The sequence below is a fragment of the Dermacentor andersoni genome, chromosome 5, assembly GCF_023375885.2.
Source record: "Dermacentor andersoni chromosome 5, qqDerAnde1_hic_scaffold, whole genome shotgun sequence".
In the NCBI taxonomy this organism is placed as follows: Eukaryota; Metazoa; Arthropoda; class Arachnida; order Ixodida; family Ixodidae; genus Dermacentor; species Dermacentor andersoni.
In genome coordinates this window covers 93,999,776-94,127,073 of record NC_092818.1, presented here as the reverse complement: position 1 = coordinate 94,127,073, position 127,298 = coordinate 93,999,776, and the positions used below count along the sequence as shown (strand labels likewise).

The 127,298-nt window shown below is 47.1% G+C and overlaps 4 protein-coding genes, 1 non-coding gene and 1 pseudogene across 5 annotated transcripts; 5 read left to right on the top strand and 1 right to left on the bottom strand.

Annotated features, from left to right (window-relative positions):
* Positions 1–27,739: 27,739 nt before the first annotated feature.
* LOC126530891 (bifunctional purine biosynthesis protein ATIC) lies at positions 27,740–59,555 on the bottom strand. Its single transcript, XM_050178213.3, has 19 exons — positions 59,384–59,555; positions 53,770–53,896; positions 53,033–53,109; positions 52,656–52,722; positions 51,613–51,701; positions 49,137–49,215; positions 47,744–47,816; positions 46,621–46,777; positions 44,524–44,649; positions 42,477–42,584; positions 41,382–41,467; positions 40,743–40,832; positions 39,912–40,040; positions 38,853–38,945; positions 37,766–37,839; positions 35,198–35,306; positions 35,031–35,090; positions 32,742–32,837; positions 27,740–28,077 (listed from the first exon to the last, which is right to left on the bottom strand). The coding sequence occupies exons 1-19, from the start codon at positions 59,403–59,405 to the stop codon at positions 27,958–27,960; spliced, it is 1,782 nt and encodes a 593-aa protein (XP_050034170.2). The 5' UTR covers positions 59,406–59,555; the 3' UTR covers positions 27,740–27,957.
* A 228-nt stretch (positions 59,556–59,783) lies between these two features.
* TRNAT-AGU (transfer RNA threonine (anticodon AGU)) lies at positions 59,784–59,857 on the top strand. Its single transcript has one exon. It is a non-coding gene; the product is annotated as a tRNA-Thr (tRNA).
* A 4,630-nt stretch (positions 59,858–64,487) lies between these two features.
* On the top strand, positions 64,488–89,799 carry LOC140218559 (uncharacterized). Its single transcript, XM_072288341.1, has 4 exons — positions 64,488–65,532; positions 86,900–87,033; positions 88,274–88,522; positions 89,792–89,799. The coding sequence occupies exons 1-4, from the start codon at positions 64,646–64,648 to the stop codon at positions 89,797–89,799; spliced, it is 1,278 nt and encodes a 425-aa protein (XP_072144442.1). The 5' UTR covers positions 64,488–64,645.
* Positions 89,800–91,268: 1,469 nt separating this feature from the next.
* Positions 91,269–94,970, top strand: LOC140218558 (sperm-specific sodium:proton exchanger-like). Its single transcript, XM_072288340.1, has 3 exons — positions 91,269–91,899; positions 93,805–93,948; positions 94,793–94,970. Exons 1-3 carry the CDS (start codon positions 91,643–91,645, stop codon positions 94,968–94,970), a joined length of 579 nt encoding a protein of 192 aa, XP_072144441.1. The 5' UTR covers positions 91,269–91,642.
* Positions 94,971–95,134: 164 nt separating this feature from the next.
* On the top strand, positions 95,135–120,429 carry LOC126530890 (sperm-specific sodium:proton exchanger-like). Its single transcript, XM_050178212.3, has 16 exons — positions 95,135–95,212; positions 96,224–96,417; positions 97,575–97,658; positions 98,839–98,933; positions 100,680–100,740; positions 103,554–103,829; positions 107,648–107,851; positions 108,303–108,515; positions 112,576–112,713; positions 113,130–113,255; positions 114,151–114,246; positions 114,861–115,040; positions 116,887–117,024; positions 117,760–117,957; positions 119,879–120,028; positions 120,127–120,429. The coding sequence occupies exons 1-16, from the start codon at positions 95,155–95,157 to the stop codon at positions 120,187–120,189; spliced, it is 2,274 nt and encodes a 757-aa protein (XP_050034169.3). The 5' UTR covers positions 95,135–95,154; the 3' UTR covers positions 120,190–120,429.
* Positions 109,861–109,993, top strand: LOC126532535 (U2 spliceosomal RNA; annotated as a pseudogene).
* Positions 120,430–127,298: the final 6,869 nt, after the last annotated feature.

Sequence of the window (127,298 nt, the reverse complement as noted above, 5' to 3'; positions counted from 1 at the left end):
CGGAATTTAGCTGTAGCCCAAATGATGGCGAGGCATTCCTTTTCAGTCGTAGAATAGTTGCTTTCCGCTTTTGACAGCGACCGGCTAGCATACGATATCACCCTTTCAAGTCCTTCTTTCCTCTGGACTAGGACGGCACCGAGGCCTAGGCTACTGGCGTCAGTGTGGATTTCGGTATCGGCGTCCTCGTCGAAGTGTGCAAGTACCGGCGGCGACTGCATGCGTCGTTTGAGTTCTTCAAATGCCTTGGCCTGCGGCGTTTCCCACTTGAACGCGACATCACATTTGGTTAGATGTGTTAGCGGCTCCGCGATGCGTGAAAAGTCCTTGACAAAGCGCCTATAGTAGGCACACATGCCAAGGAATCTGCGCACTGCCTTCTTGTCGGTTGGCTGCGGGAACTTTGCGATGGCAGCTGTCTTCTGTGGGTCGGGGCGTACTCCTGATTTGCTGATCACGTGGCCTAGGAACAAAAGCTCATCGTAAGCGAAACGGCACTTTTCCGGCTTCAGAGTGAGCCCTGATGACTTGATGGCTTCTAACACTGTCGCAAGCCGCCTAAGGTGATCGTCGAAATTTCCGGCGAAGACAACGACGTCATCCAGGTAAACAAGGCACGTCTGCCACTTCAGTCCGGCTAACACCGTGTCCATGACGCGCTGAAACGTTGCAGGCGCCGAGCACAGTCCGAATGGCATGACCTTGAACTCGTAGAGGCCGTCTGGCGTGATGAAGGCAGTCTTTTCGCGATCTCTCTCGTCGACTTCTATTTGCCAGTAGCCAGACTTGAGGTCCATCGACGAGAATTATTTAGCGTTGCAGAGCCGATCCAATGCGTCGTCTATCCGTGGAAGGGGGTACACATCCTTCTTCGTGATCTTGTTCAGTCAACGATAATCGACGCAGAAGCGTAGGGTTCCGTCCTTTTTCTTTACCAGGACTACAGGAGAGGCCCACGGGCTTTTCGACGGCTGGATGATGTCGTCGCGCAGCATTTCGTCGACTTGTTGCCTAATAGCTTCACGTTCTCGCGTCGAAACTCGGTAAGGGCTCTGGCGGAGTGGTCGAGCGCTCTCTTCGGTTATTATGCGATGCTTTGCAACTGGTGTTTGTCGAATCCTCGATGACGTCGAAAAGCAGTCTTTGTATCGTCGGAGAAGACTTCTGATCTGTTGCTGCTTACTCATAGGAAGACTCGGATTCACGTCGAAGTCTGGTTCAGGGACAATGCTCATCGGGGTAGATGCGGCTGAATGCGAGAGGGCAAAGGCATTGCTGGTTTCCACAATTTCCTCGATGTATGCGATTGTCGTGCCCTTGTTGATGTGCTTGAACTCTTGGCTGAAGTTGGTTAGCATAACTTCCACTTGCCCTCCGTGGAGTCGAGCGATCCCTCTTGCGACGCAAATTTCACGGTCAAGCAGTAGATGTTGGTCGCCCTCGATGACGCCTTCTACGTCAGCGGGTGTTCCAGTGCCGACGGAAATAATAATGCTGGAGCGCGGCGGGATGCTCACTTGATCTTCGAGCACACTCAAGGCGTGGTGACTACGACAGCTCTCCGGTGGTATCGCTTGATCTTGTGACAGCGTTATCGATTTCGACTTCAGGTCGATGACTGCGCCATGTTGATTCAGGAAGTCCATGCCGAGAATGACGTCTCGTGAACACTGTTGGAGGACAACGAAGGTGGCAGGGTAAGTCCGGTCATGAACGGTAATTCTTGCCGTGCAGATACCAGTCGGCGTAATCAGGTGTCCTCCAGCGGTCCGAATTTGAGGGCCTTCCCATGCAGTCTTAACTTTCCTCAACTGGGCGGCGATGGGTCCACTCATTACGGAGTAATCGGCTCCTGTGTCTACTAAGGCGGTGACTGCGTGGCCGTCGAGAAGCACGTCGAGGTCGGTGGTTCTCTGTCTTGCGTTACAGTTAGGTCTTGGCGTCGGATCACGGCTGCGTCGTGTTGAACTGAAGTTGGAACATCGCGTCGTCAAGTCGTCTTTCGTTGGTGTAGTCTTGGCTTCCTGACTTCGTCGGGACGGTGGCGTGTCGTCATTAGGTCGTCGAGATGGTTTCTTTGTCGTCTTCGTCGGCGGCGGAGGATCTTCGTCAGGTCGACGAACAGCAACCGCACCTCCATCGGTTGCTGCTTTTAGTTTTCCGGATATGGGCTCGCTGACCGGCCGCGGGCTGGGCCAGTGTATGGTCGGCGCTGCGGCGACAGGTAGCGGCCTGGTGATGGCGAACGCGACGGTCGTCGAGAGCTCCACTGAGTAGCGGCGAGGTAGTCGGCGATATCGCGAGGTCTTTCGCCAATCTGTGGTCGCGGCGCGTTAACGGCGAACCCTCGGAGTCCCATCTCCCGGTATGGGCATCGGCGGTAGATGTGCCCCGCTTCTCCGCAGTGGTAGCAGAGCGGGCGGTGGTCAGGAGCGCGCCAAATGTCCGTCTTCCTCGCGTAGGTGCGCTGGGCGACGGGTGGTCGTGCTGGCGCTGGCGGCGGCGGACGACGGAACTGCGGCGTGACAGGGCCCTGGCGCGGTCGCGGAGGGGGACCTTGACGGCGTGCGACGGCCGCGTAGGTCATCGCTTGCGGCTCAGGCTGGGGCGATACAGGGACTACTCCAAGTTGTTGTTGGAGCTCCTCACGCACGGCGTCGGCAATCGAAGCCACTCGAGGCTGTGATGGTGGGAACAGCTTTTGTAGCTCCTCCCGCACGACCGCTCGGATAGCCTCGCGCAGGTCGTCGGTGGCCAGTGATTGAACTCCGGCGTAGTTCGTCGAGTTTGTGCGGCGGTCGAATTGCCGGTTTCGGATCTCGAGTGTCTTCTCGATGCTGGTGGCCTCGCGAAGAAACTCGTCGACGGTCTTCGGTGGGCTTCGTACCATTCCGGCAAAAAGTTCCTCCTTCACACCACGCATCAGCAGGCGGACTTTCTTCTCCTCGGGCATTTCAGGGTCGGCGTGGCGGAAGAGACGGCTCATTTCTTCCGTGTAGATCGCGGTCGTCTCATTAGGTAGCTGCACCCGGGTTTCTAATAGCGCTTGGGCTCGTTCTCGGCGTACGACGCTTGCGAACGTCTGCAGGAAGCCGCTTCGGAAAAGTTCCCAGGTCGTTAAGGTGGCTTCTCGGTTCTCGAACCACGTCCTGGCCGCGTCTTCCAAAGCGAAGAAGACATATCGCAGTTTGTCGTCGCTGTTCCAGTTGTTAAAGGTAGCGACTCTCTCGTACGTCTCGAGCCAGCTTTCCGGGTCCTCGAAAGTTGAACCGCGGAACGTCGGAGGCTCCCTGGGCTGCTGCAGCACGACGGGTGACGCTGGGGCTGCCATTGGGGTGGACGTGGTGGCCATCTTCCTAGTCGTCTCAGGCAAAAGTCCGTGCTCCGGGGGCAGTCCTTGCAGCCTGCGGCTACCTCGCTGGTTCTTGGCGACGTTGGTGTCTTCCGAGTGAGGGCTTGGGTCACGGCTTTGTGGGGGCGTCCGGTACATGAACGCAAAGCACCTCCACCAGATGTCACGTGGTCGTGACGTCAAAGAACACAGTAGCAAAACTGTGAAAGGCAAAAACTAGCTTTTATTGGGCGAACCTGTGCCCACAAAACAGGCTACACTTAAAGCACAACGATAGCGGCGAACACGCTCGGCGATCGTCGAAAATCTGCTCAGCGGGTCAAGTGCGTCGGTTTTTATACAGCAGCCATCGAATGTTCCAGACTAATCGCTGGGACCCGCATGCCTTCCACAAAGTTCTACAACATTCGAGTCACGCGATGAAATCAGATAACACAAGGTTCGGCGACAACAAACAGCGGATAGAAGCATCGATAACTTTCCAGAGACTTCGGATACATACAGACGCGTCCAGCGCTGTGCGATAACATTTGTTAGCCGGCGAATGTGGTCGCCCGTTAAATATAAGTACACGTGTCAATATATGGCCGCTTACAATGGGCATTTCCACGAAGCGTCGTCTAGCACTGTAGACTCACTGCTTCGTATATATATAGCGACTTGCGGCAGGCAGTCACTAGCGCTGTAAAATATTATAGCGTCGGTTTCCTCTCGTTCTACCCCTGTGCAATGTTTCCACCTATACGCTGCGACAGGAAACAACGGTGAAGGGGACGGAGTTTTTTGCATGCGTCTAAATACTCGCCAGATAGCGCCACTCCCGTTTTTCTTTTCTTTAGGTATGATAAATGCTTGGCGGCAAGCAAAAGAACAAAAAGAAAATTCAGGCATTTCAGCCAACATGAGCGATAATGAGCCGACGCAACAGTGTGCATGCGAGCGCTGCCCGAATGCCGTTCCGCACCATCCGTGCGCGGTATAAAGCTCATGACGACACACCGGCGCAAGGTGGACGCCAACTCTGAAGGATATACTGGCGGCCAAGTACACGCTTCCGACATGAAACGATGCCCAAGCACGTCGCAGCTGTGCAGTGCGCCGCCCTGGATATAACGACAGGTTGGCGTTGCGTGCGCGTTCACGCGCTTCTCTGGACGTCACTCCCAGCCGCAGAGTGTTGAGAAAACGCGCATGTCATCGGAAGGCAGCGTATGGAACGCCGCATTATACGCTGCACGATGTTCTGGACGGTTGTGCAGAAGGCACAACAACAAGATTGAAACACTGCTGCCAAAAGAAAGAAAGAAAAAAATGTATTCGGGCACTTTACGTGCCAAAACCGCGATCTCCGGCCGACTCCGGATTAAGTTTGGCCACCTGGGTTTTTTTTCTTTCTTTTTTTTAAGAGCGCACCCTCTGCACGGTATGCACGAGCGTTTCTGCACTCCGCTCCGATCGGAATGCGGCCGCTTCGCGGTGGGGATCGAACCCGCGACCTCGAGATTGGCAGCGCAACGCCATAGCCACTGGGCTACCGCAACGGGTAAGCGCCGCTGTCAGACAAAAACACAAGAAGGGAGAAAAATTAACTCTGATATCAAACTAGAATTTGCTAGAGGGTATAGCTCTTGTACGCAGAAAGATTCCGTTCCCAATTAAGTAACATCCCATCAGCCGATTTAACAGTGCGGAAAAAAAAATGTGTTCTCGGTTTCCGAATGTTCCCTCGCGCGTGTGCGATTATCTGTATCAACGCACCTATAAACGTTGATTGGTATTGCTAAAAGCCGCGCTTTCAGTATATAGTTCGGTTGTACAGTTTTCACTGACCACTGCGTCCCGCTCCGTCCGTTCGTTCGTTAGCGCTGTGTGTCAACGAGACAACCAATCGGCTTTCTCATCTCTCGAAGGCGGACACGAGCGTGAAGCTAACGCAGCCTTGTCGATCGCTCGAACCGTATAGCTTGTTCAAGCAAGGCTGTCTCGGAATGTATGCTAAGGACCTCCCAGATAACAGATAACTTCGTTATACGCGTACCCTGCTTCGAGTTTTTAAAAAAATTCAGGACCCATTCCACCCTGTGAAGGTGGTAGAACAGCGAGGCCATGGTGAGACCGCCACCTACGATATGGCGACGAGACAAACGGTAAACATCGGCAAAACATTTTATTTTGTAACAATCGTCACCGCTGCATCGTGGCCACTATGATACACCGCTAAATTTTCAGTTTTAATCACAGAAACCTTCTTTGCCAATGTAAGATCAACACACATTCCATGTGTGGTTGTTGGCCGAGTGGCAACGGTGAAGCACATCAAGGCAAACTCGTCGACGACGAAATGGACAAACCACCTGTTTCGTGGCTTGGCCGACGGCGCGACGAGTAAAACACGTCGAAAAATCTATGGGCACTTTGCTGAGCTAAACTGCGACAGGCGAACGCCTACCCATAACTGCCTTTGTTGCTGTTGTCTGAACTGTTCTGCGAACGGACGCCGCCGTGGCCACGAGCATGGGATGCAATCACAGCCATATGGCTGCAAGGTTTGCCGCCGATGTGCGCGCTTTCCCACGCGCCCACTCGCACAGCGCCACTGGCATGGCGCCTCCTCTCGTTGCTCCGCTCGCCGGTGGCGGCTCCTCTCCTTGCCCTCCTCGCCGGTGATCACCGCTTTCCTGCGTCCACCACGGACTGCGCCCGCGCACTCATGAGCCACTAAAGGCTTACGCCTTAAAATGCTCGGATTGACGTCAAATTTGTTAGGCAGGTTTATGTAAACAAAGTCAACTAATGGAACTGAAAGGGAAATTTGGTACATTTAGGTCTGGGTGGGAATCGAACCCGGGCCTCTGGTATGCGAGGCGAGCACGCTTCCCCGACGCCATGGTGGCTCCACGGTTTTTGCTTGCTTAGGGGGGGGGGGGGGGGGGGGGGTATGAGACATTGCTGGTGATGATTTTTGCCCGCACTTTTTTGCTCCGCCGACACCAATGTGCCGTTGCAGCGGTTAAGCGCTTCGCTGTAAAACTCTGGGCGAGCCCGAAACGGGGTCACAGTGGTGCAGAACTACGACGTCATATTTGGCCGAAGTTAGTAAATGCCTTCACGCCACGCCAAGAGGTGTCGATTCACGATATTCTGCTATCAGTAAAATATGCGCGTACGCACAAGCGACGCTAGCTGAAAATATTTTGCTACGCACCTATGCGTGGTTATGCAGGCCGTACGAGAAAGTGCGTTAATGAAGAAGAAAAAAAAAAAGAAAGATACATGTGGGGCCAAAGTACACGTACACGCGTCTCGGCGCGCGAGAGCTCGCGCCCACGCTCCTCACGCATGCCGAGATGGCGCAGCACGGATCGCACGCGTCCTAGCACGGCGCGAGCACAGATATTTTCTCCAGAGAAATATCGGTACTCTGGCTGCCTCACAACAATACGAAACGATGTCTACCAAGAGGAAAACAGTGAGCCACTTGACTTGCAGGTCCAAACGGCGTCTTGTGGGTTCAAACCACCATTACTCGCGAGGCGCGGCAAACGGAATGCGCGCAGGCGAGAGCTTTCGCGTGCCGCAAGCGTGTACGTGTAGTTTGGCCTTAACGCATTACACGTGAGACCAGCTCAATACGTTACACAATTTTGGCACGAGCTTCGGTTTCAGCGTGGTTCCCAGGCACCACGGGAAAAAGAAAATACGTGTATTACGAGATAGTGTAAGAGCATATCAGTTCGTGGGGCAAATTTTGCGAAGATTGCGAAGAGTCACTTTGACTCAGTACACCGGATGCAGAGTGCAACTAAGTAAGGACCGAGTCTGCGTTGTCTGTGCGAGCTGCAAAGGTACCATGCATACGTCACGGCCCTCTGGGCTCCGTAAGTATAGGAGACGCGTATTCGCAGGAGACCTACCCTGAAGATCGACGCTTCGCCACGGGCAGTCATCCTATAGCGTGATACAGACAATTCATTTCATACAATACTACAGACAATAACCGACTGCATGGTGCACTATGGTTTACGCTACTTACGACTGCATACAGCGCTTACTGACTCGCCAAAAAATTCCACGCTCGTGGGGCTTTTAGCGCAATACATGGTGCTTCTGGATAATCGTCCTCCGGTTAGACCCCTACATTCGCCTGTCCCGCCTGTATACTTCCGTCATAAAACATAGGAAGGACAGAATGGGAGTGAGGAGGGGGCAGAGGAATCGTGCGTCGACGTCGTTCGACCACCGCACCACACCCCTTTTCAACGGCGGCCGTCACTTTGACAGCCTGCGCAGAACGAGGCGCGCGCGAGCGGCGTATCCGCTGGCGCGCACGTCTATACCGTGACAAGGCCAGGGATGAGCGACGTGCTCGGAACAAAGGCTGTAGTGAGCCGCTGTATAGCACGCCGAGGAACGGGGCCCGCGTAGCTGTGCAGCACACGCGTATGCGCGTGTGCCACACTGCATAAGTATACTATAAGGGGGCCTCTCAAATATCGCTCGAAACTGCTATTTCAACTCCGGATGTAAGCCGGAACATTTCTCGTGTAGGACTGATCAAGAAAGGTCGAACAAGCAACGTCTTCGTGCTGGAGCCAACATTTCGACGAGCTCCAGTCTGAAACCCTTCGTTCGACCACCGTCGACCACTGCCAAGTATTCGTCTTCTGATAAGGCGTGTACGAACAAGACCGGTCGGCGCGGTGGCGACGGAGCTCCACTGCTGGAAATGAAGTCGCGGGTTCGATCGCAGACTACGCGGCGTCCCTCGTCGCAATAACGCACTATTATGCGCCTCAAGACTCGCACTGTTTTCACGCAATAGCAGTTGGCAAATATTCACGAAATTGCTGTGCAGTATAGTACAATTTGTTACCTCAATTTCCGGTTTAGTACTCACTATATAGGGTGTTGGCCCTCGACGTAAGCTAATGACTACAGAAATGAAGCTTCACTAGCAATTAGGCGTTCTGTGGTGGGACTGTGGGCTTTTTGCTTCATTAGACATGTTACCTTACTTCTTATATACCACTATAGCTTCACGCACTGATCAAATTAAAAGTTATATCAATGTTATTCATGGTTAAAGCAACCATGGCTATTAACATGCTATCCATGGAAATACCATGGCAAAATGTGTGAGTGTATTCTGCCAACAGTTGTTTATGGGACCAGGACTCTGAGACTAGCAAGGAAAGTTGTAACAATTCTGAGCTTTTACGTACCAAAACCACGATGCCATTATGACGCAACGGCGTAGTGGGGATTAATTCTGACCTGTTGGGGTTCTTAAACGTGCACCCAATGCACGGTACACGGAGGTTATTTTGCACTCCGCCCCCATCGAAAAGCATCCCGCGCCCTCGGACTTAGCAGCGCAACGTCAAAACCACTAGGCCACTACGACGAGTGTTCTGAGTGCGCTTGTTACGGTTGTTGCTTTTTACTTCGTCTAAATGATCCAGTTCGGTCATATTTCCAACAGGCCGGCGCAACCGAGAGGCCGCGCCGGATATCGGTCAGAAGGCCTCCCTAATTCATTCAATCGGTAGTGGCGACGGATGGTGTGTACGAGGGGCAGAGTCGTAATCAACGCGAGCTCGTGACTCGCGCTTACTGGGAATCCCTCGTTCAAGGGGAACAATTGCGAGCGCCTATATGCCAACCACGAAAGAAGTTCCACGGTTTACCCAGTCTTTTCAGACAGGGATAAAATACACGCTGCTTCCTTCAGTGTAGTGCGCGTGCGGCCCCGGACATCTAAGGGCATCGCATACATGTTGTTGCACCGAATCAACAAAGAGCTCTCGATCTGCCAATCATCTCACTGTCCGGGCCACGTAAGACCACCCCCTCCTCCCCCCCTTACCTAACACCGCACTCTTTCTCGATAATGTAGCAGGATGCCAAGCTCTCGCTGTGTCACTAAAACGTCGAAACGACACCCAGCACATATATGTAACCATAGAGTGACGACCACTTTTGAGCAGCGAGTGATGATGCTAAGGCATTACGAATTGCGCTCTCGAAGCCAAGGCTGCGCTATCCAGCGTGTACAGAGCATGTGCGACCGCCGACCAAGCGCTGTGAACTATTACGCCGTCAACTGCCGACTGTTACGATACCCGCTTCGTCTTGGCAGCTATATAGCCGGGCGCTCCGTATACAGGAGTACTGTGTACACGCACGCCGGTTTCCCGCATGCGTGTACACACGCGGCCGAGGCAAGAGGAAGCGGGCGCGGAAACATCCGCGGCAATGCACGCAAGAGGAGGTGCGGACGCTCGCGGTGACTCAGACGCGCACTGCGCGGACGGAAGTGCAATCCACGCCCCCCCCCCCCCCCCCCCCCCCCCCCGCCGGCAGGCTACTTCGCAGTCCCACTCGCGCTAGAGAAGGGTCCTGCAAACCTGATGCTATATAACTGGCGAGACTCATGCAGTCGCAAGAACGTAAAAAGGAGAAAGAAAGAAAGCTTAAAGAACGCAGCGTGTGTGGTGACACTTCTGTAACACTGACGGCGTTCAAAAATGATCTTGAACGTACATAAGAACATTCCTTCATTCGTGTATTGTCAGAGCGTGGTACTAAAGCCGACCAAACGGTTTTGAAGTATATAGTCCCAGTGCGGTCCCAGTATTGCGCGAAGGGCATTGACACATGTCTATAGGTGCAAATACGACCGTCACTCAAGGATTATGTTAAAATCTTTCCGGTACGGTTTTCTCTCTCTCTCTCTCTCCTTTCTTTTTTTGTAACCACGATTTGGAACGAACCGTTTTTCAACAGAGATAACCCAGTACCCTATCCGTGTGCACAAGGACAAAATGCTGTGACTCGGCAGCACCTCTCGTCGCCTAAAACATGTACAACATTCCTTTAAAAAAAAAAGGGGGGGGGGGGGGGTTACGTGCCAAAACCACTTTCTGATTATGAGGCCGCCGTAGTAGAGGACTCCGGAAATTTCGACCACCTGGGATTCTTTAACGTGCACCTAAATCTAAGTACACGGGTGTTTTCGCATTTCGCCATACAACATTCCTATCTGCAGTAGCAGAATCTTTATTTGTTAATACCTCCAGGGTCTCATCAAAGGTACATTCTGGGAAGGCGGACATGGCAAGAAGAGAGAGAGAGAGGCGTGCAGGCCATAAAGTGCGTGCAGGCCATAAAGTGACGTCTATTTTACAATTCTGGACAGCCCACCACTCCAGACTGTGCGGACAACGAACGGAGCCACATTCGTCAGACGTGGCATGCATACACAATGTTCGCGCACACGTAAATGTATAATTGGACAAAAGCTGAAACCATATCAATAATCACACACACGTCACATGACAATGTTGAAGTCGTAACGCATAGTAATGTCAGAATTCTTTGCTAATTGGATAACAGCACTGAAGGACTCTGGTAATGCGTTTGCTAACACTAACCATATTAGTGATCTGTCAGGCCTACACAAAGCATTGTCGCATGCAACACGTTTCGGAAGAGATATATATATATATATATATATATATATATATATATATATATATATATATATATATAAATCACGACGACATAAAGCCAACGGGTAATGAAGCCAAGAAAAGCGGATAATTTGGTTGAATTTGAAGATGGAGAAAATAATTCAGAAAGGAGACACGGAATTGATGGCCGTCACTGTAGCACAATTGGTAGTGCATTGCACACGTACTGCTAAGGTTGTCTGTGCGGTCCCCACCGACGAGAAGTTATCTTTTTCATCCACATTTATTTCTCTTCATTACCTTCCACATTTTCATTTTCGAGTACAGCCAATTACCCCTATACTTTGCTTGGCTCCATTGCCTGTTGGCTTTATATGGTCGCGATTTCAAATATGTACTAGCAATTAGCTGAAGCTTTACCAATTTCCGTGCATAGCAGCGTTCCTCCTCAATACGCGTATCCGCAGTGTTCACAGTGGTATCTGGTCTTTCCGCACACTTGTCTGGTTGACGCCTCTGAATTTATTTAAATCGTGAGGTTTAACGTCCTCAAATCGCCCGGTAGGTTATAAGCGACGCTATATTTAATGGTGGGCTGCAGATGAATTTTGACCACCCAGCAGGGATTTCAAACGTGCACCTAATTGACAGTACACCAGCATTTCTTTGTAGGGGAGGGGGGAGGGGCATTGTGACCCCATATAGCAATGCGCCCGCCGCGGCTAGGAATGGAACCCGCGACCTCATGATCACGAGAGCAACGCCATAGTTACTGAGATACCGCGGCATATCCTGACGTTTTTAGCGTTACTCTCTTAATAAAAAAAATTAAATTATGGGGTTTTACGTGCCAAAACCACGAATCTGAATATGAGGCGCGCCGTAGTGGAGGACTCCGGAAATTTGGACCACCTGGGATTCGTTAACGTGCACCTAAATCTAAGTGCAGGGGTGTTCTCGCGTTTCGCCCCCATCGAAATGCGGCCGCCATGGCCGGGATTTCATCCCGCGAGCTCGTTCTTAGCAGCCCAACACCATATAGCCCTCAAACACACGCACTAGCCCACACGAAACGGCCGAGACATTTCACCTAACTGTACAGAAGTTATGTACTATTAGAGAGCCGATCAGGGCCTTTTTCACCCTTACCTTCCCTTGCAGAGTAGCATGTAGGGGAACACGTCTACTCCGGCAAACTTCTCTGCATTCCAAAAAATATTGCTCTCTCTCTGTGTCTCTCTCTCTACAGAGTCAAAACAAAAGAGATTGCTTTTTTAAGCGCTTCGAGCACTACCCGTAGATGCCACTGCCAACCGCTGAAACGACTTGTCACGCCTCAAGTGCGACGCACTAGTGCAGCAACGAAATGCGCGACCTCAGCGCGGTGAGCTAATGACGGCATAACTGACGTCACTTGCCGCCCGGATAAGCAAGTATGTGCCAGGTCGAAGTGCAACTTCGGCTCGGTCTCACATAGCGAACCATGTCGCGTTCAGGGACACATTCTTACGGCATGTAATCACGTTCAGTATTTTAACTCCGGTCTGCCTCGATCACCAGAGACAGGCGCGGCGGTGTCTATATATGGCGTGTGTACTGCTGCTGAGCGCGAGGTCGAGGGTTCGATTCGATGCCGCATTCTGATGTAGGACTGAATGAGAAAAAGAAAGAAATTTCGTGCGGCGTGTTTTGGGTGCACGTTATAGAACCCCGGACGACAAAAAAAATAAATCCCCGAACTTCCAATACGGCGAGCTTACTGCAAAGAAACTTCAGAACTGCTCCATACTGCTACTTATAGGAAAAAAAATAACTTGCAACTCTGACACGTATTACATAAAAGTGATCTCTCTCTCTCTGTTTATATATATATATATATATATATATATATATATATATGTGTGTGTGTGGGGGGGGGGGGTGTTTCTTCAACGTTCAGCACGCAGTACCTTACGTACTGCGTGCCTTCGTCAGAGTACAGTACTCTGACGAAGGCTGGTCCACCAGCCGAAAACGCTAAGTATAAACACGACTTCCAAAAGGTTCGTCGTGTCTTTCCTGCACACATACATACATATATAAACGAGAAAAGGGGCGACCCAGGGGCTCGCTTTTGTTAATCATCACCGTACAAAGCCAACAATTAGGCCAATATATATATATATATATATATATATATATATATATATATATATATATATATACACACACTAATTGTGGCCATGTCGTCCCTGCAAACTTAATCTCATCCGCCCACCTAACTTTCTGCCGTCCCCTGCTACGCTTCCATTCCCTTGGAATACAGTCTGTAACCCTTAATGACCATCGGTTATCTTCTCTCCTCATTACATGTCCTGCCCATGCCCATTTCTTTTGATTTCAACTGAGATGTCATTAACTCGCGTTTGTTCCCTCACCCAATCTGCTCTTTTCTTATTCCTTAACGTTACACCTATCATTCGTCTTTCCATAGCTCGTTGCGTCGTCCTCAATTTAAGTAGTACCCTTTTGGTAAGCCTCCAGGTTTCTGCCCCGTACGTGAGTACCGGTAAGACACAGCTGTTATACACTTTTCTCTTGAGGGATAATGGCAACCTGCTGTTCATGATCTGAGAATGCCTGCCAACCGCACCCCAGCCCATTCTTATTCTTCTGATTATTTCAGTCTCATGACTCGGATCTGCGGTCACTACCTGTCTTAAGTAGATGTGTTCCCTTACCACTTCCAGTGCCTCGCTACCTATCGTAAACTGGTGTTCTCTTCCTAGCCTGTTAAATATTACTTTAGTTTTCTGCGGATTAATTTTTAGACCCACCCTTCTGCTTTGCCTCTCCAGGTCAGTAAGCATGCATTGCAATTGGTCCCCTGAGTTACTAAGTAAGGCAATATCATCAGCGAATCGCAAGTTACTAAGGTATTCTCCATTAACTTTTATCCCCAATTCTTCCCAATCCAGGTCTATGAATACCTCCTGTAAACACGCTGTGAATAGCATTGTAGAGATCGTATCTCCCTGCCTGACGCCTTTCTTTATTGGGATTTTGTTGCTTTCTTTATGGAGGACTACGGTGGCTGTGGAGCCGCTATAGATATCTTTCAGTATTTTTACGTACGGCTCGTCTACACCCTGATTCCGTAATGCCTCCATGACTGCTGCGGTTTCGACTGAATCAAACGATTTCTCGTAATCAATGAAAGCTATATATAAGGGTTGGTTATATTCCGCACATTTCTCTATCACTTGAATGATAGTGTGAATATGGTCAATTGTTGAGTAGCCTTTACGGAATCCTGCCTGGTACTTTGGTTGACATGAGTCTAAGGTGTTCCTGATTCTATTTGCGATTACCTTAGTAAATACTCTGTAGGCAACGGACAGTAAGCTGATCGGTCTATAATTTTTCACGTCTTTGGCGTCCCCTTTCTTATGGATTAGGATTATGTTAGCGTTCTTCCAAGATTCCGGTAAGCTCGAAGTTATGAGGCATCGCGAATAGAGGGTGGCCAGTTTTTCTAGAACAATCTTCCCACCATCCTTCAACAAATCTGCTGTTACCTGATGCTCCCCAGCTGCCTTCCCCCTTTGCATAGCTCCCAAGGCTTTCTTTACTTCTTCCGGCGTTACTTGTGGGATTTAAAATTCCTCTAGACTATTCTCTCTTCTATTATCGTCGTGGGTGCCCCTGGTACTGTACAAATCTCTAGAGAACTCCTCAGCCACTTGAACTATCTCATCCATATTAGTAATGATATTGCCGGCTTCGTCTCTCAACGCATGCATCTGATTCTTGCCTATTCCTAGTTTCTTCTTCGCTGCTTTTAGGCTTTCTCCGTTCCTGAGAGCATGTTCAATTCTATCCATATTATACTTCCTTATGTCAGCTGTCTTACGCTTGTTGATTAACTTCGAAAGTTCTGCGAGTTCTATTCTAGCTGTAGGGTTAGAGGCTTTCATACATTGGCATTTCCTGATCAGATATTTCGTCTCCTGCGATAGCTTATTGGCATCCTGTCTAACGAAGTTACCACCGACTTCTATTGCACACTCCTTAATGATGCCGATAAGATTGTTAAAGATGAGTTAAAGATGAATACCTGTTGTGTAACTTGATCCGGAATTCCTCTATTTTCCCTCTTACCGCTAACTCGTTGATCGGCTTCTTATGTACCAGTTTCTTCCGTTCCCTCCTAAAGTCTTGGCTAATTCGAGTTCTTAGCATCCTATGGTCACTGCAGCGCACCTTACCGAGCACGTCCACATTACGTCCACATTTCGTATGAGCCAGGGTTAGCGCAGGGTATGAGGTCTATTTCATTTCTAGCCTCGCCATTCGGGCTCCTTCACGTCCACTTTCGGCTATCCCGCTTGCGGAAGAAGGTATTCATTATCCGCATATTATTCTGTTCTGCAAACTCTACTAATAATTCTCCTCTGCTATTCCTAGAGCCTATGCCATATTCCCCCACTGACTTGTCTCCAGCCTGCTTCTTGCCTACCTTGGCATTGAAGTCGTCCATCAGTGTAATGTATTTTGTTTCGACTTTACCCATCGCCGATTCCACGCCTTCATACAAGCTTTCGACTTCCTGGTTATCATGACTGGATGTAGGGGCCTGTACGATATTCAATTTGTACCTCTTAATGAGTTTCACAACAAGGCCTGCCACCTTTTCGTTAATGCTATAGAGTTCCTGTATGTTACCAGCTATATCCTTATTAATCAGAAATCCAACTCCTAGTTCTCGTTTTTCCGCTAAGCCCCGGTAGCACAGGACGTGCCCGCTTTTTAGCACTGTATATGCTTCATTTGTCCTCCTAACTTCACTAAGCCCTATTATATACCATTTACTGCCCTCTAATTCCTCCAATAGCACTGCTAGACTCGCCTCACTAGATAACGTTCTAGCGTTAAACGTTGCCAGGTTCATATTCCAAAGGCGGCCTGTCCGGAACCAGGGATTCTTAGCACCCTCTGCTGCGTCGCAGGTCTCACCGCCGCCGTGGTCAGTTGCTTCGCAGCTGCTGGGGACTGAGGGCCGGGGTTTGATTGTTGTATTCCTATAGGAGGTTGTGGCCAAGTGCTGCACCAGGGTGGCCCATCCTGCTCTGGTGAGGGAGTGTGTTACCGGTTCTGGTCACCGGGATCAGGCCGCACTCCAGGCCTGTTTATGCAATTTTATCAACACGCGGATTTCTTGTTTTTTTAATCCCGTGGAAAATTGCGCGGCACCCGGATTCGAACCACGGTCCTCTTGAACGCGAGGCGGATGGTCTACCTCTACGCCACCGCTGCACCGCTATATATATAAATTTTTTCAGGTAGTTCTCTCAATTGTACACCCCATTGATATTTGTAAGCTCTGCTTCGTATATGAAATCGCGTTTTGTCAAGTTCTGCGTTCAACAGCGCGCAAACAATAACACAACAGTCGCGCTTACGTGCTATGATTGACCGACACAGCTCACACGTATGTTACGCTATTTGGAAGCTCCTCTTATGAAAATATAACGTTGTACGTACATGGCATATGCCCGTTATTAAAACTTAACACGCCCGTCAGAGCAATTTCGAGAGCCGCACGACCACACTATTATAGTTGCCTCAGCGGCAAATCTGGAAGCGCCTTGAAGCAGACGACACGGCGTGCCTCCTCTTCGGTGCGTTGACCCCGTTTCAGCCCACAGCTGGCGAGCGCCGGAGCGCGAACCGCGCGTCAGCACTAAAACCGTGTTTTTTTTTTTTTTTTTTTTTTTTTGTGGGAGGTGGCGCCCCTCGCAGAGGCAGGTGGAAAACAATGCCACGTGGGTTCACCGCAATGGCACTGCACCAAAGGGACGCAACAACTGCAACAAACTTTTGGACCACGTAGGAACCAGTTTCAAATGGGGCAGTATATGGAGCTGCCGGCTCCGCACGAAATGTTTACGATTAGCGCACGAGTGAATGCATAATTATTACGAGAGACAAACGAAACTAGACATAGAAAGCGCCGTCGTTGCCGCTCACCGGAAGTGACGCACGACTCGGAACGCGCGGCTCCTCGGCATGCATGACCTCTGAGATACGGGGTTGCCCGCAGCCAACCCCCGGCGTGCTGAAAGAATTTCAGAGGCGACGAGTCGGGCCTCAAAAGCCATGCACGCTAACCATCAGGTGTACGCGTAGTGTGCTTAGGTGCTGCTAATGCGACGACTATACAATCACTGCAACCCTGCAGCTTTGCCCCGTTTGCTTCAATAGTTCAGACTATAGACTATAACTCATTTATAACCAATCTAGCCAAAGTGGATTTCCGTCTAGGCGTGCGCTACTCGGCCACACTCTAACCTGGTAATGTGTCATCGTATGAACACTGAATTTCACTAAGCTCACAGCCAGTTCCCTACCCCGCTGTCTTTCTCGGGGAGAGGAGGTCTCCGGAGACCTTCCATCACCTGGAGGTAGAGCCAACCCTTGAAGCCCCCTTGAGCCGACCAACGCGTTCCGCTCCAGCGTCCACAGCGGACATTGACCACTCGCTGTGGCTACGCCTATGGGAATGAGGACTACAGATGCGAAAGAGTTGCAAGAGATGAAAAAAGCTACGAACTCCATTAGACAGAAACTTACACGCGTTGGCTAATGCACGCACAGCAAGCTTTCTAAGCCACTGCAATTTCTACGCGAGAACGGCCTGCGCAGCCTTCATATATAAACCCACATACGGCACAGGGCAAGCTCTTCGAGCTAAAGAGAAAAAAAAAAAGACAAAACAAAGAAGAAAGCTCGAACGAGGAAAAAAATTCACCCCGCGATTACGACAGTTGCAGCACGCTCATCATTCTCGAACGTAGCACGAATACGTGACTCTTCGCCGCCGGTGCGCTGCGAAGCGGCCGAGTCGAAAATGCCATCGATTGAGGTGTTGCTTAATAACGAGAGCAAGCCTCTCTTCGTTACACGCGCGAACAGAGAAAGCGAAGCTATAGGCCCTATATATGGACGTCGCTCTCAAAGGCGCTCCAAAGCGGTGCGTGTGTATACGCTTGGTCCAGTCGGCGCATAGCAACTGGAAAGCAGCAGCGCCGTCGTCGAAACGACAGTCCTTGTTATGTTCCCCCATTTCGGCTCGAAGCGACAGTCCTGACCTGCTTGCCATGTCCCCGCCCGTTTCAGCGCATGCCGTGTTTTAAATCGCTCCTGCCATATAGCCTATAGAGGAGTCAGCTATACGTATACGCTCACACTGGAAAGAAAAAAAAATCGTACGCAATGCGCACGAACTCGCATAGCGATAGATGATCACGTGTTGCTTAAGTGCATAAGTGTATATGTTCAGCCATCATTACATTACGCTACCCGACATCACTTAATATGGAGCAGTGAAAAAAAATGCAAATTTAAATTTGAGGGGGGAAAGAACCGTCAGCCTGGAAGATTGGTCATATTGTATGGGCACCAACAGGTGGCGCAGATGGCGAAGAAAAAATTATGGGGTTTTACGTGCCAAAACCACTTTCTGATTATGAGGCACGCCGTAGTGGATGACTCCGGAAATTTCGACCACCTGGGGTTCTTTAACGTGCACCTAAATTTAAGTACACGGGTGTTTTCGCATTTCGCCCCCATCGAAATGCGGCCGCCGTGGCCGGGATTCGATCCCGCGACCTCGTGCTCAGCAGCCTAACACCATAGCCACTGAGCAACCACGGCGGGTGCAGATGGCGAAGAAAGCCCTTTAGCTGTGCCAGAAAGGTCGTCAACTAAAGGAAGTCATGCCGAGCGAATCAAATGCGTAAAGCCTTGCTTCCATGAATGGAACGGTGAGATATAGTAGATAAGACTTAACCATATACATACGTCACAAACTTCCCTCTGCCGCACACCTACTCGGCGGTACACGCCACGTACGAACCTAAATCAAACTGCCGCTATAAAAATGTCAACGATAGAAAGTGTATAGGTAAATGTAGTAGCCTACGTCGCTCTTCTCTGGTCGATTGCCCTTGCAGTTCGCGAATTGCCATTCCGACGGGCAAGTGCTAAATTTAGTTCAGATTTATTGCGAGCACCTTGTCACGTTTCGGACTCATTCTCTCGAGAAACCGTCGTTCTTCCGCATGTGCTTGCGTACTCCGGAAAGCACGACTCTGACGCCAATGTGTGTGTACATACATATATACTTTTTTTTTTTTCGTGCTCGCTTTCTTCAAAGGTAAGACCAACGCCGTGACATCTCAGACGCACGCGCAAGGGCCTCTCGTCTATACGTTTGCAATGTGGCGCATTCTTGTCTATACCACGATATTCTAAGTGCACAGGTCTTTTGCGGTAATGTACAATACAAACACGAAGGTTCCCTCCACGACAAGTCGGATATTTATAGACCAACCTGTATAACAGCGATAACCATCCAGGTCGTATAAAAAGACTGAACTACAGAAATTATTTGAGGAACTTTGGCTCGCGAAATAACCCCCGAGACTCGATTCAGATACTTTTGCATTAGCACACGCTAGAGGGAAAAACACCCCCCGCAGATACGTCGTATAGAAAACCGACAGACTGAGGTCACATGACGTGAAATTGGAGGGGTGTTTCAGGAGCCATTTGCGATGAACTGTGGCGGTCGCAGTTTGCACCGTGTATGGTGGTACACGAGCAGCAGGTGCTTGGGAGTGAAACCATATTCCAGCGAAGTAACATACGGAAATTCGAATCGTCTGAAACGAAGATGCCGAGACGCCAAGTGACAAAGAAAGATAACAGCGCTTGTAACCAGCAGATCCATCTCACATTTGAAAGACTGCGGTCGAATTCGCGGACACGGGACCCAATGTTCTAGACGCCGAATAACAGAAGAAATGGTTACGTGATGGGGCGATGTGAAGGAAGTTCATTAAAAATAGTGACGGCATGGATTCGTAGGCACCGACGCTCGAGTTTAGTTAATTTTGATCGGTTAACATGGACTACGTAGACTACAGTGCACTCTAGAGAAGCCGAAGACTCAATTTTGAGAGTTTCAAAAACATTTACTCAGCCAGCACTGCCGAAACACTAAATATACATACTTTGACATTTGTGACGTCACGCTGAGGTTTCGCCGCGAAGCTCGAAAATTTTCGCTTTGACGTTTGTTTTCTCTTCAAATAATCAGGCTATTACTGCGAAATTAATGAAAGCAGAAGTTTTATGAGCTTGCTTGGTCGGTCTAAACTAATTTACTGCTTATTTTTAGTGTCACTTCAACAGTCACTATTTTCGTTAGGCGGCTTCCGTTTCAGTGAAATCGCGACCATCCGAGTTACGGGTCTATAACGACCTGTTGAGAAACGAAGCGGAAGTGACGCACTGCACGACTGCTTTTTCACACGCCCGATTTTCCCGCCTACGGGCAACGCAACTACCTCCACGCGTGGGGAAAGCTATCGGAAAGTGCGGTGTCGGCGACATTCGCCTCTCAAACGACAAGACACGACGTGCCATGCAGCGTGCACGCAAGCGTAAACGCGCGCACGGTCGCTTAAACATGCGACGGTCCTGTCTGCTCGAATCCCTTCCGAAAAGCAAACGTTTCATACAGTGCGCGGTACTAAAGAACGATTAAGAATCGTTAAACTATATAAGTGAATTACGTTTCTGCAAAAGCAAAACGGGCATTCTTACTGCGGGAGGAAGCCTGGTAAGCCAGATGAAACGGGGGGCGCCGCTGCATTTAAGTTCACGCACTATGCCGCTGTGACGTCACGGATTTTGACGGAGTCCATCAAGTCGGGTCTAGCCAAGTGATTACGGGTAGGAAGGACTACATCGCATTCTAAAGAAACCAATAAGATGAGATCTAGCAAGTTTCTAAAACTTTTCTTGCACAAGAATGGTGCACGTGTGAAAAATGAGATCCGTGACGTCACACTGCGATTTTGGCACGAAATTGAAAACGGGAACTTTGGTCTTCACTTCGTTTTAGTAACTATAAATCTACCGCGAAATGAATTAAAATGGAGTTCTGAAATGACACTTTACCAGTCTAAGACTACTTAGCGAGATTCTAAACTCGTTTTTTTTTTTTTTTTAATGCGTAAGCATTTCTATGCCTACCCAACGAGAAATTTGTCCGTCACGTAAGACAATGAATGGCTCATACACACGCAAACAAGAAATGCAATGGCTCATACCTACGTAAGGCAGAGGCTACAAATGCTCAGCAATGTAAAGCGAATTGTGCATACATTCATTGAAATCACCTATACGACACACAGAACAGCATACGTTTCAATAAAGAACAAGCTCAGAACAAGCATCCAAACCATTAATAAAGCACTGCATACCCCCCTCAGCATATGTAGTGGTGATTTTGCAATTAACCTTAATTAACACCAAAGATCGTGGGTTTGACTCCCACCAAAGGTCGACGGTTTGAGTTCCTTAATTAACTGTGATTAATTAATTTCACCTTAACAACAATGGTCATGGGTTCGAGTGCCGTAACGAACTCTATTTTAATTAAACCTGCCTTATCATGTTCGCTATCGAACATAAGCAAACGTTCGATAAGGTTGATAACGACCGATGAGGGATGATAAGGGTTTATACTTGTCGGATCAAGTTCCATAACGGTCGATAATAACACCGGGCCGCGTGGAGATGAGCAACTGGCACAATGCTTGCACATACTTAGGCGACTACCAGAGGAGTTTCTGCTTGAATATTTTTCTCTGCTAATTTTGTCTCTGCTTCTCATCTACAGCCGCTGGCCTTGAACGAAGTTGTTATTATTATTATTATTATTATTATTATTATTATTATTATTATTATTATTATTATTATTATTATTATTATTATTATTCTGCAGCAGGCAAGACCTTCACGGTGTGACGAGCGCTAGAAACACACGGCTGGTCAGTATCACGTTCGTAAAAACAACGGGTCGCGGTCACCGACCAAACGACAGGTAAACTGACATTTGACAAACCGTAGGTAAAGGGCAAAGTGTGTTGTCGACTTGTTACACGTTTAACAACTGTATACTGAAAAAGAAATGTATCAGCGGTATTCGATGGGCAGAATAACACGATGCTTACTTCCACACTTGATCATTATACTGAAATACAGAGGAATGCGACTTCATCGAACTTCTCAGTTGAACGAACAGTTCCAAAATTCCCACGCCGATAGCAAGCCCATGTATGCGGTATGCTTCGCTTGAGCGTACAGTTTCTTCAGATTCATTGAAGGTTCAAGGGTCGTATTACGGCTATTCTAGACGTGTTTTCTTCGCAACCCAGCCATAATGAAAATAATCGGTTTACAGCTTGGTTTACAGCTTTCAAACGACTACAGGCCTTTGGAAACTGGAAGGGCGCACGGAACCGAGGGCACAAATTACTTCTCGTCCTGAAGAAAAAAAACAAAGAAAGGAAAATAAAAAATGCAGCAGCTTATAAACACGTCTCGTAACGAAGAACAAACACTACCCTCGAAGCATTCGCTATAAGTGGCTTTTTTTTTTTTTTTCTGTCAACATCCTGCTTCTGCGGATACAAGTCAGCGCCAAACCGTCGAACGCAGCACCCCAAAGCCTAAACATACAAGCAAAACCACAAAGCTTCCGCAGAAATGCTTCCGCTGCCCGGTTGTTTACGGGGGCAACAGCCTGCAGGTATAAATTCAAATCTTCGCATTTCAATGCACACAGGCGGCGCGCGCTTCAACTGCCCTAGAAACCAATTCCTGTCTTGCAAACGCTTCTTTATTTTTTTGCCCTACAGAAGTTCAACGCACACAAAAGAGCAGTGGGCACCAGGAGAGCTGCTTTTTAGTCGCACTAAAGTGATTTCTTGTATTTCACTTTCACCAACTAGATTGCCAGGGTGTGCGGGCGATCGTACGAGCGAGGAATACACTACTTGTCAGAGCCGTGAAACTTACCGCTACAGACGACTGCATGAAACAGTAGAACCACGGACACAGTGTTCCGAGTATATCATATCAACAAAGGAGCGGGTCATGTTGCTTTCTTCGCAGATATTCGCGAGCGGCGTTCTAGGCACAGAGATGACTAATACGCTGCCACGTTATGTTAGCGTGCTCAAGGCGAGCAAGAGCTCCGGTCGACACACACAAGGAAAGATGAGGAGTCATTGTGCGATAAGCGCTTAACCTCTCGCACACATTTTTTTTTCTTTCGTTAACAACACATGTGTAGCAAACCGAAGTTCATCACACGACAAGAGAACGCAAAACGCCAAACTGAGGCAAGCGATAAAAACTTCGAAACACGATAGTGTCGGAACTTGCTGGGCCACTGGGTCAGTGTAACCAGCGGTCCGCGTTACGTCGCCTCCAGTTACAAACGATCCAACGAGTTTCGGCAGAGACATCGGGTCTCTCCAGCCCCTTCAAAGGGGCCTCCGACGAAGCACTGCACCGACCAGAGCACACGCTATGCCGAGTGGAGGGGGCAGGATGCGGTTCTGCCCCTTATCGACGTCGAGGTCAGACGCAGCGTGCTCTCACGACAACTCGGTCCCCGCGTCCGCCTTACCTGCTCGCGACATCAGCGTCACGCACGCGCGCTCCACTTCACAGTTGCTTCAGGGTATACGTTTTTTCCGAGGTTATGAACAGCGGCGGTGCGACTGCCAGTCCCTTTCGCAAGGTCCCTGAACACGGGCACCGTGACTGCATACCGCATCAAACGTGAACCGCAATTCGTTGCATGCACCTTCGGCGGCGATGATGCCATATTTTTCTATGGAACACAAGGCAAAGCCGAGTTTCTACGCTTATGCCAACGCACGTTTGCCAACCGAAGTTGTGGGACGCTAACCGTTGCCGGCAGCGCGAGGAAAACAAAGCAATGAATGGGGCTTACCCTGGTTTAGGCGCGGTCCGTCGGTGTACGATTTCCTATAAGAACACGCCGAACGGCACCGAGTCACTTATTTCCATATCGGGCATGGCGCCGGCGGGGGGTACACCGGGTTTCTTCCAAACCTAGCAGACAAACCTACCCGGGCTTCGTGACAGACAGACCTATCTCGAAGCCCGCAAGTTCGCGCACACACGCACAATGTCCGGCCGCGTGGGCAATTGCTGTCGCGGAATGAATTAAACAGTCGTCACGAACGGTTTGCGGTTACATCCACCCCCAACATAGCCAGCTTCGAGCAGCGCTTCCCTCCTGCCGTTTGCCCGTCCGTGCGTTCCGTACCTGCTGCTGCTGCTCCCGCAGCAAACGTTACGTGCAAAAGCGGAACACAAATGGCGTCCTAGCGGAAATGACGAAACCAAATAAGAAGCTAAATGTCACACTGCAGCGCTACACCTCTACTATTCACGTACAAATGATTTAAGAGTGATAAAAATGCACGTTTTCTTTTACCATTTTGGTGGATAATAATGATCAAAGTAGGTTGAAGCGCGTTTTTTTGCCGCTAGGTGGACTGCGCTTGCTGCTACCATCTTTCAACTTTACTGGGATGCTTCAACAGCTCTAGGGAAGCTTGCACTCGCGAGTGTCCATTTTTGAAATATAGCGGGAAACCAGCTAACCCAGAAATCGCTACAACGGTTGGAAATGGTGAAGCGAATCTATATACATCCGTGCATTAGTCAGCGTCGTTGCTAAGCCGTAACCATAATTATCAGTCCTCTTTTCAGCTACACGTCAACACATCTTTCCCCTCCAATGTCTCCGAATGTTTGCGCCATCTTTCTTAAATATTTAAACTTAAATTCACTTACCTCAAGCCAGTGGCGTAGCAACAGGGGGGGCCGGGGGGCCGTGGGCCCCGGGTGCAAGGGGCCAGTGAGGGGGAGGGGGGTGTCATATACGTCTGAAGACACCCCTCTTTCCGCCGGCTACACCCGGGGAGGGGGGTGACAGAAGACCTATGGGCCCCGGGTGCCAGACGACCTAGCTACGCCACTGCCTCAAGCCACTTTGTGTTTCTTTATTTCCCACCTCACTTTGTTGTGCGTTTTCGTAGATTCTGTAGCCAAACCCACCAAACTGGAGTCCAGTCATGGAGGTCGTATTTGGAAGTTTGAAGCCTAGTGCCTGGAAAATAGTCTAGATTGGCACAAAATTAATGTTCATGATTCATTGGCCGTTACAAGTGGACGTTTTTAACAAAATTAAGATAACAATTACAAGCCTATCTGTCTCTTCTATAGTGTGTTGTGCACATACGTATCGACTACATATATGTTTTATATATGCATGTACTCACTACGACAAATACGCACGTTCTTACCCTATAAATAATCATCTTTAAAAAAATTAGCCCCACTCGTTCGCAATTCAAGCTTGCTCGTAGCCATGTAGCTAGGTTCTCTATTGCATGCACAGCATTTCAATGTTGTCAAAGCTGCAGAACTACAGAATACAGCGCGCGGAAATCGTGATCATTCCCAAACCCGTCAAGAAGCCCACGATAGGTCGACGCTCTGCGTCCCATCTCGCTGACTTCGTGCCTCGGCAAGCTGTACAAGAGGGTCATCGAAACCCGCCTTCAACATTACATAGAGGACGGATGACCTCTTCCCGCACACCAGCTTCAGGCCGGGACTTTCTCCGCAAGATGAATTTCCTAATCCTAAGGAAAGAAGTTCTCAAGGGCATCCCGAAGGGAGGAGAACACCTCCTGCTCGCTCTCGACCTGAAAGGGGCCTTCGATAACATCTCCCACGAGGCCATGCTCAAGGGACTGAACGACATCAGCTGCGGGCAGCGCACCTTTAATTACGCCAAATCGTTCCTAACGGGCCGGACGGCAACCATCGGAATAGGCCAGACTCGATCGGATACGATCGACGTGCCGAACAATGGAACACCGCAAGGTGCGATAGTCTCCCCGGTTCTCTTCAACATCGCGATGCTAGCGCTGACCAGAGAGCTGCGGACGATCCCGCACCTAGGTTACGCCCTGTACGCAGACATCACGCTCTCGGCCACCAAGGGCTTCCTCGCGCGAAAAGAGGCGACCCTTTAGGAGGCCGCGACGGCCGTGGAGAGATTTGCCGCAGCGAGCGGGATGCGTTGCGCGCCCGAGAAGTCTGTGGTGGTCCAGGTGCACGGAAGAAGAATCTACAAGTCCCCCGGTCCTATCGACCTCTATCTAGAGGGCCAGAAGATCGCGGAAAGCAATAAGACTAGGACTCTGGGTTTTTGGATCCAGAGCAACCTGAAAGCCTCCCACACCATCCAAACCCTAAGGTTTGCCACCAACCAGATCTCGCGGTTTATCAAACGAACTACAAGAAGCCGCAAGGGCACGCGAGAAGAGGACGCACTTCACCTCGTCCAGGCGCTGGTGATCAGCAGAGTAACGTATAGTATGCCATATCACTACCACTTGCTAAACAAACGCGACCAAGAAGAAGTCGATGCCATCATCAGAGGTGCGTACAAAACGACCCTGGGTCTCCCTGTCACCACCTCAAATGGGAAGTTAGCGGCCCTTGGGATACACAACACCTTCGCTGAGCTGTCAGACGCAGTTATGGCTTCGCAAAAAGCCAGACTACAGAACACGGCAGCAGGCAGAGCCATCCTCCACCGGACCAGAACGGCAACGGAGCTCCGTGCCCGCAATGGGCAACGATCACTCCCGCCCGAGGTCAGAGGCAAGATCAAGACGAACCCCATACCGAAGCACGATTCATGAACTCCATGAAGGATGATGCAAAGCTTGCGTCTTCAGACAGCGCCGACAATTCAAGGGTGACCCGTATGTAACGTACATAGACATGACGGCGTACCCTGTAGGGTGCCTCTTTGCGGTAGCCGCCGTGAATGGGAGAGACAACTCCTTGACCCTCGCGGCCTCAGTCAGGGCAGAGACAGCTGCAGCTGAGACCATAGCCGCGGTGTTGGTAGTAAAACGACAAGACAGGGTAGGCAGGGAAGTTCATGTTGCTACCGACTCGCAACAAGCCTGCCGTAACTTTACCAACGGACGAACCACCGCTGCTGGCAGCTCATATTCTAGGCCCGAGGCTACAAGAATCCCATCAAATCACGTGGACGCCGGGCCACGCGAGACTGGAGGGGAACAAAAGGGCGAACGCCTTAGTTCGAGTGCTAATCAACCGAGCGGGGCAAAACCAATCGTCTCACCAATCCCCACCCTTTACCTTTGTGCCCCTGCCATCCAATTACTGCGACCGACTCGAGATCCGGCGACTCAACCGCAGGATTTATCCTCCCCCTCATGGAAAGCTCAGCACTGAAGAGGCAGTAGCTCTCAGACTTATTCAGACTAACACATTCCCAAACTACACAGATACAGCAAAATGTACCCACATATCGCGGCATCTGCCTCTGGTGCGGCGACACACGCATCACATCTCATGGGGGTGCGGGGGCAAACCTCAACACTTAAAAGACGCCTTGCACGTCATTTGATCGGTGGGAGGTACAGCTGACCGGTGAAACCCTGGCGGGACAAGAAGCTCTTATCCAACAAGTATGTTGAGCAGCCATGGCCAGTGGAGTCCTGGAGTGAGGACACCACCCACTCATCCTCAAGAGCAACGACCTCGATGGTCCAAATAAATGTTTTCTCTCTCTTTTCACTTAGAGTGTTTGAAAAAGATTTTGCGCTTGCCACTGCACTGTTCTTGCTGAAATTTTGCACGAGGATCACATTTCGGAGTCCACGCCATTCAGTGTAATACTTGCGACAGTTAATACTTGCGACAGAAAAAAGTACAAATTTGCCTTTGCTTATGGGGATGCGAGCTGCTGCCGAGATGGCAAAAGCATAAACTTGTGTTGCCACCTGCCAGCAGCTGCAGAAAGCAGCGTTTCAGGAAGAAGAGCAGATATCCAGGAACTTAAGAAAATGTAAGTTGCACAAACCTTCTGTGTTTAGCTTTCTTTTTGCAGATATGAAAAAGAAGAGACTGACGCATCATACTCAAACAGGCTTGCAAAATGTTTATTGTTCAGGCTTTTCATTTGTATCCAAAAAGGTTATGTACACCACACATGTGCATGCTCTAAAATTGAGCGCAGCATATGTAATATAGCAACAAAATATTTTTGCTTTCTTTCAAGGCACTTTCTCAAAGAATGGTTTGCATGGAGGCCAGAAGACAGTTTAGCAGGTGGTGGATTGCCTGCCTACCCGCAGCAGCTCCTCAGTGGTGGAACAGGCGCAAACCACTGTGTACCAAGGTGATTCCGTACTCATCACATGCCTCCACGACTCCCTGGTCATTGGTGGATCCTCCAGGGCTGACAATGTACTGCACACCGCTCTGCAAACATCCATGCACACAGACAGTGAGTCATTGCTCTTCTATTGTGTCTAAATTGTTAAACATCCCCCAAAAATACAGAACATACATGCTCTAAAAGGCATCACATCAAAAAACTAGAAGCCAACTTGAAGTATAAATGGTAATTTATCAGTGTGTATAACCTTGCTGACAACTTTTGATGGTGACTGGTGACAACTTTTGATGTGCTACTGCATGAAGTAGTCCGTTAGAGTTTGACAGCGCTTTCAGTTGTTTTAAATAGCTACTGAATAAGACTAGCTTCATGTGAGACATTTTTGCACTTACCCATTTGCAGAAGAGAAAAGCAACAAAGAAATGTTAAATTTAACATTCAATAATGCAGTTTGTCTTGGTTCTTTACAGTAACTAAGATGCATATGCTTTCTTTTCCCTGGCTTAAACTAACACAAATGAAAATGTGACACTTTTTTCCAGAAGCGCTCATGCTTGTGCATGCTTTGTTCGCCTCTGTAGCTTCACCTTCATTGCCACAGAATGTTGTCCGTTAGTATATTAAAGGTGGCGTACCCATTTAACACCTATCTAAACTTAGTTTCAAGCTTAGCTTGCTGCAAGTGGGAATCACAGATGCTTTTAATTTCAGGATGTACATTGAGGTATTAAAAACATACTGTACTGACTCGTTTAATGCCATCATTTCTTTTCTTTCTTGGTTCTTTTACAGGGTGCAGGCCATACATGAGGCAGGCTTAAGGCGGCTCACTGAAACCTTAAACTGCACTTTGTCTGATATACAGAACAATGCAGAGCACTGCAGGCTGCTGACTATGTGCACTTTTCATCAATTGTCCTCGTAGATTTCGCTGCGTGCCCTCATCATTTGAGAAGCTTGCTTCATCGGTGCCCTCTCAAATCTGGTCGTTCTCTGTGCCATCCATACGATTTGAAATTCCTGCGACCTTGAAGCTTGTTACGATGGTCCTGAACAAAACCGCATGCCATGTGCTCAATGTCCATGCACACTCGTTTTGCAGCGATGCCCTCTTTATGCACCTGAAAGCACAATGAAGCTAAACAACAAGCCACGGCACAGCTATAGTGCCTATTGTTCAAGAATGCTGAATCTAAGTTGCATGATCTGATCCAGCCCGCTTCACCTGTAGAGGCACTATGGCTGTGCTATGGCTCGTTCTTTAGCTTCACTGTACTGTGATGATGACGATGATGTCATCCTTGCCATCTAGTAGTGGCTCGCAGAAATAAACTAGCATGCAAGTAGACACACAGTGCTGCTTGGCTAAGTTTTAAAGTGAACCTTTCTTTGCCTCTTCTCCACCACATTGTGAGTGCTGGTTGCTGCTCTCCTGCCAATCACACAACCCGAGTGAACCACCAATATCCTATCGATATCCAGGTGGGATCTTTTCGTCCACATCTTGACATAACATCCAAAGGGCGTCCTACCAACACGTTTTTGCAAATATCTAGTAGCTGATGTCTTATTGATGTTCGTTCTACTTTATAATTACTCTTTATGGACATTACATGCTGACATCATGTATGCACTACGTAATATGGGTTGGCTGCACTTTAAGTTTTCTTGGAAGACTTACTTAATGAAGCCATATTGGTTGGGGGCTGTAATTAATGTTTTGTAGTTAAATGTCTATGCAAATTTTTTTTACAACGATGAATTCCCCCGAGCTTTATTACACATGAGATGCCGTTCACATTGAATGTGGTACTTAAATTTTGTAGAAGTAAAAGCTGGAATCATAGGCTCAGGCTAGACAGTGAACACTTGTTGAAACTTTTCAGAGAACTTTTGTTCCGAAACGTGGTAGCCCCTGGCTATGGTGTTGCACCGCTGATCATGTGATGTCTAATGTATGTTGTAACAACATGACAAAAATAATTATTTCAGAGCACACATGAACAGTGATGAGTATTAAGCTACAAAGCAGTGAAGTTGGCAACATAAGCAGTTGAGTGTGAAATAAAATGTAACAATTAAAATGAAACTGAAGCATTCATTGACAGAAAAGCGTTTAGTTACATAGAAGGGAAAAAGGAGAAGTGAAGTGAAGACATTTCAGTAGACATAAAAGGAAGTTTTGCTTATGATTAATTTCCACATTTGCATGGGATGTGCTGTCCTTTTCTTCTTTCGAAATTGCCGCGCTCCAAAGTTGTGGTGCAGGCCTTACATAAAGGAGTGAGTGTCTTAAACAAGTAAAAAAGTCACAGTTTCGCCCGAAAGGCAAATTGTGGATTGCAATAGCATATTAGTAGACAGCTATATGAAGTAAGGATAGTAATTTTATCGGCCATATAAACTTGTTAACGTTAGCTTACTAACAAAATTAACAAGCACACACGCACACCCAAGGAAATGTGAACACATCTCACTCGATGACCGTGGAAACTCCCTGTCAAAATGCTAGAGTGAGGAAGTGTGGCAGTAGCAGCAAGTGAATTGACCTTCATGCTGCCTCTCGCTTCATTGCGAACTAAGCAGCCAGACCATAGTGCCTCGAACCTATGAGCCCATGGTGCACCTGGACTCTGTACTCATTGCAGATCACTTTCAATATGGGGCCTGCGCCACGTGCAGCAGCCGCCAGAGTAGAATGTCATCCCCCCCCACATCTGGTGCCTTGCATGCGACGACAGATAGTGTGCTTCCTCCCCACTTTCCTCCCTTGCGCATGCAAGATTGAGCTGCCATCGTCAGCTCGCCCTCTCACATACAGCATACGGCGCACAGCAACAATGTTATCACCCTTGGACTTTATAAGGAACATCACGGCGGCGCAGATGGCATAAATGCGCCTGGAGTGTTCATGTGATCGCTATTGCAATAATATGGTATGTAGGAGATCCTGAGCTGGTTTGTTCAATTCAAAGAAGACTGTGACGTCACTAAGTCTGTGTAGCTACTCTGATGAACACATTACTCAGGGAGCATAACCATAAGTACTACCATGTCACATTAGGCCCCGCACTGCCTTTCACCATTCTTTGGAGACCCACATTTCATCAAAGTAACTACACCATGTTACATTCGGCACTGTACTGCCACACGTCTTCAACCATCCTTTAGAGATTCACATTTTATGAAAGCACAGTGATTAAACTCCTGATACTGCGGCCTTTTACATCATAACAATGGACACCATGTGCATCAGATTCACAGGTCAGGCACAACGTATAGACAGAGCTCACATATGGTACACTTCCGTTAAATCGACTATGGCTAATTCGACTTTTTGGTTAATTCAATCCCGGCCGAAGGTCCCATCTGGTGCCTATGCATTTATATAGGACCAAATGTTCATTATTTAAGTCCTGAAATCAGTCTTCACCGGATAATTCAACCTTGGCTGGTCATCACACATGTGCTCGACCCTAATGGTGACTGCAGTGGCAACTCCATCAGAGTCCATCACAGCGTCACTTAGGGTACACTGAATGGGTCGAACATACGTCGTCTCCTGTCGTAAATGCCTGTTTTAGGCTTGCCCCAAGGAGATGTCAAAGGGAAAATGATAGCTCACAATAAATTATTACAGTATTCACCCAATCCTGATGCACACTTTTTTTTTCCAGGAAAGCTTGCCCGAAACTTGCTTGGGTATTGCAATACGATACCAAACCAAAACTGCATTTGCGGCATTCGCAACAGCCTACCTTCAGAGCCAGTCTGGCCAGCGCCATCACCACTGCCATCACAAGATGACAGCAACGAATGGCGACAGAACGAGTTCGTATATAGCAGGACGACAAAGATGTGAAGCTTTAATTTAGTCGAATTATGAAAGCACATTTAAATGATAAGTTATTTTACATGTTAAGCTAGCGGCAATAAGTCACATACATGTTCTTGCCATTCTGGAGAATCGCATGTGTCGCAGGCCGAACTAGCCAAGTGGTCAGTCAAGATGTGGGCCCCCATCCAGTTTGCGATTGTTGCAGAGTCGTTTGATAAATGCCGAGCATTAAATGTGCTATGGACCATACAGAGGACAAAATGTTGTGGTTCTTCGTAGACAGCAATAAAGTGCTGTCTGAGAGTGACGACGATGGACATGAATGAAATGAAGTTCCACTCTGTGAAGGTAAAGTTCACTAGCTTTGTCATTTTCTTTTTGCCAGAATTGGAGGCATGCTACATATAGCTCGCAAAAACAATTGGGTGCACGTTCGCTTTCTACTTTGTTTAGGAGCTCTAATGTCATTTTAACGTTAGTTTGCTGCTTTCAATGAAAAAAAAAAAGTGGGTGCACATTCATTCGATTCGGGGACACGTTAGAATCGGGACAAATATTGCCAAATCAATCAGTAGTGCGTCTTTTCTGCCTCTAGTTTAATTTTCCCAATTACCTCAGTCCCATCAGGGTTGAAATAGTGGACATTGACAGTATCTGCTAGTCACGTGAATGTTTTGTTGGCTTACTTTAAGTGTCATTGCTTTTATTTTTTGTTACCTTATCAAACATGTGTTTTGTATTTCCTTCTTGACATGAAACTAAACATTCTGTGCTTTCTTGAAAAAGCTTTCCATTGAAATTTGGCACCTGTGCCTGATGTTTTTTCATGCTAAAAATGCCATTGTACCAACTCACCTGACTGTTCATGTTATTCGTAGCTTGGTGAAAACAAGGAAAAGAACAAATTACCTGACGTGCCCTGTCAATGTTGTCTCTGAACGGGAAGAAAGCATCCGAGCTGAGGGCAACACCGGACAACTGGGAAATCCAGGCTTTCTTTTCCTCCTGCCATTAAAAAAAATACATGAAAAGCCTCTGTTACTTCCCGCATCAACAGCCAACAGGTATAATTTTAAACACTTTATGACTGAGAAAGAGAAAAATAATATACATAGGTGATTATGTTTACATTCAACCTGTATGAAATTAAATTTCAATCATTTACACCACTCTGTAAGAAAATGTCACAGGCCTGGGCAGCACAGTCACAGTGTAAGCTGGAGGAGCGGTTCCACAGGAGCTCCATTTTCGGCACTGCAAACTACAGGGTCTTCGTGGCGAAGTCTCTTCGCATTGTTTTCGTGAGAACGACCTAACTGTATGCCCTGCATCGACGACGAGCTGTGGCTTGTCCTGCTCCCTGCACCGCAGTCTGCTGAGCCTGATGTTGCCTTGTTGCAGCTGTGTGCATAGTTGTACGATTCATTTAAGCAGCGGTTAGTACCTTGAGAGGAGATGCCATAACGTGCACCAAAGAGCAAACACAGGTATGCAGACTACGTGGCACACAGGTCACATCCCTTAACACAGTACGATGCTGTTGATTGTTGACGATGGTTTATTGGCATCCCCTTCGAAATGGGCTCGTGAAAAATAGTCACCTAGCCTGCTTGTGCTAATAAGGTCTAACTACATGCAGCATGCAACAGCTATATATGCAACTACTGCATGTTGGATACCTGGTGGAACATAACGGAACTCCAATGCAAAGTTTATATGTATTGACACTACGTGGCATTGGGTGTCAAATGGCACGATATGATGCTAATGATAATGATTTAATGGCATTCACATTAAAATGGGACAGTGACAAACAGTCACCTAGCCTGCTTAAGTTAATCAGGTATACCTCACACGGTTTTCATTACATCAATATTTATACATCACCATAATCTTTTTCTTCTTCAAAACTTCTCTGTCTACCTCGTACCACTACCTATGCAACTACTACATGGTGTGTCACCTGGTGTAATAATATGCAACTGCAATGCAAAGGAACACATATAGAGGCTACTTGGTGTGCATCTCGCATTGCAAGGCAAGTGGCACAATATGATGCTAATGATGATGATGACTTATTGGCATCCCCTTTGAAACTCTGCGGTCACATAGTCACTTAGTCAGCTTGACTTGACAGTGGCACGATACGATGCTAATGATGATGATGATTAATTGGCATCCTCAATGAAACGTGGCAGTGGCATATAGTCACCTAGCCAGCTTGATTTAATCAGGCACACAATATATATTTTTCCAGTATTCTTGTACACATCTCTTTAAACTTTGTTTTTACTTCCCCAAACCTACTTTAACTGCCTTGTACCACTACCTGTGAATCTGCTACATGGTATTCTACCTGGTGTAATAATATGCAACTGCAATGCAAAATGTGCACACATCGACACTACGCCACGCACGTGTCACACTGCTAGTCTCCACGGGCACTAGGATGAGTTTATAAGGCATTTTTTTGCTGCATGCTAGCAAGTGCTCGTGTGGCTCAGTGGTAGAGAAGCTGACTCTCATGCAGCGGACCCTGGTTCGATCCCGGCAGGAACTCGGTATTTTCTTTTTTATCATTCCCGGCAGTAGCTGCTACCGACACCACCGGTGGCGGACACCATCGCCAACAGAAACATCTGTTGGAATGAGCTCCTAGAGCTTACACTGTAAAACAGCATGTTATCAACAGTGATACTGATGGGTCTCCAACAACTAAGCAAGATGCATCATTTTTAACTGCCATACTGAAGTAATTTGCATATTGATTGATTGATGCCACAGTGCTCTAGGTTAACTATGGTTACCTGGTGTCCTTTAATGTCACCTATGTCTAGCAACATGGGGCGTTTTGCATTCACTTTCTATCAAAAGACAGCCACTGCAGTCAGGAATTGAGCATAGAATGTCAGAGACACTGAGCAAATGCTGTTTAAAAAACTCTTTACATCATTAGAACCCCAAGCTGTAAGAAGTACAGTAGAAACTTGATATAATGCAGCTGGACATAACAAAATGCAAGATATGACAAAGTAAACCTAAAATGTATCTCGACAATATCAGCATATAAAGAATATACACTCATAAAGAATATAGGATATAACGAAGCTACTATATTCATGTCGGATGTCAGTCATTTACAACATGAATCGACTGTATTGTGATGGCAAGGTTCAGTTCCGAGACCAGAAGACATACCTCAGTTAGCTGAGGCACTGGGTTCTCCACGGAGTTCTTGTACTGCTCCAGAGGCATGTCCTACAAGACGAAAACAAAAAGCATCGCACCATAAGACACTTCTGCACACACTACAAGATAATAATATTCCATAAGAACAAATTCAGAAGATAAACGAAGACACGTGCCTGTCCAAAGACCCCACCAACATAGACATCAATGATGTTGGAGATCTCGGCACGCTTGACACCCTTCTTGAAGGCCATGCTCTTAATGTTGGGGTGCTGCCTCAGCCACCTGTTCATAACAAGAATTTTGCTTTATGCGACAGTATTTACCAAACCAGCACAGGTGAAAAAAAAAGGACACAGACACAGCAGCCCTAAGTCAATTACTGCACCAAACTGCTCCACTGCAATGTGCCTCTTCAAATGACCTAGCAACCTCAGTCTTGCAACTGAACGAATGTTTACGTATGCAATCATTAAGATTGGTTTTTACTTGAATGACACTGTGCACTGCTTAATAACTGTTGTCACTAAGGTTATGCGAATATTCTATGTTGAATCTAATTGTGAATGTTCTAATAATTCGGTTTACGAATTCAATATTCACTATTAGATGTTTCAGATGTTCGGTATATTAGGCTAAAGACTCGGCCATGGTCAATGGCTTGAAATGTGCAGTGTTCCCACCGCCACAGATAAAAACTAAAAAGCAAGACTTTCAAAGCAATAGAACATTGTCATATTATCTACAGTATGGCCCACTATAAAACTGAAAACCTCATTTGCATTCAGAACAACATAACTTTTTTTTTCAGCTTCAGAGGGAGAAATAGCACTTGATTCAATTCAACAGGCATTATGTCAATAAAATGTATTGTTCAGACTTTCATATAAAAACTGAGTTATCTGTGCTGGCATACTAATCTGGTGTTCCCTTTAATAACAGCACACCACACTATACACCTCGATTCCTAGGTACTGAAGTTACTGATAGCTAGCATCATTTTTGTTAAAACAATGTTAGTAGACTCCTGAGCATTTGCAGCACTGCTTTTCTTTCTTTTTCACAAAAGATTTTTAAGCATAAAGCTTAGTGTTTAATTTCCTGATATTCAACATTCAATTTGATATCTGGCTCTTTTTTTTTTTTTCATGATTCAGTTTGATAGTTGACTCAAAATTTGCTATTTTGTGTTCGTGCACCTCTAGTTGCCACTTTGTGCCCCTGCAAGCAGTCAATTCATCCTAAGTGGAAATTTGTTTACCAGTGACATGACGAAACTTGTAGTACATACAGCCTGTCAGGCACATGAGTCTAGTACAACTTCCCCAAACATGTACACTTCAACAAAAACATAAAGACAGCAGCTATAAAAGGGAGCCAGGTGTATAACAAATTTTTCTCATTCTGTGCCTGTAATGCATGAATGGCTGTGCCATCCATCATCTTGGGTATGTGGCATGCTCCTTGCCAACATACACAGACTTCCATTTTTGTAAACGAAAGGCACAGTTTCCAGTATGCCACCGAGCTATCTTGCATTGTATGGTATAGATGATCTTGAAGGGGCAGCGCAATAAGACGAAGACAGAAGGCAGGAACACACAGGTGTTCAACCAGTACCACCTCGCCCAAATGTCGATCCTTCTACAGTATAGATAATCATTACTAAAAAATTTTCATGAAAGGCTGCCTCTGCATAAAAAAAGATGTACTGTATTTTCCAGACTATAAGTCGCATTTTCTCCACGAAATTTTTCTCTGTGCGTCTTATACAGCGGTGTGACTTATAATGAATAAATCCATGCACGTTGGCAAGACCTATATGAGCATTCTTTTTTTCCTGAGCATGCTACACCAAGAAGCAATACAAGTGACAGGCCTACAACGTCCTTAAATGTTGCTCAAAGGCCAACAACAGTCACCTGGTGACGACACTGGCTGAAATACCTGGAATTTTGACTGTGTCAGAGCTTGAGGTCATCCAATAGATTTGAGTGAAATGAGATAAATGTTGGTTTTTCGCACCTGAGAGGAGTATTAGATGAAGTATTTTTTTTTTGCGCTAGAAGTTGTAGTTTGTAACAATTTTGTTTAGGGAAATTTAGTGCCTTGAAATAGGTACTGTAAGTACGTCATTTTGCCATGAGTGTACAAGCGTGTATAATCATGTTTCATTGTGCCAATTGAGTTAAAATAGGCACATGTTATACACCAGTGCAGCTTACATAGCAATATTTCCTTCGAAACTTGCGATAAGTGGGGGGTGCAACTTAAACAAAGATGTAAGTTATGGTTGGAAAAATACAGCAGGTTCAGCAATGGTGTCAGGTGGGCACAGATGTGCAGGATAAAAGTACGCACTTTTTCACCGGCGTTACTTTGCTTGTACTGCTTTACTTGCAGTTAGGACAGAAGTTCACGGGAAGATGGATGTTGAAATTAACAAGCAGAGGTAGAACAAGGAATGTCGCTGGAGCCAACGTTTTGGCAAGGGGTCTTGTCTATTCCACCACTGTTCATTTACAAACAGTTAATCATAGTAGAAGTTGCCAGAGCAAGCATTAATATTATTTTATTAAGTTTCACACACACAGTGTTTCACTACTGGTCAAGCTGCCGTTGGCTGCAGCCAACAGATATGTTAGTTAGCCAGGAAAATTCAGTTCCGAGCTGAGGCCCAACCCTAATTTTATAAATGTGACCAAGCTGATTTTACACAAGCACCAGAGAAATGTTGCACTCACCAGTTGTTGGCCTTGTCACCTGCTAGTCGTGTGCAATGAATACGAGACTGCTGGCCGGCTCCAATGCCAATCACCTACACAAGTGGAATGCACACAATACTGCAGGCCTTTTTGGGATGATGCATTGTTGGAGGGACATCACAGAGATGAATGCATAGCATAGGAGTAAAACTCATGCTACCTCTAGATTTACCAGTTCACTGCACAGTTTCGAAGTTCTACAACCCAACATACATATTTAAGCTCAGCTACACTGTATACATGTCAAGGCAGAAAACTATAGGCCAAAGACGAAACCGAGGCAAGTATGACTGATAATTGGGCAAATTGTTTGACATACATCATGGAAAATGCGGTGCAGCAAAATGAACAGGACAGGACAACCCAGTGATAATCCCATGTGCTTCCTGTTGTCCTGTGTGTTTCATTGTGCTTGAAGGGAAACACCTTTTATTCTTTAATATATAAAAACTTGCATATTCTGGCTAATTTTACGAATGGATATTTGCTGAGCAGATACATTTTATATACTGTTGCTTGCTTAAGCATTTGGAGACAAGAGAGAAGAGTGGAGCACTTCAGATTACTATATGTTGTCACCAGGGACATTGGACAGCTCAGCGACTAAAACAATTTGAGAAAATCATGGGAATTCCAACAATCATGTCAATATTGAGAATAGTCACTGAACTTTAATGAAAAGTAAATAAAATTACAGTTGACCACTGAATAAGAAATAAGTTTTTCTTTTTCATTCCTTGCGCATGTGCATGTGAAACATGTGTGGGTGCATGAATCTCAAGCACCATGCCAACTCAGCCCTTGCAAAATACCTAGTTTCATGTTCCTGATGGGCACAGAACAGAATGGCTCATACATTTGGTTACCATATAGGTTACCTTAGGATAGCAGGTGTACTGCAACAATAACAGCAGCTTTCACAATTCATAGGACAAAAATGTTTACTATGGAATGTGCAAGTGGACCATATGTGCAAATATAGTTTGCTGCTTTCCTTATGGATGCAAATACCATGCCGAAAAACATTTGCAACACCTATTAAATGGCCCCATGGCAAAGCACCTACCTGTCCATCCTTTGCATAGCAGACAGAGTTGGACTGGGTGTACTTGAGGGCTATTGTGGCCACAATCAGATCACGGATGGCAGCCTCTGGCAGCTGGGTAGAAGGGCGCAAGCAAACAGTCAAACTATAGCGCCACATACAGCTGAACTCTAGCCATCTCTGCTTTCATTTGAAAGTCCCCAAACGCACCAGCTGTCCGACACATGACAAAATTGACAAAACAGTTTTTGACCACATAACAAAGTTGCCTCTGGTAGACCTCACATTACTCAGTTCTCCAACCTCCCAACTTTTTATACAGCCTTTCCTTTTACAATTCCTCAAACCATTCACACTCATGGACAGGCCAAGGACATGGCAGCAACTGTGCCTTAAAAAGAATAAGTATAAACGTGCCAACCAATCGATTCATCCTCTCATAGGATGTGCATCAGTCAGCTTCTCACATGCCAGACGATCACTACCGCTCATTGGCACCTCCTAGCATGTACATGCATGCATTGGCATTCTCCCATCACTAAACTGCCTCATTGACCTTTCTTTCTGCAGGAAGAGAGAGCCCCGCACTATGCTTACACAGCACATCGACCCACACAGCCAAAGTTTACCAGCGCCGGCCTATGCAAGTAAAATGTTCTGGCATGTATCACTTTTTTCCAGCTATAACTTTTCACTTCAATGCTTCCCCATGCTTTGCGTGCACGTGTGTACGTGTGTTCAGAGAGTTTTCTAATTATTGACGCTACCTGTTTACTGTCAAAGCACACAGAAGCACTCTCCATGCCTGTGAGAGACAAATAGAACTCCTTGCCAAGTGCGGATAGATGAAGAGTTGGTGCAGCAAAGTTCTCTTACATTTTTTTCTGGTCACTAAATAAAGTTTACCGTGTAGGCAATCATAGACACACCAGGAAAAATGTGCAAAGCGTGCAGCTAGCTCCATCTGTTGACTGCACTTCTGTATTTGGAGTTCTGTCTCCACGTTTGCCCTATCACCTGAAAGGCAGCTCACAGCCTTAAACACAAGCATTCAAAACTACAAAACAGACTAACACTCACACTTTTGTTCTTTGACACAATGTTGGAGAAGAGAGCACGATCGATCTTGGCGTCGTTGCGGCGTTGTTCAAGTGTCAGGCCAAACAACGTGCGGGATTCCATGGCAGTTGGCTCGTAGCTTGCATCAATCTAGCAAAAAAGCAGAAAATATGTGTTTTTGTTGGGATGCAACGTGTCCTTAATGCATTCACTGTCCCCAAAGCTCTGCTGAGACAGATGTTGCCAGCAAAGGTGTTGCTATTGGGGTCACCATAGGGGTCAGGAGCGTGCATGCTGACTGGCCTAGTTCGAATTATTCGGCGAAGGTAAATGTTGTTATCTAAATAACGAAATTTGAGTCCACAGAAATGCATGAGTGCTGGCTGGGACCTTTGGCCTCGATTGAATTAACCGAAGCCGAAGTGATGGAAGTCTACTGTATCACAAGTGGAACAGATTTGCACAGCCTCCTTGACCACTGTGCACTATTGTTATTACAATGCAATGTATTGCACAACGATGGGTTTGTCCCGGCTTGCGAGAAATTGAATACACTGCACACGAACGTCCATCCACTACAACGCCTGAACTTTTCCTTCTGTGTAAAACTTTGCCATCAAAGTAGTGGCTTGGCAAGAGCACACTTCAAAACGAACTTTCCCACTAGCTCACGAAAGTGTGCAATTACACACCTGAAACATACTGCTCATGAGCAAACATTATGCATGCACATCCACCTATGAAACAGATGTCATCAACACACAGTAGCTGGCCACTTGCTTCACTTGCTGGTGTGTTTGAAATAACATGTGCTCTCTTGGGCATTGAAACATGCATAACGGGAATTCTCACCTTGAGCACGCAGTAGTTGCCACCCTTCTTCTTGGCCAAAATCGCCAGAGCTTCATCCGAGTAGCTAGGTGCGATGACGCCATCAGACACCTGTAGGAAACACCAGCAAGCCACGAAAGGAATAAGTTGAAACTGCACAATGAACGACATTGCAGCAGATGCAGTGACTGCATGTCTGTGCCTGTTGGAGAAAGCAATCAGGCAAAGACTGTGTATATTCCAAATTGTATTCATGCGTTCTGCATAGGTTTGCCTTGCAGTGGGTAAAATCTTTCCGGGAGATTTTCAAGTGCATGAATCGGCCAAGAGGGGAGAGGGGGGAGGGGGGACAGCAAAGGGACCTATGATAGTATTCGCCTGCTGAAGAGGTTGCGAATTTGCCTCGCAACATTTGATCTCCTGTAACATTCAGAGACAACTATGAAAGACTGCTATAATTCTAACAGGCTGAGCACATTGATAAAGGCAGAATATAATGATTGCCCAGGTTTCTAGTTCACTTATGACGAAATACTTTCGAATGGCTGCGCTTGAGAGATACGTCAACTTTACAGCTAGCTAGCACGAAAGGCACTGAAGGGTGAAGCTGAGTGCTATTGCAAGAAATTGAGATTTTAGAGGCTGAACACCTGCACACACCTCACGCGACACAATTCTGGCTGTTGCCACATCACACTCATCCGACAGGGCCAGGAAATCACCAAAGGAGGACATGCGATCCGCACCTGCGAACATTGATCAATGCCAAAAATGAATTAGAGTTTATTCCATCTGATCTCAGTGGCAATATTTAGAAATTGTTAAAGAACAGAGCCTTGTAAAAAGTCAAGGGGTATAAAACTTGCAGTTATTTACTTTATGAATTGATTACTTGAGTGGATAATTACTAACCACTCAAATGTTTGTTTTCCTGCTTTCATATCTTCTAAAGCTTTCTTGAAATTGTCATGCAGATAGCCAAATGTACAGAAGATAAAATCTGAGAATAATGCATAGCATACAAGGTTGCATAGTCAAAAAGAAGCTGGTGGAAGATGAAAAAAAAATGAAGAAAATTCTGCATGATATACACGTGTCGTGGTAAGCTTTTCAGTACAAACATGACGTGTTTCACTGATTCATTCACTGATGTGTTTATCCTCCTAAGATGCCTTGCACAATATATTGCACAATGCCTTCAATTCTTCTTTCAAAGTTCACTCGGCAGCGATTACTCAAAATATTCATTGTGAATATGAATTTCGGTTAATGTGGAACTGTATGGAAATGGTTTACTCATATACTTGCCATCCGCTTTCGAGAAATTTGACACTAAATTGATCTCGACGTCTGCATTGTCACAGGCGGTGGAAAGCAACCTTGAAGTATATTTCAAATTCTTTGAGATTGCGCGAAAATCAAAGATGCAGCAGCAACATTGCAATGTACAGCATATAGAATAATTTTCATCAGTACATTTAGGCAATGAAACGCAGTTTTTACCATAACAGACATGAGCAGAGGGTTACTTCTGCCACATACACGGGGATGCAACTTTTGGCATCTAACCATGGTATATAAATTTCCAAATATGCCTCTGACGTTCGTAACATATCGATAGACAATGAAAACTAGCTTGAAAAGCAACTTTGTCCCATAGCTGCATTCAGATTTCTGGAGGTTATGACACGTTCTCACTGATGCACTTAATGTGGCGACCAGTATGTTGCTTGGGAATGTTTGCACAGCACTCACCTCGGGCTCTGGCATAAGCGGTGGCAATTGGGGTCAGCTCATCGAAGAGGTCGTCCACCATGCAAAGCTTGGCCTCATCTCGTGACAGCGGCACACCCACGGCCGCACCTGTGCACGGGGGCAACTTGAAGTTTGTGCAGCTTGAAATATTGCATGCGAGAGGAGCATTACAAGCAACTCTGGCCAAGATTTACACTTCCCAACTTTCAGGAAGAGTTGCACGGCAGGCAGCATGATCTCATCTGATTTCTTCTTCGACGATTCACAAGTTCATCAATAATTTCATTGCTCATCCTGCTCGAATGGCTAAGTCCATCCTACAAAGCAGAAATGTATTACTACTACTATTCTGTAGGTCCATCCACAGATCAAGATGACTGACGGGTCGGAAATTATGCTTCTGCCATTACTCCTGCCTGATAAATTCGCAAAGCACAAGAGACTGTTACTAACCCTACCATGCAAAATCATGCATGATCTATACTCTACAGCTAGGCTATGCATCTGAAAACAAGGAAAGGCATCACAGAACATAGTACAAAAAAGTACAGGCAAAAAGGGCAGAGAAATATACATTTACTCTCCAGTCCTGTACTATCTGCTGCCTTGATATAGTATAATCTTCAGCAGAAAATTTCTGGAATATTGTTCCAGTTATTAATGTTGCCTTTTGGGACAACTCACACCGTAAGTTCATTGTAATTGCACTCATTTCACTCACAAGCTTCACTCACAAGTACACATGATACATAGTATTATTGCACTCATTTCACTCACAAGCTTCACTCACAAGTACACATGATACATAGTATTCTACTGGTATAGCCACCCATTTTGCTTACACCAAACTGACAGCAACCCTCCCACATTTTCGTGATTTCACGTATTGCACTGTATGTATTCTTGCACAGGCAATGAAACAGTCAAAAAGAAAGGCTTGCAAATTACAGTTCTCTTTATTTGTTAACACTGCAGCACCTGAATCACCGTGTGAACAACAAGTACAGGACATAGGCTGGCATACGCTAACTCTCCTGCTGCGACCCAGATACAGACTTCCAGTTCTAGCTCACTCCAAGTTTTCTCATAGCTTTTTGCACGACTGTCACGAAATTGCAGAAAATTTTACGTGTGCTAAAGTCTTGTATACTTTCAAGTAACAATTCTATACACACCCGGAAGCACTGCCATTGGTTACAAGCTTTATTGAGAAAGCAGACAGTCGGCATTAGAAAAAAAAAAATGCTACCTTGCACCTCCATGATGGTTTACACCATCTACAGCATTTCTAGCAACAAATTTTGTACAGAAAGTATGATATAGATATGTTTTAGTTATGCGCATTAGTATGCTCTTGCTGGAAAAAGTGTCATTTACACAGCCAATGTTACGTGTAATGATGAGCCATCAGCTGAAACAAGCTGATACATTGGGCAGCCCATCATTCTCATGTTGCTTAAATTACATCGCTCAAGAAACATGCACACCCCTTCATGTGCCAGTGAATTAAGCTTTCACCACATTTCTAGCATAATTTGAATCATGAAAAGCACCCAGATGCGGAAGGGATTCTCAATTTTAATTTCTTTAGAGAGTTTTGTCAAGCTTGCAGAGTGTACCTCACACGAGAACTGTCCACAGGAACACCAGGTATGAGAACATCAACCACTATTTCATGTCTAGCATACTTAGAAAGAACCTAACCAGCCACTTGAAAAATATGCCTGGCGTAAGACACTGACATACAGTGGATGAAGTGAACCAGCTACATGAAAGCATTACAACACCGAGAGTAAACACCCAACCACCTTCTTTTCAACTAGTTTCCCTAGTAGACATTATACATATTCAAACTTTCAACACATTTAAAATATAATTATTTGTCGACAACACTTTTACGCTTAAAGCACCTTTTTCGCATGCACAATCGTGCTCGCTCGCAGTGCTTGAAGGGGATAGACACTATCGCCACATTTCTCTCCGAGCTCTTGGGAAGTGCTTAGACAACTATGACACAGGAATTTGAGGGCTCTCAACAATGACTCACCTGCAGGGCTGACGTGCTTGAATGAGGTTGCTGCAGGGATTCCCAGGGCAGCCTTGAGCTCCTTGACCAGCTGCCAGGCGTTGAGGGCGTCGCAGAGGTTGATGAAGCCCGGGGAGCCGTTGAGCACTGCACGTACCCCACAAAATGCCTCAGCGTCACCAAAAAGCAGGGTTCTGCTCTAGGAAGCGAGCACAACTGACCTTCAAACCTCATCGACACTCACATATGTTTGCTCAACAAGCCGAAGCAACAGCTACGGGAAATGCCATGCCTCAATGCTGCAAGTTACAACTCTGCAACTCCCTCTATACTGTAGCACAGCACCTGAGCACTATCCTAGAGAATCTTAGGGCTAGTCAAAATGCAAAAAGTATCCAGAATGCATTAGGTGTGTAGTAATGTTCGAGATTTTGTACATGGACAGATTTTTTTTTTTAAGAAGCATGGCAAGTTGGGCAAGTTGGTATGTGTTTATCGTGGATGTAATACTCAACACGACAGGGTTAAATATTGAAAGAGAAAGAAGACAGACCCTGTCACGCTGAGTATTACTACCGCTGCATTCTTTTTTTTTGAAGGTTGTGTAAACAGTTAATTTCTTGCACAAGTCTTTAATACATGGCACAGTAAATATGAAAATCCCGTACATAATTGGCCAGAAGCAAGCACTGCAATACCAAATAGATTTCACAGACCAAATATCTTGTGATGAAGATGCATGTTTCCAGCTACCATAATGTTATGCCTTTTCTGTTTCGGGGTGTCACTTTTTGTTCAAAAGTGTTCACTAGTCTTTAAAAGCATGATGTTTCTTAATCACGAAATTCTCCAAAATTACCTGCCATTCTCCAAGTTACTGCCAGTCTCAGCAGAGACCTTAGGCAGGAGTGCGGAATACACTGCATTTGAAAGGTACACATTATACAATGATTCTTATAAACGATTTAAAATATTTATGCAACTTCAATATTTTGTGTTCAGCTTGAGGTTATAGTAGGCATTTACAGTCTTGTTGGGATTTTTAAACTGTACACAGGAAAAGATCCGAGTGAGCAGGAAGCTTTTTTATTGTTAACAAAGGAAAATGGAAATTAAAGCGGAAAATACAAAACTGCTGCCAGCAGCTGCTGAGCGCACAACCCTCCGTACATGTTTATAAATACATGTACATAAATATCCAAGAAAGTGAACGGAGATACAGCTATTGCCAAGTTCCATTCAGGGAATGCCACACACAAACACACACACTACACAGAGGTTGTGGTTTCAGCTCCCAATGACAGCCAGTTGTCTTCCACTTTGATGCCCCTTTTCTTTCATTAAGAATGTGGGGACCATCACAAATTTGCCCCTCAGCGTAATTCAACAGTAACTTTATTTCTTTAGTAGCTCAGGTCTAGCTAGTACTGGAACTGGGTTGTGCAAAGCACTTGCCATCGCGTTTCTGTGCCACGATGTGCTCTCGAACCACACCCATGCCATCAAACCACACCCATGCCATCAAACCACACCCATGCATACATCTTACTTCCTCAGTGTACCACTTCTGCGTCTCCTTCTCAGCAGCACTAAGTTCTCACCTCATGGGCGAAACTCGTCTGCGCACGGAGCCGCTCACTTTCATAAGCAAATTGTTGCTAGGCAATGTCACATGCACGTTAACTATCTCAAAGCACCAGCTTGCATGGGGGTGGGTAAGTGGCAAGGTTCCGTTATTCCACGCTTTCATCCGAGGTGTAATTGGCAGAGAATCCGGCTATTGCACCGAGGAACCCTGGTTCAAACAACCACCACTGGACGCATTTACTTTCTGCTAAACAGTTCCTAAATAAGGCAAGACTGAAACCAAGCTTTTGCACCTGTCTTTTCCTTCTCATTCAAGTCTTATCTTATGCCAGTCTTAACCTATATCACGAAACAACTAGCCCAGCAGCATGTATTAGTTCGACAGAGACCTACCTACCCATTTACTGCAAAGTGCCTGATAAGAGTTAAATTTGCACTGTGCTTCCCTTAGCTTTAACGCTTGTTGGCTTCGTGCAGTTGTTACTAAATAAGCCGATCGTTCTTGGTTGCTCCGTATCTTCGCATTCATACCAGTGAGTGGCAGCTTCGGCAGGTTAGTGCAGAGCTGGGCGGGAACCTGGTGTGGATTGGTGCCGTAGCGGAGGGGCAGGCAGGCCACGCCGGTCAGGTACTGCTTCCTGAAGTAGTCTGAGATTGCCGCGTCATACTGGGCCGTGTGGAGGAATGCCTGCACAAATCACAGGAAGCACCGAGATAAATTAGGAAGACCTACATACCAAAACTTTGCAAAATGACACCAATGCCACCTACCGACTATCTGCTTCTTTCTTTCTTTTTCTTTTTTTTAATTAAAGAGAAAGTGACACAAGGCCCCTACCGTTACTACATTTGCTGCTTAGAGGTGGACCTCAGTACTGTGACGAAGCCATGTTTATTTCTCTACACAGCACAGTTCTTTCACTGATACAGCAAAAGCTCATTATAATGAAGTCACATCCGACATAAAAGTACCTTCACTATATGCATATCCTATAGTATTAGTTGCAACGTACGTGCCCAACAGAAAAGTTTATCAGTTCTATCAGAAAACTAAAATAATTTATGCCTGTCCTAAAGATATAATGCTGTGCTGCTGTTTCCTGCTAAGTATTCTGATTAATCCCAAAATAGTACAAAGCATGACAGAGTTTCAATGTTCAGCAAAAAGTTCTGAAAAGTTTCACAAAGAGTTGTATCATCCTTTTATGTGGTCTTTATGACAAACAAACACAATTTAATGAGAAGACAGGATTGAGATGCTCAGTTGATTATGTTTCTATGACTCCTTTCATCTTTGACTGACATTTCATGTCATATAATGACTTGGCTAAGCCAAGTAAAACAAAGCATGATGGTATTGATTGGATTCAGAAGATAGTGCTGAAAAATTCATTAAAAATTAAGCTGTACAGTTGTTATATATAGTCTTTATAAGAGACAAACTTTGACAAGAAGACAGATTAATATGCCTGCTGATGTTTAATACTCTATCCTATTTTATCTAATCCTATTTTCTACCAAGTATAAGTTCTATATATATATATATTACTTCAGCTAGCGCAGATCTTAAAATGAATAAAAAGGCTGGATTGCTGTCACCTCAAACTTTCTTCAGTCAAATGGCTCAAACATCACAAAACAACAATGTGCGAACCTTCACAGCCAGCCGTTTTCTTGTTTCCAGACTTGTTTGACGGGTCGGCGACGACAGCAACTCCTGGGCAACCCTAGGAACCAACAAAGGCTATACTCAGCATGCGTTAGTGTGTTAAATTTCCCTGCGCCTAACGTAAAAACCTTCGCAGACTCTACTGTGGCTTACATCTACATAATGCAAAGTATTGAATCCATCTCAGCGGGTTGAAATTATTGGCTACCTTTGCCAAATAATTAATCACGTAGGAAATTATTCAGGGTGATCTATTCTACGTGTTAAGGTCAAATCCAAATGCGCAAGCATCGAAATGCTCTGGCTCGCACATGAGAAATTCTTAAGGGTGTTCTATTTCACTTGTTGACACAGGTGTTCATGGCATATTTACAAAACACATACACACACACATTATTCAGAACATCAGGGCTACCAGGAGCAGATACCCAGTGGTCCCACTTATGCACAATTTTAGACTGCATTATCTCCAGGATCGACCATTCACAAAAATGATACATTCGCAAAAATAGGCTAAGTTGCTGAATAACGTTTCACATTAAAAAAAAAATTAAATTGTGGGGTTTAACGGCCCAAAGCTGTACAGTCAGTTATGAGGCACACTGTAGTAGGGGGCTCCAGGTTAATTTTGACCGCCTGGGGGTCTTTAACGTACACCTAAATTTAAGTGCACAAGCATTTTTTTTATATTGGCCCCAAGAATTATACGCAACTGTGGTAGCCCACGACCTTGTGCTCGGCAGCAGAACACTAATGCCACTACGGTGAGTCGCTGTCTGATATACTGTTTGATTTGCATGAACAAGCATCTTGGTGAACAACTTTTAAGGTATGACAGAAAAAGGAGCCCACTAGAGGAAACCCCAAGTGAAATTCTGTATTCCTAAAAATTCGCTCATATAATCTTTGTCAGTAAGCTAGGGAAACTAGGGAAACCATGACTTGGCACCCTCTCCGCATATTGTGCTGTGGAAATATTGTGTTTATCAGTCACTTTTATTGGAACAAGAACAATATCGGGGTTTGTGAGAAGATATTTACATGTGCCTACTTAGCACAAGATTGTGCTTGATACATAAATTATAGTAAGTAAAGGAGTGCGAGTTCTATATGACAAAGCACACATGTTATTAAGTATTGCCCCTGCCCCATACCGTAAATTTTCTACCCTTGATTATAAGATGCTTTGCAGAGAGCATTCCTTTTTCTCTTTTTGGCTCCTATAACAGTCTAGTCCTTGCTCAAACAGGCAACATACCTGATTACCTACCCCTATTTTTAGGGCTCTGTGAAGTGAAATGAAGGAAACATTCAATTTGTGGTATGCTCGTCATTTTTCAAAGAGAGGAATGATATGCAGTCAGTGAAAATAACTTACACATCATAGTCAGCAGGGTCACAGATGATTGTAACACGCTCGTGGTTTTTCGCAGCGGCCCTCAGAAGAGTGACGCCACCTAGGAAAAGAATTAGTTCAGAATTATGCATTGTTTTTTAGATTTTATCATATTCGAGTGAAGCTTTAGCATTAGCAAACCGTAGATACGTCGGTTCACTTGAAGCACACCTATCCTAAAGCCATTGTGCCACTTTGACTTCCTAGTATCATGCCTGCCCAATTTTACAGGTTGCTTTCTTTTTTTTGTTTCTTAATGACAAGTTGATCATTTCATTTACAGCAACCCAGGAAAACAAATCACGTGTTAGAGGGGCCCTGAAACACTCTTCTAACTAATTATAGAATGACAACACTATTAAGTTCCATCACCTCATGAATCTCCTGCCGCAATAATTTTTCAAATCCTTCAAGCACAAGTGAAGTTAGATGTAATTATCGGACCGATCAGAGACTTTCTGTCTCCTTTCATTTCCACTAGCATGCTGGGAGCTACGCAGGAGAGATGGTAAGGGGGCACAATGGAGCGAGGCCCCGTTAGTTCCACCCAAAGGTAGAACGAGAGATGGCTTGTGGCGGCACCCCATGGCAGCCGCAGTATCTACGCTACTCTTTTCATCTTGGAGGCAATGCATAGCAGACACAGCAACGCACAAATGTCGTGTTTAGATTGCAGTGCCATGATGAAACGGCCTTTCTGTCTGAGATAGCAGACATATATATCTTCAGTTATTTAACTCAAATTAGCAATAACTGTATTACTGAGAATGTTCTTGCGATCATCAAATCAGCCAATAGCTGTTGTGGGCCTATCTGTTGGCAATGAGGCTGCAGGACGACATTGTAGAAGCGAGAGCAAGTGATTTTTCACTGCTTTTGACGAAAGATTGTGAATTCCATGCTGCATGCAGTACAATAATATTTGGCTCACATGTTCACAGGAGCCCCATTAACAGATCGGCAAAATTTTATTAGAATACTCAAAAAGTGTTTCAGGGCCCCTTTAAGAGCTTTGCCGTTTCTGGCTGAAAATTTTGAAAACAGGCCTTTCAGCTCTGTGCTAGACAATAAAAGCTGTCCTCCAGGTCACCAGTCATCTGTAGTAATTCCTTAAGTCTCGTGAGCTCTGAAGTGCTCTTCAGTGTCCCCACACCCTGTACCCCAGCGTGAAAAGTAAAACTGCAGCATGCCACAGACGAACCTCCTAGGAACAGCAACCAACCGAACACTTTCCTCTTTTTCTTGCTGATCAGTTTTATTCCTTATTCATCAAGCTAAATGTAATGCTGCCTATGCTGTGTATGCTCTCAAAGAATTAGGCAAACTGCAAGAACAAGCACCTATCCCGGCTTTTCCAAGTGGCTCTGCTTTTTACAAAAGCAAGCTTGGAGGATCTTGCAAACATTTCAAAGAAGCAAGAGATGCATCAACATGAGGACATTGAACCGTGCTTGCCTCCTCTCACCACTCTGCCCTCCTCTTGTTCTTCTGCAAGGTTTAATCGCATGCTCATGTCATTTCTCATTTTGATGCAGCATTTAGCTATGAAGCAGCTCATGGTTCACACATAAATAAAGCTCGGCTGACTAATGCTTATTTATCACACACTTTCGCTCCTGCTGCCTGCACACACACAAAGAAAAAATATCAAGAAATTTTGACTACAATGAAAGTGTCAGTTACACACGCAGTGTGCTTCGCAGAAACTAGCAGTGAAAGCAGTGAAAGCAGCGGTGGATGAACTTGCAAAACCATGACTGTTTCTGTAACTCTGCTTTCTGCCAACAATCCTGTTAGGTTGCCTTCAAAAAAGAGTATCAACAGTATTGTAGACATATGTGCAAGTTATAGGCCCGGATTTATTTCTGCCTTGTTTTCCCACTATTGTAATTCAAGGTGCAGGTATACTGTACTTGTTCGATTCTAGGCCAATGCTTTTCTTAAAAAGGGGGGATAAAAAGATCATGCGTCGGCTTATATTCGAGGATTTGGCCCATGTGGCTGTTTGGTTGCATCGAGCGCACGTCGGGGCAGGTGGCAAGCTCGATTGCGACTACATGAGAAGGACATCCTGGCTGCCGCCATCATGCACATGTTTAGGAAGCGTTGTATTTCCAATGGGCTGGACGGTACAGAAGACAAAGCATTATCGGAGGAGTATAGCTACAATGAACTCAGTGATCTCAATGTGCATGACTGTGATGAATGAGCGGTTGCATGCAGTGAGCTGCAGCAGATTCGACATGTGTCGCATGTTCAACATAAACATCGTTTGAGACTTCAAAAGGTTAGGTCTTTTGGCCAGTTTGCATTAGAGGACATCTTTTTTTCTTTCGGCTTTTCAATTTTAATTCGTCAGCTTAGAATTGGGGTCGGCTTAGGTCCGAGTAAATATGGTACTATGCGGGATGTTTGCGAAGAGCAGCTTGCATGAGCCCGCTTCCCTTTGTGTACGCACCAATATCCACTTGCTCCACAGCTTCAGCCACAGTGGTGTTTGGCTTCGAGATGGCCTCCACAAAGGGGTACAGGTTGCACACGACCACGCTGCACGCAACACACAGGTGAATCATTGAGAACAGCAATAGATTTTTTTAATGACAGTGCCAAAGCATCATTGCAAGTGATATGTACCTTTTCGAGCTTAAAGCAGGTTGTAAAAGAAAATTTAAAGGTAGGTAACATAAAATCAGCTAAATCTGTACACCATTCTATCATTCAACAACAAAGCCACTCAGTTCCTTCAACAACAGTTCTCAAAAGAAAAAAATATTAAATATACTAAAGCTGTAGGGACCTTCACTATGACACTTACTTTATGTGCATTAAGTGAATTAATTAGGGGTGTGCAAATACCGAACAGTACATTTCGAATCAACTATCAAATCGAATCAAGAATGAAGCCAGATATCGAATCAAACATCAGACATCACGAAGTTTACTACAAAGTTTAATGCCTGGTTAATGGTGTACATGTTCTATCGCAATCTTTTATTTCATAGAAATTTTTTTTTCCAGTTTCCAGTTTTCCTCTAAAATTCAAAAGGGTTTTCTTAGCGTCATGGGCAGGTAGGTTTTGTGGGTTATCATCAGCTTGTGAAGATTGATCTGAGCGACAGACAAAATCGCAGACTGCATATCACATGAATTAATGATCACTTTGCCTGAATTAAGCCATCGTTGGCACTGTGCGGATTGACTTCAGTCGCACCAATGGTAAAGAGCACAGGCATTTTAATCGTCAGTTTCAAGATCATTTGCCACCTGTCAAAGGTTCTAAAATCAGGAGGGCCATGGCAAGTTTGCATGAGGCTAGAGTAACTTATGCCAAAATGCGGGAGCAATGCTAAGAAATCTTCGCTTTAAGATGTAATACTTGAGCTAGGATAAGCAATAACAGAGGCACTCAAGGAAATGCTATGCTAGTTGTACTCATTCTACACAGAAACATTTGTTCAAAATATTCCATGCAAAAGTGAAAATGCCACCCATGCACCTTACCTAACATATTCAAAACTCTGCTTCTTCATGTCAGCTAGGTCGCTGTCGATCTTTCGTGCCAGGATACCTAATCAGAAGACAAGAAAAATCAAAGGCATAGTATGAAACAAAGAACTGCACACCCTAGCTCGTTGCCACTGATTACCAGAACGTGCCGGAACTGCTGGAAAACGTGTGGATTAATTGCTAGCAGCTCAGTTTGAATTGCTGCTTAAGACAGACGACAGTCAACCAAAAACAATTGGGAAAGTTCGATTGGGACAAGTGTGCCACTAAAGTTCCAGACTGATGTAGCCCAAGAAAAGATGGTGCAAAATGTGGAGTGCACTAACTGTTGTGCATGAAAGCGGTAACCTGTGATATTAGTCTGCACTCACCTCCATGAACAGCTGGGTGCAGTGTCTTGACTCGACCCCCCAGCATCTCAGGGGCCCCTGTCACTTCAGATACATCCCTGTAAACATAGCAAAGAAAATTTTTAAAAATGAAACGAGGTGTGGTTACCTTGTCATTCAAAAACTAATGATGTGGCAGTCAGGAAGCAGTGTAGACAGAAGATCATAAACAATATTTCTTTTACTCTGATAGCTCTCCCTATATATAGCTGCATCGGCAAGTAAAGGCATGGTAGAAAGCTAAGTGCAAAGAGCTAAACTTTTAACTTCTGTGAGATCAATTGATTGATTAATTGACGGGTTAACATCCCAAAGTGACAGACATATAGGCTATGATAGATGCCACAGTGGAGGGCTTGGGATGAATTTGAATCCATCATTGAACCACCATGGCAGGCCAACTTATGTGAGCAAACGTAATTTATAACAGTATGGTCTTTGTAAGCAAAGTACTACAAATCTGCCACTGGTATAAATCCTAGCCCCCAAAATAAAAAAAAATGAAAAGAAACATTTTCCAAATACTACTAGTTCCAGCTTTACTACTCAGAAAGAGATGTCATTGAAACACCCCATGTAATGGCTATTTTCATTAAAGCAAAACAAGTTGTGTCTCTGCTTGTGAACAACAAATGAAGGGGCTAGTGCTTCTTAAGTAACACAGCTCAAACAAAGACGCTGACTGGAATGACAGAAGCAACAGGACAGACGCTGCTTACCTGACCGGCAGGCCAATGTCACGAATGGCCTTCGCTGTGCCCCCTGATGCCACCAAGCGCAAACCCGCCTGCTGCAGCTTGCGGGCCAGGTCCAGAAGACCCGTCTTGTTTGACACACTTAGAATGGCTGCACAATGTCACAACGTAAAGAAGTGGTGTAATGAATGTCATGCCCAAGAGCAAGATATGTTTAATTACCCTGACACTTAACACACTACTGTGCACCTTGTTACAGATTCACACCAGCCGAGCCAATATGAATGAGATTGCAGTTTTGTGTTTCACTGTTTATGTGCATATGAAATCACTATAACTCAGGCTTGAAATGAAATATTTACTGAGTCAAAAAAAAGAAAAAGAACAAGCTCTTTAAAGGGTCTGGCTTTTATGTGTGCCCAAGCACAATTCAAATCAACAGGGGTTCTAGTTCCAGAGGAAGCAGTAGAGGTGCATACCCCTACCACTTTCATAACAGGTGGGGGTGGTATAAGGCCCCTAGGCCTGAGGGCTGATCTCTGTCTAATATAGTAGCTCCACAAGGCCTGAACACCATTACACATCAAGAAAAATAAAAACAACTGTTCACCTCTATGTAAAAAAAAACAATTAAGTGTTACATCAGTAAAATAATCAGTACAATATATTTAGTGATTGGTTTGCTGAACTATCCACAACTGAAAACGGAAGATCAGCTTGCTTGTCACATCTCAAAGATACTGAAAGAGAACTCCTCACACCCTCTCACACTCTTTTTAAACTCAATAGCACCAATGTGGGAAGTGTTTTGCAGATACAAAGGTTATGGGGAGGGAATGGAGAGGGTATGTTAAGCCGGTTACTTGGCTGTGCTACTGAATTTAGAGCACAGGAGATTGACAACAAACTGAAGTGCTACTGCATGAAAGTGTTGCCTCTAGAAATAAAGCAATATTTCCAGCGTGCCAAGACTGATAGCAACGTCACACATGTCACTCGAAAATTCAAGAACCAAAGCCAAGTGATTTGCTTTCTCCTTTCCACTGCTGGTTCTTTCCACACTACACATCCACGCCATTTATCTGTTGTTGTAATAAGATGGGAAAAAATGGGCTAATCAAGGCATGGTCACTTTTGGTGCCCGTGGGCAGCGCAGATATTACAACTAGCTTATAGGAAGTTGAACAAAAATATAAGCCATTGTTAACAATAGCAACTGCTGCCATACTTAATAGGTTTTTTCAATTACTTGTTTTAATAGCTTGTGATGATTGTACCATTACTGAAAAGGTAACTTTATGGCTCCCGTCGAAAGCCAGGCAGGAAATCGGCTCCCACTGTAAGCAAGTGACACCACTAGGTTTTCCTTTGGTGGCATTTTAGAATTTCTTTTTTTCCATGCTGGCTTTCAACATTGCATGTGCATGGCATAGCTAGCGCGTCCTTTTAGTTGGCCAAACCGTAATCACATTGTTTCCATGACCCACATGCCCATTTGTTTCTGCAGAAATTAAGTGTGTGTCCCATTACCTGGAAGTTACCCGCTGGTGCACTTTGGTATAACATTCAAAAAGAAAACAACTATTTGCATGTTGGACACAGGACATAGATTTGATGTAATTGCCATATTTAAATAAAAGAAATGCACTAGGATTCTTCATCACTACTGCTAGTGCTTTGCGAGTGTTAGGAGTTGAATAAACATTTAGACAACCTCCATGCAAGTACCCAAAGCAGCTGTGGAGGTTACGCAAGGTGCTATAGTTTGAGGAGTAGCCTATGGATGGATGGACAGATGGAAACATTGAGAGCGCAAACAAACAATACAGTGTACCACTTCAAAAAGAACTAGAGAGACAATGGTATCTTGAATTTCATTGTACTCTTAAGTGCTGGCAAGGGGAATGCTTCAAAAGCACTTTACGAAATGTCATGAAGCAAAATGTTGAGTGATGTGTGAAAACAGCACAGGTAGAAACAGAGATAGTGGAGATAAGTAAAACAGCAGGTACATTGACCTTCTAGAAAGTAATTTTCCAAATAAAAAAAATTTGTCAGAAAATTGTTTTGCAACAAAGCAAAAAAAAATTATTTAAGTGCAATAAAGCCTTCGCATTCAAAATGAAGGAGAGATTAGCAGCAGGACCTGTGCAAGACTGAAATAATTGGTTGGATATTTCAGTCGTTCAGCACAACCAGAAGTAAACTGAAGGAGAGATCTGGACAAACCCAGTAGATAAGCACTGCTCTATAGAATCTAAGTGCTTTAAATCAGACTTGTAGGGTAACGAGTCACATGTAATTGATTACTTGTAATCAGTTAAGTTTTTGATAATGTTGTAATATATCAGTTACTCTGTTTACTCAGAAGCCCTCTCTGTAATTCATTTACTTTTTTTAGTAACCAATTACATGTAACCAGGTACATTTTGATGAAACAGACTATAACAGGCATTGCAGCCTTCTGCACATTAAATTTGGTGGGAATTACATTGTCCAAAAGAATGGATATATACTTGTACACGGGCTACATCCTTCCCACATTCAGCATACTACAGCTAGGTCTCGATCACCCGAATAAGGCAGGCTTGCAGATATGCGCACCTCTCTTTGAAGTGCGACCTCCGAGCTTTTTCCTTACATGAAGTTTCTCTCTCTCTCTTGGAAGCAACTTTAAGCAGTCTTCATAAGCGCTAAGAGATGCTGCTTAATTCTTCTTCACTTAGTGCATTCTACGACCTCTCTGATATTGACAAAAGATTTTGGCCATTAAATGTACGTTTTTTACTTATTTTTGTGTGTAACACATGAACAGTAATATTAGGGCTGAATAATATGCAGCTTTATATTAAATTGGCAGAACAGATTTGCCCACCTTTTCAAGGAATGCGAAGGTTTGCTGGTGTCCATTACAATTAGTCTGTACGGCTAACAAGTGAAGGGAACCGGGTGGAAATCTACCACATATTAGGCAACAAATTGAAATGGCGCCTCTGACTCGATGGCGATGGTGGCCTCTTCGGACATTGATGCCAGGGAATTACCTATGGATTAAAAAAAATTTTTTTTTTTCACTGGCCTTATTGGGAGTGCCTTCCCCTCACCCCAGCGACAATGAAGTGCTGTGCTTCATAAAGAAACTAGACATGAACCGCCGTGGCATTGAGTAAACACTGACAATCTTGTGGCCAAGGTGTTTATAGGTTACAACACAGCCCTTCACTCCAGTGCGCACATAGAGTGAGCTTTCAGCATCGCAGCAAGTGTATTCACAAGAAAATGAGGAAAGATACAAAGCAAATTTTTACAAGCAATCCATAGTGAAGATAAACAATGTGTGAAATGCTGTGGAGAGAGCATTGAAAGAGCCAGGCCAGCTCACTCTGTTTATTGTGCACCTATGCAATGTTAATAACTGTACCAAGGAAAGTGATTTTAGTAATTGGAGACGATAATCAAGTACATTTTTTGAAGTAATTGTAACGTAATCGCTTACTTTTTTCTGTAACGTGTACAAGTCTGCTTTAGATAAGGACATCCAAGGTTCAGAAGATGCAAGTGGCTGAAGTGAGCCTGCTGAAATTGCTATGTCAGATTCTACACGACTATGTGCAGGGAAAAGTCAAGGTTGCAGGTATCCCAGCAGGAATTCAGAGGGAAGACATCCAAGTCAGTCCAGTAATGAAGAGACAGAAAATAACTTACACCAAAATAAAAAATTTAATGACAGTCAACTTTCAACAGGATATTGGCATAAGGAGAGATGTAGCATTCAAGCGCAATAAGTGACACAGACAAGGAAAAAGAAAACAGACACATACACAAAAGCAATGTGTGTGTCCACTTGTGTCTCCAAGGCCTAGCCTTATTACGCGTGTATGTTCTTCAGTATTTCCTACTAACAAGGCCGAACCTATAAGCTTGCCTAAGATACAAGACAAAAGAATATGGAGGATGGTCTCAAAACCACCACAAAGCTGTGAAAGAGTATGGGGAAGGGACTCGTAAGAAAAAAAGCAACTACACACATAATGATTGAGTATATATTGTAGTATAAGAATAACAAGCTGAAGACTTGAAGACTATAAGTTGAATATGTATACAATGTGGTTATTTTGCTTAATTTCACAACTGTACTGTCATTTCCCATACTTTCACCGTTACATTCTAAGTTGAGTTTATTATGTACTGTACAATATCAAAGTCATGGCAGAGCTGTAGGCACATTCTTTGAGAGGCAAGACTGGGATGGTTCAGCCACATAAGAAGACATTAGAGCTATGTTGGGACGAAGCCAGAGTCAGCGACGAATGAAGGGTAAACAAGGCCAGCATTATTATTCAGGGCAACATAATGTCAAAATCATCAAGCTGCATCGATGCTGTGAAGTTAAATGACGAGGCAAAGCAAAAGAAGCTGGCATGTGAATGTTAGATGATTGGTATTATTTATGGTATTGTGAGTGAAGTTTTAGGAGGTGAGATGTGCAGTAGAAAATAATGGCCATGAGAGCACAGAGTACATGTGATGACTTAATGGCCATGAAAACACACAGTATACATGATTATGTAATGGTAATTACTTTTACCATTCCCAGCTAGGTTTATGTATGCACTTCATGATATGTAATTGAAAGAACTTTCAGAACGAGGTAGTTCTTATTAAAAAGAAAATTGTAAATTAAGCCGAACATCTTGACTCAAAAATTAATGTTTGCAGCGATTACATCGTTTTGCAATTTGATATAACGCACCTGGAGAAAATACTTCAGGGCATATATGCTTAAAAACATAGTTAATTTCTCTCCCCTTCTCTTTTTCCGAGTGATGAGCCAAGGAAGAACAACTCGATCTGCGCCACCCCCTCTTTCTACTACGCACGACGAGAAAATTAATTCGCTCGGCGAATGAAGCTGGAATTCTTGCCCAGAGGAAGCACAAGAACGAAGCGGTCACCGAGCGGTCGAGAACGTACTCAAGGTCATTCTCGCGGCTTCCCGCGCAAGCGCGGGGCGATAATTTGCTACGATTGGCGCTATCTCATTCTGCCGCAGCCGTTAACCGAGCGTAACGCTTTTTGCCCAATTGCAAATTACCGCAGCGTTCTTAGTCCAAATGCAAGAATGATATAGTGCACACACGTTAATTCACTCGCCTCCGACCGTGGGAACAAATCAAAACCACGCGCAAACAGTGCATTCGCTCAACGAGCGCAAGAGAGCTCGCGCTCCGGCACCACTTGTTTTCACTTTCGCGTTTGCATACAGGAAAACAATAATTGGAAAAAAACTCGCGCTTCACGCGCACGCTAAAGGATCCGCTCAAACAAACTGTAGCAACGCCGCTGGAAAATTTAAGCAACACACGTATGCATGCGTGCTTTTATATTCAGTACGTCGCAGACATGCACCGAAGTTGAACATGTGACGCTCTTGAAGTGCAAAATAGAATTCAACTTTTTTTAATGCTTTTTTTTAAAGCGTATATTTTGACGGTACTCCAGTAAATTCCTCCGTCAAGAACTAATACACGTTGCCAGATTTAGCAGCTATAGGTGCATTTGCTACAACATGTGATCGCCGCGCGATAAGCTCATTACCACGCCCACCTGCGTAATGACAGAATGAGAATGTGCGTACCGAGCTCCCCAGTCGATGCCATCGTGCTCGCTCGTCTTCCAGGAGGAAAAGTGATCTCGCCGAGCCGGTGACACAAGGTCTGCGGCCAGCGAAAACCTTGCGAGTGCCAGCGGCGAGGAGGATACACATGGGACGAGCCTTTTGCAAGATAATCAGCAGATAGCCGGCCTCCCGAGAGAGGTATTGGACTGATCCGAAGGAGTGTAGCGCTTAATTTCACGAATGCCATGCAGTTTAACGTTCTAGAAAAGCGCAAGCAGCTTAAATGCCGCGCCTCGTACCGTTTATTTCTACTTAGTTAACCCTCAATAAACAAAAAACGCAAAACAAAAAATACAAACTGGGCAGCATTTAGAAATGAATGATTTTATATACCGCAAAATTCCATTCCCGGCAGCGCGGCGCCGTGGCTTAGTTGGTTAAAGCGCCTGTCTAGTAAACAGGAGATCGTGGGTTCGAATCCCACCGGTGCCTCGTGTCTGTCTTTTTTATTTTGTTCTTTCTTGCACCTTTTTCTTATTTAATGAAAAGGAATATACAACTACTACACTTTTCTATTTCATAGGGAGGAATCGGCAACGTAAACATGAATGGAAGCATGCAAATGAAAACGGACGCGCCCAATTTGCACCTGCAAAGGTCGCTAAATATACACGTTTGTTCCTAGGTAACGTCATCTGCAAAAATAAAGAAAGGGAAATACCCAAAACGTAAAAGGTCCACGTCTGCCACAGCACCACTGAATTGACCTTCGATTAATGGAATGCTACTTTTATTCCACATTCACTGTGTACTCTTTTCATACCAAAGGTGCTCAACGAGCCTCATAGTACGCTATGCTTTTTACTTTAATACACGATGTTCTCTCACAAGTGACCCCAACCGCAAAAGTCTGCATTCATGAAAGCTCAATCTGTGAGAAAACGAAATTTCTGCGCAGTCCCCCTCGAATCTAAAGGAAGGTCACCTCTCTCCTCATCCAAGTCCTTGTCCTTGTGGCGAGGTCGCGAGTACGATTTAGGTTTTCTGGGAATTTCAGTGCTTTGAAAACTTTTTGCGGTGTAGGCTATATACGTAGACTGGGGGCAATATTAGGGGTCCACGCGTATAGTGCAGGGAAGGAGGCGTGCAAGCGTGAAATGCAGGATGAAAGCGTCAAGCAACAAACGGAACAAAACTCCGTAGCCTGTCCAGACAGCGCTAGGCGTCGCAAGGTCGCTATGTGGGAGCGCAGTCTGTTCACGTATGTATCTTATCAGGGGAGACAGCAGACCATCCAACTGGCGTGACACCGTGGAGCAGGGTCTTTCCCGATTCTTGATACGTTATCTTTACGACACGCTCTCTCGAGTCGGGTCAACAGCCGCTCGCAAAGAGCTGTTTCGTCGGGCGGCAGGGCTTGGCTGATAAGGTGAAGGAGAGAGAATTGGACACCACAGTGCTCTACAGCGCCAGACGCGAACAGAGTAGACGTCTTCCGCAAAATCTGCATTACTGGCCGCATAAACAGCTTACACCTGCTTCGTTGATTGATTTTTCTTCTTTTTTTCATCAATCCGCCTTCAACTGCCTTACACATATATGTGAACTTCTAGTTCAACTCGGCTAGATAATTTCACTCATGTCTGGCCTCTAATCGACTTTCCTTGTCACGTTAAGCCTGTCACATTTTAATTAAACATGTAGTACTTGTTTTAAGGTACATATGTTGCAGTTGCTGTGATTTCTCAATAAGGAATACACATGTGGTTGAAATCCCGAGTCGACCACTCAGTGTCGAAGTGTGCGAATACGGTCGAACGTACCACGTCGATCATATATGACACGGTTGATACGAGTTTCTGTGGGATACGATCTTCGAAACAAGTCCCGACCAGAATGCATTAAGTACAACGTAGTACGTGTCCTGTTTCGGGACGACTCGGACGCTGTCTCGAGCCGCGGTGACAAAATGACATAAATTTCTGAGCCACCCATGGGGCGGCACGTAAATTTAAATCTCACATGCTGCCGGCAAGTTACACGCCAGATTCTGGGAAGTCCAGCAGCGTCCGGTGGTGGGGCCCCAAGATCCAACTGTCTACATCTGGTTGCCGGCCTGGGGATGGTCCACATCGAAGCAGGTGTTTCTGGCGGATGGCGTGTAGAAAGGGGCAAGTGCCGAGGAGGTGACCGTGTGTGCACCTCGCAGACAGGAGCGGGACAGAACGGGCAGGTATCGCTGATAGAGGCACGGTACTGTGCCGACCACGATCAGGTTACCGCAGGGGTAAGGGTGACACGGAGGCGTAACCTTCGTACCAATTAAGACCTCTTCTCAGCGCGCTAGGGCGCCAGGGGGGTCGGTGCCACACGGTGGCAGACGTGCTCGCGTGGCGCGCCACAGGTGTTCTTTTTCTGTGAGGACCCTTGTCTCCCGAGAGGTGGGGGCCGATTGAAGTGAACGAGTTTTGTTATGACTTGCTGCATCCACTAAGGCTTGTGTGGGACGTGCATTGCGACGTATCCATTGTACACGTATACTGTAACGGGTAATTGCTCAACTGTGTCCTGAAACTCATGTGCCAAAACGTCGGAATTCATAACACGCCGCACACAACGTACGGCAGCTGAGGAATCGGTGAAGATGTCAATGCACCTACTAGACGGAAGAAGGAGCGGACAGAGGATGGATATTGCGTCTCGGATTGCCACGAGCTCCGCCTGTGTCGACAGCCAGGCAGGGGAGCAAGCATACGAGCAGATTGCTATTTCTGTCAATATTTCCGGAGAAGCGACCGCCGTGGTGACGTGATCATCACTTACACTAGCGTCGACATACGCTACATGTCTGCGGGAAGGGCTCGCACTCGTAGTTGATGAGCTATTTTCTATTACACTGGACTCTAAGGTGGCCAACGGAACGTGTGCGTAGGCGAGTCAGAGGCCGATTGTCCGTAACTTGCTGATAAAGCCTCGGTGGTCGTGGCGGGCAGGAATCACGGGGCACCACCGAACCCTCTGCCATATACTTTTCAAGAGCTGCGGCTTCAGGGATATGACGGTACTTTGCGGAACGAGCTTGGTGACGCTGGTGAACCGGTTCGTCTGGCGTATTTAATTGCGCTTCGGCCTGGAGGGCGTGAATGGGCGTAATTTGTGGGAGGCCCGTAATAACACGCACTGCTGCTCGATTGGCAGATTCCAAGCGGTCTCACTCTGCGCAGGTCATGTGGTGAAATTGGGCTTGGTATATCAATCTTGGCTGTAACACAGTACGTATGAGGAGGCGGGCGATGGTGGTTGTGGCACCACCTGACTTTTGAGAAATCCTGCGGATGAGTTGCAGCATTCGGTATGTCTTCTGACGTGCTGTGGGAATCCAGGGGCCGGCGGAGCCGGAATCGTACAGGTCCAGGCCGAGGACTCGGAGTGAGTTGACGACTAGAATTCTGCTTCCGTGCAAAAAAAAAAAAAAAAAAAAAGGACGACAGCGGTGATGTTAAACGCATGGCGACCGCGCGCATTCGCGACAGGAAGTAGAGCCATCTTTTGATGCGACAACGTGAGTACTACAAAAGAACGCCATTGATCTTGTGGGGATTTGGGGAATTCGACGCGCCATTGCGCGGGCGCATTTCACCCATGTCTGCAATCCTTTTTGCCACGTCGTCCTTGCTCCGAACCAGTTTTGGCGGTGGCGCTCCACTTGCGCTGGTTCGCGGTGAGGGCGGAGCTAGTGACGTCACGGAGCGGCCCCGGGTGGCTACTGCCGTGACGGTAGCGACGCTCTTGCTCCTTGGGACAGCGCCCGGTACGTACATGCTTCCTCTCGTCCGCCGACACCTTTGTGACTAGGACTGAGCTCACGCACGGTGCCTTTGCCCGTGCGGGGAGCGCGTACCTCGTGTTGTTCCTATCCCGACGCTAAGCCGAAGAACGGGTGCCTAGTGCTCGCGCGAGGTCGTACCACGCCGAGCCGCACTCATCGGAGGCCCAAGCCGAAGGAGATTGCCCGAGCTCTCGCGAGTTGGCCCATCGGTTATCGCGAGAGCGAGTAGCATAGCCGCCGGGACTTTTCCTAGCGGCGCGTCCCAGCTTGAGCCTGTGCTCTCGCAGCGACGTGCTACAGGCGCCCCTAACTGTATTTTTCGCCCTTGGTGCGGGACCCCTTTGGTTCCCCGCCGTCCCGGGACCGGGCGTTCGTGCAGTGTTGGGTGCCGTTGGAGACAATAAACGGTTTCCGTCAATTTAGGGCAATACTGTGTTCTTGCGTGCGTCGCTCGGTAGCCCCTCGTGGCCTGAGCTCGCGCGCAACGGTGCTAGAGGCTGACGGCTGACGCGGCCCTGTGGCTCGCTAAGCTCGAACCCGCGGTGGTCGGTACTCCTGTGAGACCCTAAGACCCCACACTGGCGCCCAACGCGGATTCAAAGGCTCATTAAGCCTTTGTCTGTGCTTAGCCGAGTTAGTACGCCTTTGCATATTATACTTGCCGCGTTATGTCTGCTAGGCCGAGTGACCTTTGTCATTTGTTAGGTGACTTTTGTCCTTTGTTACCGCGAGCAGACGCCGCGTTGCTCGATAACGGGGCCAGTGCTCCCCTTGAGCAGCGAACTTATGCACCCTCACCTGTCGCAGCCCCCTGTGGGGACGACAACACGAGGCGCTACGTACCAGCTCCCATTGGAGCAGTAGCGTTGTTTGGGAACGGGGCCAGAGCCCTCCCCGAACAGTGCACACCAGCACATTCGTCTGCCACGATTCCCTTCGGAATGCAAGGCAATGCGATGTCGCAGCGCTCTCGATCGGCTCCCTGTGGAGTTGACGGAGCGCAGCACGGAAACGGGGCCTTAGCCCTCTCCGACGTTTGCCCGCGGGCTGCTCCTCAAGTGAGCAGCCAAAACCAGTGGCCTGCCACGGCCCCCTGTGGGGATTACGATGCTGCAGCCACGAATTTCGCTCACTCGTCTCCCTTTGGAGTGCATTCGGTAGTGCCCAGTGGCGCAACCTTCGAGCGCGCACCTGTTTTGTCGACGCTGGCTGCAAGCGGCCTAAGCAATTCACGTATAGCTGCCTCAAGTGGCAGCTGTGAACGACAGCAGGCGCACCCCGCTAGGAGCCCGTTTTGCTCTGGGGCTGGCGGCGCCGCGGCCGGTATCCCTGTGGAAACCGCGCCGCTAATCGAGCTGGACGACTGTTCACCCTTGCTCGGCCACGCCGCTAACGCGCCAACGGTTCCCTTTGGAGCAGGCGCACAGACGCTGTTGCAAAACGCCGCCGAAATGATTCAGTCACTCTCGGGGGCAGTTAAGGCGCTTTCGGCTGTACCGAAATGCGCGCACCCCGCTGTACGGTTGGCAGTCCCGACTTACAGCGGATACGGTGACCTGCTCAGTGCCAGGGATTATTGTGACTCCCTGGTACGCTACCAGAGGGCAAATCGTTTGGAGGATCAGGAGGTGCTGGAACGCGTCGTTCCCGTAGCACTTACTGACACGGCGGCTAGGTGGTACCGGCTTTCCGGATACCGTGCAACAACCCTCGAGGAGTTCCGCGTGGCATTCCTGCGCGAATTCCTACCCGCTGACTACCAGAGTAGGATGCGGCGAGAGCTTGAGCTACGTACACAAGCCCCTGACGAGTCGCTTCAGGAGTACGTACGCGCGATGCAAGACCTGTTCTTGGTCGCTGAGCCCAAAGCTTCGAACGAGGAACGCGTCGAACGGGTGATCAGGCAGGCACATCCGACCTTTTCGGCGTACCTGCGCGGCGGCCGGTTCCGAGATTTAGAAGAATTGGCCGCCGAGGCAAAGCGCATTCAAGGCGACATTCTCGCCGCGCGAGCCTATCGCCCACCGCCGCCCGCCAGCGAGGCCCTTGAGCCACGCTGCGCGTGGGGAGGGCCTGTGCCCCTCCCCCAACGGCAACAACCCGGCCAAGCTGCCTTTGCGGCTACAAACGGGTGTGCATGGGAGCTGAGCGCGCGCGCTCTAGATCCCTACACGTACGGGAGGCGGGCAGCCTGTGCTGCACCACCGCCCGAAATGCATGCGCAGGGACGCCCTTCGACCCAACGCATCGCAGAGGCGGACGCTCGTGATAACAGGCCCTTTGGTCATGCAGCGAGTCGACCCCGGCAGGGAGCTGAGGCCGCTCCGCCTCGGGAAAGGTACCGCGGCGGAGTGCGCTGTTTTCGCTGCCAACAACGAGGGCATATAGCAAGGGACTGCACCGCGCCCAGGCCTCCTGCGAGGTCGGGAAACGGGAGCGCGGGTCGCTCGTGAAGGCACGGGTGACCGAAACCTTGCTTGTCCCCTCGGCGTACCGAGCAGGTTGTGTTGCTGGGGCGCACGCGCCCTTTATTCCGGTGACCATTGTCGGCCGCGAATTTCCTGCGCTGCTGGACACGGGCGCAAGCGCTTCGTTGTTCGGCGAAAAGGTGTTATCCCACTTGCAGAAGCACTCAGTGCGCTTGCGGGATTGCCGAACGACATTCAATCTTGCGAAAGGCGTGGCCCATTCGGCGGGCGCCGCAAGGCTGACTGTCAGGTGGGGAGAGCGAATGAGACGCACGCGTTTCGTTCATCTCCCCGGGCTCAGTGTTCCTGTGATCCTCGGAAGGGACTTTCTCCTTAAAACCGGAATCGTTGTGGACATTGCGAATGGCGGCTATCGCGACGGACCGTTTACGTTGCTAAAGCCGTTCATCAGCCCGCCGGCGTCCGATCTTGCCTGTGCAGATGGGGCGTCGGAAACGTGCCGCGCGCCAAGTTCGGGGGCAAGCCCTCGAGCTGTGCGCTCGCCTGCTAAGACTCCCCTTTGGGAACGAGAGGCACGGCACGAACCGCGTCGCGCGCAGAATTCGGGGGCAGGCCCCTGCGCTATGCGCTTGTCGACTCAAAGTCCCCATAGGGATCGAGCGACACGGCACGAAGAGGCACCACATCCTCTGGCCGCCTGTGCGGTTCATTTGGATGATACACAGAAGGCTCGCTTGTCGGCACTGTTATGCCAGCACGAAGAGCTCTTCACCGATCAACCTGGCTGTACCGATTTGGCGAGCCACGCGATCGAAACTGGAGACGCGCTTCCTTTGAAGTGTAACCCCCGGCCCGTCAGCCTAGCCAAGAGGCAGGTGATCGATGGCTTGCTCGACGAGATGCTATCGGCCGACATTATCCGCCGCTCGTACAGCGCCTGGGCGTCTCCAATTGTGTTGGTGCCTAAGAAAGATGGCAGTCATCGCCTGTGCGTAGACTACCGCCGTCTGAACGGAGTGACTCGTAAGGATGCCTATCCGCTCCCCACGATTAACTCCATCGTAGGAACCCTGGGCAGTGCGAGGTACTTTACTACGCTGGATGCCTCCAAAGGTTACCTACAGGTCCGGATGGATCAGCGTGACCGGTGCAAGACCGCGTTCACGTCCCACAGAGGGTTATTTGAGTTTACTCGTATGCCCTTTGGTCTATGCAACGGTCCTGCGACCTTTCAGAGACTCATGGACCGCGTCCTCGGGGAAGCAAAGTGGTCATACTGCATGTGCTACCTCGACGACATCGTGATTTATTCACGAACCTTCGAAGAACACTTGGCCCATGTTGCCGATGTGCTCGAGAGGGTGAGGGCCGCCGGGATGACTTTGAATCCTGCGAAAGCCCAACTAGCGCAAACCCGAGTTCAGTTACTGGGGTTTACGCTGGGCGGAGGCTCCATTGAGCCGGACCGGGAGAAACTTCGGGCAATCCTCGATTTACCCGCGCCCAAGGACGTACGTGGCCTTCGCCGCTTTTTGGGAATGGCCAACTTTTACCGGTCATTCATTCCGTCCTGTGCCCGAGTGCAGGCACCCTTGAGCAAGCTCTTGGGTAAGTCGGCCGCGTGGCAGTGGGGACCTGAGCAGCAGCAGGCCTTTCGCCAACTGTCTAGCGCCATTGCGGAGACAGCGCAGCTCAGACTCCCCGACCTGACCAGACCGTTCGTTGTCCAGACCGACGCGAGCGATCTGGGTTTAGGAGCAGTCCTCCTACAGGAATACGATGGTGTGTTGCAGCCGTTGGCCTTTGCCAGCCGCTCCTTGATTCCGGCAGAGAGGAATTATTCCGTGACCGAGAAGGAGTGCCTCGCTATCGTGTTTGCACTACGTAAGTTCGATGTTTACCTTGATGGTACGAAATTCGTAGTGCAGACGGACCACAGTGCGCTCAGTTGGCTGATGCGGCTCCGTGAGCCTGCGGGCCGGCTGGCGCGCTGGGCTCTCCTGATACAGCATTATGACTTTTCAGTGCAGTATCGAAAGGGGAGCACCAACGTGGTAGCTGACGCGCTATCCCGTGCCCCATTGTCCACCAAGAGCATTCCTCCAGGTGTTACAGCCACGGCCGGTGCCTTTGCGCCAGCAAGCGTCGGGGGCGAAACGAGCGCAGAGAGAGGCGAGTCCGCAAGCGGGCAAACCTGTCATTCCGCTCTCCAGGCAAGCAGCGCGCCGCAAAACGAGCGAGCGGGGGAGCTTCTCGAAAGCGAACCCACGACGCCGTTGGCTGCAGTCCTGAGTGGGGACGAGACCAGACTCCCCTTTGGGAGAATTGGAATCGCATTCAGCAGGCAAGAGCTACTGAAGGCCCAGCAAATTGATCCGTTTTGTCGCGGAGTGAGCGACGGTCTCAGGGAGACGGAGCGCCGAGACGCTGCTGGTAGTGCGGCGGGCGCAGGGGGACCGGAACCAGCGTGTGTCGCTGGGTCCCCCGCGGATTCATATTTGCTGGATCACGATGGGCTCCTGCTGAAATACATAGCCACCGATGACGAGGCTGTGGACCCGTTTAAGGTGGTTATCCCCAAGAGTCTGAGAAGCGCACTGTTGCGATCATCTCATGACGAACCCTTGGCCGGTCATTTGAGTGGCTCCAAAGTTTTTGCGAAACTAAGCCAAACTGTGACCTGGCCTGGCATAAAGCGTGACATTTTTCGCTATTGCCGTTCCTGCCATGTCTGTCAAACGGTGAAATCAAGGGGTGGCAAGCCGCCCGGGTTGATGAAACCAATTGACAGTGAGCGTCCGTGGCAAGTGGCCACCTGCGATCTTATGGGGCCTTTCCCCAGGAGTAAGCAGGGGTTCACACACCTGATGGTAGTCGTCGATCATTTTTCGAAGTGGGTGGAGTTGTTTCCGCTTCGAAAGGTGACCGCGCGAGCGGTGCTGGAGAGGCTACAGGAAGTTTTTTGTCGGTTCGGCTTTCCGAAAAGACTAATTACGGACAACGCGTCCTATTTCACTGCTCGGGTGTTTGGTGCTACGTGCCGTTCCCTGGGAATTAATCACTGCACCACGTCGCCCTACCATCCCCAGTCCAATTTGACGGAGAGGGTCAATAGAACCCTCAAACCAATGTTGGCGGCCTTTGCCGTAAGTCAAAAGGATTGGGCAGACCACTTGAGTGAGCTCGCGTTCGCAATCCGAACCGCCGAGAATCGCTCGACTGGTTTCTCTCCCGCTTTCCTCAATTTTGGAAGGGAGCTGGCAAATCCGGTGACCAGTGTCATTCAATGTCAGCTCGGGGATGAGGAGGCGCCGGCAGACTGTTCTGCGTACGCTTCAGCACTTCGGGACAGGCTTTGTCGGGCTCTCTGTAGAGCAAGGCAGAGTTTGACTTCGGCCAGGGCCCAGCAGAAGGCTCAGTACGACCGGAAGCATCGCCATCTTTCATTTAAGGTAGGTGATTTAGTCCTGAAGCGCAACCACGCTCTTAGCGACGCGAGCAAGGGGTTCTCAGCCTCGCTCGCTCCTAAGTGGCTTGGTCCGTACCGAGTAGAGAAAGTTTGGTCTCCGCTCGCGTACTTGCTGAAGGATTCCCCTTCGGGAAAACTCAGCCGTGCCCATATCGCCGACCTGAAAGCCTTTGCGTCGCGGTCCGACGAGCTCGCGCCGGTGCCCAGTGGCACCACGCGCAAGCAACAGGGCACACCCGGCGCGAAGGACCGCATTCGGACCACGCACCGGTACAACCTGAGGAGACGGTCACCTGTGTGATATCGCGCCTGACGGCGGACTCTTTCCGCCACCGAAGGCCCTCAGTAATATTGCTTAGCCTCAGTGGGTTAGCTTCTTTGCGGCCAGTGCACGAAAAGAAGCTGGCCCCAGCCCAGCTTTCTGCTAATGTTGTTAGCAGTGTGTTGTAGCAGTGTGCATTTCTTATTTTTTTAATTTTTGGGTACGCATGCTGAGTGTAATTATTGTGTTAATGTTTTAAGTGTACAGTTGTATAGTTCATCTTGTTTTGTAACTTGTACATAGACTTTGACCATTCTTGTTTTCTTCTGTGTTTTTTTTCTCTCTTCTCGTTTTCGTTTTTTTTTTACCTTTTTTTTGCCAAGAAGGGGGTCATGTTGTGTCGTGTCGTGTGTAATTGGCGTGTCGTGCAGCGCGGGGGGTGACAATGGCCACGTTGCCTCGTTGGTGCGGGGGAGAGGGAAGCTTCGACCCTGGATCGGAGCGGCGCGTTGTGAACAACGGGCGGCATGGCGGACGTTGAGGAGTGATGCGCGGTACCACGAGGAGAGTGTGCGCGTGCGTGTGTGTGTGCGTGCGTGCGTGCGTGCGTGCGTGGAGGCCGTTGCTCGTTGCCGCACCAACTCCATCGGATCGCCGCGGATACCGATGGTGGACGGGACCCTATGACATCACGCCAGGAGCTCGGCTCTCTGCAGTCGCCGACGCCGTGCGAACGCCCTGCAACCGCCGCTGTGGCTGCTCATCCATCTTGCATACGGCGGCGTGGCCAGCTGACCTGGCAGTGTCCTGCCCCGTCCACCTGGAGTTCGGGACCACCACCACCACGAAAGCGGCACTCATCGGGCTCGCCGGCAACTCCGATGGAACAACGGTGAGCCCGTTCCTGCGTTAACGTGGCCTGCAATCAAGCCTACGCTCGCAGCTCCCGCGACTTCGTCCACCGCCCTAGCCACAGAACTATACGCGCCGCGTTCTCTTCGCACCCCTGGACATTGCCCCGCGCTAGCAGCAGACTCTTTTGTTAATATTTCTTCCCCCCCTTCGCGGCGTCATTTTCTTGTATTTTAGAGTGTATGATCTTTTATTTATTATTTTTCCATTATCATTGTATGTATGTTTTTTTTTTGTACGCATAGTGCTTGCTGGGCTGAGGTAGCAATTAGCTAGTGCATGAAAGGCTCAGTTGTCTTTGGTGCATTAGCCCCTACCAGCTTCTTCGCCAGACTGGTAGGGGGGCAATTAAGGAGAGGAGGATGTGGGGATTTGGGGAATTCGACGCGCCATTGCGCGGGCGCATTTCACCCATGTCTGCAATCCTTTTTGCCACGTCGTCCTTGCTCCGAACCAGTTTTGGCGGTGGCGCTCCACTTGCGCTGGTTCGCGGTGAGGGCGGAGCTAGTGACGTCACGGAGCGGCCCCGGGTGGCTACTGCCGTGACGGTAGCGACGCTCTTGCTCCTTGGGACAGCGCCCGGTACGTACATGCTTCCTCTCGTCCGCCGACACCTTTGTGACTAGGACTGAGCTCACGCACGGTGCCTTTGCCCGTGCGGGGAGCGCGTACCTCGTGTTGTTCCTATCCCGACGCTAAGCCGAAGAACGGGTGCCTAGTGCTCGCGCGAGGTCGTACCACGCCGAGCCGCACTCATCGGAGGCCCAAGCCGAAGGAGATTGCCCGAGCTCTCGCGAGTTGGCCCATCGGTTATCGCGAGAGCGAGTAGCATAGCCGCCGGGACTTTTCCTAGCGGCGCGTCCCAGCTTGAGCCTGTGCTCTCGCAGCGACGTGCTACAGGCGCCCCTAACTGTATTTTTCGCCCTTGGTGCGGGACCCCTTTGGTTCCCCGCCGTCCCGGGACCGGGCGTTCGTGCAGTGTTGGGTGCCGTTGGAGACAATAAACGGTTTCCGTCAATTTAGGGCAATACTGTGTTCTTGCGTGCGTCGCTCGGTAGCCCCTCGTGGCCTGAGCTCGCGCGCAACGGTGCTAGAGGCTGACGGCTGACGCGGCCCTGTGGCTCGCTAAGCTCGAACCCGCGGTGGTCGGTACTCCTGTGAGACCCTAAGACCCCACAATCTGTAATTGTAAGAGCGAGCTGTAACCTTGTGGCTTGAATTCGGAGAGACGGGTGGACGGACCAGACTGTGATGTCATCCGCACCCGGCAGGTTGCTTGCGGCATTCCGTTAGCTCTAGCAAGGTAAACGAGCTCGGGGGTAGTAGTAATAATACACAATATTTATTGAAAAGAGAGCAAGCGTTGAGCTTAGGATATTTCTACGGACTTCAGACTGGTCTCTTCGACAACAACGAGGGAAGAATGGTACAGAAAGCCATCGGCAACTTCAAGCGAAACTATACTTATGATAACTATTGTGGGAGATAAGGGGTTCTCCTCCGTACTCTTGGGACAAAGGAACGACAACACAGTAGTGCAAACAATCACAAGGGCATTTATTGCACCTTTCATAGATCAATGCCTGCTAGCCGAGTTGCTATCCCCAAAACATGCCGATGGGCGCGCGACAAATCTAGAAGTCCGACTTACCGCGACCGCATTGCGAGCGAATATGTTCGCCCCATGCTGGATCCCAACGCCTGGTCGTTTGCGTGTACGGTCACGCGAATGGTGTCCAAGGCGGCCACGCGAGACGGTCTCGCAGAAGCATGGTAGGCGCACGCGCGGGCGGCACGTCCGCTCCCGCTCGCTTCCCGAACCCAAAGAGACCAAGCGCCTTCCTTTCGGCGCCCAAGTAACCTTGCCTGTCGGCGGCGTTAGCAGCGCAACACTCGCGCCATCTCTCGCACTGCGCTTGTACCACCCGACCGCCGCGGGCGCCAGGCCACGCGAGCCGTGCGGGAAAACAGCATATCAGGGGATGCGCTATGCGGGAAAAACATCAGGGAAGCGCGAGAGTCGCGCATCCCCATATCCCCCCAAGCTTAAATCACTTCTTATTCCGGCGAAACATGTCACACGGTCTAACATTAACCCGTGCTTCGCGAACAAGGTGGTACATGCAACAGTGGCCGCGCCGGGGAAATGTCCACACGCTGTCCGTAACATGCGAGCCGACTGTCCTTGGGGTACACCGCTGGCGTCCGCCGGTCACAGCAGCAGCTTTGCAGACTCGACGGCATCATTCCAGACCAGGACTCCGGAAACGACGACGCAGTAGTCGGTACGAGCAAGTGTCGCTCGCGCCAACGCGCCCTGCTGGCAAGAGCCGCCGTAGCTGTCGGTGACCGCTGGCTCCTTTGTCCGCCGCCGAGGGTTGTGAGCTGGATGCAGGAGGCCGCCGAAGTCGCTGCGCCGAACTGGCCACAGCATCACCATCGCCCGGGGTGACTCGATCGTAGTCCGGGGCAGCAGCGCAGACGATGTGCAGGTGACAGCAAGCCAGGGGTGACTCCAATCACGCTGCGTAAACTCAACACACTCGGCAAACACTACAGTAGTGCAAGGGAGAGGAATTCTGCATGCGCATCGCCCACGTGGTACGATGTTCAACTCGGCTAGCAAAAGATCGGGCAGCTGCTCAGATGCCAAGTTCACGTGAACGAAGCTCGCTTTCTTGAGTCGAACGAGTAATTTCAATTCGTGCGAGGCTAACTAGAATGAGGGAAGCAACTTGCAACACCTCAACGCCACGGTCCACCAGGTTGTGTCCCTCCACGTGCGACAGGCAGCTTCGTAAAGCCTTAGGCCTAAAGCGTCGCTACTCTGACAACAACCGGCATCCAAAAACAACACTCAAAATGAGCGCAAAACGGGCAGCCGCGAGGAGACGTTAGCCCTGTGAGGTGGTCCTACTCCGCTCGGTGCACACAGCATCCGAGTTGACGGCGCCCACCGTCCCAGACGGTGTCGGAGCGCCCGGTGCCAGGCCGCAATACCAGTCAGCCCGTCGTGGCACCCGTGGCCCGCGGCCACCCGGCTCCCAGAGCCGCGACTTCATCCGAGTCAAAGAGATAGAAGAAGCTATTTACATAAGAAATTCGGACCACCCACGAGGCTTCCGTACTCACTCGCTTCAGGCTTGCCTTTGCTCCGCGGGCGCTCAGCCTCGCTCTCCCAGGATCCAGACCACGTGGCTCTCGTACTGACGAATGTCATTAAAGAAAACACTTGCGAAAAGGCTTAGCATGTTGACGTGTTCAAACACACTACAGCCACCGCCGCCTCGCTCAAGAAAGCACGCCGCCAACGCTAGCGATCAAAATCCACGCTAGCCCTACGCTTCGGTTCAAACAAAGGTCTCGAACGAAGCAAAACTGTTAAATCTATCGTCCGATGCCCCAAGAGCCCCACGTTGGGCGCCAGATGTGGGAGATACGGGGTTCTCCTCCGTACTCTTGGGACAAAGGAACGACAACACAGTAGTGCAAACAATCACAAGGGCATTTATTGCACCTTTCATAGATCAATGCCTGCTAGCCGAGTTGCTATCCCCAAAACATGCCGATGGGCGCGCGACAAATCTAGAAGTCCGACTTACCGCGACCGCATTGCGAGCGAATATGTTCGCCCCATGCTGGATCCCAACGACTGGTCGTTCGCGTGTACGGTCACGCGAATGGTGTCCAAGGCGGCCACGCGAGACGGTCTCGCAGAAGCATGGTAGGCGCACGCGCGGGCGGCACGTCCGCTCCCGCTCGCTTCCCCAACCCAAAGAGACCAAGCGCCTTCCTTTCGGCGCCCAAGTAACCTTGCCTGTCGGCGGCGTTAGCAGCGCAACACTCGCGCCATCTCTCGCACTGCGCTTGTACCACCCGACCGCCGCGGGCGCCAGGCCACGCGAGCCGTGCGGGAAAACAGCATATCAGGGGATGCGCTATGCGGGAAAAACATCAGGGGACGCGCGAGAGTCGCGCATCCCCATACTATATATAGATCACAGTGATTACGTGTGATATAGATGGCTGAATGACAATATAGATGAAGTGGCGTACGTATAGACCATGTCTGTTCCTAATGTGTGCAGTGGTTTAGTTATTTTCGAGTAGTTTATCCTGTCTTACCTGTATGCATGTTCCTTAATTTTTTTTCCGTGTACTGTGGTACTCATGGCCTTATATTTAATAGTGTTGCAGTACATATGTATATGAGCGACACTAGTGGCAGGGATCTGCTGATTTTTCATTATTAAAAAAGCATATTACACTCCACAGGGTCGTTCTTCTGATGAGTAGTCGACTTTACAGCTGCCTGGTAAAGGACCACAAAAAAAAAAGATTTGTAATAAGACACAATAGGGCAAGGCTCTGGTGTCAGCCAACTTCTTTATTCTGAACACCCTGGTACTTCGTCGTCTTCGTTCGGACCCTCTCTAACTTCTTCACACTGTCCACGCACAGTCCCCCTCTGACGGCGCATCCTTCTTGGGATGACACATAAAGACGTTCCCAATGGTTGCAAACTCGAGCACGCCATCATCGTTGACCTGATCAACTCTCTTGAGAACACCTTCTTCCACTGCAGTTCGCATCACGCGATACGGTCCCATGTACACCTGTTTCGTACTCGGAGGATTTAACCAAAGCTTCTTTCTCCGTAGTCGTGTAATTGAGTTGCGCTTTCGAGAATGTATGCGGATAATGCCCCACGATCTTCTGTGGCCGGCTCCGTGGAGCTTCTGTATTCCTTTGGTAAAGCACTGCACCTGTGCCGTAATAAGAAGCGTCGGTGTTGAGCTCGAAGGACAACTTGAAGTCTGGAAGCGTCAGAACTAAATCAGACGAAATGGTGCTCACAGTACTTTGATAAACGGAGTCACACTCTGTTTTCCACCAAATTGGCACATTCTTCTTGGTTTTTTCTGTGAGGCACTTTGAATTCGTAGCATAATCTCTGATGAATGACCGAAAATGCCCCGCAAAGCCGAGAAATACCCGCAATGAATGTAAGCCATACGGATTATGCATTTTTGAGATTCGTTCGACTGATTCCTGCTTTGTTGCATTGGTTTGGCCATCAAACACTTTACCAACTTTCCTTTGAAAAAACTTACTTTTATTGTTATTAATCTTGAGTTCCGCATCACTCAGTGCTTGAAGTACACAAGCTAGCTGCACTGAGTGCTCCTCCTCATTCCGTCAGCAAATCATTATATCCGTCGATGTACATGTTACCAAACTTCCCAAGAAACGGTCGCAAGACATCGTTCATCATCTGGAACCAGGCGGGTGAGTTCTTCCATGCAAACGGGAATCGATTATACTCACAGATGCCAAATGGCGTTATGAAGGCAGAGTATTTCTTGTATTCCTCAGAAAGTAAACTTTCCAAAATCCTTTACATAAGTCAATACACGAAAACGTTCTGCATCCACCAGTCTCGTATATATGATAGAGTCTTTCCGTACAATAGGAAAAGGAAAAAGCTCTGTCTACTTGTTAATTTGTAGCCTGCGCAGAATCAGAGGCTTCCATCTTCCTTAGGTGCAATAGCGACGGGCAACCCGTATGCAGATGTGGATGGACGATTGATCTGGGCACCTAACATCTTTTGAAGCTCGTTCTTCAGCCACATTTCCTTCTCCCGTGAGATATTATAGGGCTTCTTTCTCACCATTATAGTATCGCCTAACTTAAATGGTACCTCAAACTTGGTAGTTACCTTGGGATATCCCTTCAAGCATAGCACTTCCGGGTAAAGCATCTTGACATCTTCAGTTGACGATATGACGATACCTTCCGCAGCTCCTCGAAAACGAAGCTGCAGAAGCGCTGAGACTGTGGCGTTTTTTTTTTCTGTAGTTACTTCTCCAGTCCAGTAGATGTTGAGGTGAAGTTCACTGATGGCTGGACGCGAAAGAAGTAATTCATAGGGCACTCCGTCGAGTACTAGCGCCGGCGCAGCAAGAGTGTTGCCGAAACACGATATAGTTACACATGTTCATTTATCGCGAACATCTCGCCTTCCGTCGTATCCATGTACTCCTACAGGCCGTCCCTGTTGTACTTCCTCACTGTCAACGATATTGGCGTTAATAATTTTGATGCTTGCTCCGCTGTAAACTAACGCGCTCCTTTCTTTTCCATCAACAAAAACAGGTATGTACAGGATGCTTGCATGCGACAAATAAACAGCTTTTCTTGCTGTCGTCAGGTGGAAGCCGAAACCCTTTTATTCAGTTTTTGTTACATCCATCATGTGACTCTTCACATGTGCTTGAGCCTCCTTGGTCAGGTAGAAAGGACACAGGAGTAGCTGCAGACTTCCAGCTTGCAAGCGGGCGTCTTTCATCATCTCGTGTGGCTGTTGGACATCTTGCATCAGGCATCATGGGTTGCCGCTGGAGTCCTGAGTCTTGTAAGTACAGGTTTCGCATTCCATGCTGAAGTTCAGCCGTTTTGGGCCCTCTCACTTGTATTTGCTTCTGAAGGTCGGGGCTCAAACCATGAAGGATAAACGGAACCAAGGACGTCTCAAGCAAAGCTGAGTCAGCCAGCTGGTGTAACCTCCTTTTCTCATAAAAACAGCTGAATGCAGATCCAAATCTATACTTGAATAGCTTTGTCTCATAAGAATACCTTGTCCTCACCGAAAAAGCCGAGAAACCTTTCCTTTTACCTTTCACTACGTCCAGGGTTTGTTGTTGTGAGTGTTGACACGCAATTCGTACCAACCCTTCGCTGTTCCTGACAGGAATAGTCGCTTGTTTTTCACTTTAACTTCATCATTGTGCCAGTAGTTCATTGCAGACATATTCATAAAATGTTAGCCAGGACTCGGGACCACTGAACTCTCCATCAAATGTCTGGCTTCACGCGTTCAAAATTCGGTCTGTTTATTCCTCTTTCAGTCACGTTTACGAGCAAACGCATTAATTCATTTTGCTGTCCGTTCTGTTCCTCTTGAACATCAAGAAACTTAGCGATAGCCACCCACACTCTCATGTGGTTCCCCGCTCAGATGGGATCCATCATGGGAGACCCCACAAGCCTCAACGAGCTGGCCAACTCCAAGGTGCGAGGTCTCGCTTTCCACGACCATGGAGAACTCCTCCGCCGGCCCGCAGGGGTGGAGAACAGAGATCAACCGACCACATACAATGAAATTACACAACACTTTTATCTCAGCAGGAGAGACTTTCCCCTTCCTCACAAGAAGTTAAATAGAGCGCAGGCATTGACCCTCAGATTATTGCAAACGGGCTCGTATCCCAGCCAGGCTTTATTCCACAAGCTTTATCGCTACACTTATGCCACTAGTTCTTGCAGGCACTGCAATGACATCGCTAGCCTAGACCATATGCTCTGGCGTTGCCCCTCGTTGCGAGGCACGGAACAAATCAATGAGGACAAGTGGCCCTCCGCTACCAAGAGCCCCGATGCCGGGGCGCAACTATGGGCTGTCCAGAGGGCCCACGATGCGGCGGTCGGGCATGGCCTGACTGTCCCAACGTGGGAGCGGCCCGCAGCGCGCTGAGTCGCGTACCTGAGGACTTTCATTAAAGTTTTGCATCTATCTATCATTCCATCAAGTTTACGCCACTGTCAGACGAAGCAACGGTAGCAGGCTTCGCGCAATTTCGAATTAGACTCAGAACAAAATTCTTATGATCTTGAAGTTTTATATTCAGCTTCACTTTTTCTTTCGCAATTAAATCATCTGAAGTGAGCTTTGTTCTAGCGCCTATACAGGAGTCAAATGCGTTGGTGCTCCCTGCTTCCGGAAGAGCTTGTTCTTCTTCATCTTGGAGGGTTGCAGCCAACATTCGGATGGCACCGCGTTTATTTGCCCCGATGATGAAGTCCACCCACATTTCAACTTGAAAGAGAGAGGAATGATGCATAGAAAGGCAGGGATGTTAACCAGAGGTAGTTCCGGTTGGCTACCTAGCACGGGGGAAGGGTTAAGGGAGATAAAAAGACAAAGAAAGTGGAAGGTGGAGATAGAGAGAGAGAAAGAGAGAGAGAAAGAGAGACGAGCACAAACAAACCTCGTATACACTATATATGAAGCGGTAGGGGGCCGCGTTCTTAAAGTATATCGTGAAGCCCCGTAGACCGCAGGAACCTTACTAACGCTAGTAAGGCTATCCACCAGTCTCGTCTATGATAGAGCATACTCATGCAATAGGAAAAGGAAAAAGCTCTGTCTGCTTGAATGTCCATACAGAAGCTATGCGGCTGCGCCAATTTACAGTACAGTAGGGCTAGGCTGTGGTGATGATGGTGATGATGGTCCATATTATGGCTCATACCCACACTGGGAGATTGGCCAAGCATTGCGTGCTGAAACAATTACCTTATCGTCTGAAGTGTTACATATTGGATTAAAAAAAAGAGAAAAAAAGATACAAAAACTAATAAATTACGAACGAACATTCAGAATGTTATTCGTTTAGTTGATTTATGTAACCGGAAACGGCATCAAACACGTCCCTGTGGCTGACCCCTATAACTGAGGCACCGAAAAATCGCATTATTTCTGATGACAACATTAACCCTAATTTAGCAAGTGGAATTTCTAGGTGTCTTTTTCTTAACAATTTGTATCGCCGACATAACAAAAATAGTGATCAAGGGATTCTGTTTCTTGGCAGTATGGGCACAGAAGCGATAGCGCCAAACGAGTCCTGTGCAAATATAGGTTTAATGGAGGGACACGGCAGCGTAATCTCGTGATAACTACTTCTGATTGTCTTGATGGTCACCACTGGATTTTCCACAGAAATTTCACGTGCTAAAAGTCTGTCCATGTTATTATTGATTGAATGATATCTCTATGAATTGAATGTTTGCGATGTCTAATTGTCGTTATGTGCATAACTACTGGAAGAACCGGCATTACAGGTCCACTCAGGAATGCTCCCGCTAATGAGTCTGTCATTTCATTTAAATGTAATCCACAGTGACCTGGTACCCATAATAGTTTTAGAAAATTCAACTGTGAAGGAACTAATGTTATAAACGTCTTTATAGTTGACAAATCGGATGAAGCTGTAAGCGAAGTACAAACACAATGGGAATCTGTTATAGTAACCGCACTTATTGAGTTCGAAGGGAGTTTTTGAAGCGCCGAAATCATTGCTAAAAGCTCGGCTTCAAAAACTAGAGTGAAATCTGGCCGTCTCAAAGAAAATGACCAGCCAAGCGAAAGTAAGGAAATGCCTATGCTCGCCTTTTTGTTGTTCTTTTCGTTTATGCTTTGCTTTGCTCCACTCCGAACGTGGCCCACACCCACTATGGGCGATTGGCCAATAATCAGGTGACCTAAGAAAAAAGATTATCCGAGTCTTTATTCTAAACCCCTGGCACTTCGTTGTCTTCATTCAGGCCTTCTCTAACTCCTTCACAACGTCCACGTACAAGAATAAGTGGTGATTTAGCGGTAAATGATATAGAAATGCACTAGCATTAGGTCGCACCTCTTTGAGGTCCAGGATCCATGATTTAAGCAGCGTTGACCAGATTTCAAAGTGTTGTTGCGAAGACCATTCGACAAACGTCCTGCCTCTTCAAAAAGCGAAGTGCAACTGACGGTGACATCTACCGCGTGACCAGCTTCCCACACTTCAGATACACGCGTTTCCGCTTTGACACTCCTAATGCTAAAAGAAAAAAAAAATGGGTGGGGGGCGGGGGGATAAAATAAGACAAAAACCATCCTTGATGATTATCTATGTCATGCGAAGCATTTCTGGAAAGGTGTAGACGACACAAATGTGTGGGTAAACGTTTCATTGCTATTCTAAAGTGCTTTCTTTGATGCCTCTTCAAAGTCAGCATACCAAAATCAGCGTCGTGTCGCCCTAGTGTGACAGGGACTTAACTAGCAGCAAATAAATTTAGGAATATACGTTCACAAGTTATCTTGAGCGCTAAATCATAACGCAGCCCGGTACTGGTTTCCGTGATTTCTTGTTCATTCTTTGTTTAAGAGGTAAATAATGTTTAAGAGGTAAATAATGGGGAAAATGAAACAGAACGCAGAAAAATTTAATCTCTAAATCCATTTTTATTTTGAACGGCGTTTTGACACGTTAAATGGCGCGGCTCTCTTGTTCAGTGTCATGTATATTTTTATTATTATTATTTCTGGTACTTCACAGGTTTGCGACGAATTAACGGGAACGAAGAACTAAGGTATCTTAAATGAGAGAAAAATAAAAAAATAATAAAAAACAAGCTGCGTTGTTCACGTTGTACAACCACCATGAATAACACCCCGCATGTTAAAACAGAAGTAGACAGAGCCGAAATTCATCCATATTACGACAAATGGACAGTGGAATTGTGAACTGAAAAATCGACGACAATAAAATGAAGCCAGACAAAGCAAATTCCTTGTTCCATCCGACATTATGGTTGGACATGGGCGAAAGAATCGTTGCATAATGCTGCTCCTTAATGTCCGCCTCAAATGCAGTCCCGTTCTGCGCAATATAAATATACAAGTTATACTGCGGTGAATCATATTGAAAGTGGAATCACGGTCGGAGGGCATAGCATGAACCCTGCCGATGCATCACTTAGGTGGCCTCTAAAGAGCAAGTTGAAAAAGAGAGAAAAAAAAGAAATGGTAGTGGTGATACCAGAAAGAACGTATTGACTTGTATATTACCAATGCAGTTGTACAGGAAACCTCGGAAGGACGTATCTATAATTGTGCGGATAATTGAATGTCACACATGCGAATATCCGCTTCATAAACAAACTAGTACTTTCTTTACAGATAGGGCCACACTTGTTGCCGAAGACAATCAAGGCGATTAAATGGCCTCGGCTAGGTTAGAAACAGCTTTGAATGATTGCAAGTCAGGTATATGGCGCCAGCGCTCGAGGGACAGGGGGTGGCGGCCGCCATTCCCTCAGGCGTTGCGCCCGAATCGGCTCAATCAACTCAGTGGTATCGCACTGGCCGTCGCGGGCACTGAACGAGAGCACGCCAGCTGTGATTATGTGTGCTGTACGGTCGAATAAAAACGAATAAAAGCAAAATCAAGTATCGAATGGCTCTCCAATCACTGACTGATGTGTTTACGGGCTCATAAATATATATATATATATATATATATATATATATATATATATATATATATATATATATATATATATATATATATATACAGGGAGCGCAAGGTGGTCGAAACAAAGACTCAAACTACCACAGTCACGTCCGAAATAGCTCTGGAGGTCTGTCAGTACACTTATTAGGCGTCTCGGATGCCCTTACTGTGACAGAAGATGGCGTGTATAATTATGGAACACACTATGTCCGGCGACCGTTTTCCCACTCTTGGTGTTCTTCATCAAGATACATTGCGTATGCTTCACCCCATAACGCAACTGTATTGCCACAAAGCTGACTTTAGAAAACCGGTGCTATGTATGCTCAGAGTTTTATCCTAGCCAAATTTACCTTCCCGTCTAATTTATTCGCTCGACTTCTGCAGCAATAAAAGTGGCGGTATCGTGAATTTAAGTACACTGCTATGTACACTGCAACGGTTTTTGAGATCCAAGAGTGAGATTTAGCCAAATTTACATTCCTGCCAAATTTATTTGCTCGAATTCTGCAGCAATAAAATTGGCGGGAATGTGAATTTAAGTACGCTGCTATGTGCGCTGCAAGGGTTTTTGAGATTCAAGACTGAGACGAAATGGCTAGCGGTGTGGCCGGCCGGGCCGCCCGAGTATGGACCCGGGACGGGTACGCGCCAGGACTGAAACCACTGGGTCGGGCTCGGGTGGGCCAGTGCACGGCATCTTTAGGTTCGGTGTGTGCTCGGGCCAGAAAAAGAAAGAACAGTCTATGCAGCAGGGCTAGACAATATCGAGGATACATCGCGGGGACGCTCGACTCTCACGCGTCCTCTGATGTTGTTTTCCCCGCATGGCTCTCGCGTCTCCTGTAATCTGGCTTCTCCCCGCAGCGTAGCTAAGCGCCGGCTGCGGTCAGCGTGGGCACATTACGAGAGATGGCGCGGTCGTTGCGTTGGTAACGCCACCTAACGGCGGGGTTAGTCGGGCGCGAAAGTGAGTAGGCTATTCCTCTTTGGCTTGGGGTGAGCGAGCGACGCCCACTCTCCACGCGTGCGCCAATCCACGTTTCGTGGGACCGTCTCGAGAAATGCTTTGCAGCGGGGCACCGGGATGGACGAACATGATCGTTCGAACGCACCACCGCTCGCGTGACCGCGTGACCGTATACCGACGAACGACTAGGCGTTGGTGTCCAGCGGGGAAGCGAACATATTCGCCCACTATCCTGTCGCGGTGAGTCGGACTTCCTCAATTGGAAGTCCGACTCACCGCGCCCACATTCGGCTAGCAGACATTAGTGTGTGAAAGGTGCAATAAATGCCCTTGTGATTGTTGGCACTACTGTGTTGTCGTTCCTTTGTCCCAAGGGCACTTGTGAGACCCAACAACGTGCATCTTAGCTACTTAATAATGGTTCCACCGGTAGTATCTTTTATTTGTATCGTGATACATTCGGGAAGACGTGTATTTTCAATACATTGATTGAGTGAGTATTGTGTATCTTTAGATACCAGATACACCTATAGCAAAATCAGCGAAAACGCCCAGAATCACTGCAGGCTAGCAAATTAATTGTAACGAAACTTATTTTAAGAGATCCGCCGCGGTGGCTTAGCGGCTATGGTGTTGCGCTGCTAAGCACGAGGTCGCGGGATGGAATCCCGACCGCGGCGGCCGCATGGGGGCAAAATGCGAAAACACTCGTGTCCCGTGCATTGGGGACCCAATGCAGGTGTCTGTGACTACGAAGCAGGTGTCTGTGACTACGGCGTGCCTCATGATCGAATCGTGCTTTTGGCATGTAAAACCACAGGATTCAATTGTTTTAAGGCACGGCATATTTATTTTGACTCACCTTTCTAATACATAACCACGACCAGGAGTATAAACAATGCATCAAGACTATTTCAATGAAGAAATTTTGCATTTTATGAATTTAATAAATGGCGGCGCCCGCCTGCCTCTATATTTTAGGAGAATACGATGCTGTGCGGCGCTATTGTGCCCGAAACGAGAAACGTAGTTAACCGGAACTAAATGCTACCGCCATTATTCATTAATGGACTATGTGAACAGCTAGCTTAAGTTTTGGAACATATGGCTAATGTGGATGATTAACAATATTCACTAATTAACGTTTAAAGTACTTGCATGAATTTAGAGAACATGTTATAATTGCAAAATTCAAGTCAGCGAATACTCCGAGCATACGACATAGCGTTTTACTAGGAACTGTGCGCGTACGACGAGCTTCGCGAAAGAGGCATTGAAACTTTGTCCTGAAATAATCGCGGTTCATGCGACAGCTTTTCATTTTCTAAGGTTTGGTAACATTATTTCAAACAGCAATGCATTGGTGACTGTTAGTAACTGTTACTGTTAGTATTAGTTAATGCCAGTCACTGCTAAATACCCGCACAGATGCTCCGAAATAGACATGTCCAGGAATTTCGGACATTGCCCCTTCGGCTATTTGTTGACCTTCACCGCAGTGCACCAGCGTAACTTTATGGGTACCGTTTGAAAAAGAAAAGATATTTCATATGGCCGCCCCAATTTCAATAACTTTTAGTTAGCAACATCGAGAGGGTACGTACGCACTTTTATTAACGTCCATATTTACAGCACTTAGTCGTACCGTCTTAAATACGTTAGAGCAGTGTTTGGTCAGAATTAAAGTGCGGACACAGAACGGAGGAAGAGGTCGAGAAAATTGGCAACCAAGTGCAGAGTAAATAAACGCGTGAGTAGGCAACTCGGAGTCATCAAAAAGAAAGTGAGGAAAACAGAGACGGTGAATTGGATACAAATAACAAAAAAAAAAAAAGAAGAAGACCATGGAGATTTGCAAATACGGTGAGAAAGAAATCAGGAGTGAGGAACTGTACGGATGGATAACACAAAGCGCAGTGACTTGCTATTTGAGGCCCGATCGAGCTGGCTGACTGAGGATGAAAACACACCGGAGGAAATATTTGAAACAAGATGAAGCACGTGTCTGCGGCAGCAAGATTCCGTAAAGGTCTCAGCACATCGTAGTGGAATGTCAAGGTATTGCCCCAGCAAGACCAGTAGGAAACATCCAGCTCTGGAAAGCGCTGGGATTCCAAGCGAAAGGCAGCATTAATTGGTCAGCAGCGGAGATAAGCAAGAGACGTTTAGAAAATTGTTGAAAAAAAAGGAGGGAAGAAATTGACAGAACAGGAGCCGTTACAGGCATAGGTAGCTAACTGTACAATACAGAGACAGATGTTTCAATGATGAAAAAAAAAAGAGCAAGGAGGGATAGACAGAATGCTAGACTGCGATAGATGCAGCAAAAGTCAATTAGATCAAGCAGGCTAGGCGACTAGCTGTCGCGGCCCTGTTTCAAATGGGGATGTCAATAAAAAGCATCATCATCATCAACACTCAGAAAGCTGGATGGAGGCTGGAGTGTGGGGCCTGCATGATTCTTCTTCGCAAATTTACATTCGCCACCTTTATCAAGCTGAAAACGTCGGTGACCGACGTTGTATGAGCGCTAATTGTTTGTACACGTCCGCCACCAGACACCACGCGCATGGTCGGGAACACCATGCACTTGCTTGCCGCGTCGCTTTCGCAGCGTCGTGTGCTCTGTTCTCTTCAGAGAGAAAGCGGCACAAGTACGCATTCATACGTCGCATACTGACCCCATCTTCCCGCTGGTTCCTCTGATTGGTTCGTGGGCACCGTAGCTTCTCTGCGCTGCAAGCAGATAGAAGCTGTCGAATTTCACGACACCACGACCAGTCCTGAGGGGAACATTATTTAGGTCCTGAGGGGAAATCAATCCGGCGGCTCCACCCAGGTCGGGGCCGGTAGACAGAGTCCTTCGGCGACGGCCCGGGCCCTCTGGACAGCCTTGAGCTGAGCGATGAGCTCTGTGCTTCTGAGCACTGAGTCCCAGGAAGACTGGTCGGGAAAGTCCGTGCTCGCGTTGGCAGGGCACAGCCAGAGCATGTGTTCGAAGTTGTTGTATTCGTGGCCGCAGTGTGTGTGAGCATACAGTAGGAAGGTCAGGATTAATCCTGCTTAGTGTTGTTGGTGTGATGCATGTCCTAGTCTGCAACTATCTGTAAGTGACGGCCTGTGCTTTTTTGAGCTTTGGGTGAACGTACCCTAACCCGGTCATCATAAATAAAATTAATCCGGACTGCGGGGTTTCAGTCTATTGTAGTAAGTGTGGGGGTTTGCTCGATTTAGAACACATGCTTTGGCGCTGCTTGGCGTTGGCCGGTGATGGTTCTCGAGGTGAACAGTGGTGGCAGCGGATGCTGCACAGTGAAGTGCTGGCGGACGAACTCAGGGCTGTCCAGAGGGCCCGTGTGACGGCCGAGGGGCTCGGCCTCTCTGTACCGACGTGGGAGCGGCCCGCATCCAGTCCCAGACTGATCCCTCAGGACCTAAACAAGGTTCTTCATACCATACCGTACCATAAGCTGCAATATCTCCGGTATCGGCTTCTCTGTCCTTTTGGCGGAAGAAGAAAGGGTCAGCTAAGTGTCAACGCGCGCTACCACAAAGTTTCATTCAATAATTACCAGAGGGAACTCTGGCTCTACAGGAGCTGCAATGGAAGCATGGGAATTATGGGAAGTACACGTACATGGATTTGCCTAAACTTCGTCCTTCTGGCTTCAAACGGTTTCGTGACTTTGTAAACTCATTTTCAACAAAGCAATGCGTAATAAATAATTAAATAAACGTTATTAAAATTGTCCGACGGCAGGATTCGAGCACAGAGCCTCTAGCACAGATGCCGATATTGAAAACATTCCGCCACGGACGCATGCATTGACAGGGGACATAAAACGGCCTTACGAATTTATTGCGGGCAAGCCATTGCCTTGAGACGCTTGGCGCGTTTCGATCATTTGGCCACCTCGACAAGCTGAACCGTTGCAATTAGTAGCGATTGTCTTCTGCACTTCGAAAAGCATAGATTGCTCTGGAATCCCCGAGAATGAAGGCATATATAAAGCGTATTAAACAAAACTACGAGAACGTTTGAATCCACAAGCACGATGACAAAACAAATCCATGAACGAATCCCATCATTCCCATTGTGGCTGAACGATTGCAGCGCCAGAGATCCCTCAAGTAATTATTGTAGGAAACTATACGTACTCACTGCGATTAACACGCGGTCATCGCGTCAGCGTCCCGTGAAAGAAAGAGAAGAAGAAGAAGAAGAAGACGGATCTAGCGTGCGCGCGCACGAGATCCGCGCTGTGGCCGTTCCCGTCTCGTTCATAATTCGTAGGTTACGTGCAAGTGCTGGTTACGTTCCGTCGACGACCACTCCTCTCACCCTGGTTCCCTATACACCACTGTGCGTTTTGGGCGTCCCCCATTGCTTCGGGACGGGTCCAACCCTCACTGATCGCTATAAGTGCGTATAAATTCGTATCACATTTCGTTCGCGCACGTTTTGCGCCTGAATCACTCCCTTGATTGTCTGGCATTCTTCTTCTCCTTTTTCTTTCCTTTTTGCGCTTTTGCATTTCAGAACCAGCGACGCCCGTGCCCCTTGTTTCAGACACCGCAAAGCAACGATGGATCTGACGACGGATGCCAATTACCTCGTGGATAACCACCACCGCACCTACTACCTGGCGCTCTTCGCCTTCTTCACCATGAGCAGTAAGCCGGCGCACACTAAAACCTTCTGGAGTAGACGGCAGCTGAATTTTATTTATCGCTCTGGTCAGCGATAAATAAAATTTACCCAGATCAGCGCTATGGAGTTTATCACGAGAGCGTATATCTTAGCGGATATCTCAATTTCCCGAATTGTCATTTTGTTTCGACTTGTTGACGACGCCTCAGGTCTTGTCAACAATAATATCGCAATTACAACGCCGAGGTACGGCTTGCGTGCATTTCTCTCTCTCTCTCTCTCTCCCTATATATATATATATATATATATATATATATATATATATATACACCACCGCGTTGCTTTCCAAGAAAAAAGACAACACACACACACACACACACATATATATATATATATATATATATATATATATATATATATATATATATATATATATTATTTTTTGTTCTTAGAGAGCAACGCGGTGGTGCCACCAGCGAGCGCAGCACGCCTCGCAAGCTCAGATAATGGGTATCCAAAAATTTTCTGACGTGGAGCGACGACGGTGGTCTTAGAAGGGTTCGGAAAAGTTAAACGATTTGAATTCTTTTTTTCTTATGCTCCAAGCATTAAAATACACTTTTGTGAGCAAACAGTGAAGCCCCCCCCCCCCCCCCTTTTTTTTTTCTCTTCAGTTTTGGGGCATCTGCGAGAAGCTTTTTCTCGCGAATTGAGTCATTGTCGACATGAACCGCCCGGTAGTATAGTCGACGGAACAAAATGCTAGCATTCTTCTTCTTTCTTTTAAATGCATGTTCTTTTATACGCAGGGCACCAACAACTAAAGTCGTTTCGCATATCTTCCGTACGACAAACCGCAAAAGCAAATTCATTTCCCCGGTATTGCGAGACAGAACACACCGCGGTGGCGAGCATTCGATGCCCCTTAATTGAGTCAACGGTCCATCAAATATTTACGCTCGCGTTTCTCAGCGAGCCACCGCGAGCCTGTACAAGAAGAAGCAGACGACAGGAAACCGAACAAGCGTTTCATGTTTTGTGTTTTTCGTCTGTGTCTCGAACACCAGGTTCGGCGCTGTTACTGTCATAACGACAAGTACGCCAACATGTTTGACGCAACTTGGCAGCATTCGCGCACTTCTGAGTGGAAGTAAACGTCCCGCGCGTAGCTAAAGTCTTCATACGTCGGGCGAAGAAACTGATCAGACCGCGAGGAAGCGTTCACAGCGTACAACTTCCACTGCCTTCGTGGGCGCGTTGCAGCGATGCTGAAGACCATCCAGCGACACATCCGCGTCCCGTACACGCTGGTGGTGTTCCTGGTGGCGGCCGGCTGCACCACTCTGTACGCGATTACCAGCAAGCGGTTAGACTTCTACTACGGCTCTATCGGCGTGCAAGCCATAACGGTCTTCATGCCGGCCTTCGTCGTGCACACCACGCAGGGCATCAACAACTACATCTTTCGCCGCTGTCACATCGAGATCACCATCTTCTCCTTGGGAACATTCGGTACGTTACGTTTCCCTCGACCTGTGTTGAATGCGTCCGCCTATTCGAGGCATGGAGAGGCATTTTGTATGAAACCGCAAATCGGGGCGCCACTCTTCCATCACCACGGAAAGAGTGGCGCTTCGGCTGAGACGTGCGCTCCAGTGAGTTTAATATTTTTTCCCACCTTCTGGACTGTTGAATAAAACAGATACGAAACGCGGGTTTGATTTTGTTATACATAGTATGCACGTACGTCATTCAACGATACTCCGCGATTTCCGGTTTACGGCAGCACCATGTTGGGGAACCTATAGGCCCATAGAGGCCTATGCGCGCGCCTGTTGATAAGGTACCCCAAGATGGCGGAAGGTAGCGGAAGCAGACGACAGCAGCGGATGTGACGTCACGTGCATACTATGTATAAGGGTTAAAATGAAGAGATTTTCCGGTAAAGCTGCCGTTGAGCTAACGCAGTTTAGTCTAACTTTGTTGATAATGATAAAAAAAAAATGGCGAAACAATAATATTTTCGTGCCTATAACAAGGTGCTGTTTAACATGACAAACTGGGGAAGGAACACACAACAGAATGTCAACGGTATTTGAACCGAACGCGAGGAAATTGGACGTGTATCTTAAATGGCAAAAATGTAGTTGCTTTCGTTAAGAGTGTAGGCTTAAATTAAAGGAAAGTAGACGAGTTAAAAAAAGCATTATGAAATGACTGAACGCACAGTTTCTGAATGTGGACCACGAGATCCCGCCTTCTTGCCCTTGTGGTGTATAACTCTGCAAGCTAGTGATGTTCACAGCGTATACTGGCGAGGTCATCTACGCGTTTAGTTCCCTCTGCGCAATGTGTTCGGTCAATATGAAAAGGAACAATCAAGTCGCTTTAAAAAGGTCGTAGCGGGTAAACACACATTTCCCGCTAAAAAATTTACCAGTATTCCGACCCTTTCGCAGTGCTCATGACTGTACGCACTGAATTTCCGCTGAAATGGCATTCGCTCTGGCCGCACTGTTGGAGTACTCTTCTCAAAACTAAATTTGTTGGAGGAAAACGGTTTGCTATATATTAGCGAAGAAAATTAGGTTGCCCCTAGACACCATTAGGATGCAACCACACTTATAGCATTCAGCAGGGTAGGTTAACGTTATAAATTACATGTTACGTCTTACTTTGTGTGGTTTGCATTGCTTTTTTGCCAATGCCATTCTTATGCCGTGTGTGGCGTAACAGTAATTTTCGTAAAATTTTTTTGTGCCATCTTGGGGTGTTGTTCAGCGCTGTGAATTCCGCCATATCGGAGAATTCCGCTATCTTGTTTGCACTGATTGGCCCGCGAGGCTGCTATGACGCCTCTGGCTGGCTCAAAACACCAATATGGCGGAATTTGAGACTGTGCAGTTCGGTACTGTACACTTCGGTGTGCTTAGCTCTGACAAGCGCTATGTATAAATAATATATATCTCAGCGCTTGTCGTTCGATGGTTACACTACCGTAAGCACATGAATAGCTTTCTTTCATCCTTGTGCCCTCATTTTTTAAATAATAGTTGTCAGCCTCTGTCCGAAGGCAGCAATGTGCTGCCGAAAAAAGTTTTAGCAGTACAGCTGCCTTTATGCAAACTGATGAATATTGATCTCACGTGTGCAATTGAGAAGATACAAGCACGTTCAAACAACATCGTAACCGGTTATGATGGACTCTCTGGGGTCGCAGTGCCATCAATGGCATTATACGTTTCGTCCAGCTCCCCGCCTGTTTTCCAACGGTCTCTCGTTTACATCTAAAAAACCATAAATTGTTCCTGTCATAAGCTATTCCAATTGGGACATTCTGCACGAAGAGCTCGCGGAGCAAAACACAAGTAAATGAGTGGAAAAGGGTAGCGCTTTACCTCTTTGCGCAGGCATTACGCTCGCCCTGGCCACCGTGTTTGTGACGCACAGGATCGCGGACAGCACGTGGCCCTTTCGCGAGTGCCTGCTCTTCGGCGTCTACATGTGCCTCATCGAGCGCCTGCCCATGAGCGACGCGCTCTTCGAAGAAGGTACGCGCCGTCATCCATCCGCAAAGTGCGTTGAACGGATCGTTCGCGCTTGCTAATTGCGACCACTTTAGCTGCACAAACACGGCATATTCACCATCTGGCTACCTGCGTTTTCTGTCAGGCCGTTGTAACGTTCGCATTAAAAAAAGAAAGCACCTGTCTGATTTTAACTTGAAGCAAGAAAATCCCTCGTAATGCAATCCAGTACTGTTACTCGCTAAAGTACAGGTTCACCAGGCGAAACATGCCAAATGAAGCGAACCATCCGATTTTAGAGTCAGGTTTAAATTTTCACGTGAGCTCCCCCCCCCTCCCCCCCACCGGACAATACCTAATTTGGCTAGTTCTTTTTGTATTTATTGTTTCATTTTACGCACTCGCATTTGGTTCTACCACTTTAGTGGGTCAATGTAATGACACCATGGCCGATCACGTTCGCAGGTCGATACCCCGTAATGACCACAATGATGCAGTCCGAGGCACTCTTTAACGCTGTCATGACGTGGTGCATCTTCGGCTACTACCGCTTTCACGAAGGTGAGCTGTTTTCTGTCGATATGCTGCCCGTCCTAAGCAAAGTTCGACGTATTTTGCGGGCTGTTCTAACCTCCTCGCAACAGTCGTTACATAAGCGTACGGCGAGCACGACTACCTGTCAGATGCATCCAGGGGCGTGACCAGAGAAGTTGGGGAATAGAAATAATTATGCTCATTAAGATCATTGACTTGGCCACCTTCATTGTATCGGCAAGTTCGAAGCGAATGAAGGGACCAAGTGAATCATACCCTCAATGCTTGCATTAATACGTAACTAAGCCCGCTGCTTCAGGTGGATTGGGTTTGGAACGATAGAAGCCTCTCATTCGATTAGAATCCGTAGAATCAGCCCACCACTTAACCAAAGAAGTTTAACAAAATGTAAAGTGTCTTCCTTTTTTTTTTTTTTGAACCCTGAGGCAAAGACACTGCATGCTTTTCCTAAAATAAAGTCTATGTCCAAAGTTGTGCCAGTGTGTACGTCTTTCCCCGGTATGATGTCATCCCGTGCACCGTGCCCCACGCAGGTGGCGGCTTGGACCTGATGTTCCCGCTGCAGAACCAGGGCATGGCGATGTTCGTGGGCCTCCTGATGGGCACAACCACCGTCTGCCTGCTCGACGCCACGTCGGCGTTCAGCGGAGACTCGGCCATCACCGTGATCGTGTGCGGCACCTACTTCACCTACTTCTTCCTGGAGAACGTGCACAGCTCCGGCGTCACCGGCGTCGTCGTCTACACCATGGCCGTCAACTCGCACCGGTTCGTCGCCTGCACCGACCTGAGCCGCGCCCTCGAAGAGTGAGAAACCCGTGCTTCTAATGGCAATTACCGTTCTATTATTTGTTTTAGATTTGTTTTAGAGATTTATTTGTTTAGTTAAGCGAAGACACCGGAGAAACAAGCTAGGAATTAACCTGGTATGACGAACGAAAATATAGGGAAAAAACGAGGGTTTAATAATTATCTGCAGCACTTCCATTTAAAGCAGAAACATAAAAATTTGGCAATGCATTACGTTTAATATTCTACCTATTTTCACAGATATTGAAGTTCGTAGTTCCTGCAGTTGTTTTAGGAGTCTGTAAAACAATTTTGATTAACGAATGTATGACACCCTGGAACGCTTGAATGAGTAACTTTCCACAAAGGATGTAATGAACCTACACAGATTAAACATGTATCAATTGTCACTCAGAGCGTTATTGCTATAGTTCAACGAAATATTAACACCACGCACCACCTAGTTTACCCAAGATGCCGGGGTAAAATAACTAAATGCGGTGTATAACGCATAAAAATGGAGGAGAGAGAGAGAGAGAGAGTATTCAGCAACCATTTTCAAAGTATATAAGTAACCTACACAGTTCGAACTTTCAGCACACGTCACCAAAAGCACACCCTCATTTCCTCAAAATGTAAAATCTCTGCTGTGCTTGATACTGCCAGAAAACCAGTGATAGTGTAACTCTTCAGCAGAAACAGCCTAAAAATGAAATGGATAACGTCAGAAGTGACACGGGCCGTTAGAAAAAATTCAACTCGGTGTTGTATTTGTATTGTAGTGACTTCACTTTCGACAAGGTCGTTTTCATCAACTTATCTTAGGATTAGTCGTGATTGCACAATGAAATTCGACAGCCCGACCTGCTAGAGGTCTTACCATTTTTTTCTCTTAGGGTTGATATAGGACTGAGACTGCAACGCTATGTACACTATCACTATAGACGGTGACACAATAGTTCCGGTACATGATAATCCAACGATTTCATGCAGTAAGGCACGTAATCGTTATGTGCGGCTGATTGTGATACTTTACCCGGACCTCTACCCTCGCCTTTCATTTAAAAATAGCCAGCTGATCTCGTTTTCAGATATGATTAGGGCGGTTCCGAAAAATCTGGGCTTGATGCAAGCAGCGCAGGCTATATCGCGCGACAGCCGCTACAGCGCGTCGCGACGAGGCACGAAATACATTCTTCGCTGCCCAAGCAGGGGTAAGGAGTAGATTGAGACATGCATTACTTAAGTGGCCACTCTATTCATAAAGAAAATTTGGCTGCAGCTGTAGTTATGTTGGATTTTCTAGCGTGCAGCCGAAAGTGCCCGCTTTCAAAGGAGCGGGGGGGGGGGGGTCAGATGGCGTACTTTGCCCCCCCCCCCCAACTTTGGACCGTGTTGGAAGTGTAAGTGGCCTCCCCCACACTCTTGAGTAAATACCCCCATGGACGGTAGTAACGAGATGTATACGAGCTCCGGCAAGCGATTGGAAGAGCCGCTGGAACATCGCAATGCGCCGTATTTCTGTCTGTTTTTTTACTCGACCTCCTTGCGTCGGGCTCCTGTTAACCTACCTATTGTCCGGGTGGCTGGATGGGACAGAAGGCGAGAGACGCATAAAGGAAAGATGCCTCAACCTGCACCAAGGCTTGACGGGACAGGAGATGTTGCAGGAGAGACTAAAAATTCTAACATTTCGAACTTGAGTAAGTTGATCCGCAGTGTACACGAACAGCGCGTCAACGGCGTGCGCCGTTTTCGTTATAAAATCGCAGATCTTGTTTGCCTAACAAAGCTTGTGTGTATGCCCCCCCCCCCCCCCCCCCCGCCTCACGTCTCGTAGACACTGCTATATGCCGACGTCATAGTCATAACTACCGTTCCCGTGAACCTATCATTATCGCTTCCGTCTCCTTCCATTCACAGCTATTGGGATATACTGTATGATGTCACTGGCACGCTGGCTTCCTGCGTGTCAGCTTCGTACACCGCTGTGCTGCTGATCCAGTACGCACCCACGCTTGATTGGGTAGCCTTATGGACCTGTTACGTCGTCAAGGCAGCCTTAAGGTAATTGCGAGTGTTTTGTTTGTTGTTTGTGGAGCGCTTTGAATTACATAGTCGGCAATTATTTTATGTTTTGTGTTACCAATTCGCTTATAACAGTTCAAAGCTTACCTGATCTCTCACAACCTTAATGTATATAAAGTAAGGCAACAGTTAAAAGCTTACCTGATCTCTCACAACCTTAATGTCTATAAAGTCAGGCATTAAGTCCCTCTAAAGTTATTAAACTTATCAGCGGCTGTGTCGTGAAGTCAGAGTCGAGAACATGGCGCATATTTGACCAGGAGCTCGGGCTACTTGGTTTCGTGTGAAAATACGGTCAGAAGAGACGCGCACACACGTATGCACACAGTCGCTGACTAAGAGCACCATTTTATTTACTTAGCACGTGCGTACATACGTATCTGCCAGAACGCAAGGAGAAAAGGCAGAGGAAACAATACAGCGATAATATCGAATGACATCGCTCAAGCTGTCACGAAAAAACAAAATTATTGCGCTCTCTAAAAAAAAACTAATTTCGTGTTGGAGAGAGCGAACTTAGCATTTGACGCAGTAGTTATAGAAACCCTTAGAATGTAAATTTATAAACTCTATAGCGCGCCAGCCAACCGTTTCATATGTCCCACTCACCTTGGCCCGTATTCACAAGAAGCTTTTACGCTAGAATTGTTAGTAACAGAAAATTGCAGTCAATTCTGATGCTAGACATACGATTATCGAAGGCACGCGGTCGGTCCTAGGCAAAGAGCACAATTACGAACGAAGTGTTTACCTGTTTACCACACGACTTGGCACAGTTATGGCTCCAGTAGCCCTTGTGCCTTTGTCGTCTTCGTCACGATAGGTGCCTGGCGGTGGTGCTGTTGTACCCCGTGATCGGGCACTTCGGCTACCAGGTGACCGTTCGCCAGGCCATGGTGCTCGCCTGGATGAGCGTCAAGGGAACGTTCCTGGCCTCTATCGCCACGGTGCAGCATTTGCGGCGCGAGAACGTCTACACGGAGAGCATCACCAAGGTATAAGTCTTAATTACGCGGCACGTTGAGCAGGGAACAATCCTGGATGGCGTGACGCTTCACGTATTTCAATAGCAGTGTCATTTCCGTTGGGCTTTTGGTTCATCAAACCTAGCCTATATATATGCCGATTAACTGACCTTTCTTCTCTTCATTCCTGTTGCAGTCGTACCTGTACGCTATTGGTGACATGTCCCTCACGCAGCTCATCAATGTCACCTTCCTCCCAGTGGTCCTCAGCTCATTGGGTGCGTAATCTAGAAGACACTGCCTCCCTAACCTACCTCTGCTAAGTGGAGCTGGGCAGGTCGTGTAATGCGTAGAAATTATGACACCGGTGGTCCAGCGCAGTGACAGAATTGGGGCCAAGAGAAGCAAAGCGTAGTCGCTGACGGCAAAGAATTAGTGACAGTCCAACAATGCAGCGGCATGTGCTCTTTCAAGTGAAAGATGTACACGTGCGACGGCGGATCACCTCATTGGATTGGATTCGATTTCCTTCTACGATGGCGCATACCCACGGCGGGGGACAGACCAAGATTTGGATGGCATGAGGAAGATGTTGTTAATACTAAAATCACTGTGATTGTTTTGAAGAGAGGAGGCTCCTAGAGAAAGAAAATTCAGAATGAAAAAGGTTAACCCTCGTCCAAGCTCGTTCTCTTCTTCCTCATGCTTTGTAATATGTCCTAATCGTCGCGTTGCCCAGGCACCTCATCGACCTAAATCTGCTCTCACTACTAGCTTTTTGTTCGGGAGGAGCACGTGATAATATAAGGAAGTTGTGGGGCACGCCTTCGTCGTTGCGGTTGCGTCTGTCAGGGAACTGAGCCCACATTCAGGAAAAGCTCTTAGGCTAAAATTGATCCCAGAAGCAAATTCAAGCCAATCCTGACGCTGGACATATTAACGAAGGCAGCTGACTTGAGGCAAACTCACTTGCCAACAAAAACTTTTGTGAATTCGACCCCTCTGTGTGAGTGGCTGTTGTTGTTGTTGTTGTTACAGAGGGATGAAAGGGGGAGAATCACGCTTGTTTCGGAAGAGTCTGCCTGATATAGCTGCATTCTTGAGTTGTCACTAACTATAGAGTTGCGATGGGATTAGGATGTTTCTAGGCAAACGTTGGAGTCGCCTGACGCAACGCAGGGGAAATCGGAAATTCGAGGAAGAGGCCTTTGTTCGGGAGTGATTGATTTCTTGTGCTGAGCTCTGAAAAAAAAAGATGCTCGTGGCGGCTTGTGTGTGCTTGCACGCAGGCGTGCTGGAGGTGTCGGACGTCGAGCTGCGCACCATGCGCGACGCGGTGCAGTATCTGAAGGAGGCGGCCGACTCCGCGCGCGCGCTCTACTTGAAGGACGACTCGTTCCTGCTGGCCGACTGGCGCTGGGTGACGCGCAGCACGCTCTTGCGGAACCCGCTCGAGGCCACGTTCCGCTTCCAGTCCGCCATGGTGAGACGCTGTCCTCTGTCGGCCCTGACGAAGCCAGAGTGTCCCGAAATTCGAGACCAGCCAAGCACTTCTCATGAGTTGTGAATGCGAAAGCATTAATGTCCAACTGAACGCCGCTGTGTGGTCCTTCAAGTTATGAACTCTCCCAAAATTCGAGACCACCCAAGCACTTCTTGTGAGTTGTGAATGCCGCTAAGTGGTCCTTCGAGTCATGAACTCTTCAAGGGCAACCGAACGCGTTGAGACGCTTGGCGCGTTTTGATTTGGCATTTTCCGGGGCGCAGTTAGAACAAAGGCGAGAGCTTGCGCGGACAAGGAACGCATGGATAACACAGGCTTGCGAGAGAGCGAGCGTGACGTGGCGTCGCGGTAATGCCCTCTCCCCTCACTCAACACATGACGCGCTACCGTTGCAGCAGGCGTTCGCTTTCGCCCGCTCTGCTCCGTCGAGGCGCGCTTGTCACGTGGCCTCGCAGCCAACGAGAGTTTACTTAGCCACTTCGCTGCTACAGACGACAGACGGCGGCTTTTTCGCTCAATGTACCATCTGACACTTTCGCATCAAAACGGTGCGGTTTATTGGTTATACACCTCAAAGCCGCAACTGCATGGTTCCGTAGTAACCTAGATGTAGCAGGAAATTCTGGGTCCTTTTCGACCACCTGTGCTTCTTTAACGTGCCGCTGAAGCATTTGTACACGAGCGTTTTTCGCGATCCATCCCCACGAAAACGCCGTCGCAGCCGCCCGGACTCGGACCCTCAACTTCGCGCTGAGCAGCAGAGCGCTAGTCACTATAATGCACCATTGAGGTCGGTGGCGACATTTGCTGTCTGTGTATCTTACTCGATTCTCGAAGCTACCTATTCTACTCCTCGCTGGTTCCTCTTAGCTCGTCATCGTTTCTCGAACCTATTGATTACCTTACTTTTAGAAATTTTTCAATAAATGTGACCGTCTGCTTGTGCCTCGAACATAGCATTCCAAAATATACAGTGTGCTTGTTCACAAGCGAGAAAATCAAACGGTATCTTTACAGGCACCAAGCTAAACATATAGTATGGCTCGGCTGACACATCCTAATGCTGTTGCTCTTGTTTGCACAACGCTGCGACACCATGCAGCAGTGCCGTGGCTGACAACACACTTCTAATGCAGAGCACTGGATGCGTCGTGCGGCTTCGAAAGGTTCCCAGACACATCGACACCTTGGCTGTCGAAAATGTTCTCAGGATCGAGCAGGTGAGCGGGCAGTCTCGCGCTATCCAGGTGTAGACTATGCCGGCAACTGCCATTTCCCGTCGATCTGCGCGATCAAGCAAGTCCAGTATGGTACGAATTTCTGGAAACACTGAAAACATTATCCTCAGATTAGCAGCTCCTAGTTTACTACAAAGCCATGTAGGAATTGATTGAAGGTGTTCATCGCGTTCAAGACAAATCCCTTCACAGGATCCACACAGATTTCCAAGCCTAAATAGTTTGCTTTGAGACTTCACAGCTTATTTCGTGCAAACTTTGTGCTTACATTTTTTTTCTTGCGCAATGATTGCTTGGCCAATAGCACAAGCTACTGTTGCTGCAACTTCATGACATGCTGGTGAAATGTGTGCTAGCTGCACTCGACTACCAACCGCCGCGATAAGGCATAGCCCTTGGTTTCGTGAAAAGCTGGTGCAATTCACGCTGCAAGCTTTATTTATTTATTAATGAGATCCTTGTTATTATTTACGCATATTCCGGTGACTGTCCTTCTTTCTGTCTGTTTGGGTATTTAGCCGTTATCCCGCCAACTTAGGTCACTGGGTTAGTGGGTGGCCCATGGTCCAATGGGTAGAGCATTTGGGCGGCTGTGCAAAGAGACCCGGCTCAAAACCAAACGTCGGGACAAACTTGGGTCGCTGGGCCAGTGCCCCTAGGTTTGTGCCGCTCTTCAATGACAAGACTAATGTAATATATATATATATATATATATATATATATATATATATATATATATATATATATATATATATATATATTATTTATACGTGCACATGCATTCCACACAAACATATATCACATCATATATCATATATCTTAACACATAATGCAAACAGTGCCATCAGGTTAAGGTAATTGTAAATAGCGGTATCGAAGGCAGCGTTGTTGCTTACTGAAGTGACGTTGGGTGGAAGGCGGCTTCACTCGACGCTAGCTTTAGAGACGAAAGCGCACGAATGCAGATAAGACTGTGTGGCGCGTCTTCTTTATGCTGGCGGCCGTTGCGAAAGGAAACGTATGACTGCTGGGCGAAAGAATGTCGCGGTTTCTTTGTGCATAGAGGTATAATTATACACCTTACTCCTTCGGCAGTGATTAACTGGAGCAACGATAGACTGCACCCGCGTGCAAAGGTTAAAACACCTACTTTTCTCTGCAGGTGAGTTACGCTCGACAGTACCGCCAAGGGATCATTCAGCGGAGGACCAAGTTGACCCTAATAGCCGCACTTCAGTACCCATTCGATAAGAAAGTGTAAGTATTGAATTTACATACCAATTTTAGACGTTCTTTATTTCAAGACCGCAAAGGAAAACTCGGCTCTGCCGGTGATGAGCTGTGTTTAGGATTTCTAGTTAGCTTTCAGTACCATTCTTTATTGTGGGGAAAAATTTACTGTGTTTCGTGCCGAAGCGCCAGCCTTTTCAATAGATGCGTAAAAAATAGTTTTGTCCGAAACGCGAAGCACTGGTAGCGATATCAAGGTATTAGACAACTACACGAAGTAAGGTTCGTAGTTTTATTGGCGGTATAAATTCCAGTAAACAAACGCTTACTAACTGAAATAAGCAGTGTCATGCGCGCATAGGCCGACATGAACAGATTTCACTCGATGACCAAGAACACTCACTATCATAACGCCGGCGTCAAGAAGAGCGCCGGCAACCGGGAGCGATCGCTTCGAGGTGTCTCGAAGCTTCTCGGCTCACCCTTATGCTTTGCACACGCCGCAGATTGCCTCCGATATACGCCACGTGGCCCGTGCATGCTCTCAGCCGCGCGGAAAACCATGTGCAGCCATGGCCGAAGTAAAGGAGGAGATATGCGTCCCCCCTCCCCCCACCGTAGCATGCACTTGATCACGTTACCTCCAAGCTTTGGCGCATGGTAGTGCGGCGAGTATCAAGGCACCATCCTTCTCGGCTCACCCTACACGCTTTACCTCGTAGCCACATATATGGTGCGCAAGGCGAGATAAAATCTTATCTAACTTAGATTCATTTGGACGACATCGAAAATGCGCCTGCAGTGTCCGTATAATTGCTATCGCAGTACCTTACAGACCAAGAGGGGCATTACATTAGGGTGCATATACAGAAATGAATGGCCTGCAAAGCACACACAAAAAATTACGACACCAATAATTGCAACAAGAGAAGTGAGGAAGCAGAAATGGGAAGAAAAGCACACATAATAAACCAGTAAAAGTGAGAAACAGACAAGCAAAACAAATTACAGCTAAATAAGTGTGTAACGCTTTCGTGAAGTCATTAGATTAAATTAGAACAAGGTTCAAATTGCGAAGCACTGAATGATTGCCTATATAATGCAGCCATACAATTGACGCAGGAACCGACTGTTGCTATACACAAATGCATATAATAAGAAAACTAAAAAAATTGGAGGCTTATCAAGGTTAAGCCCAGTGGATGGGCTTAACCTTAGCGTATCCTTAGCGTTTGGAGGCATCTTGACCGCATACACGCCCGGCGCAAAGACGCTGGCGCGGTTGCGGGCACAGAGACTGACGCGACGGCGGGCGCGCGCCGCTTCATCCCTGGCGTGACATCACATATCACGTGATGCAGCGATGGTGGCGCCGCCGCCGCGTCGCGCGCGACGGCGCGAACCGAAGCGTGGAGGCCTCCGCCGGCGCGATATGAGGCCCCATCTGCAGCCGTTGTGACGTCATCACGTGACGTCACATCATGTGATCTCACTTCAGGATCAATGGTGGCCACCGCCGGGAGGCGACCGACGGCGCGATATGAGGCCCCATCTGCAGCCGGTGTGACGTCATCACGTGACGTCATGTCACGTGACCTACTTGAAGGTCACTTGAAGGTCAATGGTGGCCACCGCCGGGCGTCGCGCGAAGGCCCGAAACCTACGCTAATATGCTTCGCATAATAAACGTATCACTTACTGCATTGACGCGGTATTACGTGGTGTTATCGTAGTCTTCTATACCAGTCTGGAATTCGTCTCACGTCGTTTCAGGTACTTGGACATGGACATCATTGGTTCGATCCTGGCGGTTCCAAAGTGGGTCATCTGGCTGGTAATCTATCAATCCATACATTAACCCATTCTCCGCACCACGCAAAGAGTACCGCAATGAACCTCACGTACTTTATTCTAACGCTCACTCTCTTCTTCTCCTGCAAATTTCACTAAAGTGAAAATTTCCAGGAGAGTTAGAAATCGCGTTAGAAATCGAGTACGTCATCGAAAATGCAAATCTCGAATCCCGTCTCGAAATCGGCAAATCTCTAAATCCCGCCTTCCAAACTCAAAGTCCCTACATTTTGACGTATTGCGGCTGCACAAAGCTCCCGCGAGCGCTGCAAGTCTGACACCAAGAGATACCACCTAGTAGCCGGCGTCAAACTTGAACCACCAGCGACCTCGAAGATTAAAATTTTCCAGCTGAGTACAACTCGCTATCGCTCTCTATATCTCTCTTTCTCTTATTCATGCGAAAATCTGGCGAGAAGGTAACAAAGGCAGGTACGTACCTTAAGGGGGGGCCCGAGCCCCCCCCCCCCCCCCAAAGTTATGACGCATACCGCACCCCCCCCCCCACCTCCCCGCCCACGACCACCACTTCTCACACACATTCCTAAAGCGCCGCCAGATAAATGTTGAGACTTCACAGTCATTCGGCGGTCAACATTTTGTTGCCTTTTTCACTCCTCTTGGATGGCGGCAGTTAACGGCCTCTCCTGGGATGTGAAGGCCACTTTCCTCATCAATTCGGTGCCTGCGCGATTAACTCCAGATGCATTCAATTGCCACCGTCTATTCACCGATCGCGCGCATCGCTGTTGCTTCTTCAGTTCAAACCTTCTTCGTTTAGACTGATCCAGGGACCAGGAAAGGGATTCAGTTCGTGGTCAGCTGGTCTGTATGCACGTGGAACGAGTTGCGGCCGGAGAAAATGCCAATTGCGTTGAAATTTTTTTTTGTTTACTTATTTCCTCGAGTGACGGCTCGCCGCGACGCTGACAGATCCTTGGAACCATATACCCGTGATATGGGTTAGATAAAGTGGAAAATAAGATAATGCGAGACAGCGTCCACCATGAAACCCTGCAATAACCCTTAAACTCATAGGCAATATGACTGTCACCTGTTAAGTCGTCTGTTATTTCCTTAATTTTACAGCTCCTCAGGCAAAATTGCCAACTGGAGATAAGAGTAGCAAGGATTTCAGAAATTAAGCGATCTACTAAGGGAGAGAGCCCAGGCAAGAGCCAAACAGCAAGGAAACGCGAAAATTAACAAATTTAATCGTTGTTTATGAAAATATTTATGCATCAACATATTTTTATTTAAAAAGGAAGTAGAGAAAACGCCGCCGGAAGCGAAGGACAATTCCGTGTGATTTGAATGCCGCTTCTACAGTTTAATACTGAGAAGGATGAAAGTTGTCTACGAGTGTGGAGAGTGGGTCTGAAGAGGAAATAACGAGGACGCTAAAGGTTTGTTACAGCACTATTGTAGGGATTTGTTAAGTGGATAAATGAAATAAAACAAAACTACTTTGCCTGTCATTTGTAATTTCATTGCTGTTCTTTTGTGAAATACTAAGCACTGATATCTGGGGTACAAAACGCCTGTGAAAAGCGTACGCTTTCGAGCCGCCTAACGTAGCCACTTCTCTGCTACGCTTATGTAAATGTTTTCCTAACCTTCCGCGGTGGGCGCAGTACGTGTAGAATTACAGCTTCCTACGCCACACGCGGTTGTACGCGACTGGCCGCCACGCATCGTTACGCAATTTCCCAAACAACAATACGAGTCGGTTGTGGCACTTGTTAGAGCAGTAAACGAGGGATCCAAAAGAACTGTGATTGTTCCGCAAATATAGTATAATTCTTCCAGAGCTAATTAAAAAAAACGCTACGCCCTCATAACTGCCAGCCGCTGTTCCTCCGCGAGGCTGCAAATAAATCGTACTTCATTTTTGCTACACAAATAAGGCGGTAACTACAAAAATGAAATTATTAGCGCGTAATTTTTTACCTTTTCCCTCGCCTATTATAGTGGAATGGCGAATGCCTAATTCTTTGTTGAACTGAAATAACATGCTTGCTTCGCTACAATTATTTGTTGTGAAGTTTAACTTCAGCTGGCACCGAAGTTTCATGAGTAAAACGGGTTCAGCAGTGAAATGAACGGCACTGCAGACTTTTGAAGAGCGAAATGCTCACACTCCATACATTTTGTCCATGTCTGTTGCACACCTCATTGCTTCCGCCGATGAAAATACTTTTGAAGAACAGCAGACGCTACGGAGGTATCAAGTACGACGCCATTTTGAAAAGGCTGCATGACGACGATTTTGTTTGCTTCTGTGTGATTGGCTGCGTAGTAACACAACTCCACGCGGTCCGTGTGCCTTTGTTGCCAACTGCTGTTTCTTAAAGTTCTATTCTACTAAAGTAATCTTTATTTTGCACCTTCGCTTCTTTACTTGTTCATGGCAGTGTTCTTCTGCGCTTCTTTCCTGCGCGTGTCCATTTGACGTAGTTCTTTGTTGGCAAGTAAAGGAAAGGTGTGTCGCACAGGCGTACCTGTAAAGTACACCTTATTTCATTTCTCTTTTGTGGGTTTACGCGAACGGTGGGCATTATTCACATTTGTACTAGTAAAGGTACCCCCCCCTCATTTGCATAGAAAAGCTACTTAGGGATGGGCCCACTCCAGCCCCCCCGCCCCCCCCCCCCCTTCTTGAAAAAAAAAATTCTGGGTACGTGCCTGAACCAAGGGTATGGCATTTTGCATTTCCGAGGCATACGAAACATCGACGTTCGCGTTATATGATCGAATACTTACGGTCACTGAACGTTTTGCCGATGCATTTCGTAGAAAGAGACCTTGAGCACGATTCACGAGAAAGGGCTCATGGAGGACACGTTCAGCGGGTCCGAGGTCATGCGACGGCCACTGCGCGAGCGCGTGGTCGAGCTGTTCGAGCACGCGTACTACGAGGTGGTCATCACCAGCTCTACGCTGGCGGTCGTCTTTGTGCTGTCCGGCCTCGTGCGCATCGTGATGGTGACTCCCCGGAGCAACGCCTTCATCGGCGCCATCGCCGTGGAGGCCCTGTACCTCACCATGTTCACCACCGAGGTCACCATCATGGTCAGTCGCGTGGGCCCCACTTAATCCGCAAGTCACGTGTATATAGTTCTGGGAGCTTTCAATGGATCAAGCAACGACAGCAATGTGGACGAGTTGGCCAAAGTTAATCGTTAAGATGCAAGTCGATGGCACGATAAGCAACAAAGAAAGAAATGTAAAAGCGAGATGAAAGAGTAAGCATACAAGTAACCCCTCAAGGGAATTTTATTGGACGAGAATTCGACAACACGCGGACCTAGCTTTTTAATCCTAAAATTACGTTCTCTGTGCAGTAATATTCCAATGGGTAGTCAGCGGTTCTTGATTTCAACTGTTGCGTATCACTTTCTACACTACCTCATTTGCATTTCCCATTTTCGCATTACATTTAAACCGCAGGGATTAACACAGATCGGCAAGTACAATCAACCCCAGAATTTTACTGAACAGGAAATGCGAGAAAAAGCTGAACACATGCGCAGCCTCACAACGCAGCCTAGTATTCATTCGCATTTACAGCCTCCACCAGTACATGTTAACGACATTGTGATGCTCGGTTTTACTGGCTACTGTTACAGGCCGCTCGGAAATTGAACGTTTTCTGAGATCCCGTGGTCCGTAAACTTTCGGGTCTACGGCCCTAAATTTCTTTCGAACTCAATTCCGGAAAGTGGAAATCCCCGTAATTCCACTCCTTTCAACACCTCGGAATAGTAAGAGCTGCACCATTCCCACTCCTGGAGTGCCCCCGACCTGTACGAAAGCTATTTGGACGAAATAAGAACCCCGGCGGAAAGTTTCGTCAGAGCTTCTTCTCAGCAGCAATGTGGAGGCTAGTAGGAAGGGGTGGGGCCACAAAGCTCGTATTTCTATCCGTGAGAATTATCCCTTGTTTTCGAGCACATCCTATAGACATGAATTTCCGACGCACACGTAGACACATGGCCTGTGTTCTCAGTAGCCATTTTTAATTTCGAGAGTGGAACAATCTACCACCGAACTAAGCCGGCGTCGCGGCGATCGTTTCGTACATCGCGGCACTCGCTAACATGCGTGGCCAAACACCCTAACGCCGACCAATGAGGAAACGTTCTTTCCTTTATAAATTTTGCCAACACTGTCCCAGCTCATCGTTTAAGAACAGGGGACACGAAACTGAGCCAACATAACGTAACGATTCTAATCTGGTACTACTCTTTTTCGGGCTTCGTCAGTGGCCCGAATAGGTGTGCCTCGATGTCCTCCTCACCAGCCGCTCCGGGGCAGGAGGTGCGCATTTGCGGGGGCGGAGATGCGCGTTGAGGCACCCTATAGGCCCGAAAGGGGCTACTCTCACGTTCTTTTTTTTCACCGGAATCGGCTGGCTATCAAAGGTGGTTGATAAGAACATAATCGCCTGAGAAAAAAAGAAACTTACATTGTAGGAGTCCTTACTCCACAACCGCAATTACTTTTACCGCTTGAACAACTAGAGCTTTTTATTTTATTTTATTCAGAAATGTATACAGTAGAGTTGCAGAGTGGGGCCCCAAATTACTTTCCAACTCAATTCCGGAAAGTGGAAATCCCCGTAATGCCCTTCCTTTCAATTCTTCGGAACGGTGAGAGTTGCACCATTCCTCCTTCTGGAATGCCTGACCTGATTCATTCAATTCTTCCAATAAATGTAAACGCCTTTTCTATACGTCTTTCTTTTTTCTATAATTGCTTACTACTTGCGCTAGCGGGCCTAGTAACGAAAACGTGTTGTTGAAGTCTTAACAACATTGTAAATATTTGCTACGAATTATTCTTCCACAGAAGTACATGTGTGCTTTGGGGCCTCCTATCTCTGCAGCACTTTTTTGCCTGTAACCTAACATCTACTGTTTTAACAATAGGTACGTACGTTAGCGGCGCGGGTTAGTAGTCAGGAATGTATGACGTGGTTGCAAAAATAAATCGGATACTGCGATCAAAATACAAGTATCTCCAAACATGTTACATTCTGAAGAGAGGGCCGCATATCGGCCTGTCATGCAGTCGATTCCCTCTTCGGAACCCGTCCTCAGTCTCAACATAAAACACAAAAGCCAAGAGACAGCAAAAGCTCAGTCAGTTTCAATGCTGCTTCAAACCGATTTCGAAACGAGTTTCGCTTCATCTTGTTTACCTAGTTTTTCTTCGATGTGGGATTGAGCCTGTTTATTTTTCACGGTCAAACATTGCACTAATTCAGGAGAGCATGAGTCGCCGCTTTTGTAAATACTATAGCCTTCCGTTGCCCACTCTTAAACGCTAAGGTTAGCTTTACTTTAGCTGTGCGCGTGGTAGGCGGTTCACAACTACATCGCACACTGAAATACAAGCTATTTTTCATTCGAATAAAGCAGAGTACAAAATAGTCTTACACTGAAGTGCACGCCGCGCATTTAGCAAGGTTATTCTGCCAATTTGATGACGAATGGAAAGCGAGACGCATTTTTCAGGACTCTTGTCTGCATATACTGGCATTTTCAAACCTACGGAATGGAATGGAAGTAGAATGATGACACCAGTCGGACAAGTGGAATCAGGTCAAGATTGATATAGAAGCGAACGGGTTAAATATCTTTTTTCAGCCATATATAAAGATATTGATGGATCACTGACGCACATGCTTCCCTTCTTTCCGATAAAGAAAGCTTCAATTACTTTCCGAGCTTTCAGCGATCCATCACTATATCTGTCAGCGATCCATCAATATCTTTATATACGGCTGAAAATAAATATTTAACCAGTTCGCTTCTATATCAATCTTGATGTGATTGTGTTCCTTGCGTCTAAGGCGGGTATATAAGTGTGTGATGTGCCTCCGAATAATGCAGTTGTAAGTGGCGCTCTGTCCCATCTCCTTCCTTGTGTCTTGTGTGTGTTCGCGCCTAGTACCCAAGATGAATTGTGACCAACTCGCCCAACGAGACGTACTCTTAAGTGGAAATGGGAATGGAATCGGAGAACAGAGATTCCGGAATGGAGTCGAAACTGAAAAATGTGGCACTACCGAGCCACATTTTTTTTTCCAGCACATGTCTCTGTTATCGCACAATCTGGGCACTTGACAATGTGCGAAAGAACATCGCCCGTTCCAAATCACCGTGGACTCACGCAGAGCGCAACCGTTTGGGAAGTTGTTTTTGGCCTCGTAGGTTAAGCTGGCTCTTGCTCAATCAAATCATTCTTGAGAACTAAGTGGCACTTCAACCTCGTAACTCAGAAAAAAGTTTTCCCTTCTTCAGAGGTGTACAGTGTGCAGAGTAGGTTGTTAATAATTATCATGGAAAAGGTGTAATAAGCTATCGTTGGATACTGAGATAGCTGGTATCGAGTGAATATTTAGAAATACAATAAATTGGCGAAGTCTAGTTTAGTTGAAATGACAAATTTAACGATCTTGCGGTCTCGCTTAAAATCAACAATTATCGCTTCAGGACTATGTGCCCATACCGCTTCTACTCCATTCCGGAATCTCTGCGCTCCGATTCCATTCCCATCTCCACACGTCCGACTGGTGTTACCATGCTACCATACTGGTGTTACCATACCATTCCAGGAGTTTGAAAATGTGTAATAATTCCGGAATCATTCCGAGCCCGGAGTTGCCGCTCCGCAACCCTGGTATACAATGGAGTGCAACATGTCAACGAGGCGTGAAAACAAAAGCAAAGCATTCCTCTTGACGAGGCCTACACCCCCGGACATGAACCGGACGGCATGTTGGTGGGCATGGCACAACGGAAAAACCGAAATAATCTTGAATATTAAAACCACGAGTCGACAGCGGTCGCTGAAGCATCGCTGCACGTGTATCGGACGCGCAGATATCGGCGTACGGGCAGCGCATCATGAACATGGACAACTACAACCGGCTGGACCTGGTGCTGGTCGCCGTGTGCATGTTCATCTTCACGCTCCAATGCGGCCTCTTCATCGTGAACCAGAACGACCTGGCCAACAACGCGCTCATCGTCTGCTTCACCATAGCCATCTCGCTGCGCTTCCTCCATGCCATCAAGTACGCGGAGGTGAGCAGACGATTCATCCGCGCGACGTGATTAGCAAATTTGCAGGCATGGCATGGAGCGGACAGGCGCGCGCGCGCGTGCCTATGTGTCCGTGCATGTGTGTGCTTAACGCCACCCACGAGCCTACATCACGTAAATGTTTATTGCGCAGCTCTTCAGATTCTGCTAACGAAGGTCAGTTCTGTGAACCCACCCACCGCTCTCCCCAATTTTCCTATCGCCAAAAGCATTCATTGGTACGTGAAACGCGCACTCGAGATGCTCTTGCTACCGGGCTTGGTAGCAAGAGAATCACGATCAGCTGTAATCACCGTCACCTCTTACGTTAGCTGAATTTATGCGCCACGACAGATCCGTCTCTTAATGCGCGCACAACTGGTCGGCTGAATGTACCCCCTCCTCCCCTTCCTTTCTTGTATTTTTTTTTGTTTCTTTCATTTCTCGGACACAGCTTTCGTTGGAGCGCATGGCCGAAATCGTGCACCGCTACCTGGACGCGAGGATCTACGACGCGTACGAGATCGGCCACGCCATCGTCACCGGCGAGGAAGAGGTGCAGCAGAGCGTGTGGAAGTTTGTCAACAACGACAACATCACGGCCGACATCCGCGGACGCGCCACGCTGAACCGCCTGCTCGTGCTGCGAAGGCTCGTCGAGATTCAGGTGGGCTCACGTGACCGCGCACGCGGGTTCTGGAATCAAGCTGACGCCGCGCCTTGACGCTGGCGCCAAGCGCGCCGCACGTAGAACATTCCAAAGCACTGTCGTAAACGACTCCGATAACGCGACGCGAAAGTCAACCTCTCGCTAGACCAGATTAGTTTGCAGCAGCAAAGATGGCTGTATATTCATTATATTGCGGTAAGTGCACCTTCAGGACAAATAACCAAAGAAGTTTAGCTGTATTTGATTTCTGAACCGAACTACAGTTATGTAACTTTTATTTTATAACCAATGGTCATTACGTTTCAAAGCAAAGTCGGAGCTAAGTTACAGGCTGCGTTAGGGGCTATTCTCTGACTGACATTTGATACCAACCACGCAGGCCTTCAACGCCGGCCGTCAAAAACTGTTGGGGAACGGCGCTTGACAGCTTAATGCAGAGCATGCTATGTGCCTCTTTTCGATGGGTTGTTAGTAGGCAAAATGGCTTTCGGTCAAAGCTCTTGAACGACAGCCTGTAAAGATGGCGTGAAAGAGTGGCATGAAATGTTGCTTTTCGTGACCTTCCTGTTGTTGAGTGTCGTAAATTGCTGTTTTATCATTCGTCGGAAGACTATCTGCCATATAGTTTTCTGTAATAATAATTAGTATCGGATCTGGCACGTATCTAGCACTTCAATCAGCGAGAGCGATCAAGTTGTGGCATTTGTCGAAAAAAGAAAAAAAAAATGAGGAGCCATTCCACTCTGTGAAGGTGGATGACCAGTGAAGCTGTAGAGCATGACACAGGGTTAGACAAGGGTACTTGCATTTATTTTCATCATAGGGTAATGGTAGTGACCACAGCTTTGTAATTGATCTACGCTGATTCGTTCTATTACAACCTTAGACAGAATCTCGGCCAAAGTTGCATCTATTCCCGGCCGTTGCTGACAAGTTGAGCGACTTGGATTGGTGTGGTACTTCAAACCTAACTCTCCTAGCACAAACTGCGCGAACCATTTTATGCAGGGTCTTGAAATGTCCACAGTGAAGTCTCCAACGATGATCACAGGGATTGTGTCATCACGGCTAGCCCATGCAGAGTGCGTAGTCATGAACTTCTCGATACCGCGCTTACCGAAGATACCGCGATACCTGAGATACACACACAGTGGATATCACAATTTCCTCTTTCGTCTGTACGGCACAGACATCCCCACAGCCGGTGGCATTGTCCTCTTGAGAGTCAAGGGTGTATGGCTGTACATATATTTTATGCTTTGCGTATATGGCAATGTCTCCTGTTCATGAGTTCATGTGCTGTTCACAAACGATTCCAGTATACCCATCGACTTGAAACAATGCATCTTGATTGATTTATTTCATTTATTATTATTCATATTTATTACCATTAGGGGTGGTGTGCTTGAAGCCTGCTTCACCTCCGCCGCGAGTCGACCCGGTATTGCACTACCTCCGGGATCGGTCCACATTTTTTTGCCCGCGGGCACGACAGATGCATTGGGGGTAGAGGTACACAGCCTCGCTGTAACAATGGCAGCTTCACCCGAAGAGCAAAGCATTGTCGGCGATGACAAGGTTTGGCCTTGCCCTTGGATTCCTCGGACGGTGTTCTAACTACATACGCGGGTGCGAGGGGTTGACGCTTTACTCAAGGCAACTCCTGCTGGGTAGAGGGGAACAGCGCCCAGCAGCTACCAGGCGTATCACAGCGCTGGCGTCGTACGAGCTCAGCCGATGGCTTTGCACGCCACAATATATTCGACAACGTTACGACGTTTCGTTGACGTTTATTGCCCATTTCGCGCAGATCACATACACAGCAGCTCAGCAGCAACGCTAGGGTACTTTGTGCTCAACAGGCCTTCCATAATTTATTGCATTGTTCGCGATGCCGCTTGACACTTTCCGATGCACGACGCCTATGGAGCCGAATGTACTAAGCGACTGCTCATATACGCTATTATGAAAAGCCACCGTACTTGCTCTAGCTAGTCTGAAAATTTTGTAAGTATATCTACTTAATATCGGGGACGCCTTAAACAAGGAGAATCAGAGATGTAACTCTTGAGAGTTCCTTCATATCCTTTAATCAATCATCACCACATGAAGGGTAATATATGCCTGATATTGTCCTGTTTAATGATGTGTAGTAATGGATACAGCAAATGGTAGTCAACGCGAAAAATTCGCAGTTCCGCCGGAAAGGGGAAGCCCCGATTGCGATGGCAAATTAATAGATAGCTGTACGAAGTAAGGATATAGTTTTATCGGCCGTATAAACTTGTAGACATTCGCCTACTAACTAAATCAACAATGATAGAATGCGTAATCGTGACTCAACGAGGATGTAGAAAAAAACACACACGGAGACAGCGCTGTCTTTGTGTGTCTGCTTTCTTCTACGTCCTTCTTCAGTGGCGCTTACACATTCTATCACGGATTCAAACCAACTTGCCTGTCAACGCGATTTAACCAAATTAACCAGCACGGTGTCACGCGCGCACAGGTAAACATGAACGCACATCGCTTGATGACAGCGGAAACCGTCTGTGAAAACTCTGGAGTTAGGAATCGCGGCAGAAGCCGCGAGCCAATTGACCTCTGCGCATATGTCGCTTCAACGCGTACGAAGCTTCGAAAGCAATGCGCATACGAAGCTACCGGCACTACGCGCACTCTGCAAACACCGCAGATTGCTTTGAAGGTGAGGCCCGCGCGGGAGGGCACTTCAGCCACGTAGAAGACCGCTTTCAAGACACACGAGCGCCGGCAACGCGTCCCTACGGCGTCCGCGATTCGCGTGGCGAACGCCATAGTAAACACCGCGGTTGTGTCCACTCTGTACGGAGCGGCGGGTGAGGAGGACGTCGAGGCACCATAGCAGCCGCCGGAGAAGATTGCCCCTCCTCCCTCGCGCACCACAGGAGAGGGCACGCGTCAGGGCTGCGTTCCTCGCTCGCGCAAGCGAGAGAGAGAGAGAGAGGGAGAATAAACTTTTATTTAACCGGATAGTTATGTAGGGCCGGGGTACACTGCCCTACTAGAGGGCCAGCAGGTCAAGCCTACTGGCGACCTCATAGGCGCGCTTGAGGATCTGGTCTTGGATGCCCGGGTCCGAGCTGCGCAGCAGGGTCTCCCAGTCATCTGGAAGCAGGATTTTTACTAATTCTGGAGGTGGGGGATCTTCCTTGCATTCCCATAGTAGATGGTTAAGGGTAGCTCTTTTATCGCACAGTATGCAATCAGGAAAAAATTGTGATGGAAATATATGGGAGAGAACTACCGGGTTAGGGAAGGAGTTTGTTTGGAGTCTCCTCCAGGTGATTTCCTGCTCTTTATTGAGCTTATTATGTGGGGGCAGAAACCTCCTTCGTCCAAGGCGGAAATGGTGGGTTAGATCGTGAAATGAAATCAGGCTATCCTTGGCTGTCCCCAGAGCGGAAATGCCCACTGCCCGGCCGACTACACCTCGGGCTGTCTGATGAGCCGCCTCGTTTCCAGAGTTTACGTGGGACCGAGCAAGCTACACAAAAGCCTTGCCGCAACCCGCCGTGGTTGCTCAGTGGCTATGGTATTGTGCTGCTGAGCACGAAGTCGCGTGATCGAATCCCGGCCGCGGCGGCCGCATTTCGATGGGGGCGAAATGCGAGAACACCCGTGCACTTAGATTTAGGTGCACGTTAAAGAACCCAAGGTGGTCGAAATTTCTGGAGTCCTCCACTATGGCGTGCCTCATAAGCAGAAAGTGGTTTTGCCACGTAAAACCCCATAATTTAAAAGCCTTGCCACGTTGGTCAAACAGGCAGATGCGTCAACGGCAGTTTGAGAGAGCACCATGCGTCGGTGCAAGACTTCTGCTGCAGGTGGATATTTTATAACTGATCAGGGCAAGAGGTGAGTTTGTTCTACAGCATCGAAGCACGTACACTTGTTAAGACGCAGACTGAAAGAGGGAATTGTGCGATGCCTATCGCATCATGGAAGAAGGTGGTTTTCGCATCTGTACTGCGTCTAATTGTCCTCACCTTCCGTTCCTGCGACGTTTGTCTTTCAGTCTCGCTTCCCTGGCATCATGGTGGCCTTTCGCAGTCGCCAGGCGAGCACCGCCATCTTGGACGACGTGACCAAGAGCGTGCAGGAACACCAGGCCGAGGGGCTGCTGGACAGTGAAGCTGGCCAAGAACTGCTCGCGGTTAGCCTACCATTATACTCGGCTGGCGCGCATACGACAGGCGTCACGACCGACACTTCACCGCTATCTTTGAAAAAATAAAAAAACAATAACTTTGCTCTAGCTGTGCTAACAGAGGGGACCGAAAATTTGAGTTCAACAAAGAACCTTGAGAAGCTAAGGAGCACGCAACGAGCGACGTAATGTAACACGGACAGTTAACTCTGCACAAATGACTAATTACCATATTTTCACTAATTAACACATATTATTCAGTTTAGGGTACCTAATAAAATTTACGAAATATGGGGGTGGCGAGTTCACAAAGGCCATCAACATACGTGGCATTCTGGGACTGGAATACCGAGGTCGGGAGTAATCTATGCTACGGGGAGCATCGTGCTACCTGCCACACCGTCGTATTTCCGTCCGCGCAGATGCTGAAGGCGCGGCGCATGCACGTCATCGCCGGGCCCTGTAGCCTGCCGACCAGCTACAAGCCCATCGCCATGCTGCGCGTGATTCCCTGGATCGACTCGGACAGCGTGCGACAGTTCCTCGCGGTGCGCGGTCACTTCCGCTATACGTGCACTAAGGCTCGCTTGCCATCGCTTGTTTCGGGCAGGGTTGGTCTTTGGAATGAGTCTGAACGCTTCCGCTTTAGCTCGGACGGGAAACGTATTCTTGCGGATGGAAGACCGCCTGTCTTTGCGCAAGCAATCATCGAATTTAAGGAGAGCATGTAGCACTACGGCTTTTCTTTGATCACCCGCACTGCTTTAAGGGCCATATTCATCGGATACTAACTATTCTTCACAAAACTATCTGAGGTGTTTATGTGACGTAGTCGCGGGCGCATCCAGGGGTGAAGAAGACGTCCCCCCCCCCCCCCTTTGTACACATAATGGAACGCTGTTTGGCTGTCATGGAAAGTTGTTTTCAACCAAAAACATCCTTGTTTTTCGAGTACTCTTGCACTCGAGGTAGGGTGCGCCTGCTGGAAAGCATGAAAGGTGCGCAAAATCAATGTAGCCACATTTTCTTTTTTTTTTTTAGAGCAGAGTGGCCGGTAGCTTTCTGTGGGTGCTTCTCTGGTGAAAACTAGGTAGATGGTTTCCCGACACTTTCCTGACTAGCACTAACCGGCTGCACTAACTAGCACTAACTAACCGAAGTGTGTGGGTGCACTGTTTCTGTTTCTAACACATAACTTCGCCTTACCACTAATAATATACGCACATAAAAAAACAAGTATGTTAAGTTCTTTGAGAGTAGAGCATCGAATAATCCCTGAAAACCTTAGTGGTGCCCTGTCGTTTCCGAAAACAAGCTCGTGACCATCAATGAAACTGTACCCCCTGCTTTAAGTCCTGTTTCGCGTGCATTTTACTGAAATCGCAATTTCTTATCCGAGGCCCTTCCCCGATACCTATGCGCATGCGTCGTCATTCATCGCAGATCCAAATCCGCCCGGTCTCCTTTGCGCCCGGAGAAGTGATCGTCGAGCGTGGGGAGGAGAACCCGATCTTGCTCACCTACTCCGGGATCCTCAAGGTACACGCTCGTCGTGGCCGTACAGTGGAAGCTACCTACGCGTCGCTGTACGAGGTTTAAAGGGTCACTTAAAGAGGAAAGCAACTTGAGCTGTATTAGTATTTGGAATATTACTATTCCAAAATATACAAAACAAAAACTCTTAAAGCGGTAAGAGGAGGCTTGGAAAAGCCAGGAATGATTCAAGAACGAAAGGCAGGTGGCGAGTTGCGTGGAAGCAGCGGCAGCAGGTCGCCAGACGTCCCATACGACGTCTGCTCGGGCTCAGGTAATTTCTTTTTCCTCAATAAAGATGGACTGTGTCGTATTATAGATGAATCCAAAGACTAAACTTATCAAGTTCTCCGCCACAACGACCAAAGTATACGAGAAACTGTGTCGACACGCTGACGTAACGGTGCTAGGATTTTGGCGCGAAATTTTGAGGAAGAAATCGGGGGGGGGGGGGGGGAGAAGTGTTTGGCCTTGATGATGCTCGCTACAGTAACCGGCTTCCAGCAAAGTTAACGAAAATCGACTTCTTAAGCAAATCGTACCAAACTGGTTGCGAGCGCGTGTCTGACGCACTGCGAAGGAACGCTGTTCCGAAGTGAATCAGGCGTGCTCTCGCGCAGATCGAAGGCGAGTTTGAGAACCCCCGGAACGGCTCGCTCCCGAACTCGGTGTCGCAGCTGTTCTTCTACAACGAGGGCTACTTCCTGGACTACGTGAGCGCGCCCGCCTGTCTCGGTGTGCTGGGACTGGTCACCGACGAGCCCTCCATCACGCGCGTGGTCGCCGAGACGCAGATCAACGTGAGCAACAACGCGAACGGAATTATCCTTCTGTTTTAATGGGACGTCAAGCGCGCAGCCTGGCTCTGCAGTTTAATTTAGGAAGAGCATGCGCTTGGGAATGTGTTTGCGCCGCCTACCGGGCTAGGATGAAAGTGTTTGCTTTTGTTCGCTATTCGCGCATTTACCAGATAGCCTGCCGAATTCCTCCGATTGATTGATCGATCGATTGATTCATTCATTCTTTCAGATGTAGATTAATCTTAAGATAGAGTTTTCTTTTTTGCTTCGGAGGTTTCTACCTAAAAACATCGAAACGAAAAAAACGTTTTTCACAGCAATCACTACAATGAATTTGATAACGTTTGTGCGTTTAGAGGGACAGACAATCGCTCAGAACATGAATCGAGATAACCCCACTGATGTTATGATTCCCTATTGCAGTGGCTAAAACGAGCCATGTGTTTCTCATTACACGTGGATTTACATTTCTTATTCATCTCTAAAAGTTGCAAAAAGTGACCTTTGGCGCCCCACGCGGCAAAAACATGAAGCTGCATAGAAGGTCCACCACGTGACCTTCTACCAGGGTACGCGGTTCCCGATCTATGTATAAGTACTGAAATTCAATATAATATTCATTGTGATAAGTTTTTCCTGTCTTACAATGTGCAGATAAGCCTTCGCTTGTATACAGTGAGCAGAAGAGTGGTGCTGCCTTCGCCTTCGTTTTCGACGATTTGGCTTGGCTTGTCTATCGACAGAGCAACGACGACGGGGACCAGGCAGCCATGACGTAGGCGTGTAGTTGGGGGAAAAACGCGGTACTAATATAAGAAATGTCTGTACAACTGCGCGAACTGATTGCAACAGCTTTTTATTTTCCAAAGTGGTTGAAAAGGTCAAAATGTAGGTGGTCGACCACAGTTACACTCACTCCTGTGAAAACAGAACGATGGGTGGCTTTCACAATTTGCGAGGCGGGCTATCGACAGTGCTCTCACTTCTCAGCGTTGCTGTAGGAAGGACTCACTTTTTTAGAGGCTGCTCAGATAAAAAGAAGTCTGCCTAGTAAACATCCACGCGCTTTTGGAAGTAACCGCTTCAGGTGTAAACAGTACTGAGGGTGAGCTTTGCGTTGCGCCATGAAAAACTAAGGCCTTAAAATTCAGTTGTCAGTCCCTTTAAAGAATAATACTAAAATATAGAAATGGTAAGAAGCGTTTTCTTTTTTTGCCATAGATGTTCTTACAAACAACAATTCTTCAATATTGATAATTTTCAAAAAAGGACAATTACCAAGTTTACAGTCCTCTGATTCAGCAATACTTTACAATTCTGTAAACTGGGCCCATTGAAATTTGGGAATAAATATTTTGCAAAACTCCCGTAAACCCATTTCCACGTAAGCTTCAAACTCGTATATCAAATTTGTCCGTTTTGGATACAACAGATTCAGTATACGAAACTTCGATATCAGTTATTTGTGCGAATTACGGATTTGTAAATTTCGCGCTTGAATTCCATTAAACTTCCCCGATTTTACGTCACTTCTTTTTTGTAAAAAGTATGAGGTCTTTATTCGTCCAGCGGCTGTCTGCGCCTTGCAATGTTCTTGAATAGTAAAATTGCAGTTGGCACCGAGCTAGATCTTCCTCTTATATGGCCTTACTCCCCATTGGGGGTAGCCAACCGGAAGGTCGTCTGGTTGACCTTCCTGCCTTTCCTCTCCCTACTTTTTTTTCTCTCTCTCTCTCTGTCAACGCCTAGCTGTCGCAGATGTTCTTCTGTTCCGGCATCATGAACACTGCAATTGCTTTGTCCGAATACATACATACATGCAGTCTACCTTGCCATCATTCTGCAGGCGTACGTGGTACCGAGGGAGCGAGTCGTAGAGGCAATACAGATCTTCACCCGGCCTCCGAGCTTCCTGTACCAGATTTGGTCTTACATCGCCAGGATAATCGCCTTCATGGTGCTACAGACGCACCCCAAATACCAGGTCAGTAACTGAGGTTGTCTTACTTTCGGCGACGAAGAGTACCTTTTCGTGTTCCTGAAGCAGTATAACAACTGTTTCCTTTTTTTTTCACAATGTAGTTATAAATACGCGAAATGTCATCATCGTTAGGGCATAAAGAGCCCCGCTTTAGTCACGTGCTCAGCTGTTTGTTGTAGCTACACTGCCATATAAATAAATAAATAAATAAATAAATAAATAAATAAATAAATAAATAAATAAATAAGCATGCTATGACATTGGGACAGTTTATAAAACATGCTGTTGCCTCCGAAGTTCATGAACTCGAGTCGTCAGCAGCAACGAACCTGTATCCTCAGTTTGGTTTAGCATTCGTGCTGAAATGTCAACGCACTGAAAATCGGACGACGAAAAGGAGACCGCCTGTCATGCTGTCGTCAAAATATTACGCAGAAATTCCGACACGAATACGCACCGCATCACTCGGTTTAACCTTCTTCGAAATGAATCGGCGTAGTTTTAGTAAAATTTCTACGCGTATTCTACAGTTACAACCACCGTTGTACCACACTGCGCAAAGCAACGACCACGCAATAATTTTTGCTTACGCCAGGAATTGTAACAATACATGACGGTGTGCCTCTAAAGCGGTGTGCGCCAACGGCAACAAGCCTAAGCTAATCTAATCCAACCTGACCTGACAATATATCCACGGCGATAACTGCTCGCCTTGCCGTTTGCCTACTCCCCACCCAGACGTGGCCCCTGGACAAGATCAGCCGGAGGCTGGAATCGTTCCTCCTGCCCGACCTGGAACGCTGCTCGAAATTCACTCTGACGGCGGAAATAGAGGACGCCATTTTGATACAAGGAACCGCCCTCGATCCCGAAACGCAAGATTATTTTGTCGCACCAATCTACCTGCCATCACACGCTATGAAGATTACATTCCCGGTGAGGTCATTGCACCTATGATAGATTCGTTGATGTTTTACATACGGAGAACAAAAAATTCGCGGTGTGGTCCGAAATTCGAAGCAGTGACGCCGATATTTGGCGCAGGCATCAGAACCTATGTTTATGGTAGCGCTTCCGTTATCAAATTTTATGCGCCTTGGAAAAATTAATGAATCAGTAATTTAAGAATATGAGTTAATTACCCAATAAATAATGACTTAATTAAATATCACGCCATACTGACGAGGCACTCAGCGGGTCAAGAGGAGAAAGTGTGCCCCCGCGCCTGTAAAAACATAATAAAGCCACAATTGGATGGACCATTTTGGCAGCTTTCAACGACAGGATCACTGCATGGCCTTCAGCTACCGCACCTGGATGACTGCATGCTTCTACGCTAATGTGATAAGTCTCCTTTTCGCGCCCGAAGACGCGCTGCTTCTGACGCACGTTTTGAACCGGTCGTTAGACAAGGCGCTGAACTTTATTTGCGAAGCTCTCGAGTAATCGAGGATCGGTAGCGTGATTATGGTACAGCTCCCTAAAAAAGCAGAAAGGAAAATACAGGAAACAGTCTTTTTTGTGTGTGTCAGTACTAACCTGCTCACGATGCTTCTTGTGCATCAATAATGTGCCTGGACCCTTCACAGAATTTGCTTCAAGGAAGCTAACATATAAGCCTCAAGAACGTTCGAACCCCAAATGAGGGAAATCTGTGTAATGTACATCATTTTTATGCTGGCCTAACAGCCATCACACAATAGAGTTACAAACACATTCTATCAGGAACCAGGTTTTGATGCGGTAATCTTGTATACCTGACCGATTTCTCAGGCAGCACTTCAATATTCGCGCAAAGCAGAAACTATATAAGCATTGTTACTGGACTATACGTTGTTTTAATACGAACAATGATGCGAATTTTCGCCGTTAGAGACCACTTATTTTACGGCACTGTGGCACCATCGGAGTGCTCTGAAACGACCATTCGAAAGCGCCAGTACTATGAAACCGTATATATAAGCCCCGGCTGTGATATCACCTGAACTCGCCTGTGATTGCGATCTCACGCGGCCAATAAGTGCAGGATGGAACCAAACAAAAAAGACTAGATTTATGTCGGGCACTCTTTTGTGTCCAGGCGCCGATGGCGGATGCACAATTATACCGGACTGAGGGCGCGTTTCCTCCAGTAACTCCTCGTCGTAGGACTATCACCGAGGAGGGTTTTTTGCATGGCCTCCGAGATCTGACTGCAACACCACGCACTGCCCGATCTTGGAGGCCACGACTTTTGAATCGAGGTGTAATCTTCAGCTGAGGGGTGGCACCGTGTCCGCTCACTCAGTATAAAGCTATATCTGAAGATTTAAATGCGCCTGAATTTGGTGAAGAACAAGCTCGGTGTCATGTGCCGTAGCCCAGTTTCATATGGAATGCTGATATCTACCTATATCGAATTAAGGTGGAGTCGACGAGGAGCTTCATGACAAGATTCATTTGATAACACTCCCTGATCATTGTGGGGTTTAACGTCCCCAAGCTTCGCAGTGGGTTACGAGGGACGGGAGTGCTCCTAATTAATTCTGACCATCTAGGTCTTTTTTTCTAACGTGCACCCGAACCTAAGTGTGTACACTTACGTTCGGGCGCGTTTTTGCATTTTGTCCCCGTCGAAATGCGCAGAAATTCGCAGCAGCAGAAATTCCATTCATTGTCACTGGCCCACTGCGGCGTGTAACACGTCTTGCGCCCACCTATGGTAAATGAACCTAACGCTTCAATGGAGTCAGGCGGGCCCAAATGATTTCGCTAACTTCCGCAAAACGTTTCGAAAAGAATATGCGATAATTAATTACCATGTACAAAATAAATGGGCCTTAGTTGTGCTAATGATTTATTCCGTTTCATCCACAAGTTTTACCAAGAGCGACTGCGCCCGGTGATGTTGATAATTGCCACCAAGGGCTACAAGCTTCCGCCGGAAGTGGACTGGCTCCAGACCAAGGTGGACGAGGAGAAGCAGAACGAATACGAGGAAAACTTCAAGGTGGTAAACACAACAGCGGTAAGGCTGCGCACTCGCTCTTTTCTATGGTCCGATCGCAACGACAGCACCACTAATTGTGCAACTCTCACCGTGTCGTTTGTTTCCTATACTTCCAGGAAAGGGGCGACGATTTAACGGAGAAGGCGATGTCGCACCGTCAAAGTATGGACTTATATTGACAGATGGCGCCAGCACCCGTGAAAGGACGATGACATTGTCTTATAACTGTGTATAAACCTGCGAAAGGACGATGCCCTTGTTATATAGTTGTGTATAATGTGAATTGTCATTCAATGATGACTGACGAAGGTCGACATGTCATATAGTTGTGTATAATGCGAATTGTCTTTCATTGATGACTGACGGAAGGTCGACATGTCATATAGTTGTGTATAATGCAAACCGTCCTTCAATGATGACTGAAGGTCAACTTTTTATTATTCGACAACGAGTGCATAGATGTGCGTGGCTGAAAAGAAGCAAAAGAGAATACTATACTTCGAATAAACACTATTCACAGCGAACATATTGGCTGAGCTCTTAATTCTTATTACGCCTGCTTCATCCTAGGCTGATGTCCAAGAACTCCCCCAGCAAGGGTTTTTCCCCTTGGACGGCATCTAATCCGACATATGAATTACCTCTGGATATGTTCATCCATAGTGATGCGAGCCTTCCGACAGCTCTGGTTCCTTCTAATGGCGGCTATGTACGGCTGACCAACCTTCAGGCTATCCAGAAAGTTCCACAGGCTGCGACCTCTTCATACCAGACCATCACGGAAGTGGGACAGTTCGGCCGCGGAAGTATCATGTGTAGATCACCAAACCAGACTTGTGTCGCGAATTTGCTCAAGTGTTCATTATTCGCGTCATTGCCGGTGAGTGCCTTCATCCTTTCTCGCCTCGCTTGCACTAAGAGGTGAGAACGCATCAGCATCAGAGGTGCTGATGCTGATGACACACACACATTTTATATATAGAGAGGCCGCTGCGGACAAGGCAGTTACAAAGGCTAAGGAAAGGCTGGCAATGAGCCTTTGTGAAGGTACATCACCGACCATCTCTTCTCACTTATCTCATTTGATGCAAGCTGCGTGCTTAAGCCCTGTAACAACCTAAATAATTGGTTTTAAGCAAAAAAATAGCGATACAAGTCCAGGTACCCATCCTTCTAATGATGTCATCGAACCTTCGACTTCCTCTTCCGTTGGCCCTACTACTGGCATTTTGCTTAACAAAAATTTGGAAATAACAGATGTGGAACAAAATGCTCGAGCGTATAAAAGAACAATGTCTTCAATCAATGAAGATTCCTCCTCTAGTCCTCACTTAAAAGCTAAGTCAGCCCATTACTATACCTAAAGAAAGCATTCTACAGTAGGCAGTTCCGGCTGCGGCACTTATACCATAGGGTCGCTGAAAGTACTTCAGTGGAACTGTTTCTCTTTATATTCTGCTTCAGTAGATTTATCTTGTATAAGTACTCAACTTAATCCTGAATTAGTTATTTTAGAAGAAATGTGGTTAAATTCTACAAGAAATTCAAATAAAATTCTGCAGATCATCTCGTCTAGACCATCCTACTAGAGGTGGCGGACTAATTATTTTTGTTTCATGTAAAATTCGCCATCAGGACAAACTTTCTTTGCACCTTAGTACTCCTGCGTGTGAAATACTAGTTATAGAGCTGAATCTCCCTGAATGTTGCCCCTTCACAATTGTAAATGCATATTTTACTTATGACATACAGGACACACGCTCACTGGATAGTGTTTTTAATTCTTGTGGACGTGAGATTCTACTGACACGTGATTTCAATTCTCCTCATATTTCATGAGGATTAAGAACAGATTTGTGCAGCACTCGATGTCGTTGGACAATGGGCTGACGAGTGCAAATTCCGGATCTATTACGTTTATGTGGAATAGATCTTACTCTGCAATAAATCTTATATTCTGTGGCCCGAGTCTCTCCGTATATTCCTGGTCGACTGTTCAGTATGTGACAAGCAGTGATCACCTTCCAGCAATTTTTGAAGTAGCACGCCTTCTAACGTCTATGAGTGATCAGGTGTGAACTTTCGTTAATTACAATATTTAAAAAGATGCTTACGAAATGTTCTTTCATCTTTGTCTGATGCGTGCACTGAGCAAAAAAACCCCACGATTACCTGTCCCACGTTGGAAAGTTCTCGCAAGAAGTCTGAATTTGAGATTCGCCTAAATCGCAGAAATTCATGCAGCCCTTGCTGGAATGAGGAATGGACTCGTGATTACAGAAAAAAAGTCGCCTTGAAAAACTTATTACATAACCAGAGTCTCAAAAATTAAAGCGATTATAATTTTTAGCCCTTCTTAAATATACGGTTTCAATAGCCGAAGACTAATGCGACTGCAAGCATTTTGATTTCCTCTCTAACAACAGAAATAAGCATGCATTGTTCAGTTTTCTCCGCAGTAGGAAAGTTCTTCCACGTCCAATAAATATTGACTCTATAGTCATGAGTAGTCATGAAATGAACCAATCACTAGAATAACTCCCGAAGAGATTAAAAATTAGATTTTCTTCCGTCTTGCCAAATTGTTCTAGCTTACGAAGGGCATCAGACGATGTTAAGGAAGTTACTGTGTTAAAATTGGCTGAAATTGTGGAGCGACTTCCAGATTCAGCTCCCGGTGCAGATGGGGTAACCTCTGCTATGGTCAAAATTTTATTAAAGGAAGCTCCTGATTACCTTTTAGCATTTATAAATCACTCGGTTATATTTTCATGGATTCCGCCTGTATGGATAATTGTTAAAATTATCCAATTAAATATCATGTGGAAGGATATACAATAAATAACGTTAGACCCAATCGCGCTAACCTCAAATTTGGTGAAATTATTTAAAAGAATGCCATATGTCTGTATGATTAAATTTGTACCGGACAGTGACTTGCATGGCTCTTGCCAAATTGTATTCCGACCATCATGCTCAATCTGGCATTCTTACATGGACTTGGAAAGCCTAAGAAAATTAGTACGGCGACAGAGGCAGATAGGTGCTATCGTGACACTAGACACTTCTTAAGCCTACGATATTGTAGAATTCGTAATTTTATTTGACATATTACGAAATCTAGAGTTTCCACGTTACCTTGTAAACTGGATGTGTGAGTTTTTTAAATAAAAGGCGACTTTACTGGTCTCTAAGAGTCTTTCCATCGAGCATACATAATCAATCACGTGGTGTTCCTCAAGGAGCTGTCACTTCGCCATTATTAAGGCGAAAGCCGAAGACGACGCATGGGACAAAAAATCCGTCCGGCTTTACGCCATTGGGCATTATGGCAGCAAAATTCACAGGAAGTCAAACCCCAGATTTTTGGTGGGAGTCGAACTCATGGCCTTTGGTGTTAAGTAGGGTGAATTAAGCCATAAATTTCTTGATAAAGCATGGAACCGAGGCGAAGAAGCGTCAGCACGAGCTATAGTGTTAATTAGGGCAAAATTAGTTTAGGCACAGATAATTAAGATATATTTAATTAAGAGAGTCGTACCCACGACTTTTGGTCAGAGTCGAACCCACCTGGAGATATGAGCGAACCGGCCCTACCTCCAAGTTGGGTTCCTATCGACATCGTGAAGATCGAAAGTCGAACCCATTACCTTTGGTGTTAAGGCAGATTTAATTAAGGCACTCGAACCCGCGATCTTTCGTAGAAGTCAAACCTTCGACCTTTGGTGGGAAGGCAAACCCACTTGGAGATTTGGGCGAGCCGATTATATCTCCCAAGTTAGATTTCAGTTGTCATCGTGAAAGTCGAGAGTTGAACCCACGACCTTCGGCGGGAGTGGAACTCACGACCTTTGGTGTTATTTAAGGTGAAGTTCAATAAGGCACTCGAACCCACGACTCAACATAGAGATATGGGCGAACCGGCCATATCTCCAACTTGGATTCCAATTGACATCGTGAAGGACGAGAGTATTACACGTATTACATCAAGAAGTCAGGTTGCCCTCAATATTATGCAGATTTCGTTTACTGACCGTACAAACATTCCTGAATATGTATGAGTCTCCTATTAGAAGATTGGAAAACATTTATTTCTCAGCTTGCATTAGTCTTCAGAGAACACTGGCCGCGGTTTTATACACCGCAGGTGGTCGTTGTACAAACATTGATTGATCCTTTAAATGTATGTATACGGGAGGTTCCATCTATTCGTGATGTGCGAGAGAGTCTGTAAATCATCTGTGATGACATCTACCCCAAACAACGAAAAATTCCTCTCATAATATATTAAATGGATTCTTACAAGACGCTTTATTGAGTTTATCTATAAATACGGCGATTGCAACAGACGCCTCACAGTGTGAAGAAAGATCTGGAATTTGAATTTTCATTCCTACTCTACACTGGTTATTCTCAATCAGTATTCTGGACTTTTCTGGCCGAATTTCTAGCTGTAGTGTTATCCTTACGCAAACTCATTTCATCAATATCAACTGTAGTTATAATAACGGATTATTTTTCATGTTTATCGCTCACAGCAAAAAGTGGAACTAACCTTATACATACATTTTACTGTGCAGTGTCTGCCCACAGAAATTTAGTTAGATTGCTTTGGGCGCCTGGACATAAGGGATTATTCATGAACAAAATGGCCGACAGTGTCACGAAAGCGGCGCTCAATGGCCCTGTACTATTATTACTTCTTATGTAAGCTTACGTAACTACTGCTAGATTGAGGAGATATGACAGTATTCAAGACTTTTTGAACCCAGCTATAGCTCATTTTTCTGAATATCGACACCTCCTATATCCGTTGGCAAAAAAATTAATTTTCACGCCAGAAAAAACTAAATAATTTTTACCTGATTACGTTTTCGAATACCAGTATTAAACTTCTATCCTCACAGGGCTGGTCTGGCGCCCTCCCCTCTGTGCCCAATTTTTCGAGAAGGTGAGACTATAGATAGCTTTTTCTTATCCTGCCGCCATTTCCCTTCTTTAAGGTAAAAAAAAAATTTGAATAAAGGATTACTCAACTTCGTTTAAATTCTTCCGTTCTGAATAGTCGTTCTCTAGGAGCCTCCTCGCTTGGAAACCACCACAGGGACGTTTGCTCAGCCCTGGAGGAATCCATGCTTGTTTCAGGGAGATTTTCAAAAGTTCTTCATATGTTACTTATTATTCCTTTCCTCCCGAGAATTTAACCAATTTCACTATTAAGAGCAATTTCCTAATACCATCCAAATCTTGGCCAATCCCCCGCAGTGGTTATGAGCCACTACAGAAGGCAAACAAAACAGAACTTCGGTGGCGTTTGACGACGGTACGCAGTTAAAAAAAAAAACCTGGAGTTTTACAAAAGTGCCAGAACTACGATCTGATTCTGAGGCACCCCGTAGTTGGGGAGTCCGTAATAATGGTGCCCACCTGGGGTTATTTAACATGCACCCAATTCACTGTTCAAGGGCGTTTTTGCATTCCGCCCCCATCTAAATGCGGCCGCCGCGGCCGGGAATTGATTCCGCAGTCTCGTGCAATGCTGCAGCCCCTATAAGCCACCGCGGCGGGTGACACAGCACAGTGGCGCAGAGATCTCGCATATGCGAGCGATCTTAAGAGCACTTTACAGACAGCCACCGGCGTTATCAGCGAGCTTATAAGAGTAGCAGGCGCGACGGCATGACGCGTCTTATCTGCGTAAGAAGCTGCATGGTTCACGAATCGTATGACAACAGGCGCCCGGCTCAAGAATCACAGCCTCATGGTCGCTGTCGCCCTGCAGCACCCCGTTTCATCTTGCCGCACATGCAACATGATCGGAAGAGGGGGCACGTAGTCACTGTTGGTGACTATCGGTACGGCATGTCCGCAGAGTTAGAGCAGGGTACACACTTGCGTACTGTTAACAAATCCGAGGTCTGCACCAGTCTATACGAGCTGTGCACGCACCAGGCGGTGATGACTTCCTTACATAAACGTGCGTTCTCACTGCTATCGTGTGAAGCCTCTCACCAGCGTAAATGCTTTTGTGAATGTACAGCTCGCAAGTGTAGACGATTCCTGCTCAGTTAAATTTTTGTCATCAATTTGCTTATTTTCAAAACGATGTTTCAACATAACGAATGATTTTCGTTAGTCCTGTGAGCTTCGTTATAAGGAGATTTGAGTAACGCCGTGTCACTCAACTTCCAGGGCAATACTCCTAAAAGGATTTCATAAAATGTTGCGCCTCCGGACAGTTTCCTGGGAGCTGCAAAATAGTACTAATATTTACCATTCGTAAACAAGGTGTAAACTAAACCTGCCATCTAGCCGCCAACGAGTAGCCCGAACAAGCTATATCTGCGAAATCTTGAAATGGAACTTTAGGAAACGACCGATATCATTTGTTAGGGAAGTCAAAAGCAATAGATCAGTGGCAGTGTTGCTTTAGAAAATTACATTCAACAGTAGATCACTTTGTGAGCCTGAAAACACAAATGTTGTGTATATAAACAGTGATGTCTCTTAGCCGTCAACCGACAGAAAGCCTGTTGTACCATGTAGCAGCATGGCATTAAAGAAAATTCCTTGATCTGTGAAGGTTGTACAACCAAACCCAAACCGATATTCTTGGAATGCATCTGAACCTTAGCCGAAAAAAATAATAATGGCTATTTTCGAACGAAACGGTTCAAGCATACAGGGCAACACCGGGCACTGAATGCGCTCACGATTTTTCGAGTAGCTAGTTCTTCAGTAGGCGAACTTCACTAACAGATTGTTACAACTAACGAGTTATGTACAAGAACAGAGATAGTTGTAACTATGGGCCGGCAATTACTACCGCCTTGACAGAAACGCTCGCATTTCTGTACTACACCCTGCCAGTTGTGTTCCAAGGCCAAAGAAATGTTTCAGGTGCTGTGCTGTATCGCCATTTCTGCTGACGTTTCCAATCCAACCATTAGGTCCACTCGTTATCATACCTAAATAAAGAGTAAAACGTGCACACCATGGTAAACCATTAAGTCAGTTTGTTAGCATACCTATCCTACGGATACTTTATTATGTATCGCCACAACTGTTCGCACTTTGATATGATTTGGTATGTACAGTATTTGTCAGACAGAATGATGCTATTAGGGTGATGAGATTGACTGGTGTGTAGGGTTTAATGGCACAAGGGCCAGGTCTGACCAAAGAGCGTCAAGCAAGTGATCATGAATATTGAATGGATAAATGAATTATAGCTGCTGCAAAGCTGTTAAGAGTAAGGCGGGGAGCTTCTACTCCTCTCAGGTGCCTT

Coding starts and splice junctions, on each gene's coding strand:
- LOC140218558 (XM_072288340.1), top strand. CDS start 91,643: ATGTTCCCGCTGCAGAACCAGGGCATGGCGATGTTCGTGGGCCTCCTG. Junction 91,900..93,804: donor CTGAGCCGCGCCCTCGAAGA/GTGAGAAACCCG, acceptor TTCCATTCACAG/CTATTGGGATATACTGTATG. Junction 93,949..94,792: donor GTCGTCAAGGCAGCCTTAAG/GTAATTGCGAGT, acceptor TCGTCACGATAG/GTGCCTGGCGGTGGTGCTGT.
- LOC140218559 (XM_072288341.1), top strand. CDS start 64,646: ATGATTCAGTCACTCTCGGGGGCAGTTAAGGCGCTTTCGGCTGTACCG. Junction 65,533..86,899: donor GCCGCTCCGCCTCGGGAAAG/GTACCGCGGCGG, acceptor TTTGCATTTCAG/AACCAGCGACGCCCGTGCCC. Junction 87,034..88,273: donor CGCCTTCTTCACCATGAGCA/GTAAGCCGGCGC, acceptor GGCGCGTTGCAG/CGATGCTGAAGACCATCCAG.
- LOC126530891 (XM_050178213.3), bottom strand. CDS start 59,405: ATGGCATCGACTGGGGAGCTCG. Junction 52,723..53,032: donor GCACCCAGCTGTTCATGGAG/GTGAGTGCAGAC, acceptor TCTTCTGATTAG/GTATCCTGGCACGAAAGATC. Junction 42,585..44,523: donor CAAGCACGTCAGCCCTGCAG/GTGAGTCATTGT, acceptor CCCCGTGCACAG/GTGCGGCCGTGGGTGTGCCG.
- LOC126530890 (XM_050178212.3), top strand. CDS start 95,155: ATGTCCCTCACGCAGCTCATCAATGTCACCTTCCTCCCAGTGGTCCTC. Junction 107,852..108,302: donor ATGCCATCAAGTACGCGGAG/GTGAGCAGACGA, acceptor TCTCGGACACAG/CTTTCGTTGGAGCGCATGGC. Junction 115,041..116,886: donor TCGCCGAGACGCAGATCAAC/GTGAGCAACAAC, acceptor ATCATTCTGCAG/GCGTACGTGGTACCGAGGGA.